The following is a 144179-nucleotide window of genomic DNA, read 5'->3' as shown; positions in this document are numbered from 1 at the left end:
TTCATTTGTTTGGGTGATATGTATATATACCCTTATTTGGACCTGTTTTTATTGAATAGGCAATGCTACATGTAACTAGGCATCTAAGATTATAAGATCTCCAGGAGCGTTAAAATTCGGAAAGTAAATATCTTTGTATATAAAATGATAACAAAAAATGCATCCAAGAATGAGTGAAACGATGGGGTCTAGTGGTCTTCCGCTGGAAATATTTTAATGTGTACGTTTTTGTTTTCGTAAGCGCTAGATCAAAGAAGCTATATCGTTTGCTTTTACATACGGGTGTATTGAAGGTATTCTTTCCATTTACAATACTAACTTTTCTGATTGGGTCCCGTTAATTGTCATTGACATCACATATACAGCTTCCTCGGCATCATTTTTAGACATATACCCCGAATTTGACAACAGCGGTCATCTCAATACCAGAGTATATGACAAACAAGATAACTTCAATTTTGAAATTATATAATTTTCATCTCCTTAGCAGCGATTAACCAACTTCATCCGCGTATGGAGTATGCATTTCTCAACTCATACGATCTTAAGGAGCTTGCCAGTTTGTAAAACCTTCTAAGTGACTGAGCAAAATATTAAAGAGCCAGGGTTTGGTGAAAGAACGTCTCGTCCTTTTTCACAAAAAAATCATCGGGAAGTACCAATACCTAATAGATAAATATTCAGTGTCTACTTAACAAATAATACAGGATAGTCTATGTTATAGATTCTAGGTGCTGACTCTTTGTAGCATTTTATCTACTTTACTGTTTTACCTTTATTTTTCTTTGTACTATTATGTTCCTTATGCGGGTGGGACCAGAGATGCGATTCGGACACATGAGGTTTTAATAGTGTTGTTTTCATTTTGTATACCCTTGAATTTATATTTTACTTATTTTGTATTTTATCTGGAAAGTGGAGAGTTTATGTCATTATGTAAAGAGCCCCTGACGGAGCTTTAAGTGCAAAGTAAATATAAATATTTTCGTTTGCCGGATACTTATTTTGGCGCGTTCTAGTTTAAAAAATTGTACACACGACTTCTATTCTCGTGCGCACGACTTCTGTTCTTGTGCGCACGACTTTTAATCTCGTGCACACGATATTTAAAAACTGGTGCGCACGACTTTCAACCTGGTGCACACAACTTTCAAACTGGTGATTACGACTTTCAAACTGGTGCGCACGAGTTGTGCGCAGCATTTCTTGAAATTCATGCGCACCATTTTCAAAATCGTGCGTACCATTTTTGAAATTCGTGATCATTTGATTGAAAGTTGTGCGTACCATTTGAAAGTCATGCACGCCAATTTGAAAGTCATGCGCACCAATTTGAAAGTCGTGCACACGAGATGAAAAGTCATGCACATGAGTTTCAAAGTTGTGCGCACGATTTTTCAAACTACTGTGGATTCATTTATTTTCGTGGGTACCAATTTTTGTGGATTTAGGAAAACTTGCATGTTTTCGTGGATATCTGATTTCGTTGTTTTCCAAAAGACAGCATATAATCATACAGCAAATTTGCAATTCGTTGAATATTTAAATTCGTGGTTTCCTTGTACCCACGAAATCCACGAAAATTGGTATCCAACGAATAATAATAAATCCACAGTAATGCGCACCAGATTAATTCTCCGGCAAACGAAAATATTCATGTTTACATTACACGTAAAGGGTCCGTAATTATGTTTTACTATACTCACTGTATAATCAACTAAAAGGTTGTTTTGTTGCCGTTTTTGTTTGATTTAATTGTAAGTGTGTTTGAATGTTAAATTCAGTTGTGTTGTATGTCTCTGGTGTATGTTTACACAGTTTTTTGGCTGCTGGATCCGTGACATGGCCACGTTGAAAAAGTGAAAAAGGCATGTTTGTTTATATCGTATAAACTATATAAGATATCTTATAAACTATATACGATATCTCATAAACTATATAAGATATATCATAAACTATATAAGATATCTCATAAACTATATAAGATATCTCATAGACTATATAAGATATCTTATAAACTATGTGAGATATCTTATATACTATATAAGATATCTTAAAATATAATATATACGATATCTTATATAATCTAGTTTTTATAAGATATCTTATATAGTATATGAGATATCTTTTATATTATATAAGATATCTTATATACTATATAAGATATCTCATATAGTTTATAAGATATATTCTTAATTTTATAAGATATCTTATAAAGTATATATGATATCTTATTAACATTTTTTATATAAGATATCTCATAAACATGTTTTATATAAGATATCTTATATACTTTATAAGATATCTCATATAGTTTATAAGATATCACATATAATTTATAAGATATCTTATAAAGAGCGTTATATGAGATATATTATAAACTATATAAGATATCTTATTAACTATATTAGATATCTCATAAACTATAAGATATCTCATAAACTATATAAGATATCTTATAAACTATATATCTTATGTTCTCGGATACTGGTCATAATGTTGAACCATTTTGACAGACAGTTTTATTTTTCCAATATTTGTCATTATAATTTAATAAATTAGATTATGTATTGACGTTGGATGTGTTTTTTCGATTAAAGTTTCTTCACGATCCTACACCAGATCTTTCATGATCCAATCGCAATACTTGACCATCGTACGTTACTTATTCATTGACGAACATTTTTCTCGATAGACCGAATGACAACAGTGAACAAGGAAAAGGTATGTGTTTCAGAATGTGTTGAAGATGAATTGAAAAAATTATACGCGGATGCTGTTCTGCGTTGTGTTTTACCCATGACGAGTACTAGTATTCAAGATTTTATTTCAACAATGATACATGTATATGTTGTAGGTCACTGTAAAAACTGTTTGAAGTGCAAATTTGATCAAAACACTCCTAACAAAAATTGGTTGAACTTGCATAAACTAGGTTTCAGATTTAGATGAGAAACTCATCAGACTATAATACCATGCATTTGTTGAGTACTTTACACAAGACCTTTGAACATCAACTTTACTCCCGGTTAACCTGTTAATAGGTCGAACGATGATCCGAGTAACCTGGTAGGCAAAAGTTAAACTGTTCAATTGACAACACTAAAATAAACATTTTACCCTGATTTCAAATTTGTCAGGAAAGACTAAACAAAGTGGCTTCTCGTGTCTTAGTTCCATCCATTGATTTGTTTAAAATCAAGGATAGGAAAGGCGATCATCAACATTATTTTCGTTTTTTTGGTTTTATGGGAATTGCCCGATGATAATAAACAAATAAGTAAGAAATGAACATTAAAATTCAATAGACAACAGGAAATTCTGCACAACATACACATACCTAAATATTTTTAAAAAACTAGAGGATCATATGATCTTCAGCTTGAATCGCTCACTTTACCTAAATAAGCTAATTGCTAGTTTTAAGGAAACACACAGTTTAAGCTTTTTCTATTGAAGCGTATTCTACACTTTGGCAATAATCAATACAAACGTATTGGATGGAGAGTTGTCTCATTGACACTCATATCACATCTTCTTATTTACACAGGTACATGGGGTTATGATGATGTATCCTGTCCTCTCCTTTTTTTCAAGTCAACATTTTTTCTAAGTTCTGATTGCAAGCCATTTTTCATATAAATAACATTTATCTATCCATTTCCTTGCCATCTATACCCATATTTTTACTTATTTGTGTCGTTTTACTATCCAGCTATTTTTTCGAACAAAATCTTCTACAGATACTATAATTGTTTGTCATGTATCAAACATATAATTTAAACTGATAAAAAATAATTACCAAGATCAATTAATAGTCCACGCTTTTTATTGTACTTCCGGGATAAAGTTGTACGACCGGGATAAAAAAAAAAAGCGAATTGATTTTTTAATAATAAATAATAAAAACTGTGTGGATTTTAACGGTGTTTTTTGTGGACTTTAGCGGAAATTGGTGTTGTGGACTTTAACTGTGTTTTCTTGTGGACTTTAGCGGAGGTCATTTTGTGGACTTTATCGGAAAGTTTATGGACTTTAGCGGCGTTATAGACTTGAGGGGAAATTTGTTGTGGACTTTAGCGGTGTTGTGGACTTTAGATGAATTTTTGACTTTAACGGTGCCACAAAGCTGTCAGCAGAAAAAAAAACAGCAACACAAGATCAACAAAAAGAGATTTTATTCATGAATTATCTATTCTACAGAGTGCCCACTGTTATAGACAATTCACCGTTGTTTTATTGTTGTTAACAAAACTAAAGATTTTAATTCAAAGAATGTCTTTATTCTTTGAATTCATCATCTTAAAGTGTTTTTTCCCCTTATTTTGTTTTTTATTATCGATGGTAGACAACTAGTGCAATAAATGAAAATGATTGAAGACCTTGAATGTTTTGCTTTATCAAGTTTACGATAAACTTTCCTGTCTTGTAATAAGACTTTTCACCTATTGAACAAACTGTGTTCTCTTTACTGCTTCTTTAGTTATACTGTACATACCCAATTACCGGATTTCGGTACCATGTGTACGGCAGATGCAATAGGCAGCACAGATAAAAATCAACTGTACACGATTGCAGAATCTATTTTACAAAGACCAAACAGCCTATTCAGTTCTACCAGTGATTTTTCCTTAAAATTTTGTGTGAAGGTATTTCATGATTTTAGGAACTAAATAGGATGAAAAAAATTGGGGGTCACCGACTTAGTTTTGTCACTATAGCAACCTCCGTTTCGTGTTTTCCCTAATATCAACATGATATTTGCTTGTTATCTAAACTCTCAAAAGATCCCATTATATCTTAAAAAATATGATTTATTTCATTCCCGCCAAAAATAAAACGTGAGAATGGAAAACGTTTCCAGTATTAAAAAATATCTACCAGTGATTTCTTCATAACAATTTCAAGAAGGAAAGTGCAATGTGTACTCTTCAAAAAAAAGTATATGTCACCGACCTTTCAAAAAAGTTATGAGTAATTTTCCTGGTTTTTTTTTACTCGTTCGTTTTGAAGAAAAGAGTTGTCTTTCTTCAGAACATTGAATGTGACGTCATAATACAAGTTTTCCGTGCTGGCGCAAAATTTAAAAAAAATCGCAAATTGGACGTTTGAAACCCATATTTAAATTCAAGAATAACAACTATATTCACCTATTTTATTATCCGGTAATACAAGAGATCACATACATGTATCAGTATCAGATCTCATGATGTTGTTGCCGCACAAAATTAACCTTCAGAAACACTATCCGTCGGAATGAAAAATTGTTCGAAATAACCTTTAAATTTACGCCGCTTTAGAAAGGAAAGTCTGTTTTGTCCTCTCCCTCTCGTTAGCAAAATCATTGAAAATAAAATGTTAAATGAGAGATGACACTGGCTAACTAACAGACTATTTGACTATATTAGACTAGATGTGTGGGTTTTTTTTGTCGCGTCAATTTCAGAAGCCGTTTGCCCTAGCGCACTCCTTCGTCACTGTTGTGTTGACAGACGGACAGACATAAGAACGGACGGACTTCTTTATATCATTATGTGTCCCGAATAAGACGAGCGTATACAAATCATTCCATCTAGTTTGTGGATTCATTATTTCTGAATAATTAAAATAATAGGTATATATAAAGTTTGTGATTCTAAAACGTTATGCATCCATTTAACCTATTATAAACTTTACGATCCCCGTTATTACTACCCCACGTGTTTTGAATAAACGAGAGAGTAAATATAAAATACAAATAAGTATTTAATTCAAAAATTATATTAGAATCTAAGAAATAATTTTCCGTTGAAAATTATCAAGTATTTCTCAAAACAGGATGAAATATTAAGAATCTAATTGCTCATTTTGGAAATTAAAACAAAGACAAGGTTGTATGCATAGATTGCCGGCATTGAAAATCGAAATTAGTTTTCAATCTTTCCGGTCATTGTAACTTTTTTAAAGTGATAACTTCTATCTAACGTATTGTTTATCGGCCTAACCTTCTAAAAGCTCAATTTTTGAAAATCACATAAGTTCACCTCTTAGGTGCTATTTTACCGGCTCCGGCAAAATAACCTCCTTGGCGCTATTTTGCCGGCTTTATATAGAGTTTTGCTATTTTGCCGGTCTTATTTCAGATTTTAAAACAGACTATATGAAGTCAGAGACTTATAATATATGTCTCTGTGAAATACGAAAAAATTGAAACTATTTATGCACAAATGATATATGTGGCTACATGTCAATAACCTTATACTAGTCTTGGCTTTGCCTTCATGGTCTGGTTTATTCACTTTTGGTGAACTGCACTAATTCAATTACATGTACATACGTTAATTTCTGTTGAACAATGACGTTCGAAAATGGAAGACTTGAACTAAACGCTAAGTTCGACTCATTTGAAAAGCTACAGCAGGTTTTGGAGCACTTTGAAAATGACAACAATGTGCAACTGTGGAAACGTGATTCAAGGGCTATAGCATTCATGAAATCCACTGAGAGCATCAAACAAAAACTTTAATAATAATCTAATATATGGTGCAATAAAGCATTAAAATTAATACAGAAATATTGTACAGACGATGCATGGAAATCTATTGACAGCATTTATTCAGTCGAATATAATGTACATTTTGCAAAATTTTAAAGTGATGCAGACGCAAAATAAATAAGTGTTATGTGCAGTTCATGTCTGCAGTGGCAGCATCCGTTTCTTGTCATGCACCAAAAGCAAGGCACTGGTTTTGTAACACTTGTAAAGCATTTTTAGGTTGTTGAATGTTACTTTTTATTTAAAAAATAAAAGGATATTTTTATTAAAAGTTTTTATTAGAATGTCGATTTTTATATGGGTTTGGATGCTTTGCTTAATGTCTATTATATCTGTTTTTAAAAAGACTTATTTTTAGAAACTTCCTAGTAAAGTAAAGAATATCAATTTTAATATTTATGCTTTGTAATTTAAAAAAAGACATATTCTAGAGACTTCTTATTAAAGTTAAGAATATGAATTTTAATATGCACATTTGTATAAATGTTTTAGAGAAGACATTTTTGTGTAGAGATTTCTTATTAAAGTATATGTTTCTATATTTTTCTATTCTTAGTTTATATACTTCTTTTTTTAGTCTTGAATAAGACCGGCAAAATAGCAAAACTCTATATAAATCGCTATAGCCGGCAAAATAGCGCCAAGGAGGCTATTTTGCCGGAGACGGTAAAATAGCGCCTTAGAAGCTATTTTGTCGGAGCCGGCAAAATAGCCACTGCCTTTTTTTATCACTAGCGCCGATGCTTTATTTGCTATACGAGTAAAAACATGAATATGTAGTAAACCCTAGAATGTATGTTTGTAATATATGGATATAAACAGTGTTCCCTTATGCTTGAGATAGTTTTGGTCATATTGTTCGGGAACTTCGTTTTGACCAAAGAAAGAAAAGATGGACTTTGTTGTTGGCAAGTACAACAATTATAGAAGAGAAGGAATAAATCAGATGTGTAGCATATAAATACTCGGCAAGAACATATAATAATTCATTGTATTACGTTTTGATGGATTTTATTGTGGTGCTTTAAAATGTTGTAAAATGAATTTTACCCCGTGATTTTAGTGGATGTAAACAGAGTGCACAGATATCTTTTAAATTGACTTATCCTGCTCAAAATCCTACTCCCATCTTCCCGTTGTGAGCAAGGGACAACAGTTATATACATGTTATAATTGAATTAATTCAATTAATAACATATGTACAACTGGTTAACTGAAGAGGTTTATATGATAAATAAAATAATGACTTTCACCTATAATTTACCTATACACAATCAGCGCAAATGAAAGAAAAAAAAGTGAAATGCAGATCGGCGCAAATGCAAAACGCCGAGTTCGAAATTTGTATTTGAACAGAGGTTACAGATAGTGTAGTATCTTTTGTGTCCATTTGTGTTTAATTTCCACTAGATATCGGCGCGACGCTTAATTCCACTTCGTATTTTTAAGCGTACACCATATTGCCATTGGAATCCGTGAAAAACGCGAAATAGGACGTTATAATTTGACGGTTTTTTTCATGGCTAGAAACAACGTCATAGAGCTTTTATGTCAATACCAAGTTGCGTTAGTTGGTGCGCATAAACAATAGGCTGTTTGGTCTTAACAGCAATCGGGAACACATATCCTATTGTACCGATAGCAGGTAAGGACCCTGTCCTCCTACAACTTCTTTTATTCGTCTAACTTTTAATCAAACAAAGACAGACATATCATAACTCAGTCAGGAATATAGAAAAGTTGGTTTAAATGTCCACGGTAGATAACTACTTACCTACAACAAGATAAATGTGACACTATGACCTTTTACCTATATATATAGATATATAATAATCTATTGGATAGGAAGAAAAATGAGCGACGGTGAACCTCTACTAATTGACGATGAAAGGAGACATCCAAATCAATATGATGACTGGGAAAACCAAATTAGACCGGTTGTTGCCGAATTTGTTGGTGTGACCGTTTTCGTGTTTGTTGGTACGATGGTTGTACAAACAAACGATACTACCAGCATTGGCCTTGCACATGGTTTGATGATCGCATTGCTTATAATGGGACTTGGAAATATAAGGTAAGATAGCGTTAAAAATAATAAAATCAAGTTTCAAAATGTATACATATATTGTTGTCCTGAATAATACACTACGCTCTTGTAAGTGTTCAGGTCATTTTGTCTTGCATTGGGTGCAGTCGCATGGGTTTTTAACAAAAAATAAAGTAATGAAAAAAGTAAGGTAACTTCGGAGCCCTGTTGGTCTTATACATATACAGAGGTGTGTGCTTTTTTTTTTAAATCAAACGCTGAAGATGTTAAGCCTAGCTCTTTAGATCTTAAAGTCAAGCGTACATTGCTATTTTTTATAAATACACATTTTCAAAAATATTTCATTCAAACATAGCAAAATGTTTAACAAAATCTCCCAATTTGATTGTTGATGACTGATGAAACTGTCATTCACTCCGTTTAAGATTAAATGAGATGAATTTTAAATCAAATACCAACCCAACAAAAATATACATGCGAGAACAAGTGTTCATAATTAATCAAAGCTCTAAAAATTAGTCTTGCCTACGGATAAAGCTCAAATTCCATAACTTGATAAGAAAATATGAAAAGGCAGTTAAAAGCCATGACGCGATTCTTTATCTTCGATAGGCACACAAACATGATCATCTGGTGATAATAATATATTTTAAGTTCTCATTTTTTCTATTTTATCTTAATAAGATTAAGAACAAATGCTATTCCAAAAGTAAATGTGTATAAAATATCTGAATCAATAATTTTCCCAAGACAAAATTCATATGACAATATAGTTTGTTGGTGTTGGCCAAACGAAATGTGTTGTGACATTTTATGGTGGTTAGTGATGCGAATGATATTTTAAATCGTAAACGACGCCCTTAGCCCTATGGGAATTACTTTGTAAATTTTCATTTATATTAAAAGTTTTTATCTGTAAATTTTATGATACAGAAGGAGACCCGTTTCGGTTTCATGCATTTCATGCATTATTGACATGAAATATCATTGATATGGTAAAATTGATAAATGTTTACAAAACTTTGAATTGTTCGAAATACTAAGGATTTTCTACCTCAGGAATAAATTACCTTGGCTGTATTTGGCAAAACCTTTCGGAATTTTTGGTCCTCAATTATTATTCAACTTTATTTGGCCTTTTAACTTTTTGGATTCGAGCGTCACTGTGGAGTCTTTTGTAGACGAAACGCGCGTCTGTCATATAAAATTACAAACCTTGAATTTTTAATGAGTTTTTTTTTACTAGTCTAATTATGACAAGAATGAAAAACGAAAATTGCAATTAATATTTTACTCATTTAACGTCTGCTTCATGTAGTGGATTGAAGGCCTGTGTTGTCTGTATCGTCATTCTGATAAAAATAAAAATTGATTAGTACGTTTAGTGAAAACACTATGGACTTTTACCCGAGCAGTCAAGTCAGGTTACCACAACTGTGACACGGTTTAATGTCTTGTCATTGAATTTATATCTGTATTTTTTTTTTACTTTTAATCACACAACTCGAGGTTAGTTGATAAATCATATGATTAACTTGATTGACAAAAATCCGAGGATTAAATATGAGTGAAGGTGAGCCCTTGGTTGTCTCTGTCAATCATTCTAGCACTCAAAATGGGAATTTTGAAAGAGTATTTAGACCAGTGCTTGCCGAGTTAGTTGGTGTTACAGTATTTGTGTTCGTTGGCACTATGGTTGTACAAACACATGCTATAGTTAGCATAGGCTTGGCGCATGGTCTGATGATTGCATTGCTCATTATGGGCCTTGGTAATATCAGGTAAGATCTTATATGTTGTTAAATATGAACAAAGGGAGGTGCCACGCTCTTAATGTGTTTGAGTTCTGAAAAGTGTATAAATTTAACAGTCTATTTATAAAAAGATCTGTTATCTTTATGGTTATATCAGGTAAGATTCTATATGGTGTAAACTATGAACAAAGGGAGATTTGGGATATACACCAATAAAACAACAACCCAATGATATGAAAATCAAAAGACATTTAGAGGTTAGCATACGGCTTTCAAGAGTAGACCTATGTATATATAGTATGGCAAGCTCTAAATCGTCATTAGTCCAGAAAAGTCATAAATAAATCAAACAGCGACTATAAAAGATCTTCCATAAACGCCTTATTTCCTTAAGTACATGGAAAATTACGATATAACATATATAATTAAGGACTTGAAACAGGTGCATATACCTGTGAATAGGTTAAAGTATTTTTTTAGATCTCAACAAATATTCCAATGAAAACCGAAACAATACTTTGAATGCCAGATAGTATGTTTCTGGTATTCAGAATTTATTTGGTGTTCCTATAAGTTTCTATATTTCATAGTTCACAAAATCTCCACATCGTGTCCGGAGACTCCGAGAGAGACACTCTCTTTTCACGTATTTAAACAACTGCAATATGTCTTATAGGGACCAGTATGTGATATATTTCTAGACAAAAATTACTGCCCTTCCCAATTTACCTTTATTTCCACTGGCAGTCCAAATTCGTTCTTGTTATTCCACTTTTATATACCAACTACTGTTTGTTGATAAATTAAGATATGACTAAGAAACTAAGCCCCCCTCAGTTAAAGATTACTTTAGATGAACTTGACTATTCTTTATTTCTGTTTTGGTCATAGAGCTAACATTTCTGCGTATTTTTACATGCCTGCTATCAGTTGTATAGGTTTGAGCTTTCCCGACGAAGGTATATCCAGAAAGGCGGTTCTGACTCACGAAATGTATTTATAGATTATCGTTGGTTATCTCAACGAGATTGATTTTCTCGCTTGAGCCAGTACGGCGAAAGCAAGAAAGCAATCGAGTTGAGATGACCAATGATAATCTGTTTATCGCTATTTTACCTATGAAGACGTTGTTAATTTCCTTGACAACGGCACGTGTTCCCTTAGTTTCTAGCGATAACTTTCATATCACTCGACTCCGTTTTCATATCACTCGACTCCGCTGAGAACGGAAATTATCAGTCAGCAAGATCAAAGGAAAAATTCGTAAAATAGCGATAAATTAAGATATTACTAAGAAACTAAGCCCCTCTTAGTTAAAGATTACTTTAGATATTTCTCTAATATTCTATGGAAATTTATCCCTTTCCGAACCCATTGTATAAAAAAAATTAATCAACGTGTGGTTGCCGGTGATCTCAAAAGATCATTGGATGATTTTAAGGGTCATAACCTTTTTAGCTAACTGGATGAATCAAAATATGCTAACAGGTGTTAATGAAATTGACAACTCCGTTGAATGTGAAAGGCACTCGAAAGGGATTTTCGTTTTACAAGAAAAGAAAACTTTTATTTTTTAATCATTAGAGAAACAGATTCTTACATAGTTACTCGTGAATTATCGGATTTATCCAAAAATAATTTAATTTTGGATGTAACGCGTCTTCTGATTGGCTGACGTTGTTTTGTTTATCAGCTCATAGACATAAATATGTCATGTGACCGTGACGTCATCAACGTTTTTTTATGGTTTACTCCGCTTTAAAATGGAATTCAGAATTAAATTATAAGAAATGACTGTAATATTTTTTCTGTCTATTCGAAATAACATAAAAAATGTGGTGCACACTTTAAAATAACCCGCTACGCGGGTTATTCGATCAGTGTGCACCACATTTTTGATGTTATTTCTTCATAGACAGAAAAAATATTACAGTCATTCCTTAAATGTACACCAAATAGATTATAAAATGTTTAAAATGTTATATTTTCTTTCTATGCGTGTAGTTTTTTTCTGTGTTTTACTCGGTCATAATTGTCTTCGAATTATAATTGATTTCATCAACAAGTGTTACCAAACAAACATTAGACAATAAACCATCGATTTGATGTGTAGAAACTTGCACGTCTTTTGAAGATTATTTTTTGGGGTAATGTTGACCAGTATTTCGTGGTGGCTGGTTTATATTTTAAACATTCTTAAGAAAAATAATCTAGTTGTTTTTTGAAACCGGTTGAACCTTCGAGTTCGAAGCATCTGACGCAATAATCATCTTTTATAAATTAATGTAAAATGCATAATTCTAAAGCTTAGATTGCCGTTTAGGAATATGTGAATATTCTGCACTCTCTTAAATAGCAAACTACATTGAATGATGCATTAGTATTTTAATATCCCCGAAATTTATACTTTGACAAAATGTACGTAGTCGACAAAATTTGGCCTTTATGTGAATTTAGCAAGGGACTACATCGACGTCCGAGCTTTCGCATGTAGCTTTAAAATGTAGCGGGTTATTTTAAAGTGTGCACCACATTTTTTATGTTATTTCGAATAGACAGAAAAAATATTACAGTCATATCTTATAATTTAATTTTAAATTCCATTTTAAACATGAGTAAACCATGAAAAAACATTGATGACGTCACGGTCACATGACAAAATTATGTCTATGTGCTGATAAACAAAACAACTTCAGCCAATCAGAAGACGCGTTACATCGAAAATTTAATTATTTCCAGTTAAGTAATAACTGAGTTCTAAAATCTTATTTCCCGTAAAAGTTATGTAAAACTTATAGAAGGTTGAATATCTTCAAACAATTTAATTCGAGTGCTTATTGTGAATAGAAAGAATAATTCACTAAATTTCTAAATCGTTATTAGTATAAACTATTCTGAAATTAGTATATGATGTAAAATTTCCCTATACCCGTTAAAGCGTTACACGGGGGACTCGTATGCTTGAACGTTCTGCATTTTACATCATAAGAACGATTATTGCATCTTTTGCTTAGAACCCAAATTTACCCACAGAAATTGCGTCCAAAGGAAACCATGCCATCTCGCACCATCACATTTCCATGTGAAGTTAACCACTGCGAAATATGGTTCAAAACCCTAATTTAGCATAAATATTATATACATGTCACTTCATTATATTAGTTTTTCTAACAATCGCTTCATGTTGGATAATTATCTTATTTGCAATCATACTACAACTCCTTTATATATATATGTGTGTACTTTATAAGTTCAAGTTGGTGTGATTATAAACTACCCAAAACTAAAACTTGTATCTACTTGCAACTGAAACTTTAACCTACCTTGAACAAAACCTTAAATGTAACACTTGACGGACGGACGAACGAACGAACAGCCTGGAAAACATAAGGTCCCGGCCCTTTACTCAAAGACTTGTAGGCGGGACATGATAAACTAGTTTAGATTGTCTAGTACAAATATTATAACCCTTTATCTAAAGCCATGATGTACTGTTATCTGAATTATCACAAGGTATATATAATGCCTTGTCATCGCATATATCTTTATTATTTTTTACATTAGATAGAACGGTCCCGAGGTGTATTTATAAATCATATGATTAAAATGATTGGTATAAATCGAACATTTTTTCCATGAAGTTCACTTATTGTTAAACATGGGTGAAGGTGAGCCCCTGTTAGTTTCTGTCAGTAATACTGGTATTAAGAATGAGAACTTTGAAAAAGTATTTAGACCAGTACTTGCCGAGTTTGTTGGCGTAATAGTATTTGTGTTCGTTGGTACTATGGTTGTGCAAACAAATGATATAGTTAGCATAGGCTTGGCGCATGGTCTGATGATTGCATTGCTCATTATGGGCCTTGGTAATATCAGGTAAGATCTTGTATGGTGTTAAATATGAACAAAGGGAGATGCCACGCTCTTAATGTGTTTGAGTTCTGAAAAGTGTAAAAATTTAATAGTCTATTAATTAAAAGATCTGTTATCAACATCCAATTTGTTTATTGTGCTTTTGTGGCGAGGTAAAATAAATTTTTTTAATTACCCTCCCCCTTTTTTTTAAAACAAAACCATGTGTTAATACCAGATAATATGTTGTAGATATGTGCGCTTTTATCGGGGAAAATGATAATTCGTATCAGTTTTAAATCTACCTTTATTTTGACTAACCATGTTCCAGATTTATTGTTAATTCATTCTCATTCTGAATACTGAGTATATATGAAATGATATCCACTGGAACATAAGTGGCAATAATTAATCAACCTTTATGAATCACTAGAGAACGACAACTTTGTTCCACGTATATTGACATTGCATCTCATGGACTGTTCTCTCCCGTTTCAATACCTGAACTTGATTGAAAAACCACGAATTAAGACCGTCAATAACGTTTTTTTCATTTTTCTACTTTCAGTGGGGGACATTTTAATCCTGCAGTGACCCTTGGAGTTGCACTTAACGATGGTATATCGCTATCTTTGAGTGTTCTGTATTTCTGTGCTCAGATGATTGGTGGGGCACTTGGGGCAGCATTTACAAGAGTAAGTAGTATAACAGACAGATTAATAAAAGCAATTTTGCTTGTTTCTGAATCCTATTTATTTCATGTATCAGAATTGTATACTATATATAAATAAGATGTGGTATGAGTGCCAATGAGACAACGCTCCATCCAAGTCACAATGTATAAAAAGTAAACAATTATAGGTCAAAGTATGGCCTTCAACACGGAGCCTTGGCTCACACCGAACAGCAAGTTATAAAGGGCCCCGAAATGACTAGTGTAAAACAATTCAAACAGGAAAACCCACGGTCTAATCTATATAAAAAACGAGAAACGAGAAACACTCATGGACCACACCAACAAACGACAACCACTGAACAATAGGCTCCCGACTTAGGACAGGTGCAAACAAATGTATGTATTGATTTATTTGAAAAAAAATATTGTTTAAACTAAGTAGTATAAATGTAAAAAATATTATTTACAAAATTATGCGCTTTGTTTCTAAACACTACAAATCCTTTCAGTGTTTGAGTGACAGCTTATTTAATTTTCTCTATAATAAACGTAGAAGTTAAAGTATTGATTCTTTATAATTTAGTTTTGCACTGAAAATTAATATTTTGAATCATTGTAGTACTACCAACATGTGCTCAAATAAAAAAAAAATCACTAGTATTTGTTATTCGTGATCTTCACAACGGATATGTGCTCAGTTTACTAATCAATGTTTTATATCCTCTGAGTCGTCAGGCGCTGACAGGAAATATGAATTCATTTCCCCATTGAAGGCAAGCCCGAATAGCAATTATAGTATCAACTTTACTAATAACTATTTCTAGGCATCTCAATAAATACTAAATACTATATATAGCCGATAGCCCAGCAATACTGGTGGACCCCATATTTTATTAATTTAAATATAATTGATAAACACAATATACATAAAGCATAATTATCAATGCACAATAAATTCACTTTCATTAAAGAGTTCAATAGAATAATTAGTAACTAGTGTTCAAAAATATTTTGCTCTGTCATCAACGATCCCGCCGGCCAGGAAAAACCAACAAAAACGAGTCACCTCGGTCAAACTCCATTTAAACTGCAGTCAAAAGACTACATTTTAAATAAAGTGGAAAATGTGGGAAACCCGTGTCCAAACCCAAATGCTCGGAAGACCGTCTCGAGAGTTATACTTGGACTGTATATAAAGTAAATATACTATCTATATGTAATAAGTAATAATTTAAGTTACTCTTTAGTAAAATATCTAATTCCTACTAAATACAAATTAGAATAACAATACAATTGAAAATGAACTTTATTTCACTGTTGTCCAGTCTGATGCTTGGCTAGAAGTGACCAACAAGGGAAAATATTCCCGCTAAATATCAATATCACGTGATATGTATATATACGTGTACATACGAAGTACCCGTATCAATAGTATTCACTAGTACCGTTATTACAGTAATTTCCCACTATACTATCGAACCGTTGGAAATTATAATTATCCTGCACGGAGTGTCCTACTTTCAACATTAATCACCATTTTGATCTTCGTTTTTGTTCACAGGGTATTTGGGCTGATATACCTTGTCAAATTAACCAATCAAATTACAAGATTAGACAGGGTATTATAATATAAAGTGTTAATAGTCATATCACAAATGTGCATGTGATACGTGCATATAGTCTCGGGTGCGATATGGGTTTCAGTTATAAATCAAACTAAGTCTATCAGGTCTTAAAGGATTATTATTATAATTTTTAATCGGACGTTTTAAATTATGTGATAAATTATAGATTACTAGTACTACATATAGGGTCTGATGTCATTCGTCAATACATATCGGACTTTGGAGAGAGCCAATATTATAATTTTTAATAGTGATCACGTAAACGATACTGGTCTAACGGTCCTCAAGGGGATACAAATCGAAATTCATTAAAATATTTGAGTACAATAAAAAAAATATGATAGGGGTGAGTACAAAATACCGTAGTGTGTCTTACCACGACAGTTATTGAAAATACTATGCAATAACTTGTAAAATATACCAATATTTCATTTCTGCAGGCTGTTCTTCCATCAAATGTTTACCATGGTGCAATTTCTATAAATGGAGGAGCTCATACTCTGTCACCAGGGGTAGAACCGGGATGGGCTATTCTGTGTGAAGCTATTTTGACTTTTGTTCTTGTTTTTACTGTACTTATGAATGCTCTGGATAAAAGAAATCAAGATTCTGTTTTAACACCGCTTGCTATTGGTTTTGCTGTAGCTGTAGATATAATGGGAGGGTAAGTTGTAGTTGCTATTTTGCTTGTTTTGTTGTAGATGCATTTAGAGCCGGTACTGTTTATTTGCTATTTTGCTTGTTTTCATTATTCCTCTGGACCTTTATTTAAAATCTTGCTTCGGAGATCCGAAAAACATTTCTCAAGCACCCTTAAAATAAAAAAGATGCATAAAAAAAATAATGAGAGCTTTTGAAAAGAAGGACTTCAACATTATTCATGCCATGTTTGAGAGATAAAAAATTAACGTTTTTACTTTATTGAGAACTACGGCTGTATGGCAGTGTTGTCGCCATGTTTTTCATATGAACCGAACCAAAGTATATATCTTCTTGGAAGACTGATTTTGTACTGGATGTAGTGTTATGTCGTTAGTCTTTACAAATTTTAGGATTTTGTTCCCGATCTAATTTTTAAGTTAGATGGCCATTTTTAACATAGGACCCTATGAAAAATGCATCAGAAGCCTTAAGGTGGTACCTAACACTACAGGGAGATAACTAGGTAAAAATCAGCTAAACGTTTTAATCACGTTGTATTGTTGTAGGAAATATTAAGCTTCTCAATGATCAAAATTAGTGTTTGTCAAACTGCTATATAACCAATGAAATTTTTCTGATAAAGTGGTTGGTTCAAATTTTTTGAAATTTTTATATTTTTGTCAAAGGGTCAAAGTAAACATTTTGTCAAAATTTTATGAAAATCAAACGAGTCAAATTAATATTAGTCAAGGTGTTGGGTACCACCTTAAGAATAACACATGACAAAATATACTTTTACCTGACAGGGGGATGACCACAGGTGGTTCAATGAATCCAGCACGAAGTTTCGGACCAGCGTTGGCTGTATCAGCTTTTAACACGGATGTATGGAAACATCATTATGTTTACTGGATAGGACCAGCAATCGGTTCTCTTGTAGCTGCTGGGATATATAGGTGAGCAGATATTGTATTGTTATGGAAAGTTATTGTATTGTTAGTCATTGTTAACCAGACAATGGTTTTTGGAAAACATTCCGAACAAAAAAAAACATGTTTGCCTCTTTTCCTGTTGCGAATCAGAAGGAAGAAAGTTGAGAAATTCAACAAATGAAAAATCAAGGGATCAAAATGAAAAGAATTAACGCTCATTTGTTCTTTCAAATTTTAAGATTGATGATTAGTTTATCTTATTGCATAATTTATCTGATACATACTTGCAAGTTTTCTCTAAGTTTCAATATTGAAGAACCCAACGGGTTGTCCGGGGTGCAGATATATGCTTTCCACCAGACAGTCAAACCTTGCTAAAGAAGGGTGGCTGTGCGGAATGTATAAATACTCAGCAACAGTATCTGGAACATATTTGGGAAAAAGTGTTCATTTTCTCTGAACCCGTATACATTTTTGTTAAGGACATACGATACAGTTACAGGGGAGGTAATGACGTTGCTAACGTAAATTGTTATTTTCGCGACGTCAAACTGTGACATATCGGGAAAAGATGCAGTTTTCGACTGTTTGTTATCATTCAAACTGATTTATCTTGAAAACGAGTTCATGGACCCCTCTTTTTTAAAATGACATTTAGTTTGGTCACGTATGATGATTATGTGTACCAATTTTCATGAAAAAGTCAATAATGCAATTTTTTTTAATTTGATAAATATACAGCAAAAAATGACGTTTTTTTCTACATTCATGAACATTTGATAAATATGAGTTATTTGAAAAAATAAAATGCACAAATTTATAGTACATTTATATAAAACAGAATTTACAAATAATTTAACAAAAAACAGATTGTGTTTATCTTTTAAAACAAAAAAGAAATGTATTTCTGTCGAAAGGAAAAATACGTCCACAAATCCGAATTTTGAGCAAATATCTGAAATTTCGACCTCAATTTACTCAAAAAGTAGCACATGAAGGTATATTTTTTTATTACATATTTGATTAAATCAGGTAAAAAATAGCCTATATGCAAATTTTCATCAACATTTCATTATTGGATCAAAACTGTATCGTATGCCCTTAAGGGGCCACTCAAAGTCCGCCTCCAGGTGCGGGATTTTCTCGCTGTGTTGAAGACCCATTGGTGGCCTTGATCTTTTTTCTGCTCTTTAGTTGAGTTGTTGTCTCTTTGACACATTCCCCATTTCCATTCTCAATTTTATTACCTAGGGGAAAAAGAGCATTGCTTGTGTTGCTGAGCTACTATATACGCATAATACAGTTTTATAATTATTACAGGTTTTTGTTTCGTCGTTGAAAAGAAAATTTTGTCTCATATGAGATTGAATGAATTGGAGACTCACTGGTTTAGAAGACGGAGTTTTGCGAAGATGCTCAGAAATCCTCCTTATTTGAAACTGATACTCATCCATGCATGATATTTTTTTTATAGTATTTGTTTTGTTTTTGAATAAATTGGTCGTGGGATTTGATCTTATTATTTAAACCTTTCTTAACAACAAAATGACCTCCAAAATCCTATGTTTCTCTTCTACCTATATTAAAATGTTTAATGTAAATATTATCACTTTCAAATCGGGTCGTTAATAGGCATTACAAGAACATGAAGAAAATTGAACGCTCAGTAGGAATATAGTTATAAAAGAATAAAAAGGTATTGCCAATGAGACAACTAACCAATCTAATTAAAATATAGTTCTCTGATTTCGTTATATGTACGAGTACCCGAGTTAATATAGGTCTGAATTTTAATCAGATTGACAAGTAACCCTCAGAGACTATAGGCCACCGTACGACCATCAACAATAAGCAAAACCAATACCGTATACATGTAGTAAGGTATAAAATGCCCAGAAATGATAAAATGTAAAACAATTCAAATAAAAAATCTACGCCTGGTTTATGTACAGAACAATAAACGAAAAACAAATATGATAAACAGCGACAGCAGCCAACGACAAACACTGAATTACAGGCTCTTGGCTTAGCACAGGCACATACAGAATGTGAAGCCAGCGACCAATCCTCCCCTAACCGTGGACAGTTGTGTAACAGCACAACATAAAGACAAACTATAAAAATCAATATGTAGAGTTCTGATTATCAAATGAAAAAAATAGGAAGAGTATTGATGAATAAAAAATCTTACGGACACATTTAATTCAAATTATAACTTCAAATGGTATGAACTGATACGTTAATAAGACCTATGGCATTAATCTGGCTACTGGGTGTGTGAAGATGAGGTCAAGACCATATGACAGATGTCATACTGAAATATACTTTATGCAGCAAATTCCCGTTTCATGACATATTCGTTTCTGGGAAAAGACATTTATCTCAACTCAGCCTCATCACTGGAAAAACGAAGTCAAGGCCAAATGACAGGTTATTAGAAAATATACTCCTGACCAATAATGTTGACATATCAAAATATGCAAAGTTAATTTTAGCAAGAATTTATCTGGAAAATACACTCTGGAGCCAATACGATTAAAATTCAGATCTTACACAGCTCGCATTCTTGTATTATAAGCGCATATGAGGATAACGAAACCAGAGATCTATATTTTGAATAGATTGCACAGGAGCGTGAAAATGAGGCAAATGCCAAATGACATGTCATACAGCGATGTACTTCTCATAAAACAAGCAAACATAAATAAATGTGTCGTTGAGTCGCTGTTTCATTGACGTCTTTCCCATAATTCCTTTTATTCATAACAAGGGTGCACACGCTGAAACGTATGGCCGGATTTGCTGGTTATAATCTGGGACTATTATACTAATAGTCCCAGTTATAATTGAATTTTGTGTATAGTCTTCAAAATAGGGTTTTATTTCAAGTATCACATAAACTAGAGGAACTGCGAACAAATCTCACACCAGAGCCAAGTTCCATACACCAGAGAAATACATTGACCAATGAACAATAAAAATGAAGTTTACATGAACCTTGCCAGACAGACATGTACACCTTGCAATAATTCTATTCACCAATATCGTTGACATATTGGTTATAGTATCAGAGAAATATACTTTACCATGAAAACTTAATATTGATCAATGAACGATAAAAATGAGGTCATGGTCAGATGAACCCTGCCATACAGGTATGTACATATTACAATCCTTACATACACTAAATGTTTGGTTGGTCTATTGTGTATAGTATCTGAGAAAATAACCCAACCATGACAAATTAAGGTTGATCACTGGTCAATGAAAGAAGGTCAAGGTTATGTGACTGACAGGTTAACCTCGCAATGATTCTAATGACAACAAGTATAGCCTTTTCATTATACTCATGAGAAAATTACGTAATAAAAAAACTAAACAGTTCTTTAAGGGCATACGATACAGTAGAGATCCCTCGTTGATTTTTCTTTGAAATTTTGGTAGAAGGTCAATTTTGACGTGTACTTTTGAAATATGCAAAGAAAAATATACCTTCATGACTTACTTTTTGAGATAATTTTGTTCGAAATTTGCATATTTGAAGGAAAAACCCTGAAATTTCATAAATAAGGACTTTTAAGGAAAGTACCAATACTTTTGAACGTACTGTCATAATTTAACCTGTTTTTTTTGTAAAATGTTCCCTTGATCCATGGCATCCGCATGCTGTAACAAGTTAACGGTTGAAATAAATAATTATATCCTAAATTCTTTTAATACAAGTGAAATAAAGAAGTTGAAAATATTTTTGCGTCTACACAGAAGTGCAGAAAAAATTCTATCGTTGATTTATTCTTAAAGTTCTTGAAACAGAACTTAATCGATTGCAAAAGAAAAAAACTGGGGGTCCATGTGCTTGTTTTTTCAATAAAAGCAATAAACCTGTTTGCCAATAAGGCGCCAAACTACGTTGGAATAAGTTTTATTCGCAACAACGTCGTGAAATCTTTACCGCCGTTTACTACTACGTTGTCAATTTCAGTGGTAAAGGCAAGGTGTGTTTTTTTAAAAACCAATGATATTAATCATGAAAATTAATAAAGCTGGCTCCTCGTAAAATAGCATCATATTTCCCAAACCTTTATGAATTGTCACGAAATTTGGATAGAAAAAGTATTCTAGTAAATTACTTTTAGAAAAGAAATGTTCGGAAACAAAACAGATATATATAATAAAAAAATTAATTTGCATCTCTGTCCGACATTAGTCATACAATTCATGTAGACAACACAGCTTGAACATAGTTTTAATTATTCAAAAGGCCCCGACATGACAAAATGTGCAACAATTATAAAGTAAGGGGGATGATATAAAAATAAGGACATTTGGTATGATTGCAAAAGAAACAACTATCAACAATAGTTCAAATGACGAAGATAAACGCTATTAAAGGTAACCCTACGGCCTTCAACACAAAAAAAAAGAAAAAGAAAAAGCCACACCGTAGTCAGCTTTAAAAAGCCCCGACATGAAAATGTGAAATAACTCAATCAAGAAAACAAACGACCTACTCTTTAGGCATTACATGAACACAAAATCATACCCACATTAAATCGGGTCAGCTTAGTCCATTACAGTGTAGTATAACATTTCATACAGCAGTCGGTATTAGAGCATGAAATTTAATGATTCTGTATCAATAGATAAGTTACCTAAGCTTGTCTTCAGGGTATTTTTTTTTATTACGTTACATATAATCATTGAATTACTTGTCTGCATTATACCTTCAATCTAGGAGTGAGTGCAACCACATTGTTTGTCCGGTCCAACAAATATTTTGTTTCTTATCTGAGAAACTACTTTAAAAAAAGACTTCGTATTTGGTAAGTAACTTAACATCAATGAGTTGCAACTCTGGTCTGTCAAATACCTAACTCCTGTGTGCCGATTTTGCTCTCTCAATATGTACATCGAGGATATGCTTAGCACATCAACGGGTGCGTTTTTGTTTTTGGTCTAAAATACGTGGCTTATAACTTGAGTCATTTTAACTGACAATTCTTCTTCATACACTTATATATTCCACGGGTTAAATTCTAAAAATGCCGTTAAACTCTTTAATGTACCTTTTCAAAGTCAGGAACAGTGAGATGCGCTGTCATTACCTATTACGTTTTTTTGTCATTTTGTTGATAGTCTCTGTTAAATTTATCCGTACAATTCTCATTACGATTTAGAGTTAGCCAAATGGTGAAGTTACAATATAAATTACTTATTGTTTTTTTGTTTTTTTTTTGTAGTTGGGTTTCTCTCTCATCGACGTCTTATGTTTTTCATATCTCTTATTCATTTCCTATATGAAATATTCAAATAACAGACATACAAAATTAAGAATGTGGATTTGATTTTTTTTCCCATTCGAAGTTAATATTGTTGACTTCCTTATTAATGAATAAATATAACAATTCTCGTGATTTGGCCGATTTTCATTGCAATTTACTACCAGTCCACACAGTCGCTGTAACCACAGTCGACACTTTCAGAGAACAGCTTACACCAACTGTTCTCCACAAATTCATTTAACTCATTATTAGCCTATGTACATAGTTTTAATCACAATTTAAAATTCTCACGCACTCCAAATTCATTTTCAATTATTTTTGTGTTTTTGTAAATATATATATAGGCCACGCAGCGCAAAACAGTATATAATCTTCAGATATTGAAGGACTACTGAAAACCGAAAGAAGAAGAAGAAGGTACTTTTTTCAAATTCGCGCAATCGGGATTATGACGTCAGTGGATTTCCGCAAATGTGACTACATCTAAAGCGACGTCGCGAAATGTAATCGTTCTTATTAGAAACATCGCGAAATTACAACGTTCTGATTAACAACGTCGCGAAAACAACACGAAAAGTTTTGAAAACGTTATTATCTGCCCCTGCTACTGTATCGTATGCCCTTCAGCCACAAAACCATGAAACAGAGAATAAATACAATGGACATATGCCAGAAGTTTCCTTCAAAACAAAGGCATATGTATACAACATGTGAAGGATCTAAGTCTTCTAAATACAATTAATTTAGTTTAAGCAATTATTATCATTCCTGTCTCCCATTCCGCATCATTCGTCACAGGCAAGAGAAAAATAAATCTAAATATTGTAGATCTATAATGTATATTTACATCATGAAACTGAGGTCTTAAGTCGAGGTAATTTGTCATTCTAATGGAATAACACCATTAATGTATAACCCCATTGCTTTCTATATTAAATTCTGCAACTTCAAGCTTTAAGATCAAATAAAGTGACAGTCATTTCATGTCAAAACTATACATTATGCTGACTTGTGCTGAAAAAATCAACATGCCTTTACTTGCATATTAGAGCACACTGGTTCCTGGAAGTTGGATAGTACAAAAACAAGTACTTCTGATCTGAGCAATGGGCAAATATGCCATTTTATTTTAAATTGATACATTTTTTTATTATTAAAAAAAAAACAACTTTTCAACAAGGGTTCTAGTGATTCCAAGTGCAAGTCGTTTTACTATTTATTCTAACTTCAAGATAAAGTTTATTAGATATCTTATATACTTTATAAGATATCTCATATATTTTATAAGATATCTTATATAGTTTATAAGATATCTCATTTAGTTTATAAGATATCTCATATAATTTATAAGATATCTTATAAAGAAAATTGTATTCTAACTTCAAGATAAAGTTAATAAGATATCGTATAAACTTTATAAGACATCTTTTAAAGTTTATAAGATATCTTATATACTTTATAAGATATCTCATATATTTTATAAGATATCTTATATAGTTTATAAGATATCTCATTTAGTTTATAAGATATCTCATATAATTTATGAGATATCTCATATAATGTATAAGATATCTTATAAAGAAAATTTTATAAGATATAAAGAAAATTTTATGAGATATCTTATAAAATATATGATATATCTTATAAACTATATAAGATATCTTATAAAGTTTATTAGATATCTTCAAGTTAGAATAAATAGTTTAAATTGCATCGCCGAGCACAGCTGGATATGACCGCAGAGGTCCAACCCTGAACAGTTGGGGCAAAAATGGACACAATATTCACGCTTGATACAGGTCTGAATTTTGATTGTAATTAAATATTTGACACATAATAGGTTTCTGACACAGAATAACTGTAGTCAAAGAACTTAGAATTGGTTATATGATTTAAATTTATATTCAATTTTTTGCTTTTGTGCAATACACCTGCTGTTGCGAATTGACCCCTCCTCCCCCACAAAAAAAAAATTACCCTTTTTTTTTTGCTTTTGTGCAATACACTATGCTGTTGTGTATTGACCCCCCCCCTTCCTCTTTTTAATTTCTGAAAGTCTGAAATGAGAAAAAATTGACCCCCACAATTTCTTTTTACCCCACCCCCCAATTTTTTTTTCACCCCCCCCCCTTTTTCCCAAAAAAAAATCCTTACCCTCAAGATATGGTCATAATCTCAATTCAAATTACCAATGGAGTTTGCAACCATAATTACCATTTAAATACATCATAAAAGACTTAAAATAGAAAATGACATACATAATCATGGCTAAAATTTATATTCCTTAATAGTAACTTCTTAAAATAAATTGACAGCTAATCATCTCAAGACAATACATTTTCTTTATACATAATTTAAAAGCAGTGTAAGGGAGGTAATCAAAATGTTGATTGGATTACCTCCCTTACACTGCTTTTAAATTGTCTTAAGTAATTGTCCATTAACCAGGAAACCCTTGTTTTTCCCCCTTTTTATTCCTTCATAGATTTCATTACCTTCCTTTTGTGTTTATAAACCTTGTGTTTAAAATTCATAGATTTCATTACCTATATCTATTTTATTCAGTAATATCTATAGTTGTTTTGTATGCAACATTTAATGGTAAAGCGTTTTGTGCTAATGAAGCCTGAAGGAAAGATCTGATATTTTCATACTTGACATTTTCTGTTAATAAGAATCCTATTGTTTAATATGAAACGTTTGAGCCATAACCCCTCAAAGCAAATCATAACCACCCCTTTGTGGTATGGAAACTTGTGGTATAATTTCATAGAGATCCATACATCTTTCCACAAGTTATTGTCTGGAAACTAGAAAAATACTTATTTGGGCCTCTTTTTGGCCCCTAATTCCTAAACTGTTAAGACCATAACCCCCAAAATCAATCCCAACCTTCCTTTTGTGGTTATAAACCTTGTGTTGAAATTTCATAGATTTCTATTTAATTATACTAAAGTTATTGTCCGGAAACCAACTGTCTTCTGATGACGATGACGACATAATACCAATATACGACCACAAAATTTTTTGCAGTCGTATAAACACGGCTTGCAATACCAAGTCCTCAAGCTTTCATTTGATACCAAAATTACCCAAATATTTTACTATTTTACTTATTGACAAAGTTACAGCTATGCGTAGGAATTATTTTGTATAAAATATGTTCTGCTATCTTGTATGTTCTTTCTGACTGGGCCAAATTAGTGGAGCTATACCTAATGCAGTAAGGCATGTAATGCCAACTATCATCAATTCCACCTTTGTCTGTCAGAGTCAAGTTGTGCAATCGCACAGTAGATGTTTACTATGTTTGTTTTGCAGTAACTATAACAGTATTGCATTAGAATAGGAACAACAGTCTTGAATTTGAGCAATTACTACAATAAAGGAGTCAACTGACAATTTCAGCCATGCGGACTTATTTGTAGATCTCGTCTTACTGGTCCTTTTTGCTATTTAAAGTTTCTATCTATTAAAGTTTTCAAGATAATAGGCAAAAATGAATGAAAAATTAGTAAGGGTTCCGCGGAACCCAGTTTCTCTCCTACTTTTGCTGTTAATCACAGGCTCAACAAAAAAGAGGAAAAAAAATAATAAAAATATTCCTCTCTATACTATCTTTTGATTGTAAGTAGCTTCTGTCCAAGTTTGGTAAAAATCCTGGATAGTTTATGAATCTAATAAATGTTTTAAAAACTTAAACTGCAGACTGTATGTTATGTTAACTGGAAGAAAAATTAAGTCCATTTATAAGTAAAATACGAAAAAATAGAATAAAAGTTTAACAAAATTTCCTTCTAGATACTAGCTTTCAATCATAAACAAGCTTCTGTCCAAGTTTGGTACAATTCCAGGATAGTTTAAGAAAGTTGTTAAAATTTTAAAAACTTTAACCACAGAGTGAATGTTATGTTAACAGGCAGAAAAACTAAGTCCATTTAAAAGTAAAATACGGAAAAAATGGAATTTTTTTTTTACAAAATTTACTTATGGATACTATCTTATGATCATAAACAAGCTTCAATCCAAGTTTGGTAGAAATCCAGGATAGTTTAAGAAAGTTATTAAAATTTCAAAAACTTTAACCACAGAGTGAATGTAATGTTTCCTGGCAGAAAAACTAAGTCCATTTATAAGTAAAATACGGAAAAAATAGGGAATTTTTTTTTTACAAAATTTACTTTTGAATATTATCTTATGATCATAAACAAGCTTCTGTCCAAGTTTGGTAGAAATCCAGGATAGTTTAAGAAAGTTATTAAAATTTCAAAAACTTTAACCACAGAGTGAATATTTGTGGACACCACCGACGCCGCTGTTGGAATGTAGGATCGCAATGTCTCGCTTTTTCGACAAAAGTCGAAGGCACAACATAAATGGTAATATTTGTCATTTAAGGGGAATAACTCCTATAAGTTGTCTGACAGTTTAAATGTGAATGGTCAGTATCTGAATGTTATCAACATTTCTGCACCTGTCAGATTTTCTCTCTTCATAGCGGTTTTCAAGATAATAGACAAAATTTGCATTTTTCCCTTATGTACTTCTGTAATTCATGTTGGCCATGTTGGCTGTCAGACGGGATCAGCAGACACAATTTTTAAACTAGATTCCCCAAAGATGATTGTTGACAAGTTGTGACAAAGGAGAAGATTTTTTATCAAGTTAACAGACGACATCAGACGCAAAATGATGAGAAAAGATTACAGGTGAGTTAAATTGATAGGTATTCAGATCAGTTCATCAAATTTTAATGAGAACCAGTCATTTTTTTGGTTTGGTTTTTTTGAGTGAATTTTATGTGGGTTTTGAATTTCTTTTGCCACTCACATTTAAAACATACCAAAGCTTAACATCAAGAAAAATGCATCTTTTCATTACCTATATCTATAGTTGTTTCGTATGCAACATTTAATGGTAAAGCATTTTGTGCTAATGAAGCCTGAAGGAAAGATCTATTATTTTCATACTTGACATTTTCTGTTAATGAGAATCCTATTGTTTAATATGAAATTACTAACTGCAACTTAAATAAAGGATGGACAAATTAACAAACGTAAATACCATAAGACTTTATAGCAAGTAAGGCATGAATAAGACAAAAAATCATTTCATGTATACTTTTTTTTATGTCATAACTGACAAATAAGTTTATTTCAATAAAAATAGCACTATTTCCCATCTTACAAGTCATCACATTGGTAAAAACTGCACTTCATATCAAAGAAATCAATCTTCAATATGTCACTTAATTTTACATAAACTTCAATGTCTGACTGATATCGTTCAATCAGATAAGTACACAAAACAGTATGTTACAAGAGACTTTCATTAAAATTACTGTAATCAATTTTTTTTTTGCTTTTACCATAAATATTCTCCATTTTGGCAATCACAGTATGTTACAAGAGACTTTCATTAAAATTACTGTAATCAATTTATTTTTTTGCTTTCACCATAAATATTCTCCATTTTGGCAATCACAATGTCGCCATGTGACCCTATAGAAGGACAAGTAACTAACTGTCTCTACATTAGATCTCCATTAAATATTATTGTATTCAGGAGTCCTTTCATTGACTTTAATGTAAAAATGATTTGTGTTTAAATAAAGTCAACAGTAAAACCTGTTACAAAAGTCACCTCTATTAGGTGTAACCCTCTTCATGTCCCTCTGTAGAAATACCTATGCATTTTGAACCTCGATTCAAAGGTCATCTCTCTTATAAGGTCAGTTTTTGCTAGTCTCAAGGGTGACCTTTTAACACAGGTTTGTCTGTACTTTAATGATTAGGTATTTTTAGGTACGATTCAAGTTTTGTTTCTATTCTTTTTTTTACTCACTTGTACGATATTCTTCCAGTTACTATAGTCAAGAACTGTATCTGTTTGATTTACTGGTAAACTTATTAGCAAATGGGATATACAGTTAATGTTTTTCCATTTCAGCATTAATGCAAGAAGTTTAAAATATAATTATTTAAAAATTAATTTAAATTGAAAACAGTATAAAAATTTCAGCAACAGAAAAATACCCTTCAATTCTATGCTAGTTGAAAAAAATAGCAGCATGCAATTTATATGTAAAACTCAATTTTTTAATCATAGCATACATGAATTCATGATTAGAATTTTCACAGAAAAATTAACATAGTCATTAATTTATCTTTAACTGAACAAAAATAACAATTTAAAGAAATCTTTACGGATTTTCTGGTTTTTTTTGTCAAACTACTTAATCTCATTACAGAAGCTTTCAAAGATAAAAAAAAACATTACAAATATATAATGTTTCATCATACTGCATGTACCTATTTCATAGTATGAGATCACATGCAGGCATTACAATATACTCTTCCATTGCAGAAAATCACAAGTGTTCACATTCTTTTAAATGTCACAGGGGTAAATGTTTAATGTTATAGTTGGGAAATTCATTGTCAAAAGACGTCATTTTAATTAGCTGAATAAACTTGTGATTTTATAAATTATAAATATGGATGAAACAAGTGGATGTATACATCAATGACAAGTCCTTGAGTGAAATTCCTGTTTTTCTCCTAAACATTCCCTTCCAAAATTTCTGATGTTGTACATACTACTTGTAAGGACTGTATCAATCATTTTCCTGCACATTTACTTGTAGCTTAACACACTTATCAGCCATATACATGTACTTACTGATACCTAATTTAACTATTAATGTAAAAGATGACATATGTAAGGAAAGCCTATGAATAATTATTTCAGAATGCAAAAATAAATTAAATTTTACTCTAGAGACTTCAAATATGGGCATTGTTTACTGAATATTTAAATTCTATAGATTGCACTTTCAAGGTTGTCAAAATGAATTTTTATAGAATGCACTAAAATTTACAATATCTGAAGTTTACTTTCCTTCATGAACAGAATACATATCCATTTTGTAATATACACCTATCATTAAAAATGAATGACAATATGAAACGTTTTGATGCTTTTTTGTAGAGTGTGTCATATTTCCAAATTTTAATATTGAATGCTACTAAACTGCTACAATATTTACATGCAGTTATTTAACTCCATTTAATGATCCATGCAAAAATCCTGGAGTGTCCTTATCAACTTTCTTCTTAAAACTGACATTTAAAAAATAAAATTCTCCTGTTGAGTGATTTATTATCTTTCTCCACTCGAGATAATCATATTTTAAAACTATAATTTTGATTATCGAGAGTGGAGAAATATTGTAACCTATGATCCAATGTTGGGAGAATATGTCAAATGTTTTCCATCTTTCTTTTGTCAGATCACATGATAGGATAGGAAACAATGGTGTTGTTATGGAAAACAATTATAAACAGTGTGAAATCACTATGAATTATTTACCACAATTTGAAATAACAGGTTTATAGTGGAGACAATTTAACCCATGTGTGGTTTAAATCCTTTTTCTATCAATTATCTTAGATACCCATCAATGGAAGAAGAGATTTTCATAATGAATGAGTTGAGCAAATTTACATAGATTTGAATGATTTTTTGGTTAAATATGGAGTACATTAAATCAGCTGTTTGACATAAAATGCATTAGAGTCTCTATATAAATGTGTAAAGATATTACTATGTTGAACAGATATTTACAATGTTTTTATTCTAATACATCGAAATTATCAACAAAAGTTGGACAATTCATGATATAAAATGAACAAGAAAACTTAAATACTGGACACTTGAAAAAAATCCCATCAACAAGTGAAGAGTTTTATTAGTCAATGGTAAAACATGTAACATCACTGACCTTTCAAAATCCTATGGCAGAGATTTTTTCAAATGATAGTTCATGTAGAGTTGAAAGTATTTAAATCATCAGCAAGAAGGACGAGTGCTAAACAATTGTGATAGTTTATGCCTTTACAAACACCTCTCAATTCTTAACGACTAAATTTCTTTTAATCAATTATGCCTAATGAAGTTTTTCTCTATTTAATACTACTTTTGTATTTATAAGACTCTAGACTTGTTTCACTAGCTTTGATAAATATCTGTTTTGTGTTGTTTTTTTATTATTAATGATTTAAAATTCAAATCTATAAAGCCATTATGAGTTAACCATTAAATCATAAAATATTGAAAACAGTTTTTTATACATTTTATGTTAAATACATGTATATTTTGATCGCACAGAAACTTCTGTCAAATTTTCATAACATTCTATACTGACCCGAAGATTTATTACAGCCATAAAAAATATTATGAAGCTAACCAATTGTTAATCAGAACAAAGACATCAATGACCAAATTGAGAATCTCTTTGTATAGTCTTTGACATTTTCTTTACAGGAAAGACAACAAAAGTAGCTCTTATAAATGGAAATTATAAAATTGAAATACTGATTCCTTAAAACTGCATATAAATCTTTTTTTTTCAGAATGGTCAAAACTGTCAAAGAGCATTTACGTGTAATTTGTCATTAAAAATGTACTGCAAATATGAAGAATCTTGATTTCTGCTTAAAAATACTGTAAACCAACTGAATTTTGTGAGTGATTTAAGCATCTTTCCTATGAACTCACAACTAATGTGAATATAAATTGTCACAAATGTTTCAAAATGGGATCTTCTCTTATGTGAAAGCATAAAAGAGTTAGAAAATCATAAAAATGACTTGTCCTCAATTTCGTTAGAAAGGATCAAATGCGAGACAAAAAAAGTATCTATGAAATTAATTTGTTTTACAGCATTTGGATGTAAATGTACTGTCAGACAACATTTTATACTAAAACAAACTAAAATTTAAATAATTCTTAATGAAAAAATATTTAACTCTCCCTAGACAAAAGAGAGGTACTAAATAAGTGTAAAATGTCCAGCTGTTGAACCAAATAAACAATATATAGCACTTAAAAATATATCAAGCACTCCCTATTCTTCTGCAAATACAGAGAATTAAGCATCATCCTCTCAAACCCTGCTCTTAATGATATATTGCTGCATTACAAGTTTTCTATAAACGCTCATATACATAAACAATTACACAACACACATATCCACACACCTGCTGCATTATAAACATATATGAAAGACACACAACAGAGCAAGTCAAATGATAGTGACTAGCTCTTTGAGTATGAACGAACACACCATAATAAGGTCATAGTTCACTGTATACTAAATCTCCAACATTATCTCGTTTATTAGATTTATAATCCTGATTTTTAAAAAGTTAAATTACACTGGTTTTTTATTATAATTATTAAAAAAAAAACAAATTTCAAATGACCTACTTTGCAATGCACCAGATTTGCACACTGAGCAGTAAATACCTGGAAAGACCCTTCCTGTTTTCCTGTTTGAAAATTTTTATCACTATTTTTCTTACTTTAATAATTTTAAGAGAGTAGTTGAAGCTTACAAGTGAATAATTGAAACAATTTTCACTTAAATCAATTTCATCCTTATAATATTCAAACAATTAGATACCCTTGCTCCTTTTAAACATTCCTTTATCTACTCAAACTTACTTAAGCCATCCCTTAAATATACTGTCCATTACAACTCCTTGAATTAAAATTATCGTGGGAACATAATTTGTCCAATTATGATGACCATCAACAGGAAAATCAGACTTGAAAAAGAATTGAAGAGTGATAAAAAATTGTATAACATTTTTTTTTTCTTCAAATTTCAAATATAGATGAATTTAATCTTCTACTTCTTCTTATCGAACAGACAAAAAAAACAAACTTATACATTATCAGTGGTTATAAATAAATTAAATGGATGACAATTTAGGTATAATGAACTACTGTGGATTCGTTATCTTTCGTGGAGTGGAATTTTGGTGGATTTCTTTGGTGTAGGTAATCCACTAATTTAAGTATTCAAGGAAGTACAAATTTCCTTTAAGCTTGTATTTAACAGATTTTGGCAAAACCATGAAATCAAATGGTATCCACGAAAATACAATGTTTCCTCAATCCACGAAAAATACAATGTTTCCTCAATCCACGAAAATAAATGAACCCACAGTAGCATATCAATAGGAAGCTTTGTACAGAACAAAGTTTTTAATGGAAACATTTAACTGGCCTGAAGTTTAAGAACCTGAAGTAAAAGCCCATAAATACGGCTACATATTTGCTATTTTGGATTACAAACCAATATGACTGAATACTTAATAAAATTATGCATAGATAAAAAGTTCTACAAAATAATAATGCAACTACATTTGTGTATCAAGTTGTGAAAATTTCATTTACATATTTCATCTTTGAGAAACTATTAACAGAAGCTTGGCAAAACTTTTATGAATTCCAGCAGTTTTAAAATCTGCAGTATTTATAATCCCTGAATAAATGATAGAATGTGTGAGGATGTCATGAAGATGAGGAAGCCATGAGATCATCTGGGGAAATGGCCTGCATCTGGTCCAGAATATTGCAAACGTAGCCCGCTACGTCTACTTCTAACTCCTCATGGCGTTTGATGAATGGATGCTCCTATGGAAAAAGATAATACTATTATAGTAAACTGAATAAAGAAGTAAAAGGTTAGCACTGCAAACAGATACTCCCCTAACTACACAATATTAGGAGAAAATAGGTCCATCATTATTTGTCTAATTTTTTTTTTTTAAATGTTATAATTCAGAGGTTTTCTCTTAAAAAATAATTGGCAAGGGTTCCTCTCACTCTGAATAATCTGTCAGGCCGGTGGGGCAATCACCCAATAATATTGCTGATTTTTTTATAAGAGTTTCATCTAGAAACCAAGATTATGATGAGGTACTTTGATTGTCTGCTAAATAATGGCAATTTTCCTGTGTTTTTTTTTCTTTGAATTCATCTTTCAAAAAAAAAATATCATTGACTTGCCGATATATTTCTATTAAACAATACTTACAACTAATTTGATATATTTCGGTCTCTGTTTTTCATCTTTAGTTAAACTACAGAATAAACAATACAAAAGTTATTACGGAAATTCAATATAAATGTACCAAAACAAGGGATGTTCCATATATGGTCCCAAGGGAAAGTAATTTTTAGATAGGAAATCTTTCTGAAGATTTTAATATTTTAGATTTTTTAATTTGGTTGATGTCTTTCATAACTATTTTTCTTATTTTGTTTTTGTTTAAATCAGGCCTTAAGAATTTTTTCATAAATTTTCATGCTGAGGCCTTTTAAAGTTTGCTATAGGGTATAGGTTTTGCTCATTATGGAAGGCCATACAGTGAAATGTAGTTGTTCACATCCCTGACCTTTGGTATTCTGTGGATAGTTGTCTAAATGGCAATCATAAGTTACTCATAGATCAAAACTTTGTCTTTTATCTTTTTGTTAGTTTCTTTTGTGCTTAGTACCAAACTAATAAGTTTAAGCCCTTTCCAACTGATTATATAGTGTTTTCTTACTGCCACAATTGTTCTCTGTTTATAGTTGTATAAATCATGGCATTGTTTTCCACTTTTGTACAGTTTTACATGACCTTTAATAGCTCAATACTGTTTGGTTTAGTATTTGCTAACTGTTAAATGTCATACAGTATCCTATAGTTCTTCACATTCTTGACTTCAGCAGATAGTTGTCTCATTGACAATTACACCACATCTCCTCATATTTTTATTAACTGGATATCCACATATTCCACCTGAAAGGTGCTGCATTATTGAAATTTAAAAAAAAAACAATGTTTGATATCAAAACACAATAAAATGCTCCGCAGGGCGCAGCTTGATACGACCGCAGAGGTCGAACCCTGAACAGTTGGGGCAAGTATGGACACAACATTCAAGCTTGATACAGCTCTGAATTTGGATTGTGATTAAATATTTGACACAGCATAGGTTTCTGACACAGAATGAATGTGGTCTAAGAACTTAAAAATTTTAAATTGGACATTCACCTATTATGGTCCAATATTCAAAATCTAAATACATGGTTAGATTCAGCATATCAAAGAACCCCAAGAATTCAATTTTTGATGAAATCAAACAAAGTTTAATTTTGGACCCTTTTGACCTCAATGTGGACAAAGTTGATAACGGGGCCCAAAAATCAAAAATCTAAATACATGGTTAGATTCAGCATATCAAAGAACCCCATATATTCAATTTTTGTTGAAATCAAACAAAGTTTAATTTTGGACCCCGATTTGGACCAACTTGAAAACTGGGCCCATAATCAAAAATCTAAATACATGTTTAGATTCAGCATATCAAAGAACCCTAAAAATTCAATTTTTGTTAAAATCAAACTAAGTTTAATTTTGGACCCTTTGGACCTTAATGTAGACCAATTTGAAAACGGAACCAAAAATTAAGAATCTAAATACACGGTTAGATTCGGCATATCAAAGAACCCCAATAATTCAATTTTTGATGAAATCAAACAAAGTTAAATTTTGGACCCTTTGGACCTCAATGTGGACCAATTTAAAAATGGGGCCCAAAATCCAAAAACTTAATACACGGTTAGATTCAGCATATTAAAGAACCCCAAGAATTCAAGAATAAAACCCCATTGAAATTGATCAAGAAATAAGCAATTTATACGAAGTATCTTCTTTTGCACAATACTGTGCAATTGAATATTTCTTGCTATTGCGCAATACTGTACAATTGACAATTTCTTGCTATTGCGCAATATTGTGCTATTGGATATTTCTTGCTATTGCGCAATTGAAGATTTCTTGCTATTGCGCAATACTGTGCAATTGAAGATTTCTTGCTATTGTGCAATACTGTGCAATTGAAAATTTCTTGCTATTGCACAATACTTATAATAATAATTTACACATCCTGTTTGGTGTGTATCTCCTACCATATCATTATTATTTGCTTTTAAATATTAATCAGAAATAACCAACTTAAAATGGAAAATTTTAAAAGAAAAAAAAAAGGAAAAAAAAAAAAAAAAAAAAAAAAAAAATCCCCCTCCCAAATTTTTTGAACCCCCTTATGATTCATCACCCCCAAACTCAATACCAGCCTTCCCTTTGTGGTATGGTACCTTGCAGTACAATTTCAGAGAGATCCATTCACTTGAACACAAGTTATTGTCTGGAAACTAGAAAAATGCTTATTTTTGGCCCCTTTTTGGCCCCCAATTCCTAAACGTTTCGGGCAATTACCCCCAAACTCAATTCCAGCTTTCCCTTTGTGATATGGAACCTTGTAGTACAATTTCAGAAATATCCAAACACTTACACACAAATTATTGTCATGAAACTAGAAAAATGCTTGTTTTTTGCCCCTTTTTTGGCCCCTAATTCCTAAAATTTTGAGGCAATTACCCCCAAAATCAATTATAGCCTTCCCTTTGTGATATGGAACCTTGTGGTACAATGTCAGAGAGATCCATACACTTACACACAAGTTATTGTCTGGAAGTAACAAAAATGCTTATTTTTGGCCCCTTTTTGGCCCCTAATTCCTTAACTGTTGGTACCATAACCCCCAAAATCAATCCCAACCTTCCTTTCGTGGTATTGAACCTTATGGTAAAATTTCATGGAGATCCATTCGCATTAAACTAAAGTTAGAGTGCGAAAACCAATGTGTCTTCGGACGACGCTGGACGACGCCAGACGACGACGACGACGACAACGTCATACCAATATACGACCAAAAAATTTTTTATTTTTGCGGTCGTATAAAAATTTAAACAATAAGACCCAAGAATTCAGATATGTTTCACTGCATTCAAGGTCAAGAAAAAAGCACATAAGGAAATAGAACATAGAACATTATATTCTGAAACAGTATCACTTTAAGTACTGTGTATTCATTTATTTTTCATGGATTGAGGAAATTTTGCATTTTCATGTATACCGTTAAAAGGCTTGTATAGTCCGCGGTTTTATTCTCCAAAATTGAACCTGCCAGAAGGGGTGTGGACTATAGAGTACAGTAAGCAAGAAATAAGAGAAAAAAAATCGTGAGGTGGTTTGTTTACGTTCTACCATGTTTGTTATTGATATTGTAGAGGGCGCTCTTATCATTTTAAAAACTAATAATTTTACCTAATCCATATTACTAAGTTATTTTTATTCAATATCAAATTAAAACTGATAAATTTAAAAGTTAAACACTTCATTACAAATCTTTTGTTTCTTTTCAATGCATTGATTAAAATAAACTGGTATCTGCTTGAATGAAACGATACAAAAAAAGTAAAAAAGACTACTGTAAGGCGTAAACCAGCTTTCAATGTGTAAATTACAAAACGTAATCGGTTATTATTCGTTCTGTTTCCGTGTTTCATACTGACAAATATGTTTTATATTAGCTTAAAACCCTTCAAACATTAATGTTATAGATATATTTAACACTGTTTTACATAAAGATGGAACTGTTTTACTTTCAAAGTCGTATTATAGTGATATCTATGATGTACAGATTTCGACTCTCACCGTTTTTTTCTTCTTTTACACATGCTATTCAAACTTCCGGTTTAAACAAACACAAGTTTCTAAATTGTTTTTTGTGTGATTTAGACTTATTTAACAATTGTGAAGTGTTCTAGAATCATTTACAAGCAGTTTCAGCTTCTGTTTGATGATGGAAAACAGGTTTTTCCAAGAAAATACCGCAAACGACCATGCACGATTTGAAATTACCAGAGTTTCATTAGACCTTTTCTAACAGTTACAAAAAGTTTTTTTACCTGAAATTTCGTGGGGAGAAGGGGGTGTGGACTATGTACCAGTGCAAACTATACAAGCCCGATTACGGTATTTGATTTCTTGGTTATGCCAAAGTTTGCATACAAGCCAATAGAAAATTTGTGGTTTACCTATAACCACCAAAAGCCACAGAAAATTGCATCCTACGAAAAATGATGAATCCACTGAAAATGTCAATTCTTACCAAGCATTTAAAAAATGTACAAATTCTTCTGAGAATCTACCCTCTGATTTTATTTGTGGTGGAGGACCTTGAACAACTTGTGTTAACTGATCAAAGACACTGTTCCACTTGGGATACGGAAATTTACCAGTAGATAATTCCATCTGAAAAACAATGTATTTTTAGTGTATATATGTAAATAATAGAAACAGATCAATATTTAAAGATTACTGTTATATTGCACATCATAAAAAAAGCACTCAACAGAGAGCGACCAAAATTTACAGCTGTTTTTCTTCAGTGAGCACATTAAGTATCTTGTTACTTTAAGCCAACATAGGTTTACAGAAAACAATTTTGAAATAAAATGAAAATATTTACATATAGATATTTACAAAACTATCATTCCCTGAATGATGCCATCAATTTCACACAAACATGAATGGAAACATAACTTATTGATCAGAAATGGGCTTATTTGCACAATTGAAATTGACTCCAGCAAAGAAGTAGTCCACAATTATGACTGCCTTTTAATGTTTTTCACATTTAATTTTGTTATTGCTATTTTACATACTCATTCCATAATTGCTGAAATTGTACCAAAAAGGTCTATACTCTTGGTGTGAATGAAATTACTGAACACTCATTCAATATTATAGATAACAAAATTTTGTAAGTTTCTTGCCCAGTCACTTGGGAAATTTCTAATTTGTTGGAATGTTTTGTTCTCACTGTCAACAACAGACTATTCTATCTTATTTCCCTTGACTATTCACAGTATATACTTACAAGTGTAATACCTAAACTCCATACATCTGATCTAATATCATATCCTTTACTTGAGGCTCTAGGATCTATTCTTTCAGGCTACAAAGGAAATACAAAGTCAAAACACTCAAAAATTATGTCTACTTTTAAATCATTTTATTATTCCCCTTGGTCTTTCTTTTCATTACAGAATTTTCATGAGGTTAGAATGTATATTGTTCTTCCGGCTTGCTTTGAAACAATCTGAGCTCATGGACTTACAGCATATGCAAATTAGCTAAAAAATATTGCATTAAAAGCTGGAGTTATGAGTGAACTTGAGTTCATCACTAAAAAGGCCATTTTTGAATGGAACATTGCAGGATATTCAATTATTAAATTCTATCCCAATGATCAATAGTTCCAATATAAGATGATGGTAATTAATCAATGGAGAATTATTGTAAACAATAAGTATAATAAAACAGAAATATTCCACTGAAATTCAGGTCAAGAATTACAACCAAATTACAAAGAAAATGAAATGCTCAAGAATTCACTTTTATTAATGAAAAATTACTGTCATGCATTTAAACTAGAGGCTCTAAAGAGCCTGTGTCGCTCACCTTGGTCTATGTGCATATTAAACAAAGGACACAGATGGATTCATGACAAAATTGTGTTTTGGTGATGGTGATGGGTTTGTAGATCTTACTTTACTGAACATTCTTGCTGCTTACAATTATCTCTATCTATAATGAACTTGGCCCAGTAGTTACAGTGGAAAATATTTTGTTAAAATTTACAAAAATTTACAAAATTTATGAAAATTGTAAAAAATTGACTATAAAGGGCAATAACTCCTTAAGGGGTCAATTGACAATTTTGGTCATGTTGACTTATTTGTAGATCTTACTTTGCTGTACATTATTGCTGTTGACAGTTTATCTCTATCTATAATAATATTTAAGATAATAACCAAAAGCTGCAAAATTTTCTTAAAATTACCAATTCAGGGGCAGCAACCCAACAACGTGTTGCCTGATTGGTCTGAAATTTTCAGGGCAGATAGATCTTGACCTAATGAACAATTTTATTCACGTTAGATTTGCTCTAAATGCTTTGGTTTCAGAGATATGAGCCAAAAACTGCATTTTACCCTAGGTACTATTTTTTAGCCATGTCGGCAGTCTTGGTTCACAGGCGGGGTCACCGGACACATTTTTTAAACTAAATACCCTAATGATGATTGTGGACAAGTTTGGTTAAATTTGTCTAAGTAGTTTCAGAGGAGAAGATTTTTGTAAAAGATAACAAAAATTTATGAAAAATGGTTAAAAATTTACTATAAAGGGCAATAACTCCTTAAGGGGTCAACTGACCATTTTGGTCAAGTTGACTTATTTGTAGATCTTACTTTGCTGAACATTATTGCTGTTTACAGTTTATCTCTATCTATAATAATATTCAAGATAATAACCAAAAACGGCAAAATTTCCTTAAAATTACCAATTCAGTGGCATCAACCCAACAACGGGTTGTTCGATTCATCTGAAAATTTCATAAACAATTTTACCCCATGTCAGATTTGCTCTAAATGCTTTGGTTTCAGAGATATAAGCCAAAATCTACATTTTACCCCTATGTTCTATTTTTAGCCATGGCGGCCATCTTGGTTGGTTGGCCTTGTCATCGGACACATTTTTAAAACTAGATACCCCAATAATGATTGCGACCAAGTTTGGTCAAAGTTTGGTCAAATTTGGCCCAGTAGTTTCAGAGGAGGAGATTTTTGTAAAAGTTAACGACGAAGGCAGAGTTCGCGAAAACTTATTTTCATGTGGACCGACAGAGCATGATTATTTGTCAGTCCTACAAAATTTTAGCCAGTCCTACAAAATCTGTCAATTTTATCCTGAAATAAAATTAATAACATATTTTATCGAAAAATAACTTTATTAATATTAGTTTTATTCTTCGCACCCACAGGCAAATTAACAATGAAGGACCAGTTCAGGTCTTCTGATTGTTCTTATTTAAAGTCATCTTCACTATCCATTTCATCATCTAAATCACTTTCTCGGCTGTTACAGTATTTGTTTGCTCCATTGTAGGGTTCAATCGCCGATTGTTTGCCAGGGATGGCTCTATGAACATTTTAGTAGGCCACGTGTAGATCGCCGCTTTGGTTTGTTTTTAATAAATCTGTAAACCAGTACCGGAAATTGGCAGCGGGTACATCTGATAACCGATGTAAACACTTATTGGAAACAGTTGCGGTACATCTAATAACAGAAGTAAAAAAGTGCCGAAATATGCACTACAACGGCCGTTTTAACAGCGGTCATCGGGACCGGCACTAGCCTTCAAAATACTGGTCCGAGCCTCATTTTGACCGACAGGACCGACCATTTTCGTGAACTCTGCGAAGGACGCCAAGTGATGAGAAAAGCTCACTTGGCCCTTTGGGCCAGGTGAGCTAAAAATGAGCATCATGTCTGGAAATATCAGGATATTACCTATGTTAGAGGATGAAATACTTACTGCCATATAGGGTCGACAGCCAGCATCTCTACTCCTTGCTATAGAATCTACTAGCTGTCCACTAATACCAAAATCACAGAGTTTAATGTTGCCTTGACGATCAAGCAGAATGTTAGAAGGTTTTACATCTACAATATAAAATTGTTACTTGCATTTTTTAATGTGACAATTCCTGACATAAGTTTAGTATGTCATCTGAAACTGAAAATTTAAGATCATAAGTATACTGAATTCAACTAATGACAACTTAAATGATCTTTTTCATCAAGTTTGATAAAAATCTCAAAAGATATGGGGAAATCTATAATAAGGACGTTTAGATGAATGACTGGCTGACAGTTGTTTGATTAAGCATTTATATCATGTATATATAGCCTTTTCAAGCTAATATGTCAATGAGAAAACATCAATCAGTTTAATGGTATAAGTCAGTTACAATTCAAGCATATACAGAATGAGAACAAATTATAAAATAAACAATAGGTAAGTTCTGAAAAATTGGGAGTTCAACCTTCAAGAGTATAGTTTGTAAATTTTAACTGCCATTAGATAATAAAGGCATAATTATGGTCAAACTATATTCCTTGCTCTCACAGTGATTTAACCAGGAGTTTAACTACTTTATTGTTATGAAATCAGAAATCAATAAATATATATACTTACCCCTATGTATAATTTTTAAATGTTCTTTTAAATAATTTAAAGCTTTTACAGTCTGAAATAAAAGATAAAAATTTAAAAATAAAAGTTCACAATTTTCTAAATTTTTGCTTTTTTACTTTTCAAATTCTATACCATGTATATAAGTAATAGTGATTAAAGACATTTAATATTTGTTTTATCTAAATATGACTGAATATCTTGTTCAGATAATTAAAAGATAAATGTGATCGTATTGATGGCGTGAATATGATTTTCAGTACAAAGACATCACAAAAACATTCATACTATCTAAACTATTCTGTAATCAGATTTTACTTTTAGCTGTTTTCAAATATATACCTTTTTTACACTTATATGCAAGTTTATCTCTCAAACCAGTAGATTGTCAAGGAACCTGCAGTGATCTAGCTGGGATTTAAAGGTAGAGGGACAAAATGTTAAGATGAACGGTACATTAGTGTGGTTTCTTGTCTGAAAATGGGCAAATTTGATAATGTTAAAAAGATTGAAATAATTATATAAACTAATGTATTTTTGCTAGATTTATGGTATTTTTTGGTCATAAACATTTTTTTCAATTAGTGAAAATGAGTATTTTGCAGTGAAAAGTATTTATGTCCCTTCAGAATACAAAAAATGCATAGACTATATAGGCAGAGGGTGCAAAGAAAGAGCAGATGGGTGCCATCTATTTTGGTCTAGATAGGACATTGCTACCTGTCTTGAAGATTTAAAGTATGTACTTACTGCTACTGTTATTTTTCCTAATATTTCTTCAGGTATCGAACTTTCCAACACATTATATATAAATTTGTAAAATTTATCTAAAGAAGAGTCCATCACTTCCATACATATCCAACAATCACCCTGAAATGAAATATATATATGTCTATAATGCAAGCTTCAGCCATTTTTAAGACTATGCATTCTGAGAACATGCATAATCCTACATTTAACAATGTAATGTTTCAAATAAATATTTTTCTCTAAACTTTTATCATTTGACTAAAAGGATTGTCTGTTTTTTTTAAATTTGTGTGCATCTTTCCAACCATGGTTTCTTTTTTATAAAACTTTTATTCTATGCATCACAACGGTTTCATATCTTTCTTTCATTTTTTGCCTATATTCTATAAGTGTGAAAACTTAAAAAAAACCAAACTAAACACTGTAGTAAAACACTGAAAAACAAAAATTAGGTAAAACACATGTAAAAGGACAAGAGACAAAAGTCACAAAAGGCAATTTCAGGCCATACTCTCCCTGGTATATATACACAAAATCTGGATCGTCTAGCTCTTATACCTTCCAATATATAAAGCTTTATACAATCAATTAAAATTTGTCGTCACTAGATTAGCATCTGAATGACTCTCATCCGCAAGTTTTGTAGAAAAATAGTTAAAAAAAACCACGCTAATATTCAAATATTTACCATGTTTACATGATATCTGCCTTAGAAGGTTCTATAAAATGGTAATAAGAAACTCAGCTCACAATGCTCATGTGAGCATATTAACATGGCAGAGTGATATTAGAATGTAAACATTGTACATATTTATAATATTCCCATTATTCCATTTTTTTTTAAGGTAAAATTATATCACCATAGCCATGATAGCGTTATTATGAGTAAGTGGGTGTAGACTGTTTGACTGTGTTATCATCCAACAACAGTACTTAAAACTTAATTCACATCAAAGGGGTGCTATATTTTCTAGGATGATAACAAACTTACTTCTTTGAAAAGTGCACCATAAAACTGTACAATATAAGGACAATCATTACTTCTCATTACAACGTCTAAATCCATTAATAACTGTTTTTGTTCTTTTTCATCTACTGTTGATCGTATTCTCTGCAAAAACATAAACAGTTCATTATTAAAAGTATATCACCAACCACATTTCTAGTGCATCTTATACTCGAAGTCAGGAAAAAAATAGCTATACATAAATATGAAAACATATTTAACTTTGTTAAGACTCATTTGATTGGTGTGTAACACCACTTTCAGCACTATTGTGCTATTTTGTGGCGGTCAGTTTTTATTGGTGGAGGAATCTGGAGTGCCTGGAGAGAACCACAGACCTTCATTCAGAAAACTGACAATCCTAGTCAAATAAGGTAAGAGTTGAGTGCACCTGCCACAGGATTGGAACTCACAACCTCAGTGTTAACAGGCTATTGATACAGTAGTTCCACTACGTAAGACTCTTCGGCCACCAAGCCCCCATAAAAACTGTGAATTTCATGACATAATACAATGAACATGGGTTGAAACAATGTTTTTCAATAATAAAATTTTCTGCAAAACTAGTAGACTCATACACAGTAATGCACTTGTCACAATCTAGAAAGACCAGCCCTTTGGACAGACTAGTGTATCAGATTTGGATCCAGGATTTTGAAAAAGGGGGCCCACCAACATGGCAACATCAGGTGTGGGACTTGTAATAAAGTCTACACATTAACTATATATGTAGCTCCATAGGACTTGGACCCCACATATATTGTGGCTTAAAGTTCACAAAAGATTTAACCTGATGAATTTCAAGGTTGACACAGTTGTCAACCATGCAATAATGTTTTACAAGTTATTATGTACAACATGCCTCAGAACCTATGAGAAACTATGTTTTTGATAAAGAAAACACTCAAATCAATCCAACATTCAGATTATCTGGTTAACAAGATGAAGATATGGTAAAATATCGGCAGATTTTACAATAAAACTTTTTGGACTTCTAGGCTTCCCCTACTTGCCAAAAAACTTCGTTTTCTGACTGACTTCAGATATTTTACATATCTCTATTATAATAAACTGTTGACACAGAGATATGTCTTGCCTATCAGCATAAAATTCAGAAAAAGACAATCTGATGGACAGCAACATTGCTATTTAATTCAAAGTCGCTGGACCAACTAGTGGGTAGGGCCTCGAAATGGTTGACAAACTGAGATGTACAAACAGCAATGTAACTTTATAGAAAATATTGTCTATTGCAGCCCTCAAAGTAGGTTTAAAGACCAGGTTGCCTTTTGGCCACCAGATATAAAATTTCAGTGGCCAATTCAAAATTTTAGTGGCCAGGAAATAATTTCAGGTCGCCTAAGAAATTTGTTATGAAAGTCTAGTCAGTAGAGCTAATGAAGACTAGTAAAAAAAGCATATCAATAAATTTCCTAATATTTTTCTTATTCGCTTAATCATAACATTAGAAGATGTACTTGGCTCTTCAGAAGCCAGAGTTCCTATAGAGGAACTCTCTGCCCCTTCTTTTTGTTTCTGAGGAACTCTCTGCCCCTTCTTTTTGTTTCTTAGCTGGTGAAAAATCGTTGTTTTTGGTAGTTGTTTTGAAAAATCTGGACAGCAACATCTGTTTGGCTGCCATGATGTATTGGCCCCAAAAACACTTCATAAGACGCTTGAATTCCCAGTTAAGTTAAGCGCTTTATAGACCCTGTCAAGATTAAAAATGCGTGAAATCATATTCAAGATTTAGCATACATTCAAGCGCTCGTATGACTGTGAATAAAACGTAATAAAATACGACCGGAGGCAGGTTGATTATCCGGAATTTTACGGTCTCCAGGTCCAAATAGTACCAGTCGCCAAATGGCAACCAACAATGAAATTAAGGTCGCCTGGAGGCTTTATAGGTCACACAGGCGACTGTTTTAATAGCCTAAATTGAGGGCTGTATTGTAAGTAGTTCCTATCAAACTATCTTTATCATAAAACTTAACATTGAAAATTGTTAATTGATTGGAAGTCACTGGACCATGACCTAGGGGGCATGGCCTCAAAATAGTTGTCAAACTGATATGTACTGATAGTAATGCAACTTTACAGAAAATATCATTGATCTATCGCAAGTAGTTCTTATCAAACTAACTTAAGCCAAAAACTTATCATTGAAAACTGCTAATTAATTGAAAGTCATTGAACCATGGTCTAGGGGGCAGGGCCTCATAATAATCATCAAACTGATATGTACTGATAGTAATGTACTCCATACAAAATATCATTGATCTATCACAAGTACTTCCTATCAAACTAACTTAAGCAGAAAACTTAACATTGAAAATGGCTAATTAAATCAATGTCACTGGACCATGGCCTAGGGGACAGGGCCTCAAAATTGTCATCAAACTGATATGTACTGATAGCAATGCATCTTTATACAAAATATCAATGATCTATCACAAGTAATTCCTATCAAACTAACTTAAGCAGAAAACTTAACAATTGTTGACGCCGTCATTGCCGTCGCTGGAAAAGCAATTCCTAGGTCTCGCTTTCTCGCAGGCGAGACGAAAATAATTACCAATGCAAGTCTGAACCTGTATTGTTATAGTGATAGACAGAAGTGATTTTTAAAGGCCGATATCAAGTAACTATCTATAGTATTCAACCAAACGGAATCAGAAAAATGGTGGCCATTTTAATGGAAGATAATTCATCATCACATTGCTAAAATTGAAAGGCATTTTCAAATATTTAATAATCAAGAATGAACTTACTTTAACTGCCATTATTTTTTTACTTTCTATGTGTTCCATTCTAGAAACTGCTCCATGATTGCCACGACCTATTTCTTCTATTTCTTTTAAATCTTCTGATGTGAACATATAACACTTAAAAAAAAAAAATAGAACAAATCAAACAATAAATCATTTTTTAATATGAACATACAACAGTATTAACCTTCCGTCTTAACTGTTGCATTGTCAGAAACTACTAAGGAGATATCAAGTCTTAGACATTAGGTTTTGAGGATAAAAGTTTGGAAAACCCAAACATTCCACAGATTTGGTGCAAGCTTGGTTAAGTTTTATCAAGCTATTTCCCAAGTTGCAGATTAACAAACCTTTGTGTTGCCCTGGCTGGACGCAGTAAGGCAACATAACAAAAATCATTAAGCAAAACATTAGAGAAGAAATCTGAAGCACTTACTAATTTATATTTATTGTTAAATCATAACCAATGAACTTGAATTGAAACTAGAAAAGATTAAGCTTAATCAACACTAATAATTAGGGACCAGCTTTGACGCATTCCCATTTCCATTCTCAATTTTATTATGATGGGTTTAGTGTGAATGGCTTTAGCAATTCATTTTTTGGCACCAATACAAGACTGTAAGATTAATGAATAATTCACAAATTATTACCTCTTTTGGTGCAATCTGTAGTTTTCCAGCAGACTGTATATTCGGACAATGGGGTCTTCCATATAATCTTTCTCTATAACATCAAATGAATTTTCCTTTCATGATAAATACACAAAGTCTACTTAAGACCAAAATAAAATGTATTGTACTGTATAGTCATGAGAGTAAATGAAACTAGATATCATTGAGATGGGAGCCATCTCTGTGGGCCCCGCTGTGAATAATGTGTGGTAAAAAATTTGGTATCTTTATCATTGGACATGGGGTTGTCAACTGAAACCAAAGTTTTTGACCTTGACCTTTGACCTAGGAAGTTGTACATAAATTATGACACACCCTCTGGTGTTGGTTTAAATACATGTCAAGTATAAACTTTGAAATCATAACAATTCTCAAGATATTGAGCGGACACGATCTTTACCATTGGACATGGGGTTGTCAACTGAAACCAAAGTTTTTGACCTTAACCTTTGACCTAGGAAGTTGTACATAAATTATGACACACCCTCTGGTGTTGGTATTTATACATGTCAAGTATAAACTTTGAAATCATAACGGTTCTCAAGATATAGAGCGGACACGATCTTTACCATAGGACATGGGGTTGTCAACTAAAACCAAAGTTTTTGACCTTGACCTTCGACCTAGGAAGTTGTACATAAATTATGACACACACTCTGGTGTTGGTTTATAAACATGGCAAGTATAAACTTTGAAATCATAACGGTTCTCAAGATACATGTATAGAGCGGACACAATCTTTACCATAGGACATGGGGTTGTCAACTAAAACCAAATTTTTTTACCTTGACCTTTGACCTAGGAAGTTGTACATACATTATGACACACCCTCTGGTGTTGGTTAATATACAAGTCAAGTATAAACTTTGAAATCATAACGGTTCTCTAGATATAGAGCAGACACAATTTGTTATGGACGGACGGACGGACAGACTGATCACTATAGGGCGGCCGCCATTCGGCAGGGCCCTAATTTTTGACTGTAGGTTAGCCAAATAAATTATGTACTTAATTACAGTGTAAAATAATGACTTAAACAAAACAAAAAAAAGTTTGGTTTCAGTGAACATCAATCGTGTGTTTAGGGGCATCGTCACTTCCTTCCCATGTTGAGGGAACGGTTGAAAAAATATGATGCTATATTGCACGAATTATTTGGCAAAGTAAATTCTTATACTTGATGATCAGCACTGCTGTCATTAGGGAATTGTGATTAAGTACTTACAGAACAAACATTATTTCTAGTTTATCCTGCAATATGACGATTATGAAGACGCTTGATGAACTTTAATAGTGCAGGGATACAGGCGGTTATCTCTATCTGGTAAATGACGCCATAAAGGCGTGAGTAATTGATGAACATTTCCAGTGAAGGACATAACTGGAAAGTGGTCTATTCCAAGAACATGCATCAAAAGTGTATTATTAGAATGATTATGACTGTAGTATTTGTTTGACAACAATAAACATAATGGATTCAGAAAGATAAGATAATAGCAGGTCAACTACACAATACTTATAACATCACTGTATTTTTGGCACAATGCAATAGAGGATAAATAACACAAGACTTAATTGCAATCTATAAATTTCCTTTTATAACTTTTAAATCTTGTACTTTTTCTTTCTCTTACTTCAAGAGCTGTTCTTTACTTTATCAAAGGCCAAATGTCTAAACTAATAATCACAACATGACTTTAACGAATTTGGGTATGTTTTCTTAAAATTCTAATTTGGTTTATTAAATCTATCTGAAATTGTTATCTTTCTGATCATATAGTCAAACCTTCTACAATGTATAAGGGTAACCTCTATTTAGCTTAATCTTATCTTTTCAGGTCACCCTCTTGCGCCCGTGTTGTACAAAATGTAATACCTATGCATTTCAAACCTCAATTCAAAGGCTAGCTTTCTAATGTAAGTTAATTATACTCTGGTCCCGAGAGTGACTTTTATATACAGTTTTGACTGCATTCATCTAAATGTTATGAGCCAAGTACAGTCCTACCCTGGAATCACTCAAGGGTGCCTTTCATTTATTTTAAAGCACACGACTCTAATGTATCTGAAATACTTACATTCTTGTTGGGTATCCTAGACTAGCTAATGTAGAAGGTAAATTGCTGTGAGGGTTTGGAAATTTAATTTCAAGTCTCTCTCTCAATTTCTCTAAAAAAATAAAAATAAAAGCATTTTTAATGTAAGAAATACAAAACTAAAAGTTCATAAGAGGAACTTATAAAAACAATGGTTAACATCAAGTCAAATAAAGCATAAAAAGATTTACGGGAATAGCTAAAAATATTAGATAGCACAACAGAACACCAACACTCTAATCCTATTTTCTGATTCAGATACAAATTAAAAAACAAAGTCTGAATCTTAAAAACTATATCTCTCATCAAAGCTTCCTATAAAATCACTAATTTTCTTAACCTTTCTTTGGATTTAAAGTTTTCTGGTTTTTTTTTTAATCAATCGCCACTGAAGAGTCTTGCGCATCTTTCACTAAATGCATGCCTGGCATTACAGTTATAAGACAATTATCTTTGATGAGTTTTTCAATCATAAAGATATGGTAGATTTTTAACCTTTTACAACTGGCCATGGGACCTCCATCCACCAGATTGGGAAATTTGTATCACAACAAACCAGAATTTGGAATTTTTCCTTCACCGATATAAATCCTTTCATCATGTTGTAAAGGAATACATGTTCATTTTGTTGGTGACCAACAAACAGAAATGTTAACAATGATGAAATTTTATTTAATAATAATGAGTATCAAGTTGACATGTTTTGTTTAATCAGTCCAATCATTGTGTCCAAAAATTAAGAGAATCTGTGAAAACAAACCAGTTTTGATCAGGCACAGATTTAGATGGAGGCACACCTACCTAACATCAAATCCTGCACCTGATGAGATCACACAACTTGGGGATATAAGACCCAAATTATGTTTATCAAAAGTTTCAAAGCAACTGAAATTTGACAAAATTAAAGAGAAGCTTATATATCCATTATGCCTGATTTGTGTATTACAAATATAGTGAAACCTGTCTAAACGGAAACTTGAATAAAACGAAAACCAGTCTAAGCAAAACATGTTCCTAAGTCCAGTCATATAAAATTTTATACGTTGTGAACAGGGCTTCCAAAATTATTTTTAGCCAGCCGGACATTTTATATATTATCCCGATTTAGACTAAATAAACAAAAGGCAATTATGGTAATCAGTTGCCGAGTTGCCCATCCCAATGATTGACTTTAAAAAAAAAAGATATTAAACTTTCTTTGATTCAAATTCGAAGTTCTGACGTAAACTGTTAAATTGGCAGTGCATCATTCGAAGTGTGCAACATCAGCGTACTTTTATCTGCCTTAGACTCTTTATTTGTGCAAAAAAACGTTGTCAAAAACTTTACTTTCGTTTTTAAATCTAATACCGGATGTTATCTTGACAATGGTAAAACATGGACCAGAGACGGATACGTAAATTCCGTGTACGTTTGCAAAGCATGAATGAGTGTAAGTAGCTCTTTCTACGTTATTTCTTCAAGAAAATATTCGATATAAACGTGAGATAAAGGTATCAATGACAATTTAAGCAGAAATTAGGATGCATAATTAAATTTCACACCTGCGCACATGTGTACTACATTGTAGTTCAAACAACGTGGTTATGACAATTTTTCATTTTCACCTCTTTAATTTTTTAATCAAATCATATTTGTAAACATATTTCTGATAATTTAAATCTTTTTGACTAAATTAATTAGATGCAAACAGCTAAAATGTAAGAAAATAACTTTGAATAGACCGATCAATGTCCAGTTCAAAATAGTTTACCTGTCACCTGAACAGGTAAATTACAGCTGTTCGACAACTAATTAGCCTTGATTAAAATGAAAAGGTATTAAAGTAGGGGTTGTTTTGATAGTACTTAATGATCATGTCACTTTTATGACCGGAAATGTGTGGCTGTTTAAGGCAAACGGTTGGGTCAAAAAGATCTTGAATTATGTTAAAATGACCGTCTCTTAAGAAAGCCTTGAAAATTAAAAAGTAGATGACTGTTTCATGCTTTGCCCAGCCAGACTTTTACCGGACATTATACAAATGTCCGGAATATATGACCGTTTTGGAAGCCTTGGTTGTGAACCTGATAAAAGTTTAAAACTGAACACCTGCCAAAACCGAACAAAATCTTAAGCCCCGAAGAGGTTCAATTTGACAGGTTTTACTGTAAAAACATATGATACTTCGTGACAATAGATAAATGTTATTTTAATTGCACTAACAAGTCAAACAGTTCATCAGCAGATCGCATTGAAAACAGATAATTAACATGATTAAATACTTCTTTCACTAACATTAACTGCCCCTTCCAGAAGAATTTTAAAAACAATAGGAAATTTTTTTTTTAAAGCAAATCTATGTAACCTCTTCCTTTACCAGCTCCCTAGCTTTGAATCAGGCAAACTAGACATCACTGCAGGAAATAGTGATAAGAGTCTAATATTCGTTCTGCTCTTCATACCATCAAACATGATAATCAAATGCAACAACAGTAATGAATAAATTTGTGCAGACATAAGTGCAGTGAGTTTCTGCACTGGTTTTAGGTTTAAGAAAAGTTAAGACATGGATCAGGGAATAGAACAGAAAACTATCGGGATTTCAGAATTTAATTTGCTGCAATTTGGTTTTTCATGCAGGGGAATGGAGTCAGCAATGATCAGACTGCCCCAAATAATCTAGTACCATTATCCCTGATCGATTATGAAATGAAAAAAAAACCTTGTTACTTAAATACATTTAACATACTCATTAAAAAGTGATAATCAATATATCTGAGATTTGAATTAGGAAAAAGCATTTATCAAAGTAATATGATGAAGAGAATCATAGTCACTTATCTTTTAAACACTGACTTATTAGATTAAAAAAGAACTGTGCAGGTGTGGGACAAGGCATATGAAGACCTAAAAGACATGTCAGAAAAATTTGAAATAAATGGGGAATGTGTCCATGGGACACAGATGATGCCCCCGCTTGCATATCATATAAAGTTATTAAGGGACATTACTGAAGAACGGTAAAAGTGACGCTACCCAAATTTGTTATTAATCTGAGTTTTGTAGTAATAAGTATTGTGTATAAGTTTCATAACATTTGGTTGATGCAAACTTAAGTTGGAGAACGGAAACGAAATATTCAGCAATTTTCCTTTTGTAAAGGGGCATAACTCTAGAACAGTAAAAGTGACACCATCAAAAATCAATCTTGATCTGTATTTTGTGGTAATAAGCATTGTGTATAAGTTTCATAACATTTGGTTGAGGCAAACTTAAGTTAGAGAACAGAAACCATGTTTGGGATGTTTGTACGGATGGACAAGGGTAAAACTTAATGCCCCTCCGCTAAGGGGGGGCATAAAAATGGTTAATTTATTATTTGTTATTAAGCTTTGAATTAGCTTATACATGTTGTAGTAACTGTGAGCGTCCTTACATCGAAACTTCATGACTTTTGACTATTTGTAATTCATTTTTGTGCTTATCACACAACTGATGAGTGGAGCCCTTTCCAACTGATTTTTTTAGTTTGTTCATGTTCTTTAGTTGTGTTGTTACACCATAGTCCAAGGTTAGGGGAGGATTATAAACACTAATCTATAAGTCCAGCCCTTTACAATAGATTTTTACAGTTTGTTGGTCATTACATGTGGTATTACACACCTGTTCCAGGTTAGGGGAGAATTAACACTGATCTAATAAGTCCAGCCCTTTCAAACTGATTTTTACAATTTGTTGGTCATGACGTGATATTACAACACTGTCCCAAATTAAGAAAGGGTTGAAAGCTCAGAAACTTATTTCACTCCGCCATTTTTTGTATGTGCCTGTCCCAAGCCAGAAGTCTGTAATCTACTGATTGTTTTTGGTTGCTGTCTGTCGTATTTGTTTAAGTATAAATTAGGCTGTTGGTTTTCTCGTTTGAATTGTTCACATTTTGTCATCTAGATGCATTTTATAGCTCACTATACGGTATCAGATTTGTTCATTATTGAAGGCTGGGCAGTACACGATTTGAAATTGTACTTCACATTTTTTGCTTGGGTCTTTCGTGGATATTTGTCTCTTTTGCAGACATACAACATCTCTGTCTTCTCAGATACCACTACTACTCTCAGATCATGTTTTCATAGATCATTTGAAATGGTAATACCTACGTTGTATGTTCTAAAATCAAAATTTTGTGTCAAAATGGACTCGCAATAAAAACATAGTCAGGTTAAAATCTTGTAGCTCAATTTGCAGAGGATGTATATGTTTATAGGGCCTTTATTTCAAGTAAGAGAGGGGTTGTGGCTTGATCTGGGATCAAAACATCTTGCCACATCATTTGAAAGGCCTTTAACCGGAACGTCTGCTTTCGCATTTGAAGAACTATTTCAATGCTGTTATTTGGCTGATGAATAAGTAAAATCAATAAACTTGACTTTTGAGAGCAGTTTACCCATATTGTCACATGTAATAAGGGAGATTTTTCTTAAATGGAAACATCTGACACTTTCTTTTTACTAAAACTAGAAAATTCACAATTTTAAGATTTTCTGCACAGTGGTTATAGGTGAATTCTTATTAAATTTGGTTTTCTAAAAGTCTTATTTACATGAGGAAGAAATTTAATATCTATTTTTTTTTATTTATCATGGCTTTACTTAACAGGTAAACAAACATGAGCATGATATTGATCAAGGTGTCAGAGGTGTTACTCTACTACAAACTGCATTATTTAAATTAGAAATGTATTGCGTTATTGTGTTGACATTAACAGAGTTTGTCGATAATTACTCTTTATTGAAATGTCATTTACTCCGTGAATGATTAAACAGTAAAAACATACACTTATGTATGACTCATACATCCTAAAATAAAACCAACATGGATTTCCACAAGTACGCTACCTTGGTTGTCATTCGGCTTTTTTGGATTCGGATTTTCTGGGTCCGCCATTTTGAAAAACGGCTAATATTTTGATGGTTGTATTTGCCAGTATGGTAGTTGTGTTTTTCATGAAACCAATTCCTTGTGATCTTAAAAACACAGTTAAACAGGTAGCAGATATCGTGGGCTTAGAGGAAATGTGATTGGGTAGCGATGTTCATTTCTCTGCGATGACTCATCTGCTCGTAGTCTTCTTGGGAAAATCCCTGTGACGTCAAAGTCTTGACGAGAATTACCGAACAGCGGGCACCTGTTACAATCGCAACTTTTCGTTGTTTTCCGTAAATTCAAAAGAGTTACCTCTCGTAGACTATCAATTAACTCAACGGAAGGAAAATCAAGGCCTTTTCTTTAAATAACCGGAAATTTATTTTGAGTGACTAAAACAAAAACTGGAAATATTGAAAATGTTAAGGTCTTTCATTTGAAGCAGCAATCGTTATGTATTTCTTTCTTCAAAATTAATGCACTGCTTGAAGCTATTTCGCCTAAAGTTAATTGTTTTTTATTGACTTTGAGCAGAGACATATAATACAACTGTATGCCTCTGCTTTGAGTGGCGGATATTGAAAGGGCGGACTTCACACAGGTTTCTATTCACGTGTAGTATTTCCATGGTTTATCACCTGAAAAGAAAAGAAAGCAGGTAAAATCATTTTATCCAGAATGATTTTAACCGGGACTAAAATTGTTTTAATTATAGATCTAGGCACTGCTTAGGTTGGCATATAAAGCCAGATTACACCCCAACGTAAAACATTCAGTATGCCTTTTGTCAGTATTGTTAAACTTGTGAAATACCGGACGGGTACCAATGTAGTCTTGAACTGTTTATGACGTCACAGTGTGCGAAATTTCTCCCAAGTATAGTCACCGATATTAGAGTACGATAGACTGTGCCATTCGGCAATGAAGCATATCTTGCGGCTTTCAATAACTGCGAGCATTCTTTGATACGGGTATTGTTTACTTTTGTTTTGCTTGTGCTTGTGCTTGTGATTTTGTAATCTTTTATAAAGTAACGTGTCTTTCCTGTACTAATCAGTTTAGTTATGTTTTGTTATGAGGGTGCAGATGGGGTCCTTCATTTATGTATTTTTAATTTTCTTATTATATATCTTTGGCCCATTATTCTCTATTCTTTATATTTTAGCCCCCGATTATTCTCTTATCTTTATTATTTTTTCTCTACTCTTTTTTTTTTGTCCCTTTATTCTGCACTTCAAGTTTTGTCCATTATTTTCCATTTGTAAACCCCATCCAGACCCTCTGTTATGCACATTTTGCTATCCCACTACCAGAGATTTAGGTTCAGTAGGATTAAAATTCGTATATGTCACCTTAAGGATCAATTCATGGAAAAGTTATGATTAGCTGTAATATGTGATATAACGGAAGAAATACTCGACGAAATATATGAGTATCATATGTCGTTGTCGTTTTCGAAGTTGCATTTGTATATTGACGTTTTCAAGCGGTTTTTTTTCCAAATTTGTTCATGTTCGTGAAGTATGTATATACTGTCATATATTATGTCTCAAGTGTATAGGAACAAAACGCTTGACTACTGCTATAGCAAACTGAATAAATATTTGAGTTTTCCATAAGCTGGTTCGTTAATAAATACACGATGATACATAGTGATTGTGAAACGTTATAGATAAAGAAATATTTAAAATTACAAAATAAAAAAAAAGCAACTAGACTCGCTATTACCAGTAAAAGCGGATGGCACCCTCGCCCCCAATTGCCAGGGTAACGGCAGCCAATTTGAAAATTCCAAATTCAAACAGCGCATCTACCCATGCCAGTTAACATTTTTGTAGTTTCGTTAATTTTGAAGCATTTTGAAATTTTTGAAATTTTTGCTGTTTCCATGTTAACGGTGACCATTTCCAAATCCGAAACAGCCACAAACCATATTACATATCCATAAAGTTTTATTGGGTTTAATCTAATATTCTTTTATAAATGCAGCTGTAATGTGTTTTCCCATAGGGTCAATGTTAAACTTTCCCCCTGTTTCCATGACAATGGCGGCCATTTTGGAATTTCTAAATACTGTCTGCACATCTAGGCAGACCAGGTAACATTTACATAAAGTTTCATCAGTTAGGTCTTATAATAAAAGATTTAGATTTCCCCCCCGCATTTTTAGAAGTTTCCATGGCAACAATAGCCATCTTGAAAATGCCATTCCCCGATTGCAAATCTGCACATGCTGCATGGTTAACATCATGGTATATATATATATTTTAAGAACATTTGTTGTTCGACCTGTTAGTCAAATGCGTTTTGTTAAAATATACTTTTTCACTCTTTTTGTCTTTTGGAAAATGTTGTTTGTGCTGTATTTAGACCCCTCTAACAAGAAATTTGTTTTGCATGCACACGTATAAAAAATGCGGTTTTTATCCAACGCAATCATAGGTTTGAACGTTGTTTTTCAATTTAGACTTGTTTATATTTTTTCGTTTGGGCTTGTATTATATTTGCCTTCGGGTTTATATGATCCGTTCATCCTATTTTGACTCCTCAAAATTCAAGAGTCTATCCTAAATTGAGGTAAATTGTATGGCTTTCCAAATACCGTTTCGATTCCTAACATCACTGAAGAGACATTAATTGTCGAAATCCGGATATGGTGTACAAAAACCTTTGCACCTTTTGTTTGCGGTATAACATCTTTTCCGCAAGTTTATTGTTTTCTGTTTAGTATTAAATTTATATTTAAGATCCATTTATTACATCGGTGATCCGTTTATTTGGCAATCGCCAATGGCAGTCAGCAGGGTTTAAGAACATTTGTTGTTCGACCTGTTAGTCAAATGCGTTTTATTAAAATATACTTTTTCACTCTTTTTGTCTTTTGGAAAATGTTGTTTGTGCTGTATTTAGACCCCTCTAACAAGAAATTTGTTTTGCATGCACACGTATAAAAATTGCGGTTTTTATCCAACGCAATCATAGGTTTGAACGTTGTTTTTCAATTTAGACTTGTTTATATTTTTTCGTTTGGGCTTGTATTATATTTGCCTTCGGGTTTATATGATCCGTTCATCCTATTTTGACTCCTCAAAATTCAAGAGTCTATCCTAAATTGAGGTAAATTGTATGGCTTTCCAAATACCGTTTCGATTCCTAACATCACTGAAGAGACATTAATTGTCGAAATCCGGATATGGTGTACAAAAACCTTTGCACCTTTTGTTTGCGGTATAACATCTTTTCCGCAAGTTTATTGTTTTCTGTTTAGTATTAAATTTATATTTAAGATCCATTTATTACATCGGTGATCCGTTTATTTGGCAATCGCCAATGGCAGTCAGCAGGGTTTAAGAACATTTGTTGTTCGACCTGTTAGTCAAATGCGTTTTGTTAAAATATACTTTTTCACTCTTTTTGTCTTTTGGAAAATGTTGTTTGTGCTGTATTAGACCCCTCTAACAAGAAATTTGTTTTGCATGCACACGTATAAAAATTGCGGTTTTTATCCAACGCAATCATAGGTTTGAACGTTGTTTTTCAATTTAGACTTGTATATATATATATATATATATAGTTCCATTACAATTGGTTCATACAAGTCCGAGATATAAGCTGGACAAACTATGAATGAAAATACTGTCACAATAACATTTTTTACCACTTTTCGAACAGCTTCTCGAAATGTTTCTGTCCTATAATAGTACACTTATGCAGTGTACTTTCATTTTTTATTTTCACCAAAAATTCGAGTTTTTAAGAACTAATATTATATATATTTATATAAATATAAATCACAAATCTTTTTTTTTCTTTTCGTCGACTTAGCATGTGAAAAATATAATTTAATGTTTAACAGCATCTTCTTCTTTATCCTTGTTCTAATTATGATTATTTTAATGCTATTTTGGAAGAAGGCATCATGGTTGAAACAACTTATCAACATTTGTCATTGTTACATGCTTGTATTGTTTATGTTTATGACTTTTGTATTTTTTTGTATTATTTAGTAACAATTGTTTTGATTTTCAACTAATATAATTCTTTTTTCTGTTCGTAGGGGATTTAATTTGCTAATCTATATTAAAATTTAAACTGTTTTGCTTTTTATTTCTGACAGTTATATAATTGTGTGCATATATATTTATCTATACAGGTTCTGATCCAGACATTTGTCAGGGGGAGGTCACCTTACGAACTCTTATAATAATTCAATTTCGTTTTATTGATAATAATTTCATGAAAATAGTAAAAATTAAAGCAAATTGTTAAACAGAACTTATAAAATTGATTCCAATTTCATTTTTGTGTATACCTATGTGTGAACGTGTCAACGATCACAGCAAGTTCCAAATTTAAATTATAATGTACGTGAATCAGTGCATCAATACAAGTTTGTATATCGACCGTCTTTTCCTCAATATTGTCAAGGAAAAGCTGTGCTTTGGCTCTTGCCTCGGCATGGCAAGGTTTGTCATCCTGGCCGACATATTTGTTTAGTCTAGTACAAGCATGTGCCATATCTGTTAATAGTTCGTATACTAGGGTTCCAAAACTGTCAATCCTAAATAGAACACAAAATATACAATAAGCTCCTTCATTAGAAGCGGATTACACAAGTCCATCATATCGAATCAGCCAATTTCTGTTTACGTTTACCTATATGTATATCGGGGTTGCTCCATAATTACCATCACCACTAGTGCTCGTATCAGTGCTAGTTCCATTACAAGTCGTTGGTACTTCAGAAGGAGTTGATTTGTGGCGTTCCCTGAAGGAAAGAGGATAAAAGGTACAAAAAAATGTATATATGTATATCCACAGTTTAAACATTGGTATATAGAGTTCGTTGAGAGGAAACTTGTTTAAAATTTGTTAAACGACTTGAATATGTAAAGTAGTTTACCCTCGGTTTTTGTTGGGTTGGTATTGCTGAATCGTTAGTTTTATGTACACTGTTCTTTGGAATTGCTTATTTATTCGTCGTTTTCTATGTTTGCCTTGGGTTTTGTTTGTTTTATTCGACTTATTGTTTTGGTGGTCCCCTTGGTAACTGTTCCCTATTTTAACCAAAATATGGATAATTACATCAAATAATAGATTGTTTCTGTCTGAAGTAAATTAACAATGGAAAGATCAATACTAAATCATCAAAGTTATACAAAGCAACCAATACACTCGTCAAAAAGGATAACTTTATAAGTAAATGGAAATCCCAAATTTAACAGAAATCATTCTGGATAACTACAGAACAAGTTCAAATCAAGTTATTACTGAAATATAAGATCCTGACAATTTTCAATCCAAAATTTAAATAAGTCCATTTATATATACCTGAGGAATGTGTGTAAAAAGTATATGCATTAATCATGTACGAAGCCCCTGACTTTGCACTCGGTTTTTGGTGAGACTGGTATTGCTTACTCGTTTTAGTAATTTTGAGCATAGGGGAAGTCTGACAAAACTAAGAATTTCACCATGTCGCTTGTAAATAGAAACTGAATATTCCATTGTACCCCTCCACATTTAGATTTTATGGGCAGTGTGGCTCTAGTGAGGTAGAAGATGTGATACACTTTCTTCTTTATTGCAATCAGTTATTTTTGCTAATCTGTAGTTCGTGACATTTCATAGGTCTTGTATTGTTGACCCCTCTTACTGATTACAGTTTTATCTATCTATTACAGTTTTTGAGATAACTTTGCAAAATGATATGATAGTACATAATTATTCATTTAAGGGCAATAACTCTCAGAAGGAGTCATTAAATTGTTATGGCCATATCGGCAGTTTGTAGATGTTGAGTTTCTGATCCATTTTGCAGTTGAAAGGTTTAACCTATCGATCATCGTTTCGAAGTATATTGCATAAAAAACGTAAAAATTAGACAAAAGTCGTCAATTAAGAACAATTAATCCTTGTGGAGTCATCCAATGGTTTCGGTCATGTGACATATTTGTATTGCTAATCATCTTTGTAGCTTACAGTTTCTACCTTTCTATTTAAGTTTCGAGTTGATTGGCAAAAAAATGGAAAACTTGACAAAAATCTTCATTTAAGGGTACTAACTCCCTAAGGTGTCATCCAGTGGTTTCGGTCATATATACTGAATGTTTATAGCTCTTGTATTGCTGATAATTTTGATTGTGTCCAGTTTCTATCTTTCTATTATTGTTTTCGAGATAAGTGCCAAAAATATTAAAATCAAACAAAAATCGTAATTTTTTAAAGGGCGATAACACCATACAGAAGTCATACCATGGTTTTGGATCTTCAATAGACATGATAAAGGGCAACAACTTCTTTAAGGACTCGTTTGATAATTTTAATGCAAATAGGAAATTGATAGACATACTGAACATTTTTGATGCTGTCAGATTTTCTTTATGTATTACAGTTTTCGAGATTTAAGGACAATTAATCCATTTTACCCTCCTGTTCTATATTTAACCGTGGCGGCAATGTTTGTTGACTGACTGGAATTAAAAAAAAACCACAAACTTTATACGATATACCATAAGGATCATTCTTTTTATATTTGGATGAAATTGGTATTGTAGTTAAATTCAGAGAAGTTTTTTTTTAAAGTTTACAAAGAAGGACGACGACAGACGACGACGGACGCCACGTGATGGCAATTGCTCATATGGCCTTTTTGGCCAGGTGAGCTCAAAATAAAGGAAAAGAAAAAAAGAAGTCCATGTACCAAGCAAGAGCCTGTTGATTCAACCTATATCGCTTTCAATTTGGTCTGATTATTTCAATACAATAAACGAAAACAAATATGACAAACAGAAACAACGACAACCGTAGAGTTACAGGCTCCTGACTTTGGGACAGGAACATATAGAATGTGGAGGGATTAAACAATATTATGAGCGATTAAACCCCCTCTAACCTGAAACAGCACAACATAAAAACTAACTCTGAAAATCAGTGGAAAATGATTTGACTCATCAGAGTGGCTCATATAACGGAACTATAACCAACTGTGTTAAGCTAGCTATAAAACCAGGTTTAACTCACCATTTTCTTCGGAAAATTCCTGTACCTAGTCAGGAATATGACAGTTGTTTCCCCTTTGTTTCGTTGGTTGATATAATCTAACGATAGATTTTGTCAATTTTTATGGACTTCTCCCTTTTTGAATTTACCTAGGGATTCGGTATTTTTTTAAATACTTTTTTCCAGCAATTTCTCTGTTCAATTTAAATTTTTTAGATTGATTGTCGTTGAAGAAGTTAATACTCTTTCGGAGTAAGTAAAAGGCAAAGTAAACATAACAAAGCTGTTTTACAGGTAACACTTCTTTTTCAAAATAGCGTGAATGGTTTTGAAAACAGCTTCTTCAGTAACAACATGAACGGGTATGAATTGGGACATTTATATAATAATACCCGTTTATCTAAAACATGACACAGTTCCGAATAATGAGCATCAAACTTCTATTTCTCAGTTATAAATCTACAACTGCGTTAGTCTCACCTGACAAGCGAAATATATAGCTCTGACAGTTTTGGTTGTTATGTTTATAAACACAAGGAGATGTGATATGATTGCCAATGAGACAGTATCTATCCACCAAATTTCAAATGAAGTGAATGTAAGCAATTATAGACAATCGTACGGCCTTCAATAATGAGAAAAACCCATACCGTATAGTCGGCTATAGAAGGCCCCGACATGAAAAATATGAAACAACTTAATTGAGAAAACTAACGGCCTAATTTATAACAAAACAATTTACGAAAAACAAATATGACAGACATGAACGAACGACATCACTGAACTACAGGCTCCTGACTGGGGACAGGCAAATCCCCTCCCCCATGTAACCTAAAGGTTATTCCTGAATCGTGTGTCATCCGCACTACATGCAGAAGGTATCATCATTCAAATTGTTAGTTTGTTTCTAGTTTGAAGATGTCAACAAATAAATTTGTTTCATCTCATTCATCACTTGAACTAAGAAAACTTTTTTTAATGTTAAACATAAATTGTTCATCATAGTTTTTCTCTAATGCATACTTTTGTTACAATTTTGATGAATAACTTATTTGAAATCATATCTTTGTCTATCTTTTAGCCTGTGGCATAAAATGTTAAATCTCATTTATTTGTCTTTGATGTTAGAATGACTTGTTTTTTGCTACATACCCTAAACATATATGTATGTTAATGAGAAGTCTCGGTGACCGAATGATTTAGAAAGTTAGCCGAACCTTACACGTCATTTTGGTCTAAACGTTTCGTACATATGACTCTTAGAGTCTGTAGACTGTTTGGAGTGAGTCAATCATCGGAACGTTACATTTTGATCACTAAAAATTAAAAAGAAAACCCTTTACAGTAGGTATATAGATATCATCAATAAATCAAAATGTTTACCAAGCTTTGTCACAAATATACACATGCATTTATTGTGGAGCTATGATTCCACCTTTATAAAAATAGTGATATTTCACATCAAGCTTTTTATGGTGATATTGTTTATAAAGCTTACAAGTTTAGTAATTGTCCTTGAAATATTTCTCTTTGGCTTAAAAAACTTATTCATAAAGGTTATAATTATTCTGTTGTGGTTCAATCACTGCATATGGTATAATGTTTTTTGGGATATTCATCAATTCGCTAATTCAAAGTTTGAAGCAATGCTTACATGTGTCTTTTGTTTTTTTTTTCTGTATAATTTGATCTGGCATTGCACAAGGTCTTGTCTGCCTGAACTCTTTATGACGTTGCTGTATGAAATATTCGTTTATGGGGTACATCAGGTATGCCAGGTTTCTCTTTCGCATGTTTAATCCTTAGATCTTAGTCTCATTACTGTCGGCGAGCATTCTTAAATACGGTATACTAATGCTTATTGTTTTAGGTTTTTGTTATCTATTATACCGTCATTTTATAGTTAAGTGCTTTTCCTGTACTGATTATAATTGTATGTTCTTTGTGCACTGATAGATAATTAAAAGGGGATGGTTGAGATCTAAAAACAATTAGTTTAACCCCTTCGCATATTCATGTGCCTGTCCCAGGTCAGGAACCTCCTAAATGCATGGTCATCTTAAGTCATATCTTAAATCAGGTACAAATAACGTGAAATTCTCGTGAAGTTAATGTAAAATTTAAGTGGAATTCACATATGTTTTTGTTACCAGAAAATTAATTTGACATTTGACAGTCTGGGATGTATAAATACGTAGAAACAAAAGAGACCTTATAAAAGAACAACCAAATTCATCTACGGTCAACTTTGCCTGATTGGGAGTTGGAAATTTTCTTAATAATTTCTTGGTTTATCAACGGGGAATTTTAGAAAGTTTGTTGTAAACCATGTCGGTAGCAAAGCCCTGATATACCCTCGGGCACTAACAATACACCAACAGAGCAGTGCTAGTAAATGAAGATAACACATTATAAAGTTCGTGCGTCCGAAGTCATTTTCAGGATTTACCTTCATCGGGAACGGTCAAACCTAAACATTTGAAGCAAGGGCTATTGGTACTTTACGGAACGGAATTTCATTTAAGGTAACAAAAGGGGGTATCTATCAAAATTTCGAAAAATCTTTAAAACAAAAAAAACAATAAATTTCTCTGTTTACGGTTTTCAATATACAGATAACACAATTGTATACTAAATATCATCTTCACATGTAAAATGTGTAATAATGTATAACATCGGGAAATATCCTGTAGATGTACATTCATGTCCTGATAAATTATCATAAATTTGACGCATTGGCGCATAGGTCAGAGAAAATAGTCTTACTCCTTTCATTCGTTATGATATCTAAGAAGACAGACCTCCCGTCGTCCTTTCCGACGATGATTAGAAACATTGATTCTGATTTTAACTTTTTAAATTTGTTATTCCATTCCGTTCCGCAAAGTACCAATTGCTCTGAGGAATTGGTATTTAACGGAATCGAACGGAACAGACATTTTTAAAGAAGAGTAAAATTGAGAATGGAAATGGGGAATGTGTCAAAGAGACAACAACCCGACCATAGAGCAGACAACAGCCGAATGCCACCAATGGGTGTTCAATGCAGCGAGAAACTCCCGCACCCGAAGGCGTCCTTCAGCTGGCCCCTAAACAAATATGTATACTAGTTCAGTGATAATGGACGTCATACTAAACTCCAAATTATACACAGGAAACTAAAATTAAGAATGATACAAGACTAACCAAGGGCAGAGGCTCCTGACTTGGGACAGGCGCAAAAATGCGGCGGGGTTAAACATTTTTTTTGAGATCTCAACCCTCCCCCTATACCTCTAGCCAATGTGGAAAAAACAGTAAAACTCAGTATAAGAGAAGTCCGAGTCCGATGTCAGAAAAGGAACAAAAGAAAATAAACAAAATGACAATAATACATAAATAACAACAGACTACTAGCAGTTACTGACATGCCAGCTCCAGACCTCAATTAAACTGATTAAAAGATTATGTCTTCATCATATGCATATCAGGCACAATCCCTCCTGTTAGGGGTTTAGTATTATACCGTCATAAAATATATGAGAAGAACATAACCCGTGTCATGCCAACAACTGGTTTTAGAATAAATGTGTTTCATTCCGATGCAAAGACCCAATAAGTGAATTAATATTAAAGCCAAAATATGCAATCTTTAATGACCTGACAACAGTATCGTAACTATATCCCTTCTTAATAAGTCTGTTTAAAGGTTTTGTTAGCTTTTGAGGTGAATACTGACATTTTTGTGCTTTGTAAAGAATATTACCATAAAAGATTGGATGTGAAATACCCGAACGTATAAGATATCTGCATGTTGAGTTTTATTTACGAATGATGTCCGATGATAAAATTTAGTAAATGTTTAGACTAGTTTATGATATCGAAAACCCTGGTGTAATAATTTTTCAGTAATACATAAATTCCTCTCGCTAAAATCTAATACGTTGTTACATACACGAGCGAATCGTACAAGTTGAGATATATAAACACTATAAGATGGTGACAAGGGAACGTCACCATCTAAAAATGGATAATTAACGATAGGAAATGAAAAATCATCTCTTTTATCATAATTTTTTGTATTAAGCTTCCCGTTAATGATATAGATATCAAGATCGAGGAAAGGACAGTGGTCATTGTTAGTATTAGCTTTATTTAAAGTTAGTTCAACAGGATAAATTTCTTTTGTATACATACTGAAGTCGTCATTATTGAGAGCCAATATATCATCCAAATATCTAAAAGTATTGTTAAATTTTTGTATCAGATGTTGTTTCGATGGGTCTTTGCTGATTTTAGTCATAAATTGTAACTCATAACAATACAAAAACAGGTCCGCAATAAGTGGTGCACAGTTAGTCCCCATTGGAATTCCGATAACTTGACGATATACGGAATCCCCAAAGCGAACAAAATGTTATCAAGTAAAAATTCAAGGGCAGATATAGCATCAAAGCATGTCCAATTGACATAGTTCTTTTGTTTATTGCTACTAAAAAATGACCTAAAAGAGTTTGAACATATGTATTCGCATTCCGACTTTTTAAATGCCCATTTAATTAGGTGTGTGAATTTTTTCTTAATAAGAATATGAGGCAAAGTGGTATATAGGGTAGAAAAATCAAAACTTTGAACCGATTCAAAATCACCAATATATGCATGCAATTTATCAAGTACTTCCAACGAGAGTGTCTACCATGCACTTGCACTGCACTGTTGTTAGAATAGTAGAATAGAATGATATACAAATGGATGAAAATTATATATACATGTCTTTTATATTAATATAATATATAACAACAAACCAGTGTATACTGTTTTGTATCACTACAATATAATAGTTATTACGGTGAGGTTGAATTTCCTGTCATTTATTCATCATCCACGCACGAACTTATCTCAGAAAAAAATATATCTCTGTACATTAACCTAAGTTTCAGGTATAGAGATGTGATTTTTTTCTGAGACAAGTGCTTTTGACCATCCACAAGAACTTACGGTCATCCGATGTTGAGTACTTCAGTACTTTGATTTAAGTGAGTGGTAAGTGTTTTAGATATACATTCAACAACCGGAGCAATAATTTATATGAAATAGGCAAGTCAGACAAAAAGTATTACGCCTTTCATTCGTAATTATATCTAAGAAAACAAGACCTGCCGTCGTCCTTTCCGACGATGATTAGAAACATAAATTCTGATTTTAACTTTTCAAATTTGTTATTCCGATAGGCGATAGCAATATATCGGAATGCCCTCACGGTCATCGCGTTGTAAAAAAACAGGTGTAAGACAAAAAAAATGAATCACACCGTCAGATGTCTGTTCCGTTCGATTCCGTTATATACCAATTCCTCTGGATCCTCTAGAACGGAATAACAAATCTAAAAAGTTAAAATCAGAATCATTGTTTCTAATCATCGTCGGAAAGGACGAAGGGAGGTTTGTCATCTTAGATATCATAATGAATGAAAGGAGTCATACTTTTTGTCTGACTTGCCTATTTCATATAAGTTATTGATCCGGTTATTGAATCCATATCTTAAACACTTACCACTCATTTAAAAAAAGAGGTGTAAGACAAAAAAAAAAAAAGAATCATACCGTTTTTACATAGAGGTGTCTGCTTTCTCAGATCAATTGGTACTTTGCGGAACGGAACGGAACGGAATAACAACTTTAAAAAGTTAAAATCAGAATCAATGTTTCTAATCATCGTCGGAAAGGACGACGGGAGGTTTGTCTTCTTAGATATCATAACGAATGAAAGGAGTAAGACTTTTTTCTCTGACCTGCCAATGCGTCAAATTCATGATAATTTATCAGGACATGAATATACATCTACAGGATATTTCCCGATGTTATACATTATTACACATTTTACATGTGAAGATGTGATTTTGTATACAATTGTGTTCACAAACTGAAAGCCTATGGTATTGATGGAATCGTGAAACCTTATTTACAGTGGTTTGAAGATTATCTGCATGACAGGAAACAAAGAGTAGTACTGCATAATTCGTCCTCCTCCTTTTGTAATGTGTCAGCAGGTGTACCACAGGGATCTGTTTTGGGCCCTCTTCTCTTTGTTTTATATATTTATGATATTGCTAATAAGCTTACATCGCTGTGTAGGCTATTTGCAGACGACAATTCATTCAGTTATTCCGGTAGCGATGTTGAACAGATTAAATCTGTGATCGACCGCGACCTGAAAGAGCTGGATGTTTGGTCAACTAAATGGCTTATGTCATTTAATCCTGATAAAACAGAAATTATGATATTTTCAAATATTGAGATACCAGATCTCAACTTTTCCCTAAATGATAAAAATATCCCTATAAATACATCACATAAGCACCTGGGAGTTACCTTTAGTTGTGACGCAAAATGGAACAATCCTATTGAAAGTATAATTACAAGTGTAAAGAAACACCTTAATGTTCTGCGTAAACTTAAATATCGACTGTCTCGTAAAAATTTAGAAACTCTTTATCTAGTTTTTATTAGACCCATTTTTGAATATGCCACGGAAATGTGGGATAATTGTGGGATATGTTATTCAAATAAATTAGAAAACTTGCAATTGGAAGCCACAAGAATTGTAACAGGTCTACCAATCTTCACTAAAACTGATACTCTGTAATCTGAGGTTGGCTTGGAATCTTTATATGAAAGACGAAGAAGAAGAAAATTACAGATGTTTTATAATATAAATGAAAAACATGCACCTGAGTTCCTGTGTAATATTGTCCCCCATGTATACAAAGTACAACCAACTATCCGTTGCGAAACGGTCAAAATATCATTGTTCCATTTTGTAGACTTTCCCTTACCACTGAATCTTTTATTCCATCAACAATACGAGAATGGAATAAGCTTGACTTAAAAATTCGAAACACCGACTCTATATCTAAATTTAAGAGAGAATTGAAAAATGAAAGTGTTCAGAGTAGAGTTGCGCCGAAATTTTACTTAACAATCTTAATTGGCTTACTGAAAAATTTATTACTATGATACTAAACTATTAACTTGCGGAGACCTTGAACTTTCGAATGAACAAAATCTCCTAATTTTCAAACATGTTCAAGATTTTATTAAAAGGTCTAACAAATTTCTAGTACCTTCATCAAGTGTTATTGCTACCGGCACGGATGATCATCACCATCAAACCTGAGTCATCATCACAGAAAATATGATTTGCTTCTTTTTCTTTTCCTCCTTTTCCATTCTTCTTGTTCTTTTCTTCTTTTTATTTATAGTTCGTATAATATTGAATGAATTTGTTCGCTTTACATGCATGCTCATAATGTTATTATTGTCAGGGGCGTAGCTACCTTCTTACTGAAGTGGAATCATAAACTAAAAGGCGAGGGGTACTGGGGCCTAAGTCCCCCAGTGGGTCCAGGGCAGAGCCTTAGTAGGGGGGCCAGGGGGCGAAGCCCCCCGGAAGCTCCGCATATATAGCGTTTCAAAACAATCACAACCGTAATAAAACCTGTACATTTTTGTTGTGGTTTTTTGGTCAACTATTTGTTAAACTTAGAGTCGAATGAAGACTTAACATTGTCGTTTGCGTTTTTTGAACGCCGTAAGAGCTTTTAAAATCACGGAGATTTGTTCCATATGCTAGTATTTGTATTGAGCAAAGTATGTCTATAAAAAAAACAAACAACAAATCAATCAGATTGAATCGAAGTCTAAAATACGAACTAACCAGCGAAATTGTCATAAACGGACGTACACCTGATATCTAGATTTCATTACGGCAACCTGATTTGAATCTACATAGAAATAGTCATATATTTATTTTCTGACACAACTTGAACAACTTCAGTGCTTAGCGGTCCGTGCTAAGCTGACAAGTTACAAGGGGAAATTTCTGTACTTACTCAATAGACACACTTCCGACAGCAGTAGACCAAATTTCCGCTCTTCCGTGATCAAATAACCTACGTATTATTTTGTTCTTGTCTGGAATATGCATGAAATATTTGCAACTGGATGACTACCAATTAATATAATAAACAAGTTGCTTTCTTTAAAAAAGGAAATGCAATCGTGAATCAAATGCCTGTTTGGTATATAAGATCAGATAATTGTTATAAAGATGCATGATTTTACATCATTTTTTTTAATATAAGATGTAGAAAACTGACATCATGGATTCTTAATGAAACTGCTGTTCAAAATTGGGCATAATTTTCTTTTTTTTAAGAAATCATTTCTCTCTCTCACATCACTCTCTCTTCCGAAAAAATATATACATAGATAACATTACAACTTGAAAATTGGAAGCAACCACTGTATGTTCCATTCTGAGGTGCTGTTTTGGAAATAAGAGGTAGCTTCCTGGCTAAAGTCAACATGTAAATATGAAAACAGTTTTTGTTTTGAAGAAGTTTAAAGAAATGAATCATGATTATTGGCATGCAATTTAAAAATCCCGTTTTTGCAATCTCATTTCCATTGAAAACAGATATTGATTTAAAGAAAAATAATTTGTTACTAAGTTGTGCTATTTTTTGCTTATGAATACAAACGTTTTTGTATCGCCTAATTTGTAAGGATATCGTCCTATTTTTTTCGCCAAAAATGCTCTAGGCCTCTGCCAACTAGATCATCTAAATTCGCTCATGAATACATATTGCCTCAACTCCTTGAAAACAAATTGATGGAATTCCCAGAAACTTGCACTGATTCTTGAAGTTGTGCACCTGCTACTTCAACTTTTCGTCTGATTTTGTGTGTGTGTGTGTTTTAGGGATGGGGTTCACATACCACAAAGAATATCACTCAGTGTGTCTGTAAATCGTTTCATATCAATAGAATTATTGTAAGGACTCAAACGTATATTCATTTATGAACTGTTTCGATATGACATATAATTTCTGCATTTAACACATCTGTAAGGTGCTTTTGAAATTTCGTCGTAATTTCCAGGGTTAACTTGCATTTATTTATAAGATTAAGTTAATAGATGCATCACGTTAAAACCCCTCCCACTCTGTCTGATTGACCAATTCCTATATGTTAACTTTTTCCGTCTCTCTCTCTGTTTTTTTTTTTCTTTTTGTGAAAACGACGTGGATGCACGTGCTGTCGTGCCTCCGGGTAGCTACGCCCCTGATTGTATAAATACTTGAATTGTAATATAAGACTTCATAAGTATGATTTACTTGTGTCTCATCCATTTTGCTGATATTTAGCAAAACAAATATGTTTAAACTAAACTACAATTGTGTTATCTGTATATTGAAAACCGTAAACAGGGAAATTTAAAGTTTGTTTTGATTTAAAGATTTTTCGAAATTTTGATAGCTATGGATACCTTAAATGACATTCTGTTCCGTTCCGTAAAGTACCAATAGCCGGATTTACCACGTTCTGGATAAAGTCCATCTATAAAACTGTATATATCCAATTACATGTACATGTGTTATTCTAAAGAAAGGAAATACTTTGGGGTGAATTTAAAAAGTCTGAAATTGCCACATATGCCTAAAATGAGATCTCTTGTCTAAGCCGAGACAAAAAGAACTGCATGCACTAACAGTTGATACCCACCTCAATTTTCATCTATTTATAGCGGTTTCAATATGTTTTTTTCAACAGACACTCTGTATTTTTAAACGGGAACCAACTGTGCTCTCTACTTGTTGGTTTGTTCCTTTATTTATATGAGGCAGACTTTACGAGCTTCTCAGGAAAAATGAAAAGAAGCTAGCGTTTTTCTTTAACTTCACGTTCCGCTATAAGGATGATATCCCCTCATTAACTGAATAAGTCAAAGTCATATATCCCATCAAACTTCAAAGGAAGGATACCCTTGATACAGTTAAGTCTGCCTCATATCTTGACTTACATATAAAAATTGACAAAGAGTGTCGGTTGAGAACAAGACTTTACAAGAAAAGAGATGATTTCAGTTTTCCAATTGTGAACTGTTCATTTTGTATGTAGCAATATTTCAGCTGAGCCTGAGTATGAAAGATGCATCTAGCTGATACGATATTTCAGAGCTTGAGTTTCATATTATGATATCCTTGATAGTGGTTTGCTGTTTACAAGGAAGCTTTTGCACCAAGGTTTCCTGTAGTTGTAAACTTGGAAGTCATACCTTTCTTCGAAGTTGTACGTCGAGTGAGTTAGTTTATTGGTTGTTATGGAATATGTGTCACAGATGACCACTCCGGCACATGTTCTAATTGTCGCAGCGACACTCGCCTCTTCTTTTTTTCGATTGTGACATCACCGAATTTGCACTTAACACGACTGGTGCCTCGTGTGGGGCAGGATCTGCTTACCCCGAAGCACCAGAGATCTATCCCCGTTTTTGGCGGTGTTCAAGTTGTTCAGTGATAACTTTTTTATGTAGTGTTTTATAAACTATTTTTGTCGGTCTCTCTTCGACTTCTGCACGAGTCTTGATTCTCTATTTTGGTATCTTGTCTCTTTTTTCATGCATGATATACTAGTAACCTGGGACTAATAAATGGTCCCATGCAGTTATAAAAACTCGAAACTGAAGTGAACATGTCAGTGTCCCTTTCAACAAATTTAGGTATATTATACCATGGAAGTATACTTCCATGATTATACACAGTATAGCTTGTCTCTGAAAAAAAATCATATACCTTATCCAGAGATATATATGTATCTGCCTTATCATAACAAAAAATTCAGAAAAAATTTCATACTGAATAAAATTAGTCAGTTAGCTAGTTAGACAGTTATCAAGATAAAAGACCGGTAATTAATTTACATTTTAATAATATTGAGAAAGTTTTTTCTCCCCACTGAAAGGAGGATATTTGACCAGGGTTTTTTAGGGGGCATTTGAGAATAAAAGTATAAGCTAGGAATGAATTGTCAGAGACAGAGGGTGTGAATTTGTCACGTTTTGGTATTTGATTCACTGTATAAAATTAACGAATGCAGAATTTAATATCACCCTCAAAGAAGTAAAAGGCTAAGGGTCCTTTCGTATAAAACAGACCACAATTAGACTTGAGGACAGTTATACTCGGACGTAATATTAAGTCATTCTTATGTGTTATTAAAGTTTTGCTTTTATACTTTTAGGGATATGTTCCTTGTTATTTTGTGGTTTATTTTAGTTTTCGAAACTCAGAAAATTTTAAGGCATTTAAACACTTTTTACACCCTTCAAAACTGTCTAAATATTTGTAAACAACATACTTAAAACGTGTCATGTATTGATTACAAAGGATATATTATTGCAATTATTTGTCACCGTTTCATGAATGAATGAAATCCACACGTTATAAAAAAAAGGGCGGTGCGTTGTGACGTACTACACAATAACCCCGGAAGTACAATCCAGACAATCACCTGCAACAGTGTTGAACAGCGAAAGTACAATGAAAACAAAGATAATTTTTTTGTTAGTTTTAAATTTTATAGTAATTTCTGTTGGACAGGATAATCAACCAGTTATAACATCAGATTCAGATACAGAAAATCCAACAAAATCTTTGGAGAATGGTGTGAAAGGACTTGTAAAAATTGTTCATAGTTTTTTAAAAACAGTGCAAAGTGAAGATTTCGTTGGAAAAACTTCAGGGCCAATTTGTAAGTATTCGTTCAGAATAATGATGTATATAACATAAGTGACAATAGCCCGAGGACAACATGTTGCTTCGATTGATTTTTCAGAAAAATCCAACTAATTACCCAAAATTTAAAAATATTAGAAATGACTGTTGAAAAGAAGAGTTTTGAAGTTGACAAGACATATTTTTGTAGCCCAGATGTTGTCTCTACAGTAAAAGAGTAGCATGATTGCTATTGAAGGTTGCTATACATTATTATATCATCTACATTGTCTTTCTTAACTATGTGTTCAAAGGACAGAGAATATTTTTCAGTTGTCAATAAAGAGGTTGGGAAATTATATGTACATGTTGTAGTCCTATAACATACATGACATAGAACATCGGGTGGCAATATTTACATTTTTGTTTTTTATTTTTAGTATTTTATTTTTATTTTGCTATTTACGATTTTCTGTTTTTAATATCAAGCTGACGCCTTAAATAAAAAGAAAATATCAGCTTAAAAACGTTTAATAATGAAAAGATAATGCGAAGGTATAAACTATAGGACTAGCTATAAGGAATATGGTTCCCAAATAAGTAACTATCCCCCAAATGATAGATGATTTTCTAGGCTAATAACTAGAATTGGAATGGCACACATTCAGGAAAAATACAATATGTTTTCCAGAATATGAATAGTCATAAGCTGATTTACTGAAAAGCTTCACTTCTATGAAAACTTGAAAAAATTGAAAAATTTTAAGGATATACAAGTGTATTAACTGCCATTTTATTTAGAAATACTACTTAGCTGAAATTTTTTAATTTTTTAGCACTTTCAAAGTTTTTCTCAATTGAGGGATTTGTTACTCACTTGCATGACTTGTGGAATAGTTACCCATTTGGCAGGTTGTTCCCAACCTGGTAAATAATTCAAGCTTATTTAACAACTGAACCCAAAAAAGCACAATAGAGATTGTAGCATTAAATTTAAAAGGTAATATTGGGCCCAATCTTTACACAACTAAACATAAGTAGATATAAGAAGATGTGGTATGAGTGCCAATGAGACAACTCTCCATCCAAGTCAAAATTTATAAAAGTAAACCATTATAGGTCAAAGTACGGTCTTCAACACGGAGCCTTGGCTCACACCGAACAGCAAGCTATAAAGGGCCCCAAAAATTACTAGTGTAAAACCATTCAAACGGGAAAACCAACGGTCTAATCTATATATATTATATATAAAACGAGAAACACTTATGAACCACATCAACAAATGACAACTACTGAACATCAGATTCCTGACTTAGGACAGGTGCAAACTAAAAACTAAAGACAAACTTAAAATGTACTTATTTGTGTGCACCTATAATTTTTTATGCAGAAATATCTGTTCTCGTCTTCTCATGTACATGTATATCACATGCATTTCTGTCCCCTCTTGTATATTTTTGCATGTACACAGACATATGTGGTATATATTCAATCTTACTTTTGCACAATCACTTGCATGTTACTTTTTGTAGATCCAATTGAATGACATTAGTCACATACAGTAGTTTAAAATTACCACAACATGTACAAAGGAAATATTTATCTACAAGGTACATGGACATTAATGTCACGAAATCATACTAGCCTTGCCTTTCACCTATTGGAAATTCACCTATTAATTCATATAAAACAATTTTTCTTAAAACATAGTCAAACACTTATTTGAGGGCTAATTTTTAGGTACATGTACACCTATTTGTGATAAGCCTATTTGTCCATTTAGTAAAATAAAATAAATGACATATGGTGATACAAAAAATGTACGTAATGAAGTACAAAAACAATTAGTTAAATAATCCTCCATTATAAAAGAGTTTTTTTGTACTGAAAATAATGGCCCATTTTTGTCATTTAGATGCAGTGTTAACCACATGCCTCCTTTATTATATTTGTAAATTTATGTCAATGTCACAAAAAAATCAGTAAATGTACACAGTTTTTGTTGGTATTGTCATAGCAGTAATAAAATACAAAATTCATGTACAACCACTTAGTTTAAAAGGACTTGAAATACACAAAATCATGTACATGTATAGCTACCGTCTTTTACTTTTTTGTTATGTTTGTTTGATTAAAGAGTTCAGAGAGATTAACCTTTTTAACTTGGACATTTCACTAACATGACTAAGGGTAGTTTAATTTTTTGGGGTAAATTTGATAACTTTTTGATTAAAATGATTTATGATTCTCTTTTTAGGTTTACAAAATGTTCGTTTAAATTCTTAACTGATTTATAAATTCCAGACCGTTTGGGTATTTCTTTTTGATGTTGGATCAATTTGTGGTTTGCATACTCCCAGTTTTTTACATATGAATAATTCAATGATGGCATTAAACTTCCTTGCCTCTCTATAGTTATTATAACTCCAAAAAAAGTTAACCATGTCTGATGACCTCGTACAGCGAGAACCCATTTTTTGGAATGCACAAGAAATGATTGTCAAAGTTTGCCAACATACTTTAAAAAGTCACTAGAGTAACCTGCATTTCCTGAAAAAGTTTTCTCTGATATTTTCACTTTTTGCACATGTTGCAGAAAAATTTAAATGTCTAAAATTAGGAAGTAGAATAGAAGCGGGGAATATGTCAAAGAGACAAAAACCCAACCTAAGAGCAGAACAGCCCAAGGCCACCAATGTGTGTTCAATACAGCGAGAAATGGACATCTCTCTAAACTCAGAAACAGCACTCTTCTATTTGACCCCCATTATCTCTAAGTAGCAGGCCTTTTAGGAAGACTGGTTTTTGGTTGTTAAGACTTCTGACTAACAGCCTCTTGACTACAGACAAAGTATGAATGTGCATAAATGTACATGTACAAAGGTCTGATATTTGGTTCAGATTTGATGAAACAATTTGTACATGTATCAATGCAGTGCACAGTAATATTTGCTCTTGTTAAAACTTGTATACCCAGTAAGTCAATCATGGTAGTAGGAAGTACTTCAGATGCTTGGCATTGAGATTTGTTTGCCTAGCTGATAAGTTATATTTACAAAAGTAGATAATTGGAATAGGTTTGATTGATAGATATTCATCTTTTGATAATTTGATTGTGGATGATATGGAACGTACTGTGTGAATTATGTACCAAATTAAATATGTTTTTTATCTGGATATTAAAAACATATATACATCTTAAATTTTTTTTCAAACATTTACTAACAAGTTGAACTGAAGTGTAAATGTATACTTCTTGTATAGTTTTCTCAGGGTAAGACATTGCCAAAAAGAAAGACTTTCTGTTGGAAGTTGAACTTGGAACACTTAGTTTAATACTCCCTTATATATTGGCTTGGCATTTTTAACCCTTATCTGTGAGCAATACAATGGTTGACCTTTGTAGAACATTATCTGCTGAGAGCATCAAAGATTACCCTGGGTTTTTGATGGGTATTGCTAATTTAGTTTTCTGTGTACTCCTAGTGTTTTGTAGACTTTGATTTTTTTGGTAATGGTATTTTCTGTTTTTCTTTGACTTACAGTTTTTACTTGCAATTGTTCCCTTGGTATTTCCTGCCTCTATTTTTTGTGATTTGAAATGAAATTTTGAATTTTTATTTTAAGAAATGAAAATTCATCATGTTCATATCTCAATACACAATGAAAAATTTCAAACCATGTAAAGTAAAGAGGGAAAAAGTAAATGTACATGTACATATGCTATGCGGTATGGGTTTTGCTCATTGTTGAAGACTATGTTGTGACCTATAGGCTATAGCTGTTAACTTTTATGTCATTTGGTCTCTGGTGGAGAGTTGTCTCATTATCAATTATACCACATCTTCTTATTTTTATGCTCCACCTAGGGGCATTATGTTTTTCGGTCTGTGCATCTGTTCGTCCGTCCGTTTGTCCCGCTACAGGTTAAAGTTTTTGGATGGCTTCTGACAGGTTAAAGTTTTTGGTCAAGGTAGTTTTTGATGAATTTGAAGTCCAATCAACTTGAAACTTAGTACACATGTTCCCTATGATATGATCTTTCTAATTTTAATGCCAAATTAGAGTTTTGACCCCAATTTCACGGTCCACTGAACATAGAAAACGATAGTATGAGTGGGGCATCCGTGTACTATGGACACATTCTTGTTATATATATATGGAATCTCATACATGGTGCTTTGCTAGTACACCATGTATTTAGATATTGGAGACTTCAGTTAAGTTTGTTTGTACAAATACATACTTAATAAATACAGTCTTTTAACAAATTGATCAATCTTGAATTACATTGATGGAATTTGTACAAAATTATAAAACTTCTGAAATGACAATTCTCAGGTTTTGATTTACATGTTGTGGTTGAAAAAGTCTTCAGGTGTCATTCTTCAACATTGCCATAAGAGATACTATAAAGTTCAGGATTTTAACATTTCTTTACCGAGTGAATAATAATGAATTAAAAATATAAAATACAAAATTTTAAAACTTCTGAAATGACAAGTCTAAAATTTTGATTTACATGTTGTGGTTGAAAAGGCTTCAGATGTCATTCTTCAATATTGGGATAATTGATACTTTAAAGTTCAGGATTTTAACATTTCTTTAGTGAGTGAATAACAATAAATTTAAAATACACACTCATCAGGTGAAATCAAAGTAATTCAGATAGCCTTGATGTACATATTTATTATGTGTACATTTGTAGATGAATTGAATAAATGAAGTTGGAGTTAGTTTTCTATCAAATGTAAATTTGGTAAACATGGTAAATAGAGTTGTTTGGGTATGTTTTAGTTGAGTCATAGATTAAAAATCGCCAAGTAACTAATGCAGTATGCACACTAATTGGAAAATGGAGGATTTTGAGTAATAAATTTAGTCATTGGGTATTAGTAAAATAAAGGAAGTTTTCAAACATTGATTATAGTAAAGCCCTTAATTTTGAACTGTCTTCTAGTACATGTAGTACTGCTTTTTAAAAGCCTTGGTCACTTATACAAACCTCCAAGGGTAACTGGGGAATAGAAATATGGTCACTCTTGGTCTTCTTCTGACCAGCAGTAAAACCCTTGCCAAAGTTGGGCATTTGTTTAATTGTGTAGGATGTATAACTATGGAGCCACGTCCGGTCAGAATGGGGACGTTAAATCTGATGTCTAGTGTAAAGAGAATGCCACACTCTTTGCACGTTACGAACCCTTGCAACAACTCTTTGAGTGGTCCATAGGTGACCTGTTGCAAGGCAAAATTTTTGTCCTTATTCAATATACTCTCTTTTTCTAGTGGCAGTCCAAATATCCCACCCTTCCTCTCGGACGGCTCCTATTGCAGGATCTACTTATTGTATGTATTGTTGATATGTTCTTTTCCTGAACATGCATGAAATATTTGCCACTGGAGGTTAAGCAACCAACCATCAATCAATCACTTATACAAAATTTGGGCCCCTCATATTACATATACAATTTTTAAATGTTTTAATTTATTTATGTTATAGCTTTGAATTTCATTGTAATAATACCATTTTTAATAAAAAAAAAAAACAAATATGTATTATATGTGGACTGTTATTTTCTCTGCAGCTATGTACTGTATACTTGTTTATGTTAATAAAACAATTCATTCAAATGTTTTTCCATTCATAATTTACATGGAACAAAATTGATTACAAATCAAGTGTTAATTAATTTATGATAGAACAAGACATTATACACCTATTAAGTGATAATTGACTTATCAATGATATACATGACCGTTACCACACACCTTTTCTACCTGTCTTGGTTTTTACCTGGGAACATCTTATTGATTTACAGAAAATCAATTAGAGATTCTATAATTCTTTATAGGTTCTAATAAGATTTCTTGATCATCTTGATTGAGACATGACAGGCAATACACAAATCTAATTATCTGTACTAGGTGAAGACTATTGAACTTTCACCTGCAGGATGACCATATGTCGGAATACAAATTTGGCCAAATCATCTGTTAATATAAACCCTGGGATCAATATATTTGTCCAAGTATAAACTCACACATTGTGTATAAGAATTTCTTTTCTTTGATTTTTAACTTTCCCTGAACCAAATGTTTACAAATACTTCTTTTTTTAATTCGTGACAATATTTCACCAGTTCTTGGTTTCCTATTATTGGTTAAATTGTAGTATATTATCAAAGGAAAAGGTACATTTAGGCCAAATTGGCCAAAAATCAAACTTGTTCAAACTGTCTCTGATATGAGACATACTTTACCTAGCTCTGATTTATAGTTCTATCAATATTGAATCATATAGCTATGTATTTTAAGAAACCCGTTACTATTGCAGGTCGAGCCTGCAACATTAATGTTGTGAAAGCTAGACAAAGCGATCCTAGATTCTGTTGGTGGTGGCTTCAACATTTAGGATGTTTAGGTTCTGTCTGTAGTTAAAGTTTTAGACATCAATAATTTTAGGAAATTTGGACAGAAACTTGTTTATGGCCAAAAAACAGCATTCAGAGCAAAATTTTTTAAATATTTATTTTCATTTTTCCGTATTTTATTGATAAATGGACTAAGATTTTTTACATTTAACAAATAGATACAGTCTGGGGTGAAAGTTAAAAAAAATGTTACACATCAATTACTTTATCAAACCTTCATAGAATTTTATGAAACTTTGGCAGAAGCTTTTTTATGATTAAGAGATAATGTCTGAAGGAAACTTTTGAAAATATTTTTTTCATTTTCAATATTTTTCTGATAGATGGACTAAGTTTTTTACAGTTAACATTTACAGACAGTCTTGGATTAAACTTTTTTGCATGATAAATTTGTAAACCTTCATGAATTTTTATGAAACTTAGACTGTCAAAGCTAATATTCAAGACTATGAAGTAGCATGTAAAGAAAAAGTTTGAATTTTTTAAAAATTCTGTTTTTATCTGATAAATGAGCTCACTTTTTAAGTCAACATTACACTTTTACACTGACAGCAGCAATTGCAGGCGAGACATAGGGTTCCACAGAACCCATTACATATTTTCTCATACATGGTTAGAAAAGAGAGCACAACCCTCACCCAAAAAGATATTCACACAAAAGAGTATTTTAGTAATTCTTTTGCCGACAGAGGTTATTGACCTAGTTGGCCAAGAGGTGTGTTATAAAAGTTCAGTAAAATTTTAGTCAATTATCACTTTTTTAAAATAGGTGAGAATTTAATTTCTGTTAAATTGGTTTTTCAAAAATGTTTATTCAACAGTTCCTTATTCATATCTTCAATTGTGTGACACTTTTAACCCTTGACTGTTAAATTTTCAAATATTTCAAAGACTGCACTCAAATGCTTTTAAATGTTTGTATTGTTTGTGTTTATTAATGTATAAAAGAATAGTTTGATTAGATAAATTTTTGAAATGTCAGATATTGATCTCCCAACCATGTTCACACATTAGACATAGTTCCTGAATTGCTTAGACTTAAATGAGTTAGCCCTCAAGGTAACAGTTAGCAAGATGTGTTGGGTTAACTCAGACTGAGTCCTTCTTAATGCAGTCTTCTTATCCCTGGTATTATCAAATCAAATCTATTAAGAATAAGATATCCCCATGGTCTTTTATTAGGCCCTTGGGGAAACCCTGTTAATGGTGTGTGCAGAGGAGCAGCAAATATAAATTTTACAAAATTAGTTTTCGACCTGGCCTACAGGTACCAGTCTTGTATTACAATACAGTTTACAGTGCATGTCAAAACATGGAGGGAAATAAAATAGTCCATTTTTTCTGAATTCTTTTCTGGACTCAATTTTTTCTGTTTGATTAAAAGTTTATACTGAATTGAAACATAAATTTAGATTTAAAAAAAAATTGCATTTTTTTTGCGGCCTAGTAAAAACAGCAAATAGAAAGTAGAAAAACTTAGTTATGCATGACTTCAGTGTTTCATAACTTGTTATTCTTCGTGGTATGAGGCACTTTTTTTTTCTCGATTAAATCGCAATTTCACATTACTACATACATGATATGTACATGAAAATTTTTTTCTATGTAGCATTTTATTATATAAAAATTTCAAAGATCAGCTGTTTTGCATGTAAGCCTATATATGGAGCAGTCAATTACAAGACTGCAACCTACAGGGTTCATACCCAAGATCAACACTCTACCACAGGATCATCAAGACAGTCATATGAAGGAAGTAATAATTTCAGAATGAAAGATCTTTTATATTTGAAACTATATTGCAATGGACTAAAATTTATAAAATCAAATCACATTTATATATGATGTAAATACTAGTAAAAGTGAAACTTAGTCATGTTTTAAGTATGATGAAATGATACAACCAGGATGTCTGATAAAGGTCATAATTTTCACCTAGTCCATTCAATAACTCATCATGTGGTCACTGTACATGTACTTTAATATCTAGTAAAGCATTTAAATGTGATGTCAGTGTCCTTTTAAGAAGACTATTATTTGAAAGATGACAAAAAAGTTGGATATAATTAAGAGTATTTTTTACTACCATGTGTAGAGTTGCCTTATTAGGGATTTTATTTCTTATAGGTTATTTATTTTTTATGATCTTGTACATATTTAAACTGGCAGCTAGTTTGGGAGACATTTGCTGGACTAAAAGACAGCATGATTATAACTAAAAGATTAAGAAATTTATGTAATTGTCTCCCTTGCAACAAATGCAGGCTTCTCACTAAGGTGAATCCATGAAGCCTGACATGGACTTGTGAAAATCTGTCTGGACTCATAATTTTCAAAACTGGTGAGTCCAAAGAATTAAGATGCATCAACATTATAGCGATAGAATTTGTTCATCTTACTGTTGGACTTACCATAGCCAAAAAATGATAAGTCCCTGAACTTGCCTTCAAAAATCCTTAGCGAGAAACCCTGCAAATATCTGAAACAAGACATAGCTTATAAGTTTTACCTTTTCCCTGGTGGCCAACACATTGTATAAGTTTTTATATAGTGTCCATTTCCAATTTGTAAGGTTTCATTCATAATTGATATTTTTTGCATACAATTGTGTGGTCCTGTCTCTTAAAACATTCACCAATGACAATCCTTTATGGCCAGAGTTGGAAGATGTCCAAAATGGGCTTATAGTATGGTGATGTCAGGCAGGCAGAGAAGTTGGTACCTAATTTGCATTAGCAACTTTAACTCCTACAGTTTTCAACCCAGATCCCTGAAACTTCACAGAAGATTGCAAAGTTTATGTTGAAGTTATGCACATCCTGTTATGGAATCGTTTGAGGAAATGTTTGTCATTTTTTCAGACGTTTTTTTATTATATGTTGAAAAAATAGTTATGGTAGAAAGTTGATATTTGATACGATGAGAAGATGATAAAAGAAATTGGACCATGTCTAGAAATGTCCAGAATATAAGGATCAAGGGTAACAGTTAATAGAAATCAAGGCAACACTAATATGTTATTGCAGTCTATAAAAAAATTGAAAACAACACGTTTAATAATTTCATGCGTCCGAAGCGCTTTTCTGGATTTACCTTCATCAGGAACACTCAAAGCCAAACATTTGAAATCCGAGGATGTATAAGTACCGAAACGTTTGAAGAGCTATATGTCAAAAATACATAAAATAAATAGCCAAATTCATCTAAAGTCAACTGAACATGACCCCCAGTGTGATGTATTCACATCTTACAGTAACAACACACAAATCTAACATCCTGGTGATTTACAATCTTGTTTTTATCATATATCTTATATATATGTTGAATACATATGTTTTTTGCTTATATATTTGGATTGTAACACCAAGTCTAGTGATAAAACACATTAAAAAACATCATGTTCATTCTAAAGGGTAGATAGGGTGTACAATTTAGAAGTTTGCTTTCTTATAAGTTTTTTCTTCAAAATGATTTGTTATACAGCAGTATACTGTTTAAATATTTGACAATTGCTGGCAAACAAATGCTTTTAATGGTTTGGTTTAAATGCCATTTAATAGTGCATTTATTTAAATTTAGAGAGCAAAATAAATTAATTAAAAGGAACCTGTTAAAAAATAGACTTTCAAAGCATGAAAATGATTTAACAGTTCAAATACAATATTTTTAAAACCATTTATAATATTATAAAAAATCTTAGGTAATTATAAGTAATAATCTTTTTTTCTTCTGAATTTATGATGTTCAATTAGGAATATGCATGCATGCGCTCACAAACTTAAAAGTTTTTAAATTATATATAATTTATATTTTCCTCGAAGATTAAAAAAACACTAGGCCCACCTAGGAATAGTATACTAACATTTATATGTATATTTCAATGTCTTATGTCCCTCACGACCAACCGAATTTCAAAAAATATAGAATCTAGAAATTATTTTTAAGTTCTTAAAGGGGTGGTATTCTACAGAGAGTGCATAACATTCTGCACTATTTTTTTTATCAGTTAAGAATTGAAGTACTCTTATAGAGCAGTAAGAGGAAAACACTTCTATCTTCTTGATCTCCTTGAGAGATATCCTATTCTTATGTGTTATAAGTACAGAGTATTCTTATAACCACCTAACAAACTCGGGATTGCAGGAATACATTATGTATGTGTACAGCAAGTAAATTCTTGTTTAATTGTTTTACATTTTTTCTTGTTAAATTGTTTTACATTTTTTCTTGTTTTCTTGTGTTACATTTTGTCCTATCTGGGTCTTTATGATTCTTTATTCATGTAGCTTACTATAATATATAGGTTCTGCTCAGTCTTGAAGTATCTATAGTTGCTTAAACCTATGTCATTTGGACTCTCAGAGTGGTGGATAATTGTCTCATTGGCAATCATGCCACATCTTATTTTTTTATTGGTAAATTTTTCATTTATATGTGAACTGATGCAGTGCATTGACTTATAATTGCCTAAATTCTCTTCATATGGACTCTGTTGGGTAGTTGTCTCATAGGCAATAATTTCACATTTGCTTATTTTATATTGATAAAATGTTTCATCTGTGTTCTTTGTGAACCGACACAGTGATTGTTTAGTGTTATTTGTATGAGGCTGCATAAACAATTTTAAGGGTTTGCAACTGACAACCATTTTATTGGTTCCCATACACCAATCTGGCGATGCCATTTCTTACTCTGCACTTGCAATTCATTGAGTCTGATTGTTGTTGATTGTTTGCAACAGATAATCTGAAATGGACATCCGATTTATGGGACTGCATTGCAACTGATAAACTATTTCAATTATGTGAAGTGGTTTTCAGACACTTCATTTAAATCTTAAACAAAAGTGTTTATAGTCCAGACTGTCTCCATAAATGTTGAATTTGAAATTGATGAAAACAAAATAAAACATAATTCAGAATATGGAGTAATCTATATTGAATCTTAGGAAAGAGGGCACTTATGTCCTGTTATCTTTTTCGCAAAGTGATTTTAAATTTGGCAACCAAATCATTATGCAAATGAGCTTATACTTGAAACTCACGTGAAAATTTCCACCTGAATTGATATGAATCTCACATGAAATTTCATGTGAGATTTACATATAAGCTTAAATTGTTTGAGTTGAACTTCATGTGAGATTCACATGAATCTAAATTCATGTGAAATTTATGTGAGAGAAATTTCCCTGTGTTCTTACATAAGGATGATTTAAAGATAACTTTTGGTATTTCGAGCAAGTTACTTTTAACAGTTACAGCCCTTGCTTTATGAAACTTGATAACTGACCATAATTTTTTTCGGTATTGTGAAAAGATTCAGTTAATTTTAGGCGTTTGCGAAATGAGATGTAAAAACAAAGTTGCTTACATGCATCCACTTCATTTGAACTCTGGTGGGTAGTTGTCTCATTAGCAATCCCCTATAACACATGCATCTCCTTATTTTTAGTTTGTGTTTCATTCAAGTATTACAGGCTCATTTTTTTTTATGTAAAGAATTTTCAGCGTAAATCATTCGCAGCACCTATTTACTGAGGATGTTATATTTGACAAGAAGATGTAGACCCTAACACCTTTATGTGTTCTGATTGATGTAGGGAATAGAGTGTAACAACATGATTGATGTTAAATTAGAACAAATAACATTAGAGATTGTGTTTTTGTTGTAACATGTTAAAATGTATCATCTAAGGTGGTTTATATCTTTACTTTATTTCTGTATTCCTTAATTTTTTCAGGTCATTTTTCTGTATTCTTTATATTTTTTTGCCCACTGTTCTCTATTCTTTATATTTAAGCATCCATTTATTCTCTATTCATTTTTTTGTCCTATTTTTCTCTATTCCTTATTTTTTGGTCCTTTTTCCATATGTTTGACCCATTATTCTCTATTGTGTAAACCCCATTGAGACCCTCATATCTGTACACTTTTTGCAGAAACATTACTTTTAAACATACACTATAGTCTATAATGTGAATTTTTAAAAGTTTTTTTTCAATATTTATGTACCGGTAATGCATCATAAAATGAAGTATCATTTTTTTGTTAATATATTTTTGGGTCAATGACTATAGTGGCAATATCCTGCACATAGAATTTATTTATTTGTAGTGTAATAGGAATACATGGAAATTTGCAAAATTTGAATGTATAAAGAGGAAGTAGATTTAAAAACTCAGAAATTGTCAAAAAAAAAATAAATGATCTTTTTCCTGGTGGCAAAATTCAAGCACTGCATGCTTTAATTACTGACATTATATACCGTAGTACAAATAGTATTGTTACATGAAATAATAAGTTTATTATTGGTATTTGTTTCAAATTCATATCGGAAATATTAAATTATTTAATTTAATTTGTTATTACAAAACTGATGAAGTTTATTAAATCTGAATGATGGTTTTTTTATTGTTCTGATACAGATTTTTTTTTAGATTTTTATTGTTTTATTAGCCATTTACTCCATAATTGGTCACCTTTTAAGCATCCATGTGGTACCTCAGTATAAAACTTGGAAATATCTGACATGCATTTCCTTGATGGTATAATTTTTGTTTGCTGTGCATAACTGGTATTATGTATACCCTGTTGCCTCTGAAACTTTTGTTTAGTTTACATGTATTAATTAGTTTGTGATTAGGCCAGTTTTAGTGGAACCATTATATTAGTGGAAGGTCAATGATATTTGGTATGCAGTTGTATTAGCATTGGCACATCTGATTTCCATGGAGATTAATTGGCCCTCCCCATCAGTCATGGTCTATTGACTTTGATACTCTTCCTTAGTTTACATGTATTAGTTTGATATTAGGTCAGTTTTAGGGGAACCATTAGTGGTAGCTCAATGGTATTTGGTATGCAGTCGTATTAGCATTGGCATGTCTCATTTCCATGGAGATTATTTTGCTGCTCCCCCTCGGTCAAGCATGGTCTATTGACTGAATATTTTGCATAGTTAACATGTTAAATTTTGTGATTAGATCAGTTTAAGTTAAACCACTGATAGTAAGTCAGTGATAGTTGGTATGCAGTTTTATAAGCATTTGCAAGTCTCATTTACATGGAGATTATATGGCCCCCACCCTATCATCATTGTTCATTGACTTTAAAACTTTTGTATATTTTACAAGTTAAAGTTTGTGTTAAGGTTAGTTAAAAAGGAACCACTTATGATAAGTCAATGGTATTTGGTATGCAGGTATATAAGCATAGGCAATTCTCATTTCCATGCAGGTAATAGGCCCTGCACCTTCAGTCATGGTTCATTGACTATGAATGTTTTGCATAATTTATATGTTTAAATATTGCCATTTTAATTTCAATATTTGCAGTTTACTTTCAAAATAATGAAAAGCTAGACATATCATATTTTATGTAATAAGAATATGAAAACAAGTTGATTTGCCATATATATGTTCTATTTTAAGACACTATGCTGGTTGATGTGGAGAGTAGTTAGTTATCTATTCTTTTTATATTTTCAGCATTTACTGATGTTCAAAAAATAATAACAGATCAAAAGTTTGGTGAACTTTCTAGTAGATGGAGAGATGTAAGTTTGTTATTTACTTTAAGCTTCTATGGAGAGATGTAAGTTTGTTATTTACTTTAAGCTTCTAAAGTTCTATGGAGAGATGTAAGTTTGTTATTTACTTTAAGCTTCTATGGAGAGATGTAAGTTTGTTATTTACTTTAAGCTTCTATGGAGAGATGTAAGTTTGTTATTTACTTTAAGCTTCTCTGAAGAGATGTAAGTTTGTTATTTACTTTAAGCTTCTGAAATCAATCATTAGTGAACATATTCCATCATTTAAGAGGGAATGTGACGGGTTTGATTGTACCCTCTTTTGTAAAGAAAAGTTTGATGCTATCGTTTCCTTATCCAAATGACTGATTTGCTAATTGACTCGCCAGTTTTTGTATCTTTTAAATGCTAAGAGCTTCAGGGGCTTCTTCATCATGTTTATTATCACCACGAAATTGCACGTCATTTAAGAATTTGGGCAACAAAACTGCTGTTGGGGGATCTTTATAGAATAATGACATTTTTGTTTTTGATATTGACTCTATCAGCAAGAATATCAAGCGAGCCCACTAGGGGAGCTGGGATTTGAACTGATGAAGTCAGTATAAAAAGATAAAATGCCATATTGAAACTGACCAGGTACAAGATGTATGGTTTTGTTGTAAATAGAATAATCTGACATGAAAGATTGCATTGTTAGATATCAGCCTATTGACTTTGCCAGTAAAATTTATAAGATAAATCATGATTTATTATTTTACAGATAGTACATGTATAATATACTCCGTGAAAAAAGTTTAGCAACAAATATTTTTAATATTATATTTAAAAATCAATTATACTTCTTAATATAACAATACACAGATTATTATAAGAAAGAAAATAAATGCAATTCTTAATCAACAAAAAGAATTAAGTTATTTTCACAATTTTTATTTTAAAGTTTTTAAAAATTCAAACATATGTAGCTGAACTTTTTTTAATCAGTATACATAGGTTTATTGATTGAAATGCCATTTAAAATTTTAAAATGTTTTTCTTCCAAATCTGTATCATTGTGTACATGTGTTGCAGCATATTAAAACATGTATATCAATAAGTAGTAATCAGAAAGTTTTATTTCAAATCAAGGAACAGTAAATGCATACATATAGTTTCAAAGATTTTTTGTAAGAAATTTATCTTGAACATGTTGAGGGGTGTAACTGAAAATTGAAAAAAATGTTGGAACATATTGTTTCACCCCTGTCCATCTGCCAAATAGGGTAAATGGTTTGTCCAGCTTACTCTTGCATCAGTTTCAAATTAAAAGTTTATATTATCATCATTATGCAGAGTGTTTATATATATCGGTATACTAAGGGTGTGCATATTTTTATGATGTTATTTTTATTAACAGTTGGTAGCAGTATTTGGAGGTTTTGCTGAGTGCCTGTGTAGTGATGATTTACTCTGTTATTTTTATTTACAGTTGGTAGCAGTATTTGGAGGGTTTGCTGTCTGTGTAGTGATGTTTCACTCTGTTATTTTTATTTACAGTTGGTAGCAGTGTTTGGAGGGTTTGCTGCCTGTGAATTGATACGTTACTCTTATTATTTTTATTTACAGTTGGTAGCAGTGTTTGGAGGGTTTGCTGCCTGTGCAATGATATCTTACTCTGTTATTGTCGAGCCTGCGACTTTTGTTGCAGAAAGCTCGACATAGGGATAGTGATCCAGCGGCGGTGGCGGAGGCGGCGTTAGCTAACTTCTTAAAAGCTTTATATTTTAGAAGCTAGAAGACCTGGATGCTTCATACTTTGTATATAGATGCCTTATGTTACGAAGTTTCCGTCTGTCATATGTCCATTGTCCTTGACCTCATTTTCATGGTTCAGTGACTACTTGAAAAAAAAGTCAACATTTTTTGTAATGTTAATTTCTTTCTTATTATGAGTAATAGGATAACTATATTTAGTATGTGCGTACCTTGCAAGGTCCTCATGCCCGTCAGACAATTTTCATTTGACCTCGACCTCATTTCATGGATCAGTGAACAAGGTTAAGTTTTCGTGGTCAAGTCCATATATCAGATACTATAAGCAGTAGGTCTACTATATTTGGTATATGGAAGGATTGTAAGGTATACATGTCCAACTGGTAGGTGTCATCTGACCTTGACCTCATTTTCATGGTTCAGTGGTCAAAGTTATGTTTTTGAGTTTTGGTCTTTTTTTCTAATACTATATGCAATAGGTCAACTATATTTGGTGTATGGAAATATTTAATGATGTACATGTCAGTCTCGCAGGTTTTATTTGACCTTGACCTCATTTTCACGGTTCATTTCTCAGTGTTAAGTTGTTGTGTTTTGGTCTGTTTTTCTTCAACTATAAGCAATAGATCAACTATATTTGTTGTATGGAAGGATTGTAAGGTGTATATGTCTGTCTGGCAGGTATCGTCTGATCTTGACCTCATTTTCATGGTTCATTGGTCAATTTTAAGTTTTCATGGTTAAGTTTGTTTCTTGGATACTATAAGCAATAGGTCAACTATATTTAATGCATAAATTGATTGTAAGGTGTACATGTCTATCTGGCATGGTTCATCTGACCTTGACCTCATTTTCATGGTTCATTGGTCAATGTTAAGTTTTCTTGGTTGAGACTGTTTCTTAGAAACTATAAGCAATAGGTCAACTATGTTTGGTTTATTGAATGATTGTAAGGTGTACACGTATTTCTAGTTTGGTTTATCTGACCTTGACTTTAATTTCTTGGATCATGTTAAGTTTATGTTTTACTTGTAGTAAAGCTTTATATTTAGGACTATCAACATAAAATCAATGGTTAGTAAAGAAGGCGAGACATTTCAGTGTGTGCACTCTTGTTTTTATTTACAGTTGGTAGAAGAGTTTGAAGGGTTTGCTGCCTGTGTAGTGATGTTTTACTCTGATATTTTTATTTACAGTTAGTAGCAGTATTTGGCGGGTTTGCTGCCTGTGTACTGATGTTGAACTCTGTTATTTGTATTTACTGTTGGTAGCAGTTTTTGGAGGGTTTTATGCCTGTGTAGTGATGTTTAACTCTGTTATTTTTATTTACAGTTGGTAGCAGTATTTGGAGGGTTTGCTGCAGGGCTTCCAAAATTATTTTTAGCCAGCCGGACATTTTATATATTATCCCGATTTTAATCCCTTAAGACTAAATAAATAAAAGGCAATTATGGTAATCAGTTGCCGAGTTGGCCATCCCAATGATTGACATTAAAAAAAACCGATATTAAACTTTCTTTGATTCAGATTCAAAGTTCTGACGTAAACTGTTAAATTGGCAGTGCATCATTCGAAGTGTGCAACATCAGCGTACTTATATCTGCTTAGACTCTTTATTTGTGCAAAATAACGTTGTCAAAAACTTTACTTTCGTTTTTAAATCTAAACCGGATGTTATCTTGACAATGGTAAAACATGGACCAGAGACGGATACGTAAATTCCGTGTACGTATGCAAAGCATGAATGAGTGTAAGTAGCTCTTTCTACGTTATTTCTTCAAGAAAATATTCGAAATAAACGTTAGATAAAGGTATCAATGACAATTTAAGCATTTTTTGAAGAAATTAGGATGCATAATTAAATTTCACACCTGCGCACATGCGCACACGTGTACTGGTTCAAACAGAGACATGTCTCTGGTTCAAACAACATGGTTATGACGATTTTTCATTTTCACCTTTTTAATTTTTTCATCAAATCATATTTGCAAACGTATTTCTGATAATTTTAATCTTTTTAACTAAATTAATTGGATGCAAACCGCTGAAATGTAAGAAAATAACTTTGAATAGATCGATCAATGTCTGGTTCAATATAATTTACCTGTCACCTGAACAGGTAAATTTCAGCTGTTCGACAACTAATTAGCCTTGATTAAAATGAGAAGGTATTAAAGTAGGGGTTGTTTTGATAGTGCTTAATGATCATGTCACTTTTATGACCGGAAATGTGTGGCTGTTAAAGGCAAAAGGTTGGGTCAAAAAGATCGCGAATTATGTTAAAATGACCGTCTCTTAAGCCTTGAAAACTAAAAAGTAGATGTCCGTTTCATGCTTTGCCCAGCCGGACTTTTACCGGACATTATACAAATGTCCGGAATATATGACCGTTTTGGAAGCCTTGGTTTGCTGCCTGTGTAGTAATGTTTTACTCTATTATTTGTATTTACAGTTGGTAGCAGTATTTGGAGGGTTTGCTGCCTGTGTATTGATGTTTTACTCTGTTATTTTTATTTACAGTTAGTAGCAGTATTTGGAGGGTTTGCTGCCTGTGTAGTGATGTTTTACTCTGTTATTTTTATTTACAGTTGGTAGCAGTATTTTGAGGGTTTTCTGTCTGTGTAGTGATATTTTACTCTTTTATTTTTATTTACAGTTGGTAGCAGTATTTGCGGGTTTGCTGCCTGTGTAGTGATGTTTTACTCTGTTATTTTTATTTACAGTTGGTAGCAGTATTTGGAGGGTTTGCTGTCTGTGCAATGATATTTTACTCTGTTATTTTTATTTACAGTTGGTAGCAGTATTTGGAGGGTTTGCTGCCTGTGTAGTGATAGGACTGTTGTTTGTATTCTGTATGCCATTGGCTGGTTGTATAACATGTTGTTGTTACTGTTGCTGTAAGAAATGTGGGAAAGCCTCATCAAAAGAAGATCCAAAGAATGCCAAATGTAAAAGAGTTACATTTGCATCCTTCTTGTTTATATTTACTGTGTTAATTTTGTAAGTATGCAGCTGGTATAATCTCTAAATACTTTCGATTGATATATTTTCATGTGTACCAATTTCCGTGAATTGCGGAAAACTGGCATATTCATAAATATTTGATTTAGTGGTTTTTGTCTAAGTCAGCATATATTCCTAGAGAGCATTTGTAATTGGTTGAACATTTAAATTCGTGGTTCCCTATACCAATGAAATCCATGAAAATTAGGGAATAATAATGAATCCACAGTATAAGTCATTTTTATACCCCTGCTTTAAAAAAGTGGGGGTATACTGTTTTTCCTCTGTCCGTCCTTCAGTCCATCCATCTATCCGTCAGTCCGTCTGTCTGTCCCATGAATATTTTTGTCGCAACTTTCTCAGGAACTACATTACAAGGATTTCTGAAATTTGGTTTCAGGGTTTGTATAAGTCAGTTATACCGTGAATGCGTTTTCAGATAAATCACTCAACAACTTCCTGTTTACCGAACACTTGTATCATTTTACACATGATAGCCAAGTTGAAAATTTTAGTCACATTTTTCTCAGGAACTACTATACTAGGATTTCTGAAATTCAGTTTCAGGGTGTATATATATATCAGCTTTACCGTGTGATGCGTTTTCAGATAAATCACTCGACAACTTCCCTGTTTACCGAACACTTGTATCATTTTACACATGATAGCCAAGTTGAAAATTTTAGTCACATTTTTCCTCAGGAACTACTATACTAGGATTTCTGAAATTTGGTTTCAGGGTTTATACATATCAGCTTTACCGTGTGATGCGTTTTCAGATTCATCACTCAACAACTCCCTGTTTACCGAACACTTGTATTATTTTACACATGATAGCAAAGTTGAAAATTTTCGTCACATTTTTCTGAGGAACTACAATACAAGGATTCCTGAAATTTGGTTTCAGGGTTTATATAAGTCAACTATACCGTGTGATGCGTTTTCAGATTCATCACTCAACAACTTCCTGTTTATGGAAATATTTTGGTGGGGTATCATCAGTGAGCAGTAGCTCGCAGTTTCACTTGTTATGAGAGTGTTCTTAGAGATCACTCAGATATTCAAACAGAATTATTATGAACATGGATCAAAATTATCTGGTGATCTGAATTAAACCATGGTATTTTCTGATATTCAATTAGTTGTTTCAGACTTCACACAAAATGTAATATGTTAAAATTAATTTTTCCTTGACTTCTTAATTTTGTGGTTACAATTTCCTAGTATTTGTATGGAAAAATTTAATTCACGCATTAAGTTACTATTAATAACTAGTTTGAATTGATATACATTTTGCGCTAGTATCTGAGTAGAAAAAAATAAAATTCATCGAAGGTCCTCTGATATATATGTATAATCATTAGAGAACTCCAATGCTTGACACTAAAAAATTCCCAGTACATATTCTTGACATTCTCTATATTATTAATCTATGACAGTGGCTGGTCAAGGACTTTCAAAAAGGGGGACAAACAAAAAATATGAGGGTGGTCTGGAAGTCAAGAATATGAAAATTGAACCAGAAAAACCACAAATTATTTGCCATAGCATATCCCATCTCCCACTGGATCTGCATATGGAACATCTTCATGTTAATATAGGAACAATATAATATTCATCATTTTCTTATTTCTGAAAAATGAAGTGAATACATGAAAATTGTTCTTTTGTGTATTCTGAAGCAACAGTGTAAAAATGTAATATAAATTTTCATTGATTTTTCTTTTTTAATGGATAAACAAGGTAAATCAAGCAGTTATCACTATTTCATCGTTTGCTTGTAAGAAATCATTAAACTCCTCACATCCCGATAAAAACCATCTGTAACCATTTTGTAAACATATAATTTGGTATTGAATAGTACTTGTTATGTTTTGTGGGTGTGTGACATTTTTTTTATAAAAAGAATCTGGGTCGAAATAGACTACCTGTGTAAAATGCTCATATCAATTTCAGTTTTTTATTCAAAAAGGTAAAATAAGATAATTTTTTGTCATTTTGTTTTATATACCTTATGTATACTTAACAACACAAATAACACAACACATCTTACTATATATAGAAGTTTCACAATTTCTTGAATTTGGTACAAATTTGTAGAAATCTATTTTAATTTATGCATGATCTTCAAATTAATGCAGATTTTACAGAGAAATTTTCATTTTAGTGGCGACAAAAGTTAAAAATCAAAAGTCTGAGATAAGTGAATTTCTCAAATTGGTCATCAGACAAGAATTGGATTAAGAAACTGAAAGTCAAAGTCGTTTCTTTGTTTTCAGGATAAAAGATACACACGACTTTAGTTACACAAATTTGGCAACATTTTTTTGTTTTTGGTTAAAAATGTGTATTTTGAGATGTCAAAAGTCAAAGTTAAGAAAATTTCATTTACACAGAATTTGGTGTTTATGACTTCCGAAAGTGTTTTGTCAAAACTTTGACTCATTACAATCATTTAAAAAAAAGTTATATGCAAAAGAATTTTTACTCCAAAGAAATTTGTGGAGGTGGTGCGTTTCTTTTGTTGCTGAGAATAGATTATTGACTGTTGATGTAACTGATATCATTTGTAACAAACTGTTTCACAGGTCTTATTTCTCATTTGTTACTGAAAGCATTAGGTAAAGGAAATAAAAAAAGATAAGATGACAATAGGTATGCATTTCTCACTTCTACTCTCCTCCAAAACTTAATTTAAATTCATATTTTTAATAAACAGTAAAGTATTTAGTCAACTTTGACAGCCTGAAACTGCTTCATCAGAATTCATCCAAAGCTCTTTGAAATGCTTACCATGAAGCTCTTGAATTTATGCATTCATAGGCTTGTCTTATTCACTTATTGACACAGTGCATAGATGGGTTTCTGACAAAAAAATCTTTAAATAAGAATTTTATTCCAGATTTTCATAATCTTTTGATAATGTCAAGTTGTTGTAAATTATATGCATATTATGTTACATGAAACTACAAAATTCTAAGAAGTAACCTTTACTGTATTTGATGGCTCATACATTAATTGTTGAAAACATGACAGTCTTGCTGCAGCAACCTAAAAGTTTGCAACTTGAATAAAAATGATGAGGAATTATTTAAAATAATAATAATGAATAAAGTAAATATAAATAAGGAGACATGGTAATGAGAAAAAACTTCCACCAGAAACCAAATGACGAAGATGTTAACTAAAGGGCACTGTAAGACCTTCAACAAATGTCAATCAGACAGCAGTCCAACAACACCTATCAGTCAGCATACACACAACAATGAACAAGCCTCAACAGTGTAGGGCAAACTCTATATTATCTAAGGTTCCAATGTCTCATAGCAAATGGGATGTTCTTTGTGCAACTTCACAAAAATCTCCTTGATAGTGTTAAACAGTCTCAAATAATACATAACTGATTAGGATTGTCTTCTTTTAGTATTATTTCAGAAGCTGTTTCTATCATATTAATAAAACCAGTTGTCCATTTTCAGAGTTGGTGCTATATTTTCTGTGATATCCAATGAAATCCTACATTCCAAATTAGAAAATGTCAATGACCAGGGACCAATTGGACAAGTAAAGTCATCGCTGAATGGTTTAGTAGATTTTGCTGGAGAGACTGCAGATGTAAGTATAGGGTACAGTTAGAAATATTTTAATACGTTGTAAATGTTCACAACAACAATTTTCTTGCACATTTATCTTGCAAAACTACAAAAAATCTTTAGATCCTGATATACATTGAAATCTGTTCTATTGCATTGTGAAAAATGAATTCTTTAATTAGGACATATGATAAATATTCTTCTGGTTAAAATTGTGTTAATCATACACATGTGTATTCTGAACAAAAACTTCAGTCCAGCTATCTTTTCCGCAGAGTATGTCACATCTTTCATACTCAAGTATACCTTGATGAATCCTTACAAACTTTTTACACAATGAATGTAAGGTTCAAAGAAGACTAGCAACATTTTAATTATGATGATCTTCAAAATAGTAATTCAAGGAGGTAAGGGACTTTAATCATCAAAACCATATTATTTTTTAAGTTTGCTGTAACCATAGAAAATATTTTGACAATGTATTGACTTTTCTTAATTTTGACCATTTTTGTCTCGCCTTGATGGAGTCAAAAAGCGAGACATAGGCTGCGGCGTCAACAATGTATTAGTTTGTGATTAGGTCTAGTTTATGGTGAACCACAAGTGATAGGTCAATGATATTTTGTATGCAGTTGTATTAGCATTGGCACATCTCATTTCCATGGAGATTATTTGGCCCTGCCCCTTCAGTCATGGTCTATTGACTTTGAAACTTTTGCTTAGTTTACATGTATTAGTTTGAGATTAGGTCAGTTTATGGGGAACCGTTTGTGGTAGGTCAATGATATTTGGTATGCAGTTGTATAAGCATTGGCGTATCTCATTTCCATGGAGATTATTTGGCTCCGCCCCCTTAGTCATGGTCTATTGACTTTGAAACTTTTGCTTAGTTTACATGTATTAGTTTGTGATTAGGTCAGTTCAAGGGGAACCATTTAGTGGTAGGCCAATGTTAATTGGTATTCAGTTGTATAAGCATTAGCACATCTCATTTCCTTGGAGATTATCTGGCCCCACCCTTTCAGTCATGGTCTATTGACTTTGAAACTTTTGCTTAGTTTACAAGTTAATGTTTGTGTTTATGTTTCTTTAAAGGGAACGACTTATGATAAGTCAATGGTATTTGGTATGCAGTTGTATTACCATTGGCACATCTCATTTCCATGGAGATTGTTCAGCCATGTACCTTCAGTCATGGTTCATCGACTTTGAATATTTGCATTACTTACATGTTCAAGTATTGCTATTTTAATTTCAACATTTGCATTATCAAAATTACAAAAAGGCGAGACATATCTCTGTGATAACAGTTTATTAGGTTAGGCATCCTAGAACTATGAAACTTTATAATCTTGAAAAATAATAGGCTATTTTTCATATGTTTCACAATTACTCACGTCTGGAACATCCTTACTGGTCACTTAATGTTTTTTATGTCAATTAGGGAGTAGGAAGTTGATTCCCAAGACTTAAAGCTATTTCCAAATTATTTTTGTTTATCAGAAGACTGATTAGTTTATTCAAGTTAGACTGCCTCGGAAATGTTTGTATGCATATCCAAAAAAATTTGCAAAATCTTAGAACAAGTGGTCAATTTCTATATGCATTTTAAATGGTTTTGATGATTGGATTAATCTCTTGTTACATGTTACTTCCCATCATATCCATTCTGAAAAATGCACTCAACATTTTTAATCAAATGAATCTTTGATTTGTGGCATAGCTGTTTAAGACTATTATTTATAGACAAAATAATTAAAATAAATAGATGGGTATATGGGGTATTAATAATAAAAAAGAGCTAATGGAACCTTGAATCATGTGTTGGCCTTTACACCATATATAGATATTTATAAATCTCACACCATCTTAATAATTGTTAATTAATTCATTTTCTTTTCATTTCAGGAAATTGTAAAATCCTCTGAAACTACTGTTAAAGACACAGTGAAAGAACTATTAAAAATAATTAAAGGTAATTTATTATTTTAGATATTGCTTAAGGGTTCTGTCCTATATGTTTCATACTCCTATAATCCTATTTATAGAATACTGCCATTTAGCAGTTTTATTTAACTGTTAAAATATGAAATATAGATTTGGATTTGATTCAGAAGTTTCAGACTTTTTATCTTGTAACATGCGAAATTTACCAGGATAAGTAGAATGTTACACGACTGAGATATTTGAAAATATACATTTGAAAGTAAGAAGCTTAAATGCTGGAATGGATCTAAAAACTATCAAACCCTTTGTATTCTTATTAAATTCTTAATCTTCTTCATTAATTACTACTGATTATTAAAGATAAAAGATTTTTAGTTATGGAAGTTATCCTGTACAGATTGAAGTTCAATTACGATTATGCAAATAACAAGTATTGTAATCTATTTCTAGCTCCTCTGATAGTTTTCCCCCTTACTTTTAAATGCTTTATATTAATGATACATTATTCAAAATATGTAAGTTGTTATATTTTTGCTGTTGTTGCATTAACCTTGTTGCTTCCTAACTTTATGGGATGGTAATGGTCATTTCAAATGAAAAAATTATATAAATTAAAAAATGTTTATGTCCCTGCGCACGTCGTATGTCAATATGTATGTCCCAAAATTAGTTTCCGTTCTCTAACTTAAGTTTGCCTCAACCAAATGTTATGAAACTTATACACAATGCTTATTACCACAAAACTCAGATCAAGTTTGAATTTGGGTGGCGTCACTTTTACCGTTCTTGAGTTATGTCCCTTTATAACGTTATATGCAAGCAGAGGCATCATCTGTGTCCCATGGACACATTCTCCATTTATTTTTTATTGATTTTCGTAATTTATTTCAATATGAGAATATTTATTCAAACAAAAATACTCAGTCCTCAACCAAAACAGTCTTCAGAAATTCTAACTAGTACATGAGTTTCAACAGTACAGCTAAAATTAAGATAAATTATAGTTAAAAGTATCATTCTTTTCTTCTAGATATACCATTCACAAGTAATAGTTTTGTCACATTTTAATCGTAGAAAATGATTTAAACTAGTTGGTTCTATATATAAATGTAAAGATAAGTTTTAGATTTTTATTGGACAAAGTTTACTTATAAAAATGCAACCCAAGGACACTATTTTAATTATTGAATTTTTTTAAAACTTTTATCAGGTGCATCTGAACAAACTGTAGAAGATATACAGAATTCCCTTAATGCTACAGACCTTTTGAACCAGGTAGAGAGTTTAGGACAAAGTAAGTTGACTATGCTTGTGTCATGGTTAAGTCAATATCTGTTCATTCATGCGTGTCACTTCAGCCATTCATAAATTATACGGTGAAGAAACTTACTGCATGGAAAAAAATCAATACATCTTAATGTGAGGCACAGACAAACTATCACATAGTAGAAGATTGAGTGCAGACTGCAGTGAGTTGTACCCCCTACAGTGGTGATAGATAGAAGTAATTTTCAACTTTATAATAAACATCTTTGTCACTGATACTCCACTAGATAGATACTTTATACTGTGTTACCATAATAGCTAGTCTGCTGATGAAAATATAACATCATTTAATTAGTGGTAATGTTGGTGTAATCAGTGCTTGCTTCAGTTATAAATGAAATAGATTCAATATGATGCTGTTTTCTGAATTATGATTAATAATTGAATTGACAAATTGATTTAACAATTTTCAGATAATTGCTATAATTGGAAACTATAAGCTATATAAGCCCCGGCAATGGACATTTCAGCCCCGCAATTTTAGGACATTTGAGCGAAAATAAAACATAAGCTTAGGACATTTGAGCGAAAATAAAACATAAGCTTAGGACATTTGAGCGAAAAAAATTAAGAATGATGGAGGAGTACCTCTTCCGTTTGCCAGATATAATCTGTTACCCCTGCTCACCACGGGTAAAACCCGGCAATTGCATTATTTACAAGTCAGTTCGGGCTTGAAATTTATATCCTAGCTTCTGACATAAAAAAAATCCCTTGTTATTTCCTACTGGCAGTACCGCGAATGCAAGTCCAAGAGAATCTGTTCCTTCTTCTTATCTGTTTGGCTCTGAGGTGCATAAAGGGGAAACAACAATTTGTCTGTAATGTAAGTTTCAGTCAAGTTATAGGCAAAGTCTATACAAGGCTTGTCGTTAGGTCATGAAATCCTCAACAAAACAGTCTGCTACTTCCTCTGGAGCTAAGAAACCTATCACAAACACTCCTTTCAGCCATTTACTGATATCTGAATCTACGTCTTTGTATTGTTTACTTAATCAAACTTTCTGCTTTTGCATAGCCAATGTACTATAGTAGAATGGATTGGTAAGAAAAGATCAACTCAGGACTACACTACCATTTACTAGCCAGAACCGGTCGAATTACTCGGGTGTAAAACCAAATAAAATTTATTTATTTTAAAAACTAACTCTTTTTTCTTACTTTTAAAAAATCTTTTCCTTATTCATATAAAAGTATTACACGAAATTTCGCTCAAATGTCCTATTTGAAAATACAGGTAAGGTTAATATTCCGGCGCTAAAATGTCCTATGATGTTGGCGCTCAAATGACCGACCCTATGTACATTTTTTATTTTCGCTCAAATGCACATAAGCCCAGTGTCTTAAAAAAAATGTTTCATTCCAATAGTTTTAGAATTATGTTATAAAAAATATTCTATATATGAAGAAATAAATGCCTGTTCTATTACTGTTGATTCATTATTATGCATTGGAAACCAATTGTTTAGATTTTGGGGTTACAGGTTAATCAATAATTTATGTGTTTAACAAAGAATAAATGTTCTATATGCTTGATTACAAACTTTTGCAAAACCAAGAAATCAAATATTCATAAAAATACAATTTTGCCTCAATCCATGAAATTGTAACCCACGAAAAATAAATGAATCCACAGTAATAAGTTTCAAATATATTTTTAGATGCTAACATATCTGCTGAAAGTCTTACTGTTGTTACTAGAGAAGTCACAGCCCTGAAGGATCTAGGAGGAAATACTACACAGAAATTAAATGATGTGAGAAATAATATCACAGCGATTTGCAATGGTTCCAATATTCCAAAATGTCCCAGCACAAGTGGTCTTAATTTGGCAACAGATTTCTCACAGGTAATTTTTATACGACCGCAAAAAAATTTTGTGGTCGTATATTGGTATGACGTTGGCGTCGTCGTCGTCGTCGTCGTCCGGCGTCGTCGTCCGAATACATATCGGTTTTCGCACTCTAACTTTAGTTTAAGTGAATGGATCTTTTTGAAATTTGACCATAAGGTTAAATACCACAAAAGGAAGGTTGGGATTGATTTTGGGGGTTATGGTACCAACAGTTAAGGAATTAGGGGCCAAAAAGGGGCCAAAAATAAGCATTTTCTAGTTTCCAGACAATAACTGTGGAACGGTGTATGGATCTTTCTGAAATTATACTACAAGTTTCCATACCACAAAGGGATGGTTAGGATTTGCTTTGGGGGGTTATGGCTCAAACCGTTTTGGAATTAGGGGCAAAAAAGGGGGAAAAACAAGGTTGTCCTGGTTAATGGACAAATACTTTAGTACAAAACATAATTTAAAGCAGTGTAAGGGAGATAAATCAAATACATCATTGAAATTATCTCCCTTACACTGCTTTTAAATTATGTATAAAGTAATGGTTAATGAACAATAAAGATAATCTAAAACAGTGTAAGGGAGGTAATCCAAATACAATGTTTTGGTTACTTCCCTTACACTGCTATTAAATTATGTTTAAAGAAATGCATATTTATAAAGGAAGACCAGTAAAAATATCTGCAAATGTTTTCATCTTTTTTTTTTACAAAAAAATCCATATGAAAGATTTGACACTATATTTTTATTAATTCTATTATAAAATAGATTAAGTTAGCACTATGGTAAATTTAAATGGGTAATTATGGTTGCCAACTCCATTGGAAATTTGAATTGAGATTATGACCATATCTTGAGGGAAAGAATTTTTTTGGGGGAAAAAGAATTTAAAGAAGTAATCTTTAATTGCACAGTATGGCGCATTAGATTTGTAAAATCTTTGATCACATTTATTTATTTGTTATGCCGAATCTAACAGTGTATTTAGATTTTTAATTTTGGGTCCAGTTTTCAAATTGGTCTACATTAATGTCCAAAGGGTCCAAAATTAAACTTTGTTTGATTTTAGCAAAAATTGAATATATGAGGTTCTTTGATATGCTGAATCTAAACATGTATTTAGATTTTTGATTTTTGGCCCAGTTTTCAAGTTGGTCCAAATTGGGGTCCAAAATTAAACTTTGTTTGATTTCAACAAAAATTGAATATATGGGGTTCTTTGATATGCTGAATCTAACCATGTATTTAGATTTTTTATTTGTGGACCCCGTTATCTTATTGGTTCATATTGAGGTCAAAAGGGTCCAAAATTAAACTTTGTTTGATTTCATCTAAAATTGAATTATTGGGGTTCTTTGATATTCCAAATCTAACCGTGTATTTAGGTTTTTAATTTTGGGTCCTGTTTTTTAAATTGGTCTACATTGAAGTCCAAAGGGTCCAAAATTAAACTTAGTTTGATTTTGACAAAAATTGAATTCTTGGGGTTCTTTGATTTGCTGAATCTAAACATGTGTTTAGATTTTTGATTATGGGCCCAGTTTTCAAGTTGGTCCAAGATAGGGTCCGGTATTTAAACTTTGTTTGATTTCAACAAAAATTGAATATATGGGGTTCTTTGATATGCTGAATCTAAACATGTATTTAGATTTTTGATTATGGGCCCAGTTTTCAAGTTGGTCCAAATTGGGGTCCAAAATTAAACTTTGTTTGATTTCAACAAAAATTGAATATATGAGGTTCTTTGATATGCTGAATCTAACCATGTATTTCGATTTTTTATTTGTAGGCCCCGCTATCAAATTGGTTCATATTGAGGTCAAAAGGGTCCAAAATTAAACTTTGTTTGATTTCATCGAAAATTGAATTATTGGGGTTCTTTGATATGCCAAATCTAACCGTGTTTTTAGATTTTTAATTTGGGTCCCCCCGTTTTTTAAATTGGTCTTCATTGAGGTCCAAAGGGTCCAAAATTAAACTTAGTTTGATTTTAACAAAAATTGAATTCTTGGGGTTCTTTGATATGCTGAATCTAAACATGTATTTAGATTTTTGATTATGGGCCCAGTTTTCAAGTTGGTCCAAATTGGGGTCCAAAATTAAACTTTGTTTGATTTCAACAAAAATTGAATATATGAGGTTCTTTGATATGCTGAATCTAACCATGTATTTAGATTTTTTATTTGTAGGACCTGCTATCAAATTAGTTCATATTGAGGTCAAAAGGGTCCAAAATTAAACTTTGTTTGATTTCATCTAAAATTGAATTATTGGGGTTCTTTGATATTCCAAATCTAACCGTGTATTTAGGTTATTAATTTTGGGTCCTGTTTTTTAAATTGGTCTACATTGAGGTCCAAAGGGTCCAAAATTAAACTTAGTTTGATTTTGACAAAAATTGAATTCTTGGGGTTCTTTGATTTGCTGAATCTAAACATGTGTTTAGATTTTTGATTATGGGCCCAGTTTTCAAGTTGGTCCAAGATAGGGTCCAGTATTTAAACTTTGTTTGATTTCAACAAAAATTGAATATATGGGGTTCTTTGATATGCTGAATCTAAACATGTATTTAGATTTTTGATTATGGGCCCAGTTTTCAAGTTGGTCCAAATTGGGGTCCAAAATTAAACTTTGTTTGATTTCAACAAAAATTGAATATATGAGGTTCTTTGATATGCTGAATCTAACCATGTATTTAGATTTTTTATTTGTAGGCCCCGCTATCAAATTGGTTCATATTGAGGTCAAAAGGGTCCAAAATTAAAACTTTGTTTGATTTCATCGAAAATTGAATTATTGGGGTTCTTTGATATGCCAAATCTAACCGTGTTTTTAGATTTTTAATTTGGGTCCCGTTTTTTAAATTGGTCTTCATTGAGGTCCAAAGGGTCCAAAATTAAACTTAGTTTGATTTTAACAAAAATTGAATTCTTGGGGTTCTTTGATATGCTGAATCTAAACATGTGTTTAGAATTTTGATTATGGGCCCAGTTTTTAAGTTGGTCCAAGTTGGGGTCCAAAATTAAACTTTTTTTGATTTCAACAAAAATTGAATATATGGGGTTCTTTGATATGCTGAATCTAACCATGAATTTAGATTTTTTATTTGTGGGCCCCGCTATCAAATTGGTTCATATTGAGGTCAAAAGGGTCCAAAATTAAACTTTGTTTGATTTCATCAAAAATTGAATTATTGGGGTTCTTTGATATTCCAAATCTAACCGTGTATTTAGATTTTTAATTTTAAGTCCCGTTTTTTAAATTGGTCTACATTAAGGTCCAAAGGGTCCAAAATTAAACTTAGTTTGATTTTAGCAAAAATTGAATTCTTGGGGTTCTTTGATATGCTGAATCTAAACATGTGTTTAGATTTTTGATTATGGGACCAGTTTTCAAGTTTGTCCAAGTTGGGGTCCAAAATTAAACTTTGTTTGATTTTAACAAAAATTAAATATATGGGGTTCTTTGATATGCTGAATCTAACCATGTATTTTGATTTTGGACATTGGACCATAATAGGTAAATTAAAAAAATTCAAGTTCTTAGACCACATTCTTTCTGTGTCAGAAACCTATGCTGTGTCAAATATTTAATAACAATCCAAATTCAGAGCTGTATCAAGCTTGAATGTTGTGTCCATACTTGCCCCAACTGTTCAGGGTTCGACCTCTGCGGTCGTATCAAGCTGCGCCCCAGCGAAGCATTTTATTATTAAAAAAAAATGTACATTGTATTAATATTGTAAAATTTCAATGTATATAAAATAAGGAGATGTGGTATGATTGCCAATGAAACAACTTTCCACCAGAGTCCATATCACATGGATTTAAACAACTATAGTTCACTGTACAGCCTTCAACAATGAGCAAAACCCAAATACAACAAAATGTAAAACAATTTTTAAAAAATGTAGTATGTTTGAAATTTAGCAGAACTATTACTGTATCAAAATAAGAGTATCTGGAATCATGACACGACTATTAGAATATTTAAATGAAATCATAGAAAAGTCACTTTTAAGTGTTTCCATGGAAATTGATAACTTCTAACTTTTCAAATGTTAAACAATATCTGGTAATGAGATAAAAAATTTAGTTGTTTCTAATTTCAAGGTCAGAATTCTTAAGTCAAGGTTGCAATATGACAGGTGTAGGCATAACAAATCTGATGTCTTACACCAGAAAAATAAATCACACAATTGCTATTTGAGGGAGCTGGAACCTTGTTCATTATCATTGTTTTGTAAAAGGTCAAGATTATCAAGCAGGATTAAGGAAAAACAGCCAATCAAAATTAAGTGTAATTGTGAGGGGATGTTTGGTATTATAATACCTTTGTTGATTATTTATTTGTGATGTTGATGTATGAAACTTTCATATTCAAGTTTTTATAGAATTTAAAAAAAATGTTTTTTTTTTTTAGCTGGACAATTTAGCAAATATTGGTAATATAGTACAAACTGTTACAGATATTTCTACCAAGGCTAGTCAAGTAAGTATTTTAAAAACCAAATCTTAATTTTTGTGATAAAGTAAATGTTATTTGTCTATATATTTTGTTGTGAGGTATGAATACCAATTCAACTGGTGCTCCCTTTTAAATGTTGAGAGAGTCCTACTAATTGGGACTTGGGCTGTTAATTTGTATGTACAATTATCTTATTTGTTTTTATACATGCGCCCATCCTTAGGTTTTAAGTCAACCTTTTCTTACACTGTACAACCCATATTTGATAAGTTATCTGTGATTTAGGTGGGTATTTGATAGACCAGAACTTTTATACTTCAACAGAAGCATTAAACAGGCCTCCATCATCTGGAATTTAGTGAACAGTTCTTGCTTACACTTATATAAATATATATACAGCAGTGATATAGAGCTTATCACACATTGTGAACACTTGTCCATTATTGAAGACTATAAGGTGATACACGTATCTAGATATCTTTTTGGTTTAAATTGTATTGCTGGGTCCCTGTTCAATTAAGAGATAACTGTATTGTATTTGAAGCTTTGCAGACGTCCATCGGTAGTTTTACTGTCGCAAATTTAGTTTACCTGGTGACACGTAGCGGAGACAGGTAAACGGGTATTTGCGATAGTAAAACTACAGATGGACGTCCGCAAAGCTTCAAATACAATACAGTTATCTCTATTCTAATGCAAAACAAGTACATAATTCAATTTCAATCATTATTTCAGTGTAAAATTCTCATTAAAGAAAATTCCGCAAAAAGATGTTATCTTCTTTGGCCCCAAAACTAGGTGACGTCATAGGTATGCTTCCGGCGTCAAACGTAAACACCAGCCGTTTTCTGGCTTCTTGGTCGCTTCAGAAGCTAATAAAATTTGATAAAAGAAGATTTCTAGGTGCAACATGTGAGTTTTTTTGCTTATTATTGTAAAAATTACAAGTCAATACATTCCGCAATTCAAAATGTCGGCTTCCTTAGTTACAGACAAGGAGATAGCGAATTTTATGCTTACTGTCATCCAATCAGAACCATTGATACAAAATAATTGCATTAGAATTGATAATTACCTTTTGAACTCATTTTCTCATATACAAAATAGGTTAGGGATTTCTATCTATTGTTACATTAATGCTACACAAAGACAACAACATCGTAGATTACTGCAAGGAAAATCTTTATTATGGTCTACATGTTTGGCCACTTACGGTGGCGTCTTCAGGACAATATAAACATAGAAAACAAATACTGAAGTACATAAAATGCGGTGCATATGGGGTTACAAAGGTTAACAAGACGTAACGTCACAATACTGTGGATTCATTAATATTCGTTGGATACCAATTTTCGTGGATTTCGTGGGTACAGGGGAACCACGAATTTAAATGTTCAACGAATTACAAATTTCCTAAAGGAATATATGCAGACTTTGCCGAAACCACGAAATTAAATATCCACGAAAATGCAAGTTTTCTTCAATCCACGAAAATTGGTACCCACGAAAATAAATGAATCCACAGTAATTGATTTGACAACGTTAAAATGAAAGTGAAAGTAAAAGTTAATAATGAATTGTCAGTGTCTTTTCCAAAATGGACAACACCTCACAGGACATTTCGTACCATTCCAAAAGGCTTCACTGGGAAAGAGGTACTACTTCCAATTGCGTCTGGAATGTTGTAAGATGTATTGTAGTCACACATGTAGGGCATGGTGGAAGTTATGGTGAATTGGTTACATTTTGCGGTCGTGGTACACTATCCATGTTGCAAGTTTATTTCAACAATAATCATGCGGTTCTGCGGTTCAGTACGTTTTGCGGTGGTCTTCTTTTCATCTTGAGTGGTAGTAGTTCATTTGTTGACTTTCTAGAATAATTCGGCTATCTCGGAAGGGGTCGATATTGTCAATACGGTGTGGTTGTCAAATACAACGCTGGTTTGGCAAAGGTGGATCTTCTCTTCTAGATGCAGTAATCTACGATGTTGTTGTCTTTGTGTAGCATTATTTTCCTGAGGTTTTAAGACAGTAGCAGCATACCTCCGGGTATCCATCCTGATTACTCTCTACCAGCCTGTACCGTTAGAAGGTGTTGGTTCACTCGATGCAACCTATTGTTACATTAGTTTTGTTTATGTAAACATGCAATATGGGGATGTCCTAATTTAGTGAAAAAATATTGTACTTGAAGTGATCAAAGTTACATTATCTATATTTTTCAGGCAAGGGAACAATTTGATGATGTAAAGGATGAAATTCAGACAAAGTTGGCAACAACTATAACTAGTTTGTATTTAGAATTTATATGAACCAAATAATAATCTTTATTTAAATTACATGGAACTAGTTTATTGAGAGAATCAACTGTCAATAAGAACTGATTAGTATTGCTTACAGATCTGACAGATACAACTGCAATATTTCCATGATATTTTGTTTAATTTTAAAATCAGACACAACTTCACACAATATCGAAGAACCTTTTGATGAGAAAAAGTGACCAAAATGTTGATAGATTTAATTAAGACTTCATGCGTGTTTAGAATTCCAATTTGAACCTGTAATTTTTTTATTCTGCTCATTATTCAGTTAAATGTTCTTTTATTGTTTTTGTACATGCAAAATGAAGAATGGAAAAGTCTTACATAAGATGTTTCAAGTTTGCCTAAAATCCGTTAGAACAATTTTGTATCTACTGTGCATTGTCATTCCTCCTCCTTCATGGAAAATTTGTTCTTTCAAATTGTGTAGAAGGGTTTGACTTCTCTAAATTGGGAACAGGATATGACGAAGGACTTTTCAAAAATGCAGATGAAGATATGTTATTTGAAATAATAGCCTAGATGTTATTTTATGTAATTAAGCTTTCTGTACTTTGACTATAAAATGACTGTGTGCACATTGAGTTACTCAACAATTTTAATAATATTCCTTTTATTTTCAGAGGCAGAAAAAAAGACTAATGAAACAAGAGACGATATATTGAAGGAAATTCCAAGCATAAAAGATACCCTGAATAATATAGTAAGAGTTATAGCATATTTTCTTGATTCTATTGTAAACCAACTCGGTGTTACCACTTTTTATTGAACTAGAAATGTGGCATTAAAACTATGCACCAGGGGTAATTACATGATTTAGAATTAATTCAAACTTAATTGACAGTTAACGTTGTAAAATTTCCTCTTTCATAATATAGATCTTGTAATTAAAACATCACTCTTTAATTTTCAGTGTAGAATAAATTCTGACAAGCTGTTATTCATGTTTAAAAATACTTTATTATATTTTCAGACAAAAAATCTGAACTTGACCGATGGTCTTAATGATGCAGATGAGTCTATAAAGCAATATGGAGATTATGTGTAAGTATGATGTTTTTCCTTGATTCTGTCTTAGCCTTCTCTTCAAAGTAATTTCCAAACAGCAGATTAATAACCCTGTTTGAAATCACAATACTCCTTAAGTATTCAATTTCTTATTATATTAAATTAATTGTTTAATGAACTATCAACTGCATTAAAAATGTTTCCTGTTTATTTAGCAAAAAGATGTTATACAATTATGGACCGTAGAGAAGCTGAATAACCAAAATTGTCAAAACGAAAAAGGTTATTTCACTGATGTGAAATAATTTTTTAGGGTTGACAATTTTGGATATTCATCGCTTCTAAGTGGCCACAATTGTTTTATTATACCGAACTAACAGTGAAAGGGCCTTTTGAAATATTGAAAAAGCACGTAACCTACTGTATCGAACAAACACATGTAAACGTTGGAAAATAAATTTGTGTCTTAGAATTTCTCATATGTACAACAAAGCTAGAATCTTTTTGTGAAATATTGATGGCCCTGAAAAGGACCATTTATAAGAGATATCTTCGGCACTAGATGCATTTCCAAAGACTTGTTTCCTCGTCACTTGATGGGCTTCCTGTAACTTGAAGTTAAATGTTGCCATTTCGTTTACTTACATCTGTGACGTCATTTTCATGGGAGATAACTCGTGTACAAATCAAGAAACTCAAAAGGTTATTCGCCGGTGAATAATAGGGTTATTCACCGCTGGTGTAAATTTTTAGGGTTATTCGTCCCTCCTTGCAATTAAATAAAAATTAACTGAATTATTCCATGTCGCATGATAACGTGTTACCCAATAGAATTGTTTATAATATATGTAAGGTATAATAACAAGAGAGAAATATCTGCAGTGGAGACTGTATATTGTATACTGTTTTACCTCTGTCTATCTGTTCCATGAAAATTTAGAATCTATCAGAAACTACAAATTAGATCTACAAGAAATTTCTTATATGGCTTCTTGTCAGCATGTTTTTGTGTTCATGTGATGCGGTTTCAGATTCTTTATACATCATGAGCACATACAAGGAGCTGAGCTAATTTGAAAAACAAAAATAAAGTAAAGACATAAGATAAATAACTTTTATTCTTGTCTTCAGATGGTATGCTTTCATAGGTGTGCCTTGCCTAACTTTGTTAGTGGTCGTCTTTTACCTGTTTGGTCTACTGTTTGGTCTATGTGGAGAAAGGCCTGGACGTGATGCCAGATGCTGTAACAAAGGAGCTGGAAGTAATATGCTTTGTTGGTGAGTATTTCAAATACCCTTATTTTTATCTGGCTCAATCTTAATATCCTAGAATTCTAAAGCAATTGATGTGTACAGTGTCTGACACTTTTCCTGTGAAAATTTTTCAAAATCTTTAAAAAGATTATTTATGTGAATGAAGACTTTCTTTTAGATCACTTAATTGAATCAAAACAAGGAAATGAATAGAGCTAAACAGTTTATGTTATTATATTTTAAACTAAACATTGCAAAAGCAAGCAGTAGTATGAGACTTTGATTTCTTACTTGCTGAAACCATTATTATAAAAATAAGGAGATGTGGTAAGATTGCCAATGAGACAACTATCCAACAGAGTTCAAATGAGATGGATGTGTGCAATTATAAGTGACCATATGGCTTTCAACAATGAGAAAAACCCATACCATATAGTCAGCTATACGAGGCCCAGACATGAAAAATGTAAAACAAATCTAACAACAAAACAAACTGTCTAATTTGTAATAACACAATTTACTAAGAGGAATATGACAGTCATGAACCAGGCTCCTGACTTGGGACAGGCACATAAAGAATGTAGCCGGGTTAAATAAGTTTGTGAGCACACAACTCTCCCCCATAACATGGGACAGTCTATAGCAGCACAGCATAAGAACAAAGTGTAAAAATCAGTTGCAAATGGTTTAAATCAATAGATCTGTAGAATTCACAAAAACCCAACTAACATAAAAACAATAGACACAAAGGACCAATATAAGAGTGCTCACAGTTACTGAAAGCTAGTTCAAAGCCAATTACAACTAATAAGTACATCATGTTCTCCCAGACTAAAGTATCAATCAGTACACATCCAAAAGATTTTCTGTAAAGATACCATAAACAGTCTGGGAAATGCACAGCCTTGTGCAATGCCAAAATATAAGTAATCTGTATCAATACATTTATGTTAAAAGAATTTAAGTGATTTTTGAGAAGATTTTGTTTTGTTGTCAAGATGAAATATATACAATTAGTTTACTATGATAAATTCAATAAGACAAGTATATTCTTTGATTTTATATTAACATAAATGGTGTGAAACCTGTTTATAACATATAATTTTTGTACTATGAAGAAAATCAAATGAATATTACTACTCTAAGAATTTTTTTTTATTAAATTTGGATTTGGATTTATGAATTGGATAGTAAAAAGGACAATGTATTTGCATTAAAATATGTTATCTTTTATTCCAGTGGTGTGCTATGTTCCTATTTGATTGGGAGTTTGATTATGTTTGTAGTAATTTTAATGTTTATACCATTTGGATTACTGTATACCAATGGATGTCGATACCTCAATGATGGAGTAGAAAATATAGAGGTAAGGACGTGCATAGAAATTTATTTATATCAGGAATTGAGTCCTGTGATGGTGAAAAGAACATGTCAAATTATTTTGTATGTGAATGAAAGGAAATGCATGATATGATTAGACTTATAGCATCCATTGTTTTAAATTTTATTATTTATAACTACAATTCTATCCAGAACACTTCCTGTTATGTTTATTTCCTAAATATAGTAACAGAGTAATATTTTGTACATGGTCAATATTTCACATCACTTTTCTATACAATTAGGGGCTCATTTAGGGATGGAAAATAAACTTCATTAGTGTAGCCATTGTTTACTGCAATATGAAAACAATATTAGACCAATGTCATAAAAATGTCAACCTTTTTGTAATTGAACAAAACTGTTCAAGGGCATGACAATTATTACTGTTCCCCAGTATATAAGCCTCATACAAAAGAATTGCAGTATAAAACATTTTTACGAAAAAGAATATAATAACATATAATACAATGTTCGTGTTTATGAGAGATTCATTTGTTTATATTATGAAGAAACTGATTGATTTGTCTTTTGTAGAGATTTGAGTTTGTAGTCAGTGAATCTATGGGATATAATATATCTGCATTTATTGATCCAAATGGAAAATCTGCAGGCAATATAACTGTTGGAAAGATTTTGGGGTAAGTCTTAATCACATTTGTTATATAGCCTTAAAAAAGGTAAAAGTTTCTGAGTACAGGACTTGCTTGGGTTTATATGGGATCATTCCAGTGTAAAATGTATGTCATAACTATCCATTTGTTGCTGAAATATATTGTGCTGTGAAATAAATAAAATACATGTATTTAATAATAGACAAAATATCAAATGCTTATCAATCTTTATTCATATTAATATTTCATGTTAGCTATCACAGATTAAAAAATACATGTTTCTGAAATAATTAAAATTAGCTTTTCTATAATTAATACCATTTAAGGTTTGTTTGAGATGACAGTTGATATACAATTGCGATCCTGGCATTAATAATAGCAAAGCTAATTTAAAATATTTCAGACGGTTCACATGATCTTTCATTGATCAATGATCAAGGTATGGTTTTCAAATGTAATTCAGTGGCCTCAGTGGCTGAGTGGTCTAAGAAGTCCAACTAATGTACCACTTATTTGTCAACACTGAGGTTCTGAGTTTGAAAACTGCATGTGGCAGGTGTCTTCAACTCCAATCTTAATTGACTATAGGATTGTCAGTTTTCCTACCAAAGGTTTGTGGATCCCTCCTGGCACTCCAACTTCCTTCACCTATAAAATTGACCACCACGAAATAGCCAATAGTACTGAAAGTGGCGTTAAACACCAATCAATCAACGTTATTCAGATCTATATTATAAGCAAAAGGTAAACTAAATTTGGTGAATGGAATAAAAGTTAGGTTTACATGTGTATCTGGCAGGGCCATCTGACCTTTACCTCAAATTCATGGTTCATTGGTTACCTTAAAGTCTTATATTAGGTCCATTTCTCAAAAACTGCAAACAAAAGGTTTACTTTATTTGGTGTTTGGAATGTATTGTAAGGTTTACATGTGTATCTGGCAGGTTTCCTCAGAACTTGACCTTATTTTCATGGTTCTTTGTTTTTGTGGGTAGGTTGGTTTGTCAGATACAACAAGCAAAAAGGCAACTATATTTGGTGTAGAGAATGATTGTTAGGTGTATAAGTCTGTCTGGCAGGGTGTATCTGACCTTGAACTCATTTTCATGGTTCATTAATCGATATAAAGTTATCATCAGTTAATCCACATGGGTTAATACACCATATCTGTTCTCTCCCATGGTCTACACCCTATGTAAACCTTTCTTAAAGTAAATATTTAGAAAATTCACTGAAAAAGAGAGGATATGTTGAAGAAAAATTAGTTTGATAAGAAGATGAAGAAATATGTTTTTTATTATCCATCTTTGAACAGATTCTTCCTAGACCAAAAAAAAAAATTCTTTGAATGAACCAGATTCAATTGAAACCATATTCTGTGTGCACTAACATGAAACATAATTTTTCAATTTACATACATTTGATAGACCTTATGCATAATATTTTCAATATTATGATTAACTCTGCATTGTTTTATTGAAAGTTTTTATACGCCCGTTTACAGGACGTATTATGGTATACCGTTGACCGTCCGTCCGTCCGTCTCTCCGTCCGTCATCAACATGTCGGACATTAACTCAAAAAAGCTTTAACCAATATGCATGAAACTTTGGTGAATTGTTTCTATCTATTGACGTGAGCTCCCTTTCGTTTTTTATAAATTTCAGATTTACCGTTTCCTAGTTTTGGGGTTTTATTCATTAAAAAATTCGTGAGGGTTCCACGGAACCCAGTGTCTCGCCTACTTTTGCTGTTAATCGCAGGCTCAACAAAAATGAGGAAAAAAATTAATAAAAATATTCCTCTCTATACTATCTTTTGATTGTAAGTAGCTTCTGTCCAAGTTTGGTAAAAATCCAGGATGGTTTTTGAATCTAATAAATGTTTTTAAAACTTTAATTGCAGACTGTATGTAAAGTTAACTGGAAGAAAAACTAAGTCCATTTATAAGTAAAATACAGAAAAAATGGAACAAAATTTTATCAAAATTTCCTTCTAAATACTAGCTTTTGATCATAAACAAGCTTCTGTCCAAGTGTGGTACAAATCCAGGATAGTTTAAGAAAGTTGTTAAAATTTTAAAAACTTTAACCACAGAGTGAATGTAATGTTAACTGGCAGAAAAACTAAGTCCATTTATAAGTAAAATACAGAAAAAATGGATTTTTTTTTTTACAAAATTTACTTCTGGATACTATCTTATGATCATAAACAAGCTTCTTTCCAAGTTTGGTAGAAATCCAGGATAGTTTAAGAAAGTTATTAAAATTTCAAAAACTTTAACCACAGAGTGAATGTAATGTTTCCTGGCAAAAAAACTAAGTCCATTTATAAGTAAAATACGGAAAAAATGGAATTTTTTTTTTACAAAATTTACTTTTGAATATAATCTTATGATCATAAACAAGCTTCTGTCCAAGTTTGGTAGAAATCCAGGATAGTTTAAGAAAGTTATTAAAATTTCAAAAACTTTAACCACAGAGTGAATATTTGTGGACGCCGCCGACGACGACGACGACGCCGACGGAATGTAGGATCGCTATGTCTCGCTTTTTCGACAAAAGTCGAAGGCTCGACAAAAAGGGGTGATTTTCCAGTTTTCTAACAATAACTCAAGAATGCTTTCACCAACTTGCAAGAAATTTTGGTGAATTGTTTATATCTATTGACATGAGCTCCCTTTTGGATTTTTATAAATTTTAGATTTTACGTTTCCGAGTTACAGGGTTTTATTCATAAAAAAAGGGGGATTTTCCAGTTTTCAGACAATAACTAAAAAATGCTTTCAGCAGTTCTCATGAAACTTTGGTGAATTGTTTATATCTGTTGATGTCAGCTCCCTTTAGAATTTTATAAATTTGAGATTTTACATTTCTGAGTTATGGGGTTTTATTCATTAAAAAGGGGGGATTTTCCAGTTTTTGCACAATAACTCAAAAATGCTTTTAGCAGTTCGCATGAAACTTTGGTGAATTATTTATAGCTATTGATGTAATCTCCCTTTTGATTTTCATAAACTTCAAATATGATATTGAGAAAAAATTGAACTTTATTTGTTTATAGACTGACAACAGATTTACTAAGTATTGCGCTTCAGCACAGTGTATTGCACAACAGCAAGAAATCTTTAATTGAATATAAATTCTATTCATATGACCAATTTCAAGTTCTTTGACTACATTTATTCAGAAACCTATAATATGTCAAATGTTTAATTACAATCCAAATTCAGACCTGTTTCAAGCTTGAATATTGTGTCCATTTTTGCCCCAACTGTTCAGGGTTGGACCTCTGCGGGCTTATCCAGCTGCGCTCAGCGAAGCAGTTTATTTATATATATTTTAATTTCATTTCAGAAACTGTAAGAAAAATATGGGAGTATACAATGCTTTCCATTTGGAAAATTTATTTTCATTGGATGAAATTCTGAATATGACTGTGAGTAAAGAAGAGTTATATTTTTGTCTTGCCTTGACGGAGTCAAAAAGCGAGACATAGGTATGCTGTTTCCGGCGGCGGCGGTGTCGGAGTCAACAATGTATTAGTTTGTGATTAGGTCTAGTTCATGGTGAACCACTAGTGGTAGGTAAATGATATTTGGTATGCAGTTGTATTACCATTGGCACATCTCATTACCATGGAGATTATTTGGTCCCGCCCCCTCAGTCAAGGTCTATTGACTTTGAAACTTTTCATAGTTTACATGTATTAGTTTGTGATTAGGTCAATTTATGGGGAACCACTAGTGTTAGGTCAATGATATTTGGTATGCAGTTGTATAAGCATTGGCATATCTCATTTCCATGGAGATTATTTGGCTCAGCCCCCTTAGTCATGGTCTATAGACTTTGAAAATTTTGCTAAGTTAACATGTATTAGTTTGTGATTAGGTCAGTTCAAGGGGAACCATTAGTGGTAGGCCAATGTTAATTGGTGTTCAGTTGAATAAGCATTAGCACATCTCATTTCCATGGAGAATATTTGGCCCCGCCTCCTCAGTCATGGTCTGTTTACTTTGAAACTTTTACTTAGTTTACATGTACTAGTTTGTGATTAGATCAGTTTAAGATGAACTTCTAATGTTAAGTCAATGATATTTGGTATGCAAATTTATTGGCATTTGCAAGTATTGTTTCCATTGAGATTATATAGCCCCACCCCTGATCATGGTTCATTGACTTTGAAACTTTTACATAGTTTACAAGTTAATGTTTGTGTTTAGGTTTGTTTAAAGGGAACGACTTATAATAAGTCAATGGTATTTGGTATGCAGTTGTATTAGCATTGGCACATCTCATTCCATGGAGATTGTTTAGCCAAGTACCTTCAGTCATGGTTCATCGACTTTGAATATTTGCATAACTTACATGTTAAAGTATTGCTATTTTAATTTCAACATTTGCATTATCAAAATTACAAAAAGGCGAGACATATCTCTGTGATAACAGTTTATTGTTTTACTTTTAACATTTAAACGGGATGCATTACATAGAACAAATAATCTAAATATAATAGTATTTAATTAGCAAGTCATCTACTAATTAATCAATCAGTCAACGATTGAAATTCTTTGATTAAGAAAAATATTGTGCAAATCCAGGTGCATCTTAAATATGCATTTTTATTTAAAAGATCTAGAATCTGTTGTATACATTTATTTTTAATATTTCATGGATTTTATTGTTTTTCCTGCAGTGAAAATGTTTTTATAGTTATTTTACTAAACTGTTATTTAAGAAGAAAGTAACCAATAAATGAACATGAAATTATCTTGATATTTTTTTTTCTTCAGAGAATCACTTCTGAAATTGACAAAATTGTTGAGGAAGGCAGCAAAGCTAGTTTAGGAAATATTAGTATCATTCCAGCTGATTTAAAGGAGCAGTTAAACAAATTTTCAACATCAGGAATAACCAATATTAACTTTACACAATATGATGATGTGGTAAGTATAATATCAAATTGTATTTTTGAAGGTGGTGATTAATTATAAGAGTTAAAATTTCATTTAATGATATTCTGAATGTTATTTAAACTGAAAAATATGATTATTTGTATAAATGTCTATGCAGTGGTAGATTCATTTCTTAAGTAGACATAGTATAAAACTAACAATAAGAAATTCAGGAGCCATAATGTCATGATATATGTAAAAATTACATTAAATAAAGGTCACTTTTAGGTATTTTTATGAAAAAATACAGATCTTGGTAGATTTTTAAATGTTATTCAGGCATTTTAATATTGAGAGGATGCAAAAACTTGTATAACTAGATAATTTAAAGCAGTGTTTTTTTTATATAAACAACACCTCTTATACAAATGTTTGTGTGGTTCTTATAAAAATATGTTGTATGATTGCCAATGAGATAACTCTCCACTAGAGGACCAAATGACATAGAAGTTAACAACTATAGGTCACTGTAAGGCCTTCATCAATCGCATAGTAAGCTTTAAAAGGCCTGGAAAGGCATCATTCAGTATTTCTCTTGCACAAGCATTTATTGAAACTTAGAAATTGTACTAAATGACTGTTGAAACTTATGTTTTGGCCTTACACAAGGTCATGCTTTTCTCAAACATTTTATGAAGTCTTTACACTTAATCTGTTGTTGATAAAATGATTGATGTTTTATTTTGGGAAAATATTGTTTATCTACTACCATTCAGTAACTGTGAGAACTTGAAATTGTTTTATCTTTTCCATTTGTTAATTCGTCTTTGTACTTAGTACCTATCTGATGAGTCTCTTTTCAACTGGTTGTACAGTTTGTTCTTATGTTGTGTTGTTACACCATTGTCCTAGGTTAGGAGAAGGGTTGAGTACTCACGAAAAATGTTATTCTGATCCACATTTTAATGTGCCTGACCAAAGCCTGTAATCCAATGGTCGTCTTTGGTTTCCATTTGACATGAATGATTTTTCATTTATTGTATTAGCTTTAATCAAGCCATAGTATTTCTCTTTTTAAATCATTAAACATTTTGTTTATAGCTGACTTTACATTATGGGGTGTTGACATCGTTTAAGGCAAGTGCTGTATTGTGACTCCTAGTTGTTAACATTCTTGTCCTTTGGCCTTTAATGGATACTTGTCTCTTTGGCAATTATACCGTATCTCCTTATTTTTATACATAAATTAAGGCCTTTAATTAAGAAAATTGAATGTAACATTTTGACCAGTGAATTCATAGTAAATTATGGTTAGTGGATATGTTAAAAGATCTTATTAATTTGATTGGCCTATGTAACTATATAAATAACTTAAGTAATTCAAGTTTTTCTGTTTCAAAGAAACCTACTTCATCTGAAAAGTTTGTATTAATGAGAAGCTTGTTTTCTTTCATACTTTTTTGTTGATTTAGATCCTCATATGTACAATAATACAGGAAAAAGGTTTAACCATGTAACATGATTAAGATTAGTTTTATTTTTCAGTTAGACCAGGCAAGTGTACCAAATTTGTCTTCAATAATGGATGAATTGAATAGAACAGCTATGGAGTTACGAAAAAATAACCAGGATACATTAGCTGTAAGTTCTTATACATGTTTATAAATTTGATTATGATATCCTGACAATGCTTTGTACAGGTGGTGGCATATAGCCCCCACTCCTTATCTGTTTTTAATATGTTTGTTCATTTGTCAAACTATACAAATGATATATAGTATTTGAATATAACAAGCAATTTTCACAAAGCAGTTAAGGGGAGTAACTTAATGTCACCTGAAGACAATTGATTCGGAAAATGAATAAAAGAAAAATCATTCCAAAGTCTGAAGCAATAAATTTGATTAAGCTAGGGCTGAAAATATGGTAAACAGAGTATACACATGTCTATTTCCACATCGATCCTACTATATATCACCTTTAGACTAATATAACACCTAGCTGCACCTTACCATGATTCTAGGGGCCTTCTTTTACTTTAGGTGTCCCAACCTATATGGAGCTATACTAAACTATCCTTAACCCTAAACCTTATCCAAACCAATACCTAAACCTAATACTAGCTCTAACCCTAAAACCTAACCCTAACCTAGAACATCCCCTAACCATAACCATGAATGAACCCTTACTCTAAGGCCAGTACTGATTCATTTTTCAAGATCCATAACTATGGACATCACTTAATCAGAAAAAGACAATGTATCAAGTCATGTCATAATGCTTTTAAATATTGTTCAGGCAATAGTTTTTTCTTGCTCTGTACTTTGCAATGCTTGCTAATACAATGTTTAATCATACTGGATGATCCATCGTACCAATGTTACCAATAGACCATTTTCATATTTCCAACTTTTGAGTTTTGGGAGTTTACTGTTTTCGGATGATTTTGTCATGTATAGAAAACATAAAACAGTTCATTTTCCCCCAAAATTGCTCTTACTTGACTGTGTACCACAATGTCCTACCGCAGAGTAGGTAAAATGTCCACAAAATTATATAATCTGGAGCAGGGCTTCCAAAATTTCCTGACGACAGCCGGACATTTTTCAAAGAAATATTTTTGACAGTCAATGATTAGCTGAATACTTAAATGTAAATGAGAGGATGCATAAATTGATATATGTGTCTAAATAACTAGTAGTGTTATATGCAATAAAATTTTTTATAACTGTTTTGTTTTCTTCATTCTAAAAATAAATAAAATATTATCCTCGGTATTGTGTCATTTTTCTGTGTATCGTAATACAGTAACCATCATTGCATCAATCAGCTTCAGTACCTGACTGTTCTCATGTTTTTGTTTCTGTTTATATAATCTATCTTTTCTCTGTGAGTACTTAACACTTTGTAAATTAAGGCCATCTTATTTGAAACTGTTGATGTTGGCTTTAATTGCAGTACAACTTGATCATCAATACACGTGATACTTTTCTTTTTGTGTATTGATTACCTGACCACGTGACTTTTACAACTGATGCGGTATTTATAGATAACATTGAGGAGGCCCAATGAAGGATATTGTTTTAAACCGTATAAAATCTACTGAACAGTGATAAAATTTTTCTTTGTACAATTTCCCAACCTGATTTAGAAAATAAAGAATAAATAAAAACATACTCAGTTGATAAATAATTTCATGAATAACAACATGATAATTTATGTAAGCATTTCAAATATAAAAACAGTTTTTAATATGAAAACAAGAATAGAGAACGCCCCCTTATTTATTGGACAACTCAGCTTGGTATACCCAAGCGAAGCTATTCTCTGTGTTTTTCCTATATATTTCAATAAATTTTTCCCTTTAGAGTATCCCAGTATTTAACACGATGTACAGTGTTAAATAAAATAATATATATCATACTTATTCATTTATAAATATCCTTATTTTGAAGAATAACTTTTAAATATCAGGATACTTTTTTAAACTGAATGCTCATTTAAAATAATATCTATAAAGCGTAATTAAATAGGATGTTGTTCCATACACGCTTAAATGTTTGACCTCGTTTACCTGATCACCTTTATGTACATTGTTATGCATCATTAATTCTATTAATAAAGACAAGCTAAGGACACCTCATCAAAGGTAACAAACCCGTAATCAGTGAATGATTTATGGCTTCAATATAACTTATTGAAGGGATAATTGTTTGACAGCTTGTTGTTATTTAAATAAAAGAAAACATGTTTTTTTCTACTTTTATTGATGTACACAAGCTAAAGACCAAGCCGTACATTTATGTACCCAGAGGATTAGACTAACTGAGACACTTCAAAGTATCTGAGATATGCTGCACCTGTTTTATTAAACCCATTTATGACCGAAATATCTTTGTGAAATAGATTGCCACAATTATAAACTAAAATGCCCAAACGGACATGCCGAAAGCCCCTAACGGACATTTTTATCGATCGATAGTTGGTAAAAATTGAAATGACCGTTTTATGAAAATGCCTTGAATAACAAAAAGTGGCAAACCAATTCTATTTGACCGTTTGAGGCTGAGAGCAGCCGGACTTTTTATGAAAGTTTCGGTCAAGTCCGGAATATATGACCGTTTTGGAAGCCCTGATCTGGAGTCAAAAGTCGGTAAAATGAAAATGGTCTATTGCATTGAAGGTATTGATCAACTGTTCTTTGTTTAATGTCCAGTGGCAATTATTTCATGCATATTCAGGATGATTTTATTTTTTTAATGGATTACTTATATCAAGAAGATGTGGTATGATTGCCAATGAGATAACTCTTCACCAGAGATCAAATGACTTAGAAGTTAGCAACTATAGGTTGCAGTACAGCTTTCAACAGTGAGCAAAACCCATACTGCACAGCATATCCAGTAGTTATATTTAGCAATTAATTTTGTATTTTGCAAGAACAGATCATTCTTTAAAAAATTGATATATGCAATGAAAGGGGGTTCTGATGTAAGGTTAATATTGCAGAGAGTTAGAATATTGAATCCACCATAAGTGATAGAATGATACAACTTTAAACAAAAATAATGACATAGGTATGTAATATAACACTGTTTTAGTGATCACTGTATATGTATATGATTTTGCTGAGAGGAGTTGAGACAGAAATCTTTGTAAATATACTATGGTTGAGTAAACACTTAATATGGCATGAAAAGTGTTTTACCACATTTGAAAAGTTGTATTCTATGTTCTTTTTAATATTTACAGACACAGCTCATGAATGAATGGGAAACACTATTGAGTATTCAGCAACATGAAATACCACTCATTAATCAAGCCAAGGTAAGAGTAATACATATTGATTAGATTTTAAATTTATTAGGGCCCCAGGGCCCCGCTGAATGGCAGACGCCCTATAGTGATCAGTCTGTCCGTCCGTCTGTCCGTCCGTCTGTTAGTCCGTCCGTCTGTCCATCCGTCTGTCTGTCCGTCCGTAACAAATTGTGTCCGCTCTATATCTAGAGAACCGTTATGATTTCAAAGTTTATACTTGACATGTATATTAACCAACACCAGAGGGTGTGTCATAATGTATGTACAACTTCCTAGGTCAAAGGTCAAGGTCATAAACTTTGGTTTTAGTTGACAACCCCATGTCCTATGGTAAAGATCCTGTCCGCTCTATATCTTGAGAACCGTAATGATTTCAAAGTTCATACTTGACATGTATATAAACCAACACCAGAGGGTGTGTCATAATGTATGTACAACTTCCTAGGTCAAAGGTCAAGGTCAAAAACTTTGGTTTTAGTTGACAACCCCATGTCCTATGGTAAAGATTGTGTCCGCTCTATATCTTGAGAACTGTTATGATTTCAAAGTTTATACTTGACATGTATATAAACCAACACCAGAGGGTGTGTCATAATTTATGTACAACTTCCTAGGTCAAAGGTCAAGGTCATAAACTATTGGTTTCAGTTGACAACCCCATGTCCAATGATAAAGATACAAATTTTTCACCACACATTATTCACAGCGGGGCACACAGAGATAGCTCCCATCTCAATGATATCTATTTTTTTTAAGATATGCTATAACAAGCTATCTATGATCTTTGCCATGTGACTTAAATCTTAGTTTTTGAGGTTCTTACAGATTTGAAGATTTTGAATTGTCTTGCCTGCAATGAATTTGCAAGATACTGCTTTGCCATTATCAACAATGCATTGAAGTTTGTAATTAGGCCAGATTAAGGGGAACCACTTATGGTAAGTCAATGATACTTTGTATGCAGTTGTATTACCATTGATACATCTCTTTACCCTTGAGATTGTATTGCCCTGCTCCCTTGGTCATGGTCAAGTTATTTTGAAACTTAGCATAGTTGAAATGTTATAGTTTTGTGATTAAGTCAGTTTGAAGTGAACCAGTAATGGTAAGTCAATAAGTTTGGTATGCAGTTGTATTTGTATTGGCACATCTCATTTCAGGGAAGATTATTTGACCTTCCTCCCACAGACATGGTCTATAAACTATACCTTTTACATAGTTTACTTGTTAAAATGTGTGTTAGGTCAGTTAAAAGGAAAGCACATGGAAAGTCAATGTTAATTTGCTTAGTTAATATATTAAAGTGTTACTATTTTAATTTCAACTTTTTCATTATACTTTCAAAATTACACACAGACAAGATATATCTCTGAGTCAACAGTTTACTCAGCAACCAAATTTAAAGATCTAGTCATTTGGAAATTTGGAAAAGATTCTAGAATTAAAAGTTTTGTTCTTGTAATATTGTAAGTATTAGAGCTTAGTAAAGTCTTGATCTTAAGATTAAACATGGATGCGGTGGTTTGTTATATACCAGTATATAAAACTTAGATATCATATTCTTGAAATGTCTTATTTCTTGTCTTATTTTTTACAGGGAAACCTGACGGGAGCTCTTGATAATTTGAGGAACCAGACAAATTTAAGTGTAAGTTTACAAAATATTTACTTGATAATAACCATTTCAATTCTGGTAATTATGATAACAAGAAGCTCAAATTTCATGACTCAATTAATATTCAATTTAAATGATGAAGTAAATTTCTAAATTGATCAATATAGTTCGCTGTCAGGTGTAATTCCATTAAATAAGGATGGAAAACTAAAAGTTACAAAACATTGCCTAGATGGCACTGCCTTTTCCAAGCTTCTGATATAAATAAGAATATGTGGTATGAGTGTCAATGAGACAACTCTCCATCCAGTTCACAATGTTTAAAAAGTTAACAATTATAGGTCAAAGTACGGCCTTCAACACAGAGCCTTGATTTTCTGAATAGTTATGAGGAATTTAACCAGGCAAGACATGGAGCTCACATAGCTATAGAAACAGGGAAGCATTGGATATGGATTTGTGAGCTAAGCTAGCAGTTTTTATGTTATGCCCTCGCCGTAGCGGAGGGGGCATTAAGTATTACATTTGTCCGTCCCGAACGTCCCCACAATTGGTTTACGTTCTCTAACTTTAGTTTGCCTCCACCAAATGTTATAAAACTTATACACAATGCTTATTACTTCAAAACACAAATCAAGTTCGAAATTGGGTGGTGTCACTTTTACCGTTCATGAGTTATGCCCCTTTATATATGGAAAAATTGCTAAATCTGTCGTTTCCATTCTCTAACTTTAGTTTGCCTCAACTAAATGTTATGAAACTTATACACAATGCTTATAATCACAAAACTGTCCTAACTACGTGAATCCTGCAAATGTATGTGGAAGTTGACTCATGCATATTTACAAGCAGGGGCATCTGTGGCCCATAGACACATTCTCCATTTATTTTCTAGTTTCATTCCCACCCTCAGTTTTCACACGGGCTACATAGTAAATAAGCAAACTCCCCTCTGAAAATCTTATATTCTTTACAAACAAAGGGCAAGCCAAAGAATACAATGTGCACAAACATTAATGACTTACATGTAGGTTATGAATGGTTTTGGTGTAGTTTTAATGTTTTTATTTTTTCAAACAGGAACAAGTTCAGAATGTAATAGACAGCTTAACCACATCTCAGAATACTTTCAACAGAGACTCGACAGGAATATTGAAGGAGGTAAAAAATTGCTTCTAAAATGTTTATTGAAGATATTTTTATCTATAATGTACAAGGTTTTGACTGAATTATTTTGCAAATTTATGTACATATTTTTAGCTCACCTGGCCCAAAGGTCCAAGTGAGCTTTTCTCATCACTTGGCGTCCGTCGTCCGTCGTCGTTAACTTTTAACATTTTGAACTTCTTCTAGAGAACCACTGAATGGAATGAAACCAAACATGGCATGAATGTTCCTTATGAGGTGCTTACCAAGTGTTGTTACTTTGTAGCCGATCCATCATCCAAGATGGCCGCCAACGGGGGACTTAGTTTAACATAGGACCCTATGGGAAATACATACAAATGTCTTCTTTTAGAGAACCACTGAATGGAATGAAACCAAACATGGCATGAATGTTCCTTATGAGGTGCTTACCAAGTGTTGTTACTTTGTAGCCGATCCATCATCCAAGATGGCCGCCAGTGGGGGACTTGGTTTAACATAGGACCCTAAGGGAAATACATACAAATGTCTTCTTTTAGAGAACCACTGAATGGAATGAAACCAAACATGGCATGAATGTTCCTTTTGAGGTGCTGACCAAGTGTTGTTACTTTGAAGCTGATCCATAATCCAAGATGGCCGCCAGCGGGGGACTTAGTTTAACATAGGACCCTATGGGAAATACATACAAATGTCTTCTTTTAGAGAACCACTGAATGGAATGAAACCAAACATGGCATGAATGTTCCTTATGAGGTGCTTACCAAGTGTTGTTACTTTGTAGCCGATCCATCATCCAAGATGGCCGCCAGTGGGGGACTTGGTTTAACATAGGACCCTAAGGGAAATACATACAAATGTCTTCTTTTAGAGAACCACTGAATGGAATGAAATCTAACATGGCATGAATGTTCCTTATGGAGTGCTGACCAAGTGCTGTTACTTTGAAGCTGATCCATCACCCAAGATGGCCGCCAGCTGGGGGACAATGTTTAACAAAGGACCCTATGGACAATACATACAAATGTCTTCTTTTAGAGAACCAAATACTGAATGGATTGAAACCAAACATGGCATGAATGTTCCTTATGAGGTGCTGACTAAGTGTTGTTACTTTGAAGCTGATCCTTCATCCATGATGGCCGCCAGTGGGGGGACGTCCTTTAACATAAGACCCTATGGGAAATACATACAAATGCTTCTTCTAGAGGTGCACTGAATGGAAAGAAATCAAACATAGCATAAATGTTTCTTATGAGGTGCTGATGAAGTGTTGCTACTTTGTTGCCGATTTACTGTTCAAGATGGCCACCAGGATTTTTTATTAAATTACAGGACCAATATTAAACCAAATTTGGCCTGGCTCATTATTAGGGTATCTGTTATGATTTTAATCTATTTTTACATGATTTCCAAAACCAAAGTAGAATCAGGTGAGCGACACAGGCTCTTGAGAGCCTCTAGTTACAAGATGTCAAATCTGTTAATATTGATACAGTGTTAAATAGATGTTGTAATCAGAATTGCTCAGTTAAAGCTTCAATAATCTTCTCATAGTATGTTTGATTTGCTTGAACAACTAGAGTTGGTATAGGTTATTCCCATTTCTTTATGTGAGCCATCCATTAATTTCACTATGTATTAACAGTTGATTTATTACTCTCTTTGAATATATTCCCTTATGATAGCATTGGGTCATTTGGAACCAATGCCAAAGATCACAAGGATCAATAGGTCTAAACCAATGCCATTGATCATATGGGTCAGTAGGTCATAAAGTGATTAAATCTTATTGATGAAATATACACTAAGAATCCCATTCAAGATAATGTTAATGATTTCATTCCCTATCAAACATGTTTTCTGTTGTTTACTATAGAAAGAAAATTTGACATCAAATTAAGTGAAGCATTCAAAAATACTATATAAACCCTTTTCTGTTCTTTCTGATTTGACACAGATTGTGTAGAATTTCTTTAGAGTATGATAAATATAATTTTATTTTATCTTATCTTACAGGGTTTAGTGGCCACTTCACAAAAGCTTGTGAACACAGTCTCAGACCAGTTGAACAAAGTCAAAACAGATGTATGTTAACAAATGTTGTTGCCTGTATTTGTATAATGCAATGGTTATGTCAGATATAGCAGTAGACGCTTTCTGAATAAAGAAAAATAGTTCATGCAATTTAAGAATAAGTATTGCATGTAAATTTGTGCAGCCATTTTAAGGAAACTACCGGTACTATCATTATCAAATTCTATCAAGGACACTTAATTTATGTCTATGTAATTATATTTGTATTCCTTTTTGGTTTTGATATAATTAATATGAGAGGTTTTCATCATCAATATCTTCATCCATGTTTGATGATGAGAGGCAGCCGAGAAACTTCCTGGAGTTGATAGAGTAGAGATAAATTTTTTTATCACTAGGTAATGTCGTCGTGCTCTCACTCACCTCAACTGAGAAAAACCATTCTTAGTCAATAGCTTGATATGAAAAATGATCACACAAAAAGATCATAGGGAAATTTAAGAAAATAGCGATAATAAACCCTATTTACAGAAATATGTTAAGTGTATCATTTATGACTTTATTTTTAGCCGTGATATGGAAAGTATTCCAATTAAGTTATTCATTCCTTTGCTCAATATGCAGAAGTAGATTTTTTGCACGATAAATGCACAAATGACATAAATTAACATTGTCTTAAACCAAATACTTTGACATAATGATAATTATTTGAATCAGGTGATTCTTGAGGGATCAAATTAAAATAGATATGCAAGTTTAACACCTTTTTGGTTTTATCAGCTCTTCAACATTTGTATAAGGTTTTGGATTTTATTTTGACCTCAAGCATCTCTAATGAGACAAAATGTGCGTCTGGTGCAGTAAAATTGGTACAATTAAGATTTTTAAAGAAATTTGTCCATTAAATATTGTTATGTACAAGTATTCGTGAAAAATCAAATGTAAGTGTTCTCATGCTTTCAGTATGAACCTTTTGGGTTTTTACCTTAATTCTCATCATTAGAGCACTTTGTTTGTTGATTATATGAGTTAATTTTTAACGGGGTTGTCCATGTTCCACCTGGTCAATAGTCCAATTGTCTTTTGTTCCACCTACCTCTTCTTTTTTATTCTAAGGATATCATTAAAAATACTGTCATTCTTGATTTGTATTCGTTGTGGACTATTACCATGACTCATCATTATTTGTTTAAATGAAACTATTTTTGTCGAGCCTTCGACTTTTGTCGAAAAAGCGAGACATAGCGATCCTACATTCCGTCGGCGTCGTCGGCGGCGGCGTCCACAAATATTCACTCTGTGGTTAAAGTTTTCTTAAACTATCCTGGATTTCTACCAAACTTGGACAGAAGCTTGTTTATGATCATAAGATTATATTCAAAAGTAAATTTTGTAAAAAAAAAATTCCATTTTTTCCGTATTATACTTGTAAGTGGACTTAGTTTTTCTGCCAGTTAACATTACATTCACTCTGTGGTTAAAGTTTTTAAAATTTCAATAACTTTCTTAAACTATCCTAGATTTCTACCAAACTTGGAAAGAAGCTTGTTTATGATCATAAGATAGTATCCAGAAGTAAATTTTGTAAAAAAAAAATCCATTTTTCCGTATTTTACTTATAAATGGACTTAAGTTTTTCTGCCAGGAAACATTACATTCACTCTGTGGTTAAAGTTTTTGAAATTTTAATAACTTTCTTAACTATCCTGGATTTGTACCACACTTGGACAGAAGCTTGTTTATGATCAAAAGCTAGTATCTAGAAGGAAATTTTGATAAAATTTTGTTCCATTTTTTCTGTATTTTACTTATAAATGGACTTAGTTTTTCTTCCAGTCAACATTACATACATTCTGCAGTTTAAGTTTTTAAAACATTTATTAGATTCATAAATTATCCTGGATTTTTACCAAACTTGGACAGAAGCTACTTACAATCAAAACATAGTATAGAGGGGAATATTTTTATTAATTTTTTTCCTCATTTTTGTTGAGCCTGCGATTAACACCAAAAGTAGGCGAGACACTGGGTTCCGCGGAACCCTTACAAATTTTTTTATATTTATTAACAGATAAGATCATATGGAAAGTGTGAGCCAGTCTATAAGAATGTACAGAAGTTATCTGATGCTTTCTGTGTCACATTTTTAGATCCTGTGGTAAGTTATACTAATGACAGCAAATTTATTTTAAAGGTACCTATCACATTAAGTAATATACACTGCTTACAGATTTATACTTGTAATATTTAAACTGAATATTGTTTGTATATTAATGAATGTTAGCACTTTACTTCGTGGAAGCATTTGTCTTATTTGTTCACCACCATATATGGTGGTTATAAACAGTTCTTCTTAAATTTTGCACAATGTCATATATGATGAAAATTAGTCTCATGATAACTTTTTGTGATTTTTTCTTCTAACATGACTGAAATTCATTTTGTACAATCTTACTGCAGTAAACAAACAAACATTTTAATGCCCCACCTAGGATAGTAAGATGTGCTTCTGTCTGTCCATTATTCGGTTCGTCTGCTATTCTGTCCTGAAAATGAAAGGAAAGTGCAAGTGGGACATGGTGTTCTATAGACACTTATTCTTGTTTCATAGTTGTTACTTTTTATTTTTAGTGTGTGGTATTTTAAATGGCATTATTTATTGTTTCACCTGACAAAAGGCTTGACAGAATTCAACCAGACTTTCACAGAATCTTTTACAGGAAATTAAGTTGTGCACCTGCTATTTTAATTACTCGACTGAGTAAATTTTTTAGTGTTTCTATTACTAATAAAATTGAGAATGGAAATGGGGAATATGTCAAAGAGACAACAACCCGACCAAAGAGCAGACAACAGCCGAAGGCCACCAATGGGTCTTCAACGCAGCGAGAAAATCCTGCACCCGGAGGTGGTCCTCAGCTGGCCCCTAAATAAAATTGTGTACTAGTTCAGTGAAAATGGACGTCATACTAAACTCCAAAACATATAAATGAACTAAAATTAAAAAACATGCAAGACTAACAAAGACCAAAGGGTCCTGACTATGGACAGGTGCAAAAATGTGGCGGGGTTAAACATGTTTTGTGAGATCTCAACCCTCCCCCTATACCTCTAGCCAATGTAGAAAAGAAACAAATAGCATGGACTTGGCAATTCTTGCTGATATCAGTTTGATAATCTGCAACTCCTTAAAAACAGCTTTAAAGAAATTTCAACACATTTTCTTCTGTCTGCACATGTCATGCACTCACTTTTTTAAAATTTAATCTGAATGATTTTCAGGTTTCCCTTTTCGAAACATGGACATTTCTTCTAATATTTGGTGACAGCTGTTGACCCACGTCTTCTTCCAGAAGACTCACACATTTTTGTTTTAGAAACATTTTATGCAAGTTTGCAATTTTTGTATTTGTTTTACAGAATTCCATATGGTTTGGATTAGGCTGGGGGCTAGCCTTCTTTATACCAGCTATTATATTTGCCCTTCTGACTGCCAATCTGTACCAGAGAGAAGAACCATATGATACAGGTTTCCACAGAACAAGAAAAATGTTGAAGGCGAGGGATAAAGAGGAATCTACATTTGACAATCCGTAAGTTTTGAATGTCTTCAGTACAGTAAAACCTGCCTCAATGGTCACCTTGTTTCAATGGTCACCTGCCTCTAACAGTCACTTCCAGACCTGCCCAATCAATTTTATGGCCCGGCCACAAGTGGTAGGGGCCATATAGTTTTACCATTATCTGTCTTTCCTTCATTCCGCAAGAACAGTTATACAGACTTTTTTTCTAAACACCTTCACATTTTTGCCAAAATTACAGGCTTTGGATTTCGTAAAAGTAACAGTTATACAGACTTTTTCTAAACGCTTTCACAAATTGAGCTGATTTTTGTCGAGCCTTCGACTTCAGTCGAAAAAGCGAGACATAGCGATCCTACATTCCGTCGTCGTCCTTGTTGTCGTCGGCGGCGTCCACAAATATTCACTCTGTGGTTAAAGTTTTTGAAATTTTAATAACTTTCTTAAACTATCCTGGATTTCTACCAAACTTGGACAGAAGCTTGTTTATGATCATAAGATAGTATCCAGAAGTAAATTTTGTAAAAATAAAATTCCATTTTTTCCGTATTTTACTTATAAATGGACTTAGTTTTTCTGCCGGGAAATTTTACATTCACTCTGTGGTTAAAGTTTTTAAAATTTTAATAACTTTCTTAAACTATCCTGGGTTTGTACCAAACTTGGACAGAAGCTTGTTTATGATCATAAGATAGTATCTAGAAGTAAATTTTGTAAAAAAATAAATCCATTTTTCCGTATTTTACTTATAAATGGACTTAGTTTTTCTGCCAGGAAGCATTACATTCACTCTGTGGTTAAAGTTTTTAAAATTTTAATAACTTTCTTAAACTATCCTGGATTTCTACCAAACTTGGGAAGAAGCTTGTTTATGATCATAAGATAGTATCCAGAAGTAAATTTTGTAAAAAAAAAATTCAATTTTTTCCGTATTTTACTTATAAATGGACTTAGTTTTTCTGCCAGTTAACATTACATTCACTCTGTGGTTAAATTTTTTAAAATTTTAACAACTTTCTTAAACTATCCTGGATTTCTACCAAACTTGGACAGAAGCTTGTTTATGATTAAAAGCTAGTATTTAGAAGGAAATTTTGTTCCATTTTTTTCCGTATTTTACTTATAAATGGACTTAGTTTTTCTTCCAGTTAACATTACATACAGTCTGCAGTTTAAGTTTTTAAAACATTTATTAAATTCATAAACTATCCTGGATTTTTACCAAACTTGGACAGAAGCTACTTACAATCAAAAGATAGTATAGAGAGGAATATTTTTATTAATTTTTTTCCTCATTTTTGTTGAGCCTGCGATTAACAGCAAAAGTAGGCGAGACACTGGGTTCTGCGGAACCCTTACAAATTTTTTGTATGTGAGTCTACTATAATGTGTTACAGAATAAGTCTACATTTGGTTCTGCTCTGCTGATTTGTGCCCAAATTTTTGTTAAAATAACAGACTTTCATTCTCATATTTCCACTCCTAAAAATGGCTTCAAGCTTTTTTTGTTAGCGGGGTCATTTGTGTCATTCAGACAAATCTAGTTTCTATATAATTTAACTCTTTCCAGCCATTACCTGTCTATTGGAGTCAGCGGTCATCTAATTTTGGCACGAAATCTGCATTTCAACTTTTAACAACGGTCATTTAAATGTTTTTAACTACCAATATAATCATGACGAAAATGTATGTGTTAAGTACCCAAAGTCATAATGAGAATGGGAACCTGTTTGCAACAGGTGGTGAATTCATGATTTCTGTTTGTTCCACTCTTTCAGTTTCCATTTGAAAACCATATCACTGACTTATAACTCCACCATTTTTTTTTATTTCACTGCTTGCATGAATGATAACTCTACTTATTGAAAACAAAACACAAAAACAATTTGCCCAGATCCCGGCCTCAGGCAATGTCTAAATAGGAATTTGTTGGCACTTTTTTAAAAGGTCACCTCTCTTGAATGATCCCTTTTGATACTTCCCAGGAGTGACTGGTGTGTCTGGGAATTTAAATACTGACAAATAACATATATATTTTAGTGAACTTATAATACAACAGATTAAATGACGTTGAACAGTCTGATGTTTTCTTTCCATAGACTTGCTTTATATTATCAGCTTCATTAGCATATATTTATATATATAAAATGATTCAACCAATATTTGTATGCCCTTTATTCTGATGATTTTCCACTCATTCAAGGACCTCATTCTATGAATTATATTTACAGTGACATTGATAGGTATCAAGGTCAAGGTTATGATGCATATGGTGGACCAGGAGCAGACAACATTCCACTGACAGGGTATGTAGTCTTACAGGAAGTTAGAATGGATTTTTTGTGGATTATTTTGTATCATTTTTTGCATGCACTTTATTTGAGTAACTGTCTGCTTAAATTAGTCAGATTTATTTGAAGATAGACTTAAATGCAACTTTTAAGTTTTGTTGGTTTTTTATATTCAAGATATATCAAGAAATTGAAGAAAAAAATTAAGAAATAAGGCATAGAATTAAATATACACATTATTCTTTCAGAAAAATATATGCACCTGATGACTGAGCAGTTTTCTCGATCTAATAAGTAATTTATTTGAATTATCATTGACATTCTTCAATACTAATTCATCAAAATCTATATTTGTCATCTATTTGTTCAGTATTTTTATTTGCTTTGTTGCGGGTGTATTGAAATAGAATGCTTCATGTTTTGTTTTTACACTGATATCTCAACAGAGATTTTATTGTTCAGATCAATCTGCTAAGACTGCTTGTATACTAACAGCTCCTATGAATGTAAAATACTTGATAAATGGACTGGGTTAGGATTTAGTATATTTTGAAATGATGAATGTTACAGAAAGTTACATTAGCTCAATATATTCTTAAAATGATCAAAGTTTATGACTAAGTAACTGTCATATGTATGTCCCTCATCATTGACTTCGAAACCAAACATTCATCTAAGATACAGTTCAATGAAAATGATATTCTACAATTTGCTTTGAAAATGTTGTAATAAAGTCATTACCTGAATCACCATGACCTTCTGTCAAAATTTAAGTATCTCTAGTTCTTTACCAAATTGCTGATTTACCGTAGATACTCACTTTTAAGTCGTTAATTTTGGGAATAAAATAATGGATTCAGGGAAGGGTCTCGTTGTTAAAGAGGATTAAAAAGGCAAAAAATTATCAAAAATTGCCTCAATTTAATTTTAGTCTCACCTGCAAAGAAAGTTGTGGAAAGCGAGACATAGGGATTGCTTTTCTGGCGACCACAATGACGACAATGGCGTCAACAATTGTTAAGTTTTTGCTTAAGTTAGTTTGATAGGAACTATTTGTGATAGATCATTGATATTTAATATAAAGTTGCATTACTATCAGGTCATATTAGTTTGACTACTATTTTGAGGCCCTGCCCCCTAGGTCATGGTTCAGTGACTTTGAATTAATCAGCAATTTTAAATGTTAAGTTTTCTGCTAAGTAAGTTTGATAGGAACTACTTGTAATAGATCAATGAAGTTGCATTACTATCAGTACATTTCAGTTTGACAACAATTTTGAGGCCCTGTCCCCTAGGCCATGGTCCAGTGACTTTGAATTAATTAGCAATTCTAAATGTTAAGGTATCTGCTTAAGTAAGTTTGATAGGAACTACTTGTGATAGATCAATGATATTTTGTATGAAGTTGCATTTCTTTCAGTACATTTCAGTTTGGCGACAATTTTGAGGCCCTGTCCCCTAGGCCATGGTCCAGTGACTTTGAATTAATTAGCAATTTTAAATGTTAAGTTTTCTGCTTCAGTTAGATTGATAGGAACTACTTGTGATAGATCAATGATATTTTGTATGAAGTTGCATTACTATCAGTACATATCAGTTTGACGACTATTTCAAGGCCCTGCTCCCTAGGTCATGGTAAAAGGAGACTTTGAATCAATTAGTATTTTTCAATGTTATGTTTTCTGCTAAAATCAGTTTTAAAGGAACTACTTACAATAGAAAACGATATTTTTTATAAAGTTACAATGCTGTCTGTACATCTCATTTTGTCAACCAATTGGAGGCTCTGTCACTAGTTCTTCATGGTCCGGTGACTTTTAAATAGCAATGTTACTGTCCATCAGATTGTCTTTTTCTTTCTGATTTTTATGCCGACAGGTGTGACATATCTCAGTGTCAACAGTTTATTTTATTTAATTTATCAACAATATCCAAAATGAGGTCATTCAAATGTCAGTATATATATCTGCAGTTGCTTCTTGTTGGATAAGTTTTTTTTGCTTCTCAAAATAGTCAAATTTAATATTTAAAATGCCTTTTATCTAACATTAAAATAAAGTAATTTTTTATCTAATTGAATACATTGTTGCAATCTTTTATTATCTGATTACTGAAATAATAAAAAAATATAAATTTTGGTTTATTAAACTAGTTTTTACTTTTATAACAAGCAGTTTGGGTGGAATAGAAAATCTAACCTCTGTTGAGATTAATGTGTTTGTGATTGTCATCATAGATGGTAAATGGATGGAATTATAAGTTCAGGTTTTTTTCGATACAATGCCATATCAATTAGAAAAGAAAGTTTTTGGGATATCTTCTAGAATGCCATTTCTGTTTATATTCATATATATATATTATTCTAAATCTAAAAAATAATTTTGAGAACAGATGTTTTAGATATTGATGGAATATAAGGGTAACTTTTAAACAAAATAAATAAGAGGGAAACATTCATTGGCTTTGAAATGAATGATCTTGATAAGTAAATATTTGAAAAAGGTCTGCAAAGCAGTTATTGAATGCAGATTCCAAGTAAAATGAAAAATAAGTAATCATATTGGCATGGCAGTGTATTGATTGTTACCGTATAGATGCTTAATATGTCTTCAATTGAAAACAACTAAAGACGTGTCCATTTGAATAAAAATACTGGAAAATTCTCAGCCTTTAGTAATGACATCTTTTTTCTGAAAAAAAAAACAACAAGAAAATTTTTTCTGGATATTGTTTTCTTTTTTGAACTGATATTTCCATATATTTAACTAAAAGAAAAGAAGCTACTGAAAAATAACCCAGTTAGTAAAATTTAATGGACAGCGTCTTTGTGGGGAAGCTTGTAGTTGTTAGAATATCTTAATTTTTTAGCGTGGGTCAGCAACGTGACAGAAATCATAGTAGTGGTGGTGGTGGTGGTGTGCCTAATCAAGGTTACTATTCTCCTGAACATCGAGGAGGTTATCCAGATCACCGTAATAGTCGTTATTCCGATCACAGACAAAGTGGAGGTTATCCTGATCACAGAAATAGTGGCGGTTACCCCTCTGCACCCCCTCCTTATAATGGACATGGCTATGATGATGATGCGAGAGGTCCTGCTAATAAATATAGAAAACCCCAATATTAAAATGTGTAAGTAGATGTATTGTCACAAAATGACAATATCACATCACAGCATTTACAGGTAGTAATAATAGATGAATTTAAAAGTAAAAAAATATTCTATTTGATTGTTATGTGAAAAGTAAAAGAATAATTCTTATAAGTATTTTATGTATCATAGCTGAAAGCAGTTACGGTATCAGTATGAACTCTCCCGTCCTATTTGTTTTTGTAGACAAATTATTATTAGGTGGTATCATAATTTCAATCACGTCACATCAACTTATGTCGGTTAAAAGCTCATTAGAGCTTATGTTGTCTCTGTTTGTATACCTTGCCGACTCTAAATAAAGCTTATTTATTTTAATCACTACAAAGGACAAGTTTTCCTCTTAATTTATGTATTCTTCGTGTACAGTATAGACTTGGAAGAAAAAGATATTTTTAATCATGCTTATAAATAATGATTTGGATGGAGGAGGGGGGTGGGTCTTCATTTCTGTATTTTGAAATTTTTTATGCCATTTTTCCCTTTATTTTTTTTGTACTTTATTCTCTATTCTTTATAATTTAACACCCCATTATTCCCTATTCTTTATTTTTGGACCATTTTCTTTTCTTATTTTTGCAATTTATTCTGTATTTTTCTTATCCAGACCCTCATAAACAGGGAATAACAATTGTACTAAACATGCCTGTATATTAAAAATAGAATGAACTGAAATGACAGTATTTATATAACACCACAGCTATTCAAATGATTGTCATTAAAACTATTTGTGATTGATGGTCATACTCCTTAACTGGTACAGACATTTTTCATAGAATATAAAATAACTTATAAGACAAGTTTTTAACATACAAGGTCTTATGAAAATATTATGAAGTATCAGAATATGTATGTTATTGTGTTATTTTACACAGTGCAGCTGAATCACTTTTGTCGTCTTGGGTTATGGCACTTTTGGGTGTCACACTTTTTTAAAACTCAACTACTTCTAAAAAGCATTACAGAATTCAACAAACTAGTGCAGATTCTTCTACAGGACATGAAATTATGCTGATGAAGTTTATTTCTGATATGTGTATTTCTTTGGGGTTTCCCATACCAAAACATGGACTTCTGTTTCTGCTAATATTTATGGAGACAACAAGCACAAAAGATTTCCTTGGAATACTCAACCTTATTTTAATAGTTTTGCGTTATCTGTCCAACTTTATAATGTCATAATAAAAAAGTTATTAAGCTGTACAATGTTTTGCTTATTAACAAAATGATGTGTATGATATATATCAATAGAAGCTGTACAAAGTTTTACTTATTTACAAAATGATGTGTATGATATATATATATATCAATAAAACAGTAAATCAACAACAGTGTTGATAGGTTACATGACTTGTAGCAAATTGATTATTAATGGTCTCAGTTCTTCTCAGATTTACTTATTTGAATATAGCTGTCTTTTAGATAAAAGAAAATATGGTTGCTGAAGATCATGCATTTATTCAAAAGTTGGATTGTAACTATTGTTTTTTGTTGGCCATGAAAACTTTAATGCATTGATTTTTTTTATATAGTATATAGAATACACAAACTTCACAGAATGAGTACTACATTTTTTACTAAGTATATTTTTCATAATGAAAAATAAAAAAAATTCTAATGTACTTTTCAGATCTATGTATTGGTAGTATGAGAGAAACAGACACAGTTTCAACTAGTTTATACCTGTGGAGGGGAACATTTCCAAACTAGTCCATTCCAGTCTTGTGTACAGTGTCCTCATAATCATATCATTGTTTCTAGATTGATATCATCTTATCTTCCTATTGTGCTAACATGGCATCACATATGTCCCTCTTTAAAGTGAAATGCCAACAAAAAATTCCTCATTAAAAAAGACATGACGCATGTTTATTGGATAATATTGTTTTTGCAATATGTATATTTTTGAAAATGGCATCCATAATAATAGATTTTTATGTCTAAGATGCAATGACCAATTCTTGCCAGACATACAGTCAAGTCTGATAATTTTGTTTATCCAATATGTCTGTTCTTTTCATTAACTTCATGGACAAATAGGACGGACAAAATTACCAGCCTACATTGTTTTATTTTTATAACTAAATTTATTATATGATAACAATAACCAGATTAGTGTATTATATAATTGATATAAACAGATTGTTATGTCTAACTCAAAGAGATTTGATAATTGGTCATCAAATTTCAATCAAATCATGGGGAAAAATGTTTTTTTGGTGATTTTATGATTAAACATTGCAAATTGTCATACAATTTTTTTGCGAAAACAATATCAAAATTACGTGTAAATTATTTTGAATATTTTTTGTTGTGTTAGTGTAAATTTTTGCTTTTCCTATTGAATACATGTTGGGTTATTATTATTTAGGTGTTTAATGCAAGTTTCTTCAAAAATTGCTTGGAGAAATAAATGACTTGTTTTGTTTGAGGTCCAATTTATATTTTATCAATACAGAAAACCTTTATTTTCGACATAGAAGATATATATTTGTAAGTCTAAATAGAAAGATTTTTTATTGACAATGAATCTGTTTTTGAAGGTACACAAAATTGAAACGTATCTAAACTCTACCTATTCTCTTTCAAACCATCAGACAGGCTTTTCATTCCATATGTCAAGTTTTTCAAAGATTCTTAGACAAGTATTATTGAGCTGCATAATAATGATAAATAGTATTGATAAAAGAAGATTTATGAGCCAAATAATTTTGCATAATAAGCATTCCATATCTTTTCCTGCTCAATTGTTCTCTTTACAGCCAGGTTCTCAGGGATGACTGGTTTATTTGGGGTTCATAATCTTTTTGACAATCAGTTCTTTAAAATTGACATATCATTTTGCTGTCGTGAAGAAAAGAGAAATATAATAGGTTTTGATCACTGTTTGGTCATAAGTGTTGAAATTTTACAACCATACAGATGTATAGTGGTAGAGCTATATAGCATATTCCAAAAGGGAAAGTTACATGAAAATGTATCACTTCTGCACTTGTAGAAAAAAAACGATTCAATAAATTCAGGAATGTATATCAGCTTTTTTGACTTGATTTGTACTTTTATGCAAATTCATAGCAATTTATTTGCTACTTCATAATGTATGTAATACATGCTTTATGTTATATTATCAAAAACACACTATACCATAGGAAAAGGGAAGGCATTTTTATACGACCGCAAACAAATTTTTGTGGTCATATATTGGTATGATGTTGGCGTCGTCGTCGTCCGGCGTCGTTGTCCGAAGACACAGTAGTTTTCGCACTCTAACTTTAGTTTAAGTGAATGGATCTCAATGAAATTTTACCATAAGGTTCAATACCACAAAAGGAAGGTGGGGATTGATTTTGGGGGTTATGGTACCAACAGTTAAGGAATTAGGGGCCAAAAATAAGCATTTTTTTAACTTCCAGACATAACTTGTATGTAAGTGTATGGATCTCTCTGACATTGTACCACAAGGTTCCATATCACAAAGGGAGTGCTGGGATTGATTTTGGGGGTAATTGCCTCCAAATTTTAGGAATTAGGGGCCAAAAAGGGGCAAAAAACAAGCATTTTTCTAGTTTCATGACAATAACTTGTGTGTGAGTCTATGGATCTCTCTGACATTGTATCACAAGGTTCCATATCACAAAGGGAATGCTGGCATTGATTTTGGGGGTAATTGCCTCCAAATTTTAGGAATTAGGGGCCAAAAAGGGGCAAAAAACAAGCATTTTTCTAGTTTCATGACAATAACTTGTGTGTAAGTATATGGATCTTTATGAAATTGTACTACAAGGTTCCATATCACATAGGGAAAGCTGGAATTGAGTTTGGGGGTAATTGCCCAAAAAGTTTAGGAATAAGGGGCCAAAAATAAGCATTTTTCTAGTTTCCAGACAATAACTTGTGTTCGAGTGTATGGATCTCTCTGAAATTGTACTGCAAGGTACCATACTACAAAGGGAAGGCTGGGATTGATTTTGGGGGTAATTCCCTCAAAATTTAAGTAATTAGGGGCCATTAAAGGGCAAAAAAACAAGCATTTTTCTAGTTTCAGGACAATAACTTGTGTGTAAGTGTATGGATGTTTATGAAATTGTACTGCAAGGTTCCATATCACATAGGGAAAGCTGGAATTGAGTTTGGGGGTAATTGCCCAAAAAGTTTAGGAATAAGGGGCCAAAAATAAGCATTTTTCTAGTTTCCAGACAATAACTTGTGTTCGAGTGTATGGATCTCTCTGAAATTGTACTGCAAGGTACCATACTACAAAGGGAAGGCTGGGATTGATTTTGGGGGTAATTCCCTCAAAATTTAAGTAATTAGGGGCCATTAAAGGGCAAAAAAACAAGCATTTTTCTAGTTTCAGGACAATAACTTGTGTGTAAGTGTATGGATGTTTATGAAATTGTACTGCAAGGTTCCATATCACAAAGGGAAAGCTGGGTTTGAGATTGGGGGTAATTGCCCTAAACGTTTAGGAATTTGGGGCCAAAAAGGGGCAAAAAAACAAGCATTTTTCTAGTTTCCAGACAATAACTTGTGTTCAAGTGTATGGATCTCTCTGAAATTGTACTGCAAGGTACCATACCACAAAGGGAAGGCTGGGATTGAGTTTGGGGGTGATGAATCAAAAGGGGATTCAAAACATATGGGGGGAGGGATTTTTTTTTCCTTTTTTTTTCTTTAAAATTTTCCATTTTAAATTGGTTATTTCTGATTTATATATAAAAGCAAATAATAATGATATGGTTTGAATAGGTAAATTAAAAAATTTTAAGTTCTTGGACCACTCTCATTCTGTGTCAGAAACCTATGCTGTGTCAAATATTTAATTACAATCCAAATTCAGTGCTGTATCAAGCTTGAATGTTGTGTCCATACTTGCCCCAACTGTTTAGGGTTCGACCTCTGGGGTCATATCAAGCTGCGCCCCAGCAGAGCATTTTTTTATGGTTTATCCTCTCCTGAAGTGTATAATCATGAGATGTTAAGAATGTTTTATCCTCCTTTAGATGATCATACAACAATAACCTGTCAGGTGAATAATAATAATATGTTGTTATATAGTCTCCTGTCAGGTGTAATTCTTTTAGATAAAAATGAAACTACAATGTTAAAGTCACAAAAACATTGACTTGGTGGCAATTGCTTTACTCTGCTTACATGCTTTGATTTCTTTCATGTTGCTCTCCACTTTAAAATTTAGTGCAAAATTAAAAAAAACTGCTAAACTTGTTTCTCTTGCATTTCTTAATAATAAGATAGAATAAAAGCCATTCCTAAAAATATTTTGTGGTTATTGATATTTTTTTCCAAATGATACTTATATGATTTTTTATAAGGTTTTAAATCTTTTGTTTCTATTCAATCTTAGTAAATGCTATGTAAAAAAATTGCTAATTTTGGTTAGATTTACTATAAATAAATGTTTGTTAATGATGTTATTTTACTCTCTTGAATGGATAAATTGCTGCTTTATTAAACTCATATTCAAATTTTATGGTCTTACAAGTTTTTGCATAATTTTGAACAAATTTCATAAGAGGAGACACATGATCTTGACACATGCATGCAGTGAAAATCATTCTAAAACTGCATTTTCCTTTGTTTTTTATCTAAGAATTGTGATTTCTCCTTGATGTTATGTGATTATTATTGCCTTTCAACAAACTAATCCATCCAGATAAATTCTATGCAGACAAAAATATCATTCCAGAATTTTTTTTTTTTTAATGTAAATATTTGTTGTTTTGTACTGCCAAATTTTTTAATGGCAATGCATTGTTAAGAATATTTTAAACATATCGTGAAATACATATTTTTGTATTTTTCTCAGAATTCCACAACTATCTGTCATCATATCTTTTATATACGAGATTTATCATATCTTGTCTCTGATAAATAATTATTATAATTTGTCATAATTCCATATATTTTTGTATGTATATAATTGTTTAATTTTTATGATTCAAGAAATCCAATGCATAATGCCATAACTTTTTTGTGTAGTTATAATGTAAAATATATTTAAACTTATGATTAATTTTATTATTATTATCATATATGTATATTTATATTTACCTTCTGTTTTCTTAGTTATTTTATTAGCTTTATTTGGTTTTATCATTTGCCAACGAAGAGTGTTATACTTGCAGTGTGCAATATGCAGTTTTATATTTTTATGGAAATTTGCAATATTAAGTAAAAGCCAGAATCAGTATCTTCGACGTACAGCCAGATACATACAGATTATAATAATTGTCTAAAAGGTATAATAGTCACAAGAATATTTGTGCAATAACTCTTTTATTGTAAGTCAAAACTTTAAAAATGATGAGAACACTATTTGAAACTTCTCTTAACATAACAATTCTTACACTTGTTGCTCCTGTTCAGTAATATGGAATTTTTACCTGCCAGTTCAGTACTATATGTCATGAGAAGCTCGTGATAGTTTGTCATATTTATAAAGAATCATTTAGTTTATCCTTTTGTAGGTGGTTATATAAGTTTTTATTATTAATAATTTAGCACTGGAAAAATGTATAACGTTACATAACGTGGGAAAGAATATGTCATAGTAATATTTCACCAGTTTTATTTTTCATTGTTAGAATGAATTTTGTTTTAATTTATTGTTGATAAAAGAACATTGATGAAGAATTTTTTAGTACACAGATGTAATAGTTTTATTTGTTTTTAGATAATGTTACAAAATTAACTTTAACTTTAGAATACTACCTCCAAGAAAGATCTTATTAATCAAGCAAAAAAAATTCTATAATGTAGCATTTTTTTTTTTTTAATTTTTTCTTAAATTGTTAATTTTCTAATATTAATTATTTTATAATGTTTTCTAAAGGTTCAGATATCTTGGTATAGGTACAAATTCTCAGATAAAGATTGGGAGCTTTTTTGTTTAGTTTAGAAAACATAACCTTCCTCAAAATTTAGTTGAATAATTTTTTTGGTATGAAGTTGCTGGTTGTGATATGTCATTCTTTAAACATGTGATCTCTGTTGCTGCTTAGTACAATGTCAGATGCTTTATTTAATGTGTGATACGCTTTGTGATCTTGATATTGTGAAGATTTTGTTAAATTTGAAAACTTGTTTGCGACTGATTATTAAAAATAGTTTTTGTATCTACTCAAATAGATAATTTTTCTCCATATTAAGCCTTTTTTTGGTCTAAATGAACAATACCCATTACAATTTTTACATTCACTAAATAAATTGAAAAGAAGAGATGAAGCTAGAATGTTTCAATACATACAGAATTTTGCATGAATTGTTACATGCATCATTTGAAATAAGATAATTTTTAAAATTTTGACAGAATTGAACCCATTAAGAATATTGTGAAAAATTACTTCATCAAGGAATTTATATCTTTTAAATACAAATTAAAAAAGATTTAATTTTGGTATTGTCTCTAATGACATTCTTTTAGAATTTGTTATGATTAATTGTTGAAAGGGTAAAAGTGAGTATGTACAGAGTTAATGAGCAGTTTAATACTTTCCATTTTTTTTATTGAAAAAAAAATTCATTTCTTAGCTTTATTGTTATATTATGATATGTTTTTTTGTTGGATAATTTTACTAACAATATACAGAGATTAATTGACTCAGCTATTTTTAAATGATTCAGAGAAAGTTTTGGATTATACTATCAGTCTTTCCTGAAAACTTACATTTTTTTTATCTTAAAAATTCAAGAATACACTTCACTTTGTATTCAAATTTTTAATTTATCCAAACGACTGATGTTTAAATGTCATTAACAGATTGTCATGACAAGTGTTCTATAGTATAATTTTAAATGACCATATAGATTTACTTTATATCGAAATCTGTAATTTGAATGTGCCTTATTTTACCATTTACATGCATGTGCAAATATTTCACAGATCAATAAATGTTCTTTTACATGGTAAAATATTTTGTTATTTGTTAGTCAGAATTCATAACTACAGGTAGCTTAATTCAAGAGTTTAGACTTCCCATTACAAATGAGTTATAGGTTATCACAAACATATTTAATGTAATGTTGTGTCGCTTCCTAAGAATTCTCTAATATGTATTGCTGAAAGGGTGTGTTAAGTGTTTAGTGGACACATGCTTACATTAGCCTACAAACCAAAAAAAAATGACAGTTTGTCCCAGTCAGCTTGTCTCAAAATAGATGTTAACAATTGTAAGTGATATAGGAAGTCTTTTGAAACTTTAAACTTGACTGTCCACTATTTAAAAGTCCAGGTAAACTGTTAGATATACTGTCAAAATTAGTTACAGTGACTATCAGTTGATAATAGTCTGAGATAATGTTTTGTCATAAACTGTTTGGATAAGTTTCAGTTGTTAACACAGAATCAAATTGCCACTAGGATGGATGGATGCTTGTACTGTAAGGGTCAGGTAAGCTATTGCTATCATGTGGATTCCAACATCATCTGTCCTAAACTTTTTAAAGATCTTCTCTGATAAGCTGATTCAATTTCAACCAAACTTGGAATGAATGATCCTCAGGGTATCTAGTTTTAAATTTGTTGTCAATCAACCAACATGGCCACATAAAATAGAGCATAAGGGTAAAATGCAAGTTATAGTCTCATATCACAAAAACCACAACTGATAGAGAAATTCTGAAAGAGTAAAATGTTCAGAATAACAAGCTCTCCCTACTAAATAAAGGCAACAAAAGTATACCGCTGTTCAATAGTCATAAAACAATTAAGCGAAAACAAATCCTGGTCACAAACCAAAACCAAGGGAAACACATCAACTATAAGAGGAAAACAACGGAACAACAGAAACACTGATCTGCAACAAAAACAAACGCCAAAATACATAGAAACAGACTATTTGATAACAACTGTCATATTCCTGACTTGGTACAGGACATTTTAAGAAAAAATGGTGGGTTGAGCCTGGTTTTATGGCTAGCCAAACCTCCTGCTAGAGAGGCGAAAGATACCAAAGGGACATTAACACTCATTAGTCGAAAATAAACTGACATCGCCATGGCTAAAAAAGAAAAAAACCAACAGACAAACAACAGTACACAAATTTCAACATAGAAAAAAACTAAATACCAAGCAACATGAACCCTACCAAAAACTGGGGGTGATCTCAGGTGCTGCGGAAGGGTAAGCAGATCCACATGTGGCATCCGTCGTGTTGCTCATGTAAGTACAAACCCTATGGTTACTCTCTTTCTGTAGGTTGTATTCGGGGAAAAGGGGACAGGATTGCAGTTAAGACAATTGGAACATATCTGTCTTCATCTGTGACACATA

At 32.2% G+C, this 144179-nt stretch overlaps 3 protein-coding genes across 11 annotated transcripts; 2 read left to right on the top strand and 1 right to left on the bottom strand.

Moving 5' to 3' along the window:
- Positions 1-8143: 8143 nt before the first annotated feature.
- Positions 8144-19577, top strand: LOC127710134 (aquaporin-8-like). Its single transcript, XM_052215883.1, has 6 exons — positions 8144-8180; positions 8381-8609; positions 14757-14883; positions 16930-17153; positions 17938-18087; positions 19384-19577. The coding sequence occupies exons 2-6, from the start codon at positions 8389-8391 to the stop codon at positions 19400-19402; spliced, it is 741 nt and encodes a 246-aa protein (XP_052071843.1). The 5' UTR covers positions 8144-8180; positions 8381-8388; the 3' UTR covers positions 19403-19577.
- An 8877-nt stretch (positions 19578-28454) lies between these two features.
- LOC127710128 (dual specificity mitogen-activated protein kinase kinase 4-like) lies at positions 28455-54574 on the bottom strand. Its single transcript, XM_052215878.1, has 12 exons — positions 54311-54574; positions 49416-49506; positions 47317-47389; positions 46667-46780; positions 43878-43997; positions 42887-43006; positions 42140-42191; positions 41477-41604; positions 38975-39052; positions 38204-38346; positions 34234-34279; positions 28455-33830 (listed from the first exon to the last, which is right to left on the bottom strand). The coding sequence occupies exons 1-12, from the start codon at positions 54357-54359 to the stop codon at positions 33708-33710; spliced, it is 1137 nt and encodes a 378-aa protein (XP_052071838.1). The 5' UTR covers positions 54360-54574; the 3' UTR covers positions 28455-33707.
- Positions 54575-72647: 18073 nt separating this feature from the next.
- Positions 72648-142819, top strand: LOC127710120 (prominin-1-A-like). Of its 9 annotated transcripts, none has more exons than XR_007985997.1 (27): positions 72648-72913; positions 86795-86862; positions 91382-91590; positions 95073-95208; positions 97095-97161; positions 98344-98427; positions 100121-100308; positions 104728-104796; positions 107000-107063; positions 107722-107801; positions 108072-108142; positions 109238-109384; positions 110600-110726; positions 111278-111381; positions 114711-114792; positions 116147-116299; positions 117794-117889; positions 121001-121075; positions 122664-122714; positions 123762-123842; positions 125847-125915; positions 127936-128022; positions 129285-129457; positions 131677-131751; positions 134605-134868; positions 136518-138349; positions 138511-142819. XR_007985997.1 is itself a non-coding variant. In XM_052215864.1 (26 exons), the coding sequence occupies exons 1-25, from the start codon at positions 72703-72705 to the stop codon at positions 134861-134863; spliced, it is 2826 nt and encodes a 941-aa protein (XP_052071824.1). In that variant the 5' UTR covers positions 72648-72702; the 3' UTR covers positions 134864-134868; positions 136518-142819. The 9 variants fall into 9 exon arrangements, 7 of the variants coding, with proteins under 7 accessions (XP_052071824.1, XP_052071826.1, XP_052071825.1 ...); XR_007985998.1 differs by having other exon boundaries at positions 136518-138510; positions 138984-142819; XM_052215864.1 differs by having other exon boundaries at positions 136518-142819.
- Positions 142820-144179: the final 1360 nt, after the last annotated feature.

Source organism: Mytilus californianus, unplaced genomic scaffold (assembly GCF_021869535.1).
Source record: "Mytilus californianus isolate M0D057914Y unplaced genomic scaffold, xbMytCali1.0.p SCAF_7, whole genome shotgun sequence".
Taxonomy (NCBI): domain Eukaryota; kingdom Metazoa; phylum Mollusca; class Bivalvia; order Mytilida; family Mytilidae; genus Mytilus; species Mytilus californianus.
This window is presented reverse-complemented; position numbering and strand designations above follow the sequence as displayed.

Coding starts and splice junctions, on each gene's coding strand:
- LOC127710134 (XM_052215883.1), top strand. CDS start 8,389: ATGAGCGACGGTGAACCTCTACTAATTGACGATGAAAGGAGACATCCA. Junction 8,610..14,756: donor ATGGGACTTGGAAATATAAG/GTAAGATAGCGT, acceptor TTCTACTTTCAG/TGGGGGACATTTTAATCCTG. Junction 14,884..16,929: donor TTGGGGCAGCATTTACAAGA/GTAAGTAGTATA, acceptor TCATTTCTGCAG/GCTGTTCTTCCATCAAATGT.
- LOC127710128 (XM_052215878.1), bottom strand. CDS start 54,359: ATGGCGGACCCAGAAAATCCGAATCCAAAAAAGCCGAATGACAACCAA. Junction 47,390..49,415: donor CTAGGATACCCAACAAGAAT/GTAAGTATTTCA, acceptor TTGATGTTATAG/AGAAAGATTATATGGAAGAC. Junction 33,831..34,233: donor CGAAATATATCAAATTAGTT/GTAAGTATTGTT, acceptor CTTTTTCCATAG/GAGCATCCATTCATCAAACG.
- LOC127710120 (XM_052215864.1), top strand. CDS start 72,703: ATGAAAACAAAGATAATTTTTTTGTTAGTTTTAAATTTTATAGTAATT. Junction 104,797..106,999: donor TTTCTACCAAGGCTAGTCAA/GTAAGTATTTTA, acceptor TATATTTTTCAG/GCAAGGGAACAATTTGATGA. Junction 129,458..131,676: donor GAATCTACATTTGACAATCC/GTAAGTTTTGAA, acceptor TTATATTTACAG/TGACATTGATAGGTATCAAG.